Genomic DNA, 137720 nt, shown 5'->3' with positions numbered 1-137720 from the left:
CAGCAGCAGCTCAGAAAGACAGGGGTGAGTGGAAAGGGGAGCAGAGGTGGGGGGACCCACCTGGGGCTCTGTGTCAGAGTGTAGGTCCATGGGTGTGACCGTGTGTCCACACGTCCAGCTGGACCACAGCCTCTGAGTCCCCCAGCCAGCTTGTCCACCTGCCTGGGTCTCAGCAGCCTGTGAAGTTACTCGGGATAGTCACGGTGTGGCCGACGCCGGACTCTGTCACTTGACTTCCCCTCCCTATGGAGGGTCAGTGACCGAGTGCAGATTCTTTCCTGAGGCTTCTCTTTGGGCTCCCCGAGGACGCAGGGTTTTGTGGGCTGTTCCCAAGTGACTCCTGCCTCCAGGGGGCGGCGGTGCTTGTGTTCTCCTCCCAGACAAGCCCCCGGTTTTCTGAAATGGGGGGGTCTGCCTGAGCGTGTCCAGACCACGGGCGGGAAGGGCGTGTACCCGACTGTGACGCGCCCCCGTGCACACCCCTGCGTTCCGCATAGGAGCGCTGTGCTGGACGGAGTGGGGGCACCCGGAGTGTGCAGGAGGGCCCTGCCCCTGCCCGGGGCTGGAGAGGGGGGGCGATGAGGTGTGTGCGAGTCTCTGGGTGGAGCCCCAAGATGGGTGTTGGCCCAGGAGCGGCCTCTGATCACACAGGTATTTTTAAAGTCGTCTTGGGAATTCTTTAGTGTGCGCGTGCGTGTGTGTGTGTGCGTGTGTGTGCGTGCGTGTGTGCGTGCGTGTGTGTGTGTGTGTGTGTGTGTGTGTGTGTGTGTAGATGAGGCCGCCCACACTGACCCAAAATCTCTTTCTCCTCTGGAGCATGGAGGTGAGCCAGGGGCCTTGCCTTGGGACGTGAGGCCCGTCCTAGCTACTGGACAGCTTACAATGTTTGCAAGGGGTGGAGGCAGGACCCGGCCTGGTCCCTGGGCCAGGACCTCTGGAGAGGCCTTCCAGAGAAGTCCGCCGTGCGGTTTGGTTGGACCTCCCACAGGCGTGCTCAGGGATCCACCGTGTGGTCACTCTGGCCTGTTCTGTGTGGGGCAGTGAGGTCTGGAGCTCTGGACACGCTAGCCACCCCCAGTGCCAGCTCTTGTCGGCCTGTGACGTTGCCCCACGTGTTTACGGTGACTTAATCAGAGACTCCCTGCCGGGGACCTCGGCTGGCGCTCGTCAGGAAGGGCAGCCACCGTCTCCTGGCTAGCGGAGGGGGTCCGGGAGCCCCTGGGGACCCAGCTCTGGGCTGCTGGGCAGCGAGGGAAGGGGCTGTGGCTGGGACCCAACCAGTGTGCGACAGTGGGCCAGCTGCCCGCCCCGTGGCAGAAACAAGTCCCAGTGGCTCTGGTATGTTCCTCTTGTCGGCATCATCCCTGCCGAGCAGCTGGAGCCGCCACGCCGAGACAGAACGTGGAACCACGTTTCTGCCATCGTGGCCACCACGGGAAGCTGGGGTCGGAGGGCAGGTCGAGCTCAGCCCCCTCGTGGGGCATCCATAATCACTGTGCTGGGCGAGGCAGGGAGGCCGGCCACTGCGCTGTGGCTGCGGGCACCCGTGGTCTCGGGGCCAGCGGCTGAGGACCCAGGGGGACCCAGTGGCCCGAAGAGGTCCTCCCTGACCCTGTGGATTGTGGGGGCAGCAAGGCTCGGGGAAGTTAAACAACTTCTCTACCGTTCTCCTGACCGCCCCTGTGGAGACCTTGGTCACAGCTGGGGGTTTGCACCGGCTCTGGGCATGCAGGGGCCTGGGGTCCTGGAGAGGCCGATAGCCTGGTGTGGAGCCCTTGTGGGAGGCCTCAGGGTGCTGGTAGGGATGTGACCCCGGACGTGTTGGCAGGTGCCGGAGGTCAGAGGACGGGGAAGCCACCAAGTTGAGCTGTCTGGACACCGGGAGCACGAGGCTCTAAGGCCAAGATCTGCCAGGTAGAAGGTGTCACGTGTGGGCAGGTGACATCCCACCTAGGCTTCCGTTTCCACATAAGGCCTGCAGCACCTCTGCAGGCCACGCCAGCCTTCAGAGCCATTTGGTGCGGCCAGCATGGGGAGCTGGTGCGGTTCTCGGAGGGCTGAGTAGGGGCGTGGCAGACCGGACAGGGCAGTCTCCTCCCAGTGGAGCCCCCGTGCCCTGCTGTGACGGAGGGGACGCCGTTCTGTCCTGGCAGGCTCCCAAGGGGCCCCCACCTCCATGCCGGCTCCGGCTGCCCCCAGCTGCACCTCTAAGCAGCCACCGTGTGTCCAGCCGGAAGGAGAGGGACTTGGGCGTCTTCAGCCATAGGATGGGGTGCAGCTCGTCAGCAGGACCAGCCAAGGGTCGTGGGCACCTGGGGACTGAGTCCTGGGCCTTGCGGTGGGGACACAGACCCGGGCAGTGGGTGACCCAGACATGCCACGTCTTTGGGGTGTGCGACGGGGGGCTTTCCTGAGCCTTAGGTCCCAGCCCAGGTGGGCGGGGCGAGAACTGCAAATCCCTGTGGCTTCTGCCTCCCCTATGTCGTCGTCGGGGAAGGTGGGGGGACCGGCCCTGCGTCCACACCGCTACCATCCCCTTCCTGGAACACGGGTTTGATGGGTGCACGAGAACCCCACTCCAAAGCGTCGGTTCTGATGACTCTCCAGTTTGAATCCAGCTCAACAACGGGTTCTCAGCTGTCACCTTGGAACCTGATGCATCTGGGAGATGGTGGCCAGTGGCTGCCACAGTGTGGACTCAGAGTCCCTTCCCCTGAGGGGCGGGAGGACGCTCCCCGGAGACGCCTGAGCGAGGGCTGCTGAGCAGCTCGAGTGGCTCTGGCTTTTTAATTATTGTGCAAAGGAAGCACTTAGCGTTTCTGTTGTGGTCAGCAGACAGGCTGCCTTCCGCTTCCACTGGGCGCCAGGCCCGCTCTCCGCTGCCCCCCACCCCGGTGATGCTGCACTGTCTTCCGGACTCGCCTGCATGCTGAGCGGGGACGCGCGAGGGCGAGCGCACGCGCGTGCTCGCCTACGTGCCCGTGTGCACAGACATGCTCGCACATGCGTATGTACATCTGTGCGCACGCGTGCACACACGTGCCCCCCGTCCCCAATTCCTCTGCAAACGTGGCTCTCCAGGCTCCTTGGGAATTTAGGACTGAGTGTGGACCTTGAGGGACACCTCTTAGGAGAGGGACCGAGTCCCCTCAGTGACCGCAGGCCACGGGATGGCCAGTTTCAGCACTGCCAGCAGGTAGGGAGACAAACTGTTTTCCCAGGATGCCACACGCCCGGCCTGAGGAGATGGAGGCCCCTCCCCAGTGGCCTGCCCAGAGGTGGGCCCAGGACGAGAGGGCTGGGAGACTGTGGTTCTGGCCTGGGGACGCCGGTGGTGGGCGTGGTCCCCTGGCCTCCTGGACCCCAGTGACGAGGCTGATGGTCTTCTCACGTGGCACCTTGGGCGACACATGGCCTTTCTCCCCTGCCGTCACCCCCAAATTGAGGTCACTGTGCAGTGGGGACAGTCCATGAGTGGCATGCAGGCTGGGTCCCAGAGGAAACTTCCTCTCCAGAAGGGTCCTTTGGAGTGGTGCCGTGCTTGGATTTTGACACGGGACCCCGCAAAGTGTGGTTCCGTGCTGGGTCACACAGATTGGCCCGTTCATAGCACAGAAGTGTCCTGAGTCACTGGGTGTTTGGACTGTTGGTGGCAGCGTCCTGAGGCTGGGGGGGTGGAAACCTGGGCCCGGGCGGGCTTTGGCACAGGTGAGGGTGTGCGGGTATTGGCTGTGGGTGGGCCAGCCCTGCTGTTACTTCTCAGACCACGCGAGGCTCCCCGCGGCTCCTCCCGTGTCTGTCCGGCAGACACGGACCCTGAGACCGGATCCACGCCCTCCCTGCTCTGGGCCTTCCCAGACCACACGTGGCCACCAGCACGTGAGCGCGCTCCCCCCCTGCTCCCCGGTGACCGGCGAGGCGGGAAGCTTTTCCTCGTCCGCGCCGGCTGGCGTGCGTGTTCTTGGACCTGCCGCTCGCCCATCCTTTGCCGCTGTGTCTTTTCTACGAGACCTGCAGACATTCTTGGGGGGACCTGACCGTGGTCATCCCCGCAGGCGCCTTCTCCCTGTTGAGCGCTGTTCTGTCCTTGTCCTTGGCTCTGTTCCTTTCCATGCTCGGGTCTCTGCACATCAGATGCCTTCCTGATGCAGATGGCTTCCCCCTGTTTCTCTCCCAGCCTTTTGCGAGGTGGGGGCCGCGAGGTGGGGGCCGGCGCTAGCCGCAGCGTAGCCTCTGAGTAGGTGGGTGTCAGCCCCGCCCAGGCCAGGCACGCGCCTCCTGTCCCGTCAGCGCGGTGGGGGGCACATGGTGCCCCCCGCCCCTCCGGCGCCCTCAGGTCCCTGCCGTGTGTCCACCCTTGTGCCAAAGCCTACGCGTCCCGTGGCTGTGGCGCTTGGTGGTGACGGCGGCAGGCACGTCTTGGCTATCGTCACGTGTGTGTTTTTCAGTTTGAGTTTTGAAAACAATGTGTCGCGTTCTGAGGAAACGACGGTGTGTGCTGATGGGAGCCGATCGCCTCTGCCCTCTTGTCTGGAGAACGGACTGCGGAGCTGCGGGCGCCACGACCTCCTCGTGCCGGTAGCGACAGCTTCCAGCCAGTGTCTGGGCACGCCGCGGTCTCCCCGGCGGTCCTGTGAGCTTCGTGGCAAGGGCAGCTCGGGGCTGCGGGTCTTCCCGAGGTGGGTCTTCCCGAGGTGCTTCTGCTGTGCTCCAGCTTCTGCCCTGGCTCCTAGGGTGCGCTCAGGTGGGGCTCACTCACCGAAGCTCTCTTGTCTCTTGTAACAGCTTTCAGTCGGTTCCCTCGGGTCTTCTAGGTGAGCGGTCACGCCGGCCGCGATCAGAGCTGGGTCGTCGGTGTTCACGGCTCTCCCTCCTCTCTCTGTCTCATGTGGCGGCCGTGACGCCCATCACGGTGGGCAGACTCACGTCCCAGGGAATGGCAACCCTATTTCACAGATACGATGTTGGCCTAGGTTTCTGGAAGATTCCTTCTGTTGTTGGTTATTAAGAAGGTGTTTTCTTGCATTTAACTTATCAATGGATCTTGAACGGTAGCAAGTGCTTTATTTGCGTCTACTGGTATGATCCCGCTGGATTTCCCCCTCGAGTTTCTTAGAATGATGACGCATATCGCCCTTTTTTAAGATAAGTTTTGCTCCGTGTTGTATTTCGGCAATGCAGTGTTAATACACCACCGGGTCCCACCCGCCGACGGTTTCTTTGGGCTGTTTGTACTTAGAGCCATAAGGGACGTCGCCCGACGTCAGTGTTGGTTCTGTGCGCATGTGATTTCAGTGACGCGTTCGGGCCGGCCTTGGGGACCAGGGAGAGCAACCCTTCCATGCTTGGGCATCGGGTTGACCGAGGGGGCAGAACGCGAGTGTGAAAGCTCCCAGTGCCTTTGGTGGGAGGAGCGTGTCCTTGCCTGTTTGCCTTCCTGAGGTCTTGCTGACTGACCCCTTAAGCACCAAGGGGGTGGTAGTGAGAGGGACAGAGAGGCACAAAGTCCTGGCTCTCACCACCCGAAGGCAGCCAGCACCGGCACATCTGGTACTCGGGACGGCTGCAGCATCAGCCCGGCCTGGCTTCCCAGCGCCCTGGGCCTCTCCTAAGCTTCAGGACGTCGTGTGGCTGCTTAGGCTCCATGAGCCCACAAGTGCTCAACTCAGAGTACAGGAATCGTGAGTCCTGGCTTCACCCAGCTTGTTCCCGGGATCCCGTGCCACTGTCCCGTGGCCACAGTGCCAGGCGTGCCGCTGGCACTCAGCCGTGGCTCTCCCTCCCACGGGGTTGGGGCATGTGACTACGTGTGCACCAGACTGCCCAGGGGACTTCCCTTCGTGCGCGCCAGGCTGTGCACTTCCTGTCTCATCCTTGGCCTCTCCCGCTGGATCCCGTAGGTCAGCGGCACAAATTGGAACTCCCCAGAGGGGCCTCCAGCTGACCTGGAGAGGGCTGGATGGGGACTTGGCCATCCCAGGAACTTGACACTTGGGATCAGAGCCTTTATCCAGTGGAACGTGGCCAAATGTTGTTCAACGGCCCAGCATTAAAAGCCGATGCTGACTGAGCCCTCTTGGGCCAGGTATTATGCTGAACGTCTTGCATTTTCCCCTCTTTCACCTGCATCCAGTCTGCTCGTGAGGACGGAAGGCGTCCTTGCTTACAGAGGAGGAAACTGTGGCTCAGAGACGGGAAGTGACTTCCCTGGGCCTCCAGTGTGAACTGATGGGACAGGAGCAGGCCGCACTCAAGTCACCGGGACCCTCGGGTGCTGCCTGAGCCTCGTGTGTTTGTGCCGACAGGGTCTGCAAGTACCCAAGAGGAGCAGGGCCTCCCCCCACCCTGCCTGGAGGCAGGGGGCCGCCCTGCCCTGGCTCTGGAGGTTGGCAGGTCCCACAGATGAGGCTCCATGTCTCATCCCGAGGGTGTGAGGGCTGGGGGGGAGGGACGCCTCCTTTAAGCTGCCGAAGCACTTAGTTCTCGTAGAAATCAGTTCTTTGGTGTGGCCATCACAGGAGATGTGAAAGACAATGGGTATGGTCTCAGGGGCCCCAGGTTTCCTCCCCAGCCCCTCAGGTAGGCAGGGAGAAGGCGTGGGAAGGGGCATGGAGACTGTGTCTGGGCGGTTGAGCCACGGTCACGTTCTTGCCCCCCCTTGGGCAGGGACTCATGCCCTGAAGCTCTCAGTGAGACACGCCTTGGGTTAGGGAGAGGTCTCGGTCAGATCCCGACGCCTCGGGGGGCATTGCTCAGCCTTGTGTCTCCTACGGTGGACCCAGAGACCCTGGGGCCCCTGCCCTCAGCTAGCACAACAAACAGCGTCCCTGGGCCTTCCACGGTGCTGGGGGAACGTGGCAGGACGCCAGGAGGCCTGCGGGGTTTCTGTTTACCACCCTGTGCTCGCTCGAGTGTCCAGTGTCACAGCAGCACCACGAGGGACGAGGGGCAGCACAGCCTTACCATCCACCCTGGGGCTGGGGGCGTCGGCCTCCCACCCCCTGGTGCTCTTCCCGCCCCCGGCGGCGTCCCCTGAAGCTGGAGGTCATCCGCGGACGCTGCCAGGTCTGAGCCTTCAGACCGCCAGAGAAAACCCAAAGCCGCTCAAACTGGGAGGGAGCAGAGACAGCCATGGTCTTGGGGTTCTGCCGTGGAAGGAGGCTTTCAGCAAGAGAGGGGCGACATGGCCCCAATCTCTGGCCACGTGGTTTCCCCTGCGTGCGCCTCCCCGCAGCCCCACCAGCTTGTGACTAAGGAAAAACATGAGGGCACGCTGATGCAATTAGGAAAATGTTATTTTTCAAATGCTGCCAGATCCTCAGGGTTGACCCTGTAACCTGGGAAGAGACTGCACGGGCGTGTCAGGCCTGCGTCTGCAGGGACGGTCCTTAGCAGCTCAGCTCCGGAGGCTGTAGGCGCGCGGTGCCGGGACCTATCTGTTGCAGGGGCCAGGGAGCATGGGGGCTCAGGGAGGGCTCCTGCCCTTCCCAGTGTGAGAAAGGAGAGGAGGGTTTCATAGCACCTACCCCCCCCCCCACCTGCGTGAACCTCGAGCTCCAGGTGAGTGCCTGACCCCTCTCCCCCCCCCCCCCGCCTCGTGCTCCCACCCTCCAGGCACAGCCTGCCCTCAATTTTCCAGCTCCAGGAGCTGAGTGTGGTCAGCAGACTCCTGGACCTGCCCGAAGGCCAAGCCCAGCTCCTCTGTCCCCCTGCTGCTCTCCTGTCAGTCAGGCTCAGGCTGGGGAGTGGGCCTGCTAAGGTGGAGAACACCCTCCCTCAGTGCACACTGCTCTCCCTGCAGCAGCTTAGGAGGGGCCGGGGGGGCCCAGCGCAGGGCCCCCCCACTCTCAAGTATCAATGTGGATGTGCTGTTCTCCTCGGGGTCTTGGCTGTCAGAGGAGCCTGGTGAGCGTGAGCCCAACAGGTGGAGAATTCCTGCCTTCTCACAAGCATGCCCCGCGGGCTGTCTGGGAAGCAACACGCAGGGATGGCCTGGGGCTGGACTCACCTAGAAGGTTAAGTGATACCAGAGGACCAGGAGTCCAGGGTGCTGGTTGAAGTCAGGAGCCTGGGTCTCTGTCTGCACACCTGTGACATTGGCAGTCTCTGTTTGCACACCTGTGACATGGGTGGTCTCTACGCATCTGTGACATGGGTGTGTGTGTCCCCAAGGCCTTCCATTAACAGATGTGCGGTTGCCTTGCTGGGTCAGGGGCTGCCACGCTGCTGTGGGGCTCACGGGGTGGCTAGTGGCCCTATGATCTGGGGAGCAGAGAAGTGCTGATGTGCCGAGGGCTTTGAGGGCTGCTGGCCCCTGCCCCACACTTGTCCATGGGTAACTAGCCAGAGTTCACTTCCATGTGGAGATGGGGGCGGGGAAGGTGCAGGAGCCCTGGAAGACAAATCCTTGCCCCTCAAAAAGCGGTAGACCACCAGGGTCCCTCCTGGGGCCGGCCCCCACCCCTGGTTCCACCACTGCCAGTGTCTTTAACTCATGTGATAGGGGCAGGGGTCTCTGTGGTCTCAGAATCCTGGTGACAACAGGTAAGGGCACTCAGCCAGAGTTCAAAGAGATCCCGACACCCGCCCCCTCCCAGGTTCTGATCTGACCCAAGCCGCTTGGCCCCAGGCAGGCCAAGGACAAGGGCCTCTTCTGAAGTCTCCTGGTCATTCACCCCCACCCGTCCCCCAAGAGCCTGAGGGTCTGGGAGGAGGCCTTTGGGTCAAAGATGGGTGTCCTGGACCCTGAGGAACCCCAAGCAGCCAGCCTTAGCAAAAACTGTGGAGGGGAAGGCAGGAGGGCTTACAGGGCCCTGAATTGGCCTTGACAAGCCTCCCGCCATGCCCTGGAGGTACATCGGAGTGAGCCCCGGGCAGGGGCAGTGAGTGCATCTCAGTGGCCACAGGCCTGGCGGTCTGGGTGGGGCTGCTGGAGGCAGGTCAAGGGCTGTGGGGCTTACAGTGTTTGGGGGGGGGGGGTCGTGCAGGCAGGCCCTGGGGGGGTGGGGACTGCAGGAAGCTGGGCGGGGCAGAGTGGTTTGGGGGTGAAGGCGAGAGGGGGGGTGGTGCTGGCCAGGGACTGTGTGGGGCTGACCAGGCAGGTGGCAGGTGGGTGGGGGGCGCAAGAGTCCGGCTGGGGTGGAGTGGGGGGTGCAGGCGGGAGGGGGTGGTGCTGGCAGAGGGGTGGGTACAGCGCGGGGCTGACGAGGGGGGGGGGGGCGATGGCTGCAGGAGGCGGGGCCGCGAGGGGGGCCGCGAGGGGGGGCGCGGGCACAGCGCGGGCGCGGGCTGAAGGGGCGCTGGCGTGTGCCCGCAGGCAGCCCGGCGCCGGGGACGGCGTCCGCGGGGACGGCGCGTGCCTGGACACCGCCAGCCTCAAGATGAGCGACCTGGACACGGAGGTGCTGCCCTTGCCGCCGCGGTACCGCTTCCGGGACCTGCTGCTGGGGGACCCGTCCTTCCAGAACGACGACAGGTACGGTAGGGAGGGGGTCGCGCCGCGGCGCGCTCGGAGCTGTCCGCGGTGCTGAAGGCCGGTCCGCTCCGCTGCCCTTCAACTTTCCCGGGCTTCCGGACGGGAGAAGTTTCGGGTGGGGGCTGGGCGACGTGGGAAGCACCTTCCGGGAGGGGCTCCCGGAGGGTGTGACGGAGAGCTGTGTGCTGGGGAGTCTTCCCAAACACCGGTCCCGGGGCCAGGCGTCCCCGCGTCTGCGCCCAGCCCCCCGCCCCACTCGCAGCCCTGCCGATTTGGGGGACAAGCCAGCGCCGGAAGCAAGCCGGTGGTGGAGCCCCACAGCCTGGCTGAAGGCTGGTGTCCTCCAGACTCTGGCTGTGGCCATTTGTCATTAACTGAGCGAGTGCCTTTCGAGCTTATGTCGTGGGTTCTTATGGAGGGTGACAGCATTCCCTCACCTCAAATTCTCCTGGGTGGACAAAAGCAGAATGAACTGGAGTCTTTCGGTAAGAGACCAGCAGAACCTTGGGAATAATTCATGCGCCGAGGGAGCTGGCAGGAAGCTGCAAGCAATGTTGCTTTTCTCTGCCTTTTCCCCAAATAGCTGTCTTGGGTAAATAGCGGCCCTTTAGCGCTGTCAGCCTCAGGAGAGACGCTTTCGGGCCTGCCAGTGAAGGCAAGTGCAGGGACTCACGCGGGGCTGGAGCCTGCGGGGCTTGGGAATGAGCCCGGTTTCCTTGCCTTGTGTGTTGAGGGGCCTTTGGTACCTGCTGGTGCCTCCCCCCTCCCCGCCCCCTCCCAGCCCCGGACCCGGCAGAGCAGATGTGCACGCCCCCTCCCCCCAACAGTGCAGCTATTCCGGGTGGCACGTGAGGTGTCCAGGTCGAAATGGACAGGACGCAGCCTGAGCCTCCAGAGGCTCAGTTGCTGGAGCCGCAGCTGGGAAAATGACACTAGTGACTGAGGCCGGCGTGTAAGGACGGTGCCCGTGAGGAGCTGCCGAAGCCCGCTGTGCCGACCCCTGAACACAGCGCTTCCTACCCGCCCACGCCACATCTGGTCGCGTCCCCCGAGCAGGGGACAGAAGACATAAACCGCCGTGTTCACCCACTCACGGCCAAGTCTGTGGGTTCCGCAGAGGGACCTTCTGCATTCCGTGTTCTCTCTTGTCAGACTGAGTGCTGTGGTCATAAGTAAGCTCACCCAAGGGCTCACACCCGGGAAAGAGCTGAGCTTCACTCTCTGGAGAGGCAGCGGGGTCAGGAGGGTCCTGGTGTGGTGCATGCGGCTGGGGGCTCGCCTGCCCTCCTGGAACGCAGGAGGCCGGGGGCTTCCCTAGTCAACCTGTGTGCGGAGCGTCCTCCTACGGCAGCACCAGCCCCTCAGCGCCTAGTCCCTTGGGACCTGCTTAATTCTTGAAAACAGCAGCTCTGGAGATTTTTCCAATGTGGGAAGGAATGGCGTCTATCTCCCTGGGCAGGCCCAGGGCCTCTGGACGCATCGATAAGTGCCAGTGTCTGTGGTTGATAAAATTAGAGTGACGCACCCCTCCCCTCAGTTTTCAGGAGTGGATGGCATAGGTATTCCCCTGCTCACCCCAGAGAGGAGGCACCGGGCCTGGGTGGACACGCCTGGCCCTTGAAGCGTCCGGGGGCCTCACAGGTGGGGAGGGGGCTGCTGGTTTGCGCGTCAAGACAGGTTCCTGGTGATGTTACCCCCGCTGGCTTGGGGGCTGGAGGGGAGCCTGTGAGGCACAGTGCTGGCTGTCCAGGGTTCCGGGAGCAGCCACCTGGGACGGGGGTGGGGACCTGTCCCATATCCCCTGCCAGCCACTGTATCAGGAGCCCAGTTGGAGAAGTCTCTCTGTTTTCAAGCTTCTCTGGCTCAAGTTTGGCTTGTCCCTCTCATGAACCCTCTCGTGCCCGTGGACATCGGGGCAGGCAGTGCAGGAAACCAGCATGGCGTACGAAGGGTGGCATAGGGTACTGAGATCGTCAGACACCCCCTTCCATAAGGACACATACACAAGGAGGCACACGTGCTGGGCTTTGAGCTGGCATCCAAGCTCAGGGAGGAGACAGTGAAAGCCTGGCTATGGGAGGCCCCCCCCTCGATGTTTGTGGCCCCTCGAGCCTCTCCCTCTGTGCTTGTCTCATCCTTGATGTGTGTGCCCCTCCCTCATCACTGATTCCCAAAGTGGAGGGTGGAAGCAGGCTTCTCCCCGGCCCGTCAGGACCCCTTCTGCACATATGGGGAGCCTGTAAGGATGTTTCGGGGGGCACGGGGCCGGCAGGGGGCCTGGGCCTGTGGGCTGTCCCTCTGTGCCATGAGGTTGGGAGCTCAGGAAGACCCTGCCACCAGCACAGGGTTGGCCCCCTGCCCCCCCCCCCCCCATCAGCAACATTCTCCGGGAACCCTTTCCCTCCCCCTGTTTTCCACCTCCAGCTCACAGGCCCCAGGGCAGGCTCTGGGGGGGGGGGGTACTGATGCCCTGGCGTTCGGCAGGCTGTGAGTGGGCGGCCAGGGCTGTGGGCTTCCTGCTCTCCAGAGAAATAAAGCCACCAGCAGTGAGTCACTGCAGCCTCACACTGTGGCCTTGGAGGGAGGGAGAGACTCAGCCCACGTGGGCCGTGGGCCAGGCTGCAGCGCCCTCTGGGGAGAGGGGGGAGGGGGGCAGGCGGGGGAGGAGGGCGGAGCCAGAGCTCACAGACCTTCCAGGGAGCAGCTGAGGTCTTAGGACGACCTTCACCGCTGCATGCGGGACCAGGTCTTAGGGTCCCAGAGGGCAGGGCTCTCTGCAGAAACGCACCTGGACCCTCCAAGGCCTGGAGCTCAGGACTCCCTGCCCCACCCTGGGACAGCCCGGGGCCCAAGGAGCCGCTGAGGAGGCCCCTCCTGTCCCCTCCCAGCCCTGTCCAGGGCTGACCCTCCTGTGCTCCCGGGGTCTGAGTCACAGCTGGAGGCTGCAGGCCCCCCCACTGTGAGCCCTCCTCCTGAAAAGGTGATGACAGCCCCAGTCACCTTGAAGAGCACTGTGATGGGACCTCGAGTGACACGAGGGGGAAGGGGCTCTGCCACTGGGCGCTTTGCCATTAAGAGTGTTTCTCCCCCTCCTCGCCTGCATCCCGGACAGGAGGCTCTCAGCCCCACTCCCCACCCCCGGGCTCAGGATGATGCAGGTGGGCTCTGTGCACTGAGGTACAAAGGAACACGGGGGCTGTCACCCTGCAGCCTCGTCCCCCACAAGGGGCACAGCTGTCAAAAGGCTGGGGTGGGGAAGCCACCGGTGAGGACAAAGGGCCTGGCATGTGGCCATCTCCCAGACTGCAGGACCCGGACCGCCTGCTCTCTGCAGCTGTCCGCCAGCCAGGACTGGCCCGGCGGGGTGGCCGAAGCCACAGCTGGAGGCAGTGTCAGGGTCTGTGCCCTCCCCTCTCCCAGGCCTCTGAGTGCAGGACACGTGCACACGGAGAAGCATCTAGGGCCGAGGCTCTCGGGGGCTCTGGGGGCTGGGGGTGGGGGGGGGACATCGGCCTGCTGCAGGAAGGACGAGGAGGCCAGGCCTCCAGGGGTCAGAACGCCACCCCCGCGGCTGTTTGCCTTGGCCCCTCTGACAACAGAGTGTGGAGCTGATGTGTCTCTGCAGTTGAGCAGCACCAGATAGTATTTCACACAACAAGCTGGGAAGTGGGGACAAGGCCAGTCCTGCGTTGCAGGGGCAGGGGGGGGCCTCAGACCCCTGCCGGCCTGTGGCGGGGACAGGGGACAGCCACGGCCCCCAGGGCAGGGGCTCCTCCTCGACCTCGGTCCACGGGGCCCCTCCAACCTGGACTGGGTGCAGGCAGGGCTGGGGTCTCTGCGGGAGGCGTGCCCCTTCCCTGCCCCTCCCCTCAGCCGAGCAGAAGGGGATCAGGCCCCCGGAGCGTGCACAGTGAAGCCCCCCCAGGAGTGGGGGTCACATGGAACAGGTCTGCCCTCAGGGCCATTCAGCTGTAACTGTTAATAAATGGACGTCACTGAGCCACGCTGGAGATGCCGCCAAGCCCGTGCACGGCTCCGAGTGGGTTCTAACCCCTCAGGGTGCTCCCTCCGCTGTGCTCCTGCCCCTCCCCCAGCCCTTGGCCTCCCTCTTCCCTCCTCCCTCCCGCCACCCAGGGCTCCTGCAGATGAGGCAGGGGTAGCCTGGGAGGGCAGCACGGTGCAGAGGGCGGGACACTGTCCTTGCTCACTGGTACAGGACCCAGGACCCTCCTGAGAGCCGCAGAGTAAAGCATTGGCAGGGATCTCTCGTCTGGAGGGGCGTCCGGGACAGCTTGGGGGCTGTGAGGGAAGCCAGGGCCGTGGGGGCCGCAGGCTGGCCCGAGTCTCGCACACGTGGGTTCCGTGCGTACCGATGAATACGGAGGGCGCTTCACGGTGGAGGGTGGCCGTGGACGCGCCCCAACCCGTGGCAGTCCGGCTGAAGCAGGGGCGGCGTGACGCCGGAGGAGCCCCGCTGCTCGGCCCCGTGTCCGCCGGGTCCCTCCTGCGTGGGGCTGCTGGGCCCAGGCCTCCTGGGGGCCTGCCTTCCCCCTGCGGCCCGACTCCTGGACGGCGCCGACCCACAGGGTGGGACAGGGTGAGGCCCCAGCTCTGCCCCGGCACCTGCTCCTTGCCCCGCCCTGGCTGGGGGCCTGTGTCCACTGCCAACCCACAGGCCTCGGAGGACACAGCCGATCAGGGAAACGGTGGAGGGCCAGGCTGGCGTGGCCCCGATCAGGTTGGGGGGTGTCCCACCACCTTCAGCTCCACGAATAGCATTGGATGGTGCCCGGGCAGCGGGGACGTGGAACGAAAGCCAAGCCCCTCCTCTCCCCGCTCCCCAAGACCCCACTGGGCCCGGAACAGCCACCCAGGTGTCCCGCCTGCTGTCACACCAGCCTGTTGGATGAGCCCCCACCCTCCTCGCTCAGGCATGGCATCCCTGTGTGTGCTGACCGCAGCGTTGTCCTGCCTGTCAAGCCCCCGCATGGTGGCTGAGCGCTTTCCGGCTTCCCGCGGAGCAGGGCCGGGCGCGGGCGTGTGGGCTCCAGGAGCCGATGCTGGACGCCTGGAGAAGGCTGCTTCTCTAGGATTCTGCTTGGGGCTACGTGACTGAGTCAAGGAAAAGCCTCTGGTGGTGCCAGGTTCTGGGCAATTCCATGAGCTTTAAGGTGTCCTTAGGGAGTAAAATTTGTGTCTTGATTTTTCCAGTCACTTTCTGGGCCCAGGGTTCCTCTGCCTGCATCTCCCTCACTCCACTGTGGGCCGGTTGGGGCCGTCCGTTCCCCGATCCTCTTCCCCGGTCACCTGGGTCCCCCACAGGGAACAAGGCCCTGGGGGGGTGGCTGGCGCAGGGCAGAGACAAGGGCGGACGACTCCCTGTGGAGGCTGGGCTCCTGGGGGCAGGTCAGGCCTTCCTCCTGCTGGAGTCCCTCCCTCCAAGTGGGGGTTCTGGGGACTTGAGTCACCTCTCCCCCAAGCCCGGGAGGCCAAGAGGGGACAGGGGGAGCTGCGAGTGGATGGACAATAAAGGGACACCGCAGACGGACAGGAGAGGGGCTGGGGGTGGAGGGGCACAGGCACGCGTGTGCTGAGATGGGTCAGCCGGGCTCGGGGACCTGTGTCTGCACTTGTGAAACGGGCGAGCTGCTCAGTCTTCTGGGGGCCAAGGGTGCATCAACACTCCTGGCTCCCCCTGCCCGTGCCCTGGGGGCATCTGGGAGTCCGCATGCTGGGGAATTAGGTGTCCCCCGGGAGCCCCGTTCCCCATCCTGCCCCAGGACTGTGCAGGTCAGCGTATGTCTCCGGAGACTTGTACGCGTGACTCAGAATTCAGTTCTTCCTCAACCGTGCAGAGCACGGCACAGATGCCCAGTGAGGGGGCAGCCGGCATCCTCCGGGGTCACAAAGACCACGATCAGTTTTGGTTTCAAGTTCTAATTCCCGTTGGTCCCTTGATGTGCCGCTTACTGCTGTAACGGTATCGTGCAGGGACCATCCCGCCGCCTCCATCTGAAGCGAAGCTAGGGGGCGGCAGTGTTCAGGCTGTGCTTCCGTCAGCTGAGCTGCGTAACAAAACACCACAGCTTAAACAACACATTTATTTCCCGCGGCTCTGGAGACTGCAGGTCTGGGAGCAGGGTGCCTGCACGGCCGGTCCCGGTGACGGCCCTCTTCCCGGTTTGCAGGGGTGGTGTGGGGCTGGAGGGAGCTCCCCGGTGTCTTCTCATAAGGGCACCAGCCCCATCCCCGGAGCCACCCTCATGACCTCAGCTAACCCTAATCACCCCCAAGACCCCCCACTCACAGCATCGCACCGGGGGTTAGGGCCTCAACACATGAGTCCACGGCAGGCTTGGAAGGTTGAGTTGACGCCACAGAAGAAATGGCAGCTCATCCTTCCCGGGACTGAGCTGTGCTTTGACTTAAACTCCTTAAGCTTTGAGGGTGACCCAGGAGAGCCTGGAGAGAGAGCCCGCTTGGAGCTTCCTCTCCCCTCCGGGCTGGGCGTGTGCGCCCGCTGAGTGGAGGCAGTTCCTGCAGCGAAGGGACCTGTCCAGGGTCACAGCGCTGCTTAAGGGGGGCTTCAGGAGGAGCAGGTCTCCAGAAAGTGCCCCAGACCCCTGTGGTGTTTTGACTGAGCCTCCACCCGGGAAGCGGGTCTGCCTGGAGCCCGTGCGTGTGATCTTACTTGGAAACGGAGTCTTTGTAGCTGTGGTTAAGGTGAAGGTCTCAAGGGGAGCTCGTTCTGGGTTAGGGCAGGTGCTACCCTCTGTGAAGAAGGTGTCTTACAAGAAAAGACACACAGGCAAACCCGCGCGAAGGCAAGGGCAGAGGCTGTAGGGATGCGGCCACAGGCCGGGAGCGCTGGGGCCTCCAGGAGCTGGGAGAGGCAAGAAGGACCCTCCCTGGAGCTTCCGGAGGGAATGAGGTTCTGCCCACACCTTGATTTCAGACTTCTGGCCTCAGAACTGGCAGGAAATAAATTCCTGTTGTTTCGGGCCTCCCCGTTTGTGGCACTTTGTTACGGCACCCCAGGACCCGGACGTCCCCATCACAGGGTACGAGTGTGGTGGGGGCAGGCGGCCCCGAGAAGCTAGGGACCCAGGGACCCGGCACCTGCCCCCTTCTCCGGTCTCTAAGGAAGTTTCCAGTGTGGGGTTGTGGAGCGCGTGCTGGGCCTGCAGGGTGGTCACTGCCCGTGTGGGGTGGAACCCCTGGTCCACTGAGGTTGGACGGAGTCTGTGAATAACTTGGCCTCTCCTTTTGCTGGGGTGTTTTCCGGGGCAGGGCCTAAAGTGATATTGAAAATACACTCACAAGCGGAAATGCCAGAAAAGAGGCCCCCTCCCACTGGGCCGTGGGAGCCAGGAGCAGACGGACACCTCCCCCCACCCCCGGACAGCAGGAACAATGGCTCCTGGCCCTGAGGACTCCAGAGGAGGGGCTGTGGGGGCGCTGCATCCTTCGTGACCTTGGCCCCCACGATAGCCCAGGGAGGAGGCTGCTCCTATGGGGCAGCAGGAGCAGGGAAAAGGCCTGGGGGTCGGGTCGTGGGGAGGGGATGGGCGGAGCCAGGAAGGTGCCTGGACTGGGCGGGGGCTCGGGTTCTGGTGCAGGTGTGTGTGGGGGGTGGGGGGGAGTCTGAGGGAGCGGACGTGGATGCCCCCAGCCTCTCTTCACAGCTGTGTGGTGGGCAAGGGCAGCTCCCCAAGCATGGCAAGGCCCTGGCCAACCCCACTGCATCTCTGTCCCTCGGTCCGGGGGCTGAGCTGGCAGCACCCTCCTCCCCAGGCCCACGGGGTAGGGGGGCCAGGTCCTGGCTCCTTCCCTCCTCCCTGCCCGCGTTCTGAGCCTTTGTGGGCTCCTCACCACGTGCCCGCCTCGGGGGTCCGGGGGTCCAGAGGGGCTAAAGAAGCAGGTCATCTTGGGAAAGCCCCTCCCATCCAGCCCCTGGAGCCCAGGCCCTGCCCCTGCCCGCATCTCGCTAATTAGCAGCTCATTCTCTCTGTGTCTTTGTGTTTCTCTGCCTCTCTGGCAGGTTTTCCTGTGCTTTGGGCCCCCTTTCAGAGCACTTAACCGGGGCCCAGGAGCAGGGAGAAGGGCCCTGACCCTGTGTCCCCTTCTGGAGGGGAGGGTGGGCAGGGACTCCAGCTGAGTCTGGCCGTGGCTGTAATGCCCGTGCGTGGGGAGATGTGGCACCAGGGCAGGGTCGGCCCCCCCAGGCCAGCCCTCTCACATCCCTCTGCGTCCTCTGGGCAGGAGTGGACACAGGTGGGCTGTCTGGAGCTGCCCCAGAAAGACAGCCAGACGGTGACTCTTTGCGGGGGTCCAAAGTAAGCATTTTAAGATGGGGAGAGTACCCTGGTAGCCCCAGGTGCCATCGAAGTGCCCCCAAAAGAAGGAGGCAAAAAATGGTTAAAATGCTAAGCTGTGTTATGTATATTTTACCCCAAGTTGAAAAAAAGAGAGAGAGAGAGGCGAAGGGAGATTTAACACAGACTGAGGAGCCCACTTCAGGACAGGGGCAGAGATCCGAGGGACGAGGCCACCAGCCAGGGGACACTGGAGCCACCAGAGGTGGGAGGGGTCCCCTGGAGCGTCCAGGGGACGGCAGCCCAGCCGTACCGACCGTGGACTTCTGGGCTCAGAACTGGCGGGACCCTTTCTGCTGTTGAACCACCCAGCGTGCGGTCCCCATTAGGGCAGCAGCGGGACCCTCGCATGAGCTCTCCCAGCTGTTGGGGGAGCGGAAACGTCCGGAGAGATCCTCTCACTCCCACCGGGTGGCAGGAAAGTGCCAGCTGTCCAGCCGCCCAGGCGCCCAGGCCAGGCCGCCATTGGGAAGTGAGCGTCTCACGGAAGCAGATTCCGAGTGGCGTTTGTGGGGCATCTGTGACTCACGCCCTGTGCTGGGGAGGGGGCAGGGGGAGAACGGAGGAGATTCTGGTGGTGCCCAGGAATTGGTTAAAGGGCGTGGAGGTGAGTGAGGGGCCGGCGGGGTCAGGGGAGAGTGGCAGCAACCTGGCCCGGGGAGACCCCACCCGGTGGCCCCCAGCCCCTCGCAGCTGGTCTGCTCAGCCCAGGAGTGTTGTGTCCTTCTGGTTATTAGGGCTCAAACTGCTCTTGATCCAGAATGGCTCCCGCCAGGTGCGGCCCCTCGGGATCTCCAGGCTGCCCAGGACCGTGAATACGATGAGATGTCCCGGCCAGGATCAGGATGCGTCGCACAGTGTCGGGGGCTGAGCTTCATCTCTCCTAAAGTCATGTGGTGGACTTTTGACCGCCTGAGCCTCCCCGCCCACCAGTGCCTCAGAAGTGACCTCGTCTGGAAATAGGGTCATCGCAGGTCATTAAGTGAGCATGAGGTCGTCAGGGTGGGCCCTAATCCTGCACGACTGGAGCCCTTTCACCAAGGGGGATCTGGAGACAGGCACAGAGAGAAGACAGCCGTGTGCGGGACGAGGAGGCGGCCTCGGGAGCACAGCCCTGCCGGCGTCGTGGTCTTGGGCGTCCGGGCTCCAGGACCGCGAGGGAACGCGTTTCTGTTGTTTGAGCCGCGCGCCTGTGTTGCTTCTTTCTGGCGTAGCAAGGGACTGTGCGTGGTAATTCAGGTTACCGGCCGTCTGAGCGGGCCCCGTCCAACCACATGAGCCCTGTGGAAGCAGAACGCTTTCTCTGGCTGGAGCCCAAGAGGCAGAGCTTTGGGGCCCGGGGGAATTTGGCGCACCGTTCCTGGCTCTGAGGACGGGGGAGCCACGTGCCAAGGCGTGCGACGGCCCTTCATAAGCGAGCCGGTGACAGCCAGCGCGAGAAGGGGCGCGTCCTGCAGCCTCCAGGAACTGAGTCCTGCCAGTGGCTGGATGAGCTGGCGGGCGGAGTCTTGCCCAGAGAGTCCGGCCCTGCCTGACACGCGTCGGCCTCGCCAGCCTCGCGAGGCCCCACGGAAAAGCCGAGCTCGGAAGAGCCAAGCTAAACCCTGCTCAGACGTGGAGCCTACAGCACCGTGAGATGATAAAGGGGGTGCTTTAAGTGGTGACGTCGGCAATGATTTGTTACACGGCAACGGCAGCCGATACACCTCTTTCCTGCAGAACATTCGCCGTCTGGGTGCGTCTGGGTGCCTCTTCCAGAGCAGCTCAGTCTGCCCCTCTGCCTCCGGTGTTCCTCACAGGCTGGCTGTCGGGTCCAAGGGCCGGGCAAACGATTTAGGTGAAGGGACATTTTAGGTGACATGCGGCCACACGCCTCCTGGTTTTCCCTGCACTGCGATGATAGCTGGGTTAGGGACAGCAGCACAGCCCTGCACATCACCCCTGCTGGCAAGAGGGACTTTGCAGATGTGATGCAGGTAAGGCTCTTCACGGGGGGCAGGGGACGCTCCTGGATGGCCGCTGTGGCCCAGTGCTGTCACAGGGTTCTCGGAAGAGGGAGGGGGAGGGGCTGAAGCAGAAGTCACAGCGGCGTGAGGAAGGGACCCCGAGAAGCTGGCAGAGGTGGGGGGTGTCCTCCCCCAGAGCCTCCAGAAGGAACCAGCCCTGCCCACACTTAGATTTTAGGCCTCTGAGCTCTGGACTACGAGACGGTAAATTTGTGTTGTTTTAAGCCAGTAAATTTGGGGTGATTTGTTACAGCAGCAGCAGGACACCCATCCACCGTGTTGTAATCATTGCCCATCCTGATGCTCAGCCGCCCCTGCTGTGTCCGCTGAGAGCCCTGCCCGCTGGGTTCTGCACCTTTCCTCCCCAGTTTTTTTTATTGTGAAAAAAACACATAACAAAATTTACCACCTTTAAAAAAAAATTTTTTTTAAGGTTTATTTTATTTTTGAAGGAGAGAGAAACAGAGTGTGAGCAGGGGAGGGGCAGAGAGAGAGGGAGACACGGAATCCGAAGCAGGCTCCGGGCTCCGAGCTGTCAGCACAGAGCCCGACACGGGGCTCGAACTCACAAACCGCGAGTTCGTGACCTGAGCCGAAGTCTGACACTTAACCGACTGAGTCACCCAGGCACCCCTAAAATTAATCGTCTCAAGGGCACAGTTCAGGGGCGTCAAGTGCATTCACACTGTCGTGCAGCCGTCTCCCCCTCCGTCCCCAGAACGTGTGCATCTTCCCAGACTGGACTCTGTCCCGTTACACGTGGACCCTCCCCTCCCCCAGCCCCACCCTCCCGCTCTCCGTGTCCGTGGCTCCGACTCCTCCAGGGCCTCCGGTGAGCGTCCACTGCTACAGGACGTGTCCCCCTGTGACGGGCTGACGTCACTCAGCACGGTGCCCTCCGGGTTCGCCCAGTTGTAGCAGGTGCCGGGATTTGCCTCCTTTTTGAGGCTGACGTTCCGTGGTGTGGGCGACCACGTCTTACGTACCCATCCTTCTGTGGTGCATCTGATGGACCCTCGGGTTGCTTCCGTGTTGAGCTGTTGTGAGTGACGCTGCCACGAACACGGGTGTGCAAATATCCATTCGAGACCCTATCTTCAGTTCTGCGGGCATACGCCCCAAAGCGGAGCTGCTGGGTCACACGGTAATCCCGCTTCTCGGGAAGCCCCAGACCCTCCCACGATGCCTGCAGCGTCTCACGCTCCCGAAAACAGCACACGAGGCTCCCATCCCCCACACCCGTGCCGGCACCTTTATTTTCCGTTGGTTCCAGAGCAGCCGTCCCGGTGAGTGCGTGCTGGTATCTCGTGGTCGTCTTGAGGTGTGTTTCCCCAGTGATCGGTGGCGTTGAGCATCTCTTCACGGGCTCATAGGCCCCCAGGCCGGAGCCTGGGAGGTCTAGCTGTGGTCCCGGGGACAGCCCCGGCGCCACCCCAGCCGGGCGATCAGCACACCCTCTGGTTCGCCTCTCGCGGAGTGGGGCTGTGGGTGAGGACTCCCAGGACCCCGTGGGCACACACCGGTGTGGCTCCGGAGGGTGGAGGCAGGGGCCTCCCCTGGTTCTCCTGGGCACCGCTTCAGAAAGTCCGCGATGCCGGGCCTGCGCCCTAGGCCTGTTGCTTCAGGGTCGCCCCTTGCTGCCTTCTGCCGTTTCCACATCTTCCTGGGTTCCGGAGGCTCCTGGGCCAGCCTGCCCACCTGCCCTCACAACTCCAGACATCATACCCGGACCCCGTGGGCCGTACCTGCCCCAGGGCGCCCCTCCAGCCCGGCCGCCCGCGGAGTGCCAGGCATGGGCGTCCGGCCCCCTCCCCCCGCACGAGACGGCGTCTGGTCGGTGCGTGAAGGACGGATCGGTGACCACCCCGTCTGCTCCTCCCCGTCTCGGGCGTCACTGCCCACCCATCCCCTCAGCCTTGATTGACGCCCCCCATCCAGTCCTCCAGAAGCCTGGCTGCCTCCACCTCAGACACCCTGGACTCGGCCTGGCCTGGTCCCTATCGTCACAGGGATGTGAGGTGACGCCCCCCACCCCAACCCCCCAGGACAGCCGTCCTGCAGCAGGAGCCGAGCGGCGTTTATAGCGCTCCAGGCAAGGGTGCTCGCTCTTGTCCGCCCTCCCACCACGGCCGTGGGCCTGAGGTCGCCCGACCCCAGCGGGAGTGGGCAGTCTGCGACTCTCCTCACGGTGCGCCACAGCCGGGGAACGAGGCGCCTCGGGCCGCTGCCCGTGCCCAGGGCCGGCTCTCCTGCACGGCCAGGGGACGCGGCACCGGCCGGAGGCTAAAGTGGACGACCGTTTTCCAAACGAATCAGTCCTTATGTAAGTGACACGGCGGCCAGCTGGAAAGGCCTCCGCCACCAGCTCCCGGACGCAGCACTGACGGCTGTCTGGTGGTCCTTCCACGCACGTCAGCCGGTTTCTCTCGTTAGGGCGCGTCATACAAAATGTTGTCTTGTCACCTGACACTTACCCTGGACCCCAGAAGCCATCACTGCTCTCAGAGTCCAGGACTGCAGCGGCCACGGCGGACTCGGCAGACGGGCTGGCCCGAGAGGCGGGCGCCGCCACCTGGAGCCTCGGGTGGGCCGCAGCAGCCGTCGAGGAACATGAGCTCGTGTCTGTCCGGGCAGAAGTGCATCCCGAGGGCCCTGCGGCTCCCGGCACCTCCTGGGGAGCCCAGCGAGCAGCCCGGACGTCCGGCCCTTCTCCGCTACTGACCGGACCCGGGGAGCCTGGCCCTGCGCGGGGACGGTGCCCGGACCCCAGAGCCACAGCTGTGGGGATGCCGCCTGTGCCCGCGGCCCCGCTCGCCACGTGCACCACCGCGTGTGGCTCGGTCGCCAGCGAGCCCCGGAGCTCTTCCAGCCGCTCCGCGTCCCTCCACGGGAAGGGGGACAAGCGACTGCCATCTCCTCGTCCCCTCCTCGCGCAGGCAGGCAGGGGGCTTTGCCCACACAGAGCCCTCATGTCTCCAGGGCAGATTCCTAATGGAAACGCGGTCGGGGGGATGCTGCTGTGGGGGTTTGCTGAGGCCACCGAACGGCTCCGCACCAGCTGTCCCTGCCTCGCGATCTGGGGAAGGGCCAGGCAGGGGCTGGGTGCCCTGGGCCCACCTGCCTCCCACAGACCTTCCGTAAGCCCAGGCCCCGGTGGTTTACTGGGTCACGCAGGTGGGGTGAAGAAACGGGCAGGCCAGGCAAGCTGGAGCCTCTGGTCTAGATGTCAGGGTTCGGGCAGGTCAGGAGGGCCTGGAGCCGCTGGCCGCTGCGGGGGATAGCCATGCATCTCCGCACCCCTACGCCCAGGGCACCCAGAGCCGGAGCCTCGGTTCCCCCAGCACCAGCACCTGCTGGCTGTTACCTGGGTGAGCCACCTCACCTCCCGGGTCCTCGATCCATTTCTCCCTGCCTCGGTCTCCGGGGGAAGCCACCTCCTGCTTCGGTGCCTCAGTCTCCCCACTCTGCGAAAACGAAATCTTCAGTCTCCTTGAGTTGCTCGTGTTCAGTGAGGTGATCAGAGCCGTCCCCAGCCGGGCATGGGGTGCAGACAGGGCTCCACAAAGCAGCCGCTTTGTCCAACATGGAGCCCAGCTTGGCAGATGAGCACTGCTTGCTTGGTGAGTCCCCCCACGGACTTCCGGATAGCCCTGGGAGGTAGGGAATGGGGGTGCGGGGGGGGGGGTGGACCCACCCAGCCTGAGCAGGCACCAAGAACGGGGCCTGGAAGGCGGGCACCGCTCTGCGCAGGCCATCGGAGCCCCACCTGGGTCCCCTGGACCCGGAGGCCGACTGTGACTTGGGCGCGCGGCTGCGCACCGAGGCTCCCTTGGCTCGGGCAGCGCCTGCCTGCGGAGGTGAGTGGCCGAGAACCACCAGCTGTCACCGCGCCACTACTGCTCCCCTCCCCCAGCGCCGCCGTGACTGTCGTGATTCTTACTACTACTTCCGTTATAAGGCGGCCCGGCAGCCGGCACCGAGACCCCTCCTGCCGGGGCTCCGTGCGCGTCCGCCCGCCCCCCGCCCCACCCCGCCTCCCGGCGCCCCCCGCCCGCCCGGGCCGATCCACTGCGGCGGCGGCGCGGGGAGCGCGGGGCGGGGCGCGGAGATGGGAGCGCCGCCCCCGCCGCCTCCCGCCCGTGCGCTCCCGCAGGATGGCGCGGGCCAAGCTGCCGCGCTCGCCGTCCGAGGGCAAGGCGGGCCCGGGGGGCGCCCCGGCCGGCGCCTCGGCGCCCGAGGAGCCGCACGGGCTCAGCCCGCTGCTGCCGGCCCGCGGCGGGGGCTCCGTGGGCAGCGATGTGGGCCAGAGGTAGGGGCGCGCGCCCGGGGGACCCCGCGCACCGCCGGGAGGGGCTCTGCTTCTCTGCCGCTCGCCTCCCGCCCCGGCTCCGCTCGGCTGCACCTGCCGCGTCGCCCGCAGCCCCGGGAAGGGGGCGGGGGACGGCCGGGTTCTCCCCCTCCGAACCCTCACCCAGGCGCAAGGACCACCCGCTGTGCTATCAGCCGGCCTCTGGGAGCCTGTGCTCTCCCCCTCCCTCCTGCTCTTAGAGGCTGGTACGGTGGGCCTGCAGGTAAGACCGGAGGGAAGCAGGGACGACGACCGAGGCACCCGGCCAGGTGGCTCGGGGACCCCCGCCCGGCCCTCTCCCACTGAGCCCACGCTCCAGTGGGTTCCGGCCGCCGCTTGTGGGGAGGTGAGGCCAATATCCGAGTCCCCACTTCAGAAGTGGGCAGCATGAGGCTGAAGGAGGGGGGGGGGGGCCTGGCTGAAGGCTGCATAGCAGATTGGAGCTGGGACGCAGGTCTGAGGCTCCCTGGGGGGCTAGTGCCTGAAGCCGGTGGCAACCAGGGTGCAGCAGTCCAATTTCCTGGGGAGGGGCCCGCCTGGGGAAGGGGGCCTCACCAGCCCTTCTCCAGCTCCGCTGAGCGCAGGGCTGGACGCAGCACCCCCATTTCACGGATGAGGACACTGAGGCTCTGTCTGCGGCACTAGTCCTTAGCCAGCAGCAGTATTTAGCCAGCACCTTCTCTGTGCAGGGAACCCTTGTAGATGCTGCGGGGGAAACGGAGATGAATCAGATCCGCCCTGGGTGTGGGCACACGTCGTGGGCACAGAAACCTGTGCCTGGCAGAGAGGTGCAGGCTGGGCCGGGGTGAGGCGAGTGGGAGCTTCCAGGGCCGCTGGCCCTACGGGGAGGGGCACAGGAAGATGGGCAGGGGCCCTCCAGGCAGAGGCGACAGCCAGGGCCAAAGCCTGGGGAGGGTTGGGGCCGAGGTTGGCAGGGACTCTCGGCCCGGCAGATGGTAGGATGAGGGGTGTCTCGGGAGCCTCTCCCCTGCCCCTCCCCTCTGGCCACAGGCTACCCAGGCCCCTCCTGCCCTCACACCCTGTTTCTGGCTCCTTCCAGCACCCCTGGTGGAAAGCTGATGCCCGGTGGTTATTCCCATTTGCCAGAGCGGACTGCTAAGGCTGGAGATTAAGTGCCTCTGAGAGGCGCTGGAGCAGCTAATGGGCAGCCCGGGCGGGAAGGCAGCAAGTGGCGGCCAAGGCCCTGAGGACGGAGTCCTCCTTTCCATCCTCCTCCTGTGCCGCGGGGGGCAGCGGCTCCGGAAGCTCTGGTTACGGCCAGTCCAGCCGCTGCGAGAGATCGGTTCCCCTTGCTGTTCCTGTTCCGGCAGGGGTGCAGAGGCAGGTCCTGCGCAGCCTGCATCTGAGCCTGCGGTGCAGAATGGGAACTGAGATGGCAAGGCCACCTCTTCCAGGAAGTCCTCTCCCCTCCCCGCACTCTTCTGCCCCCAGTTCTGTGCTGACCCTTATACGGGTGGCCTCGCTCTATCCCCAGCAGCCCCTGAGGTACAGGTATCAGCCTCCTTGTGCAGAGCAGAGAAGGGGGAACTGTCTGTAGCTGCGCAGCTGGCCCGTGGTGTTAGGGCCTGGAGCCCTGCAGCCCCGTATCCTCAAATGCTAGATGCACACCATGGAGTTTATTCTGGATAGGAGCAGTAGAGAGCCACAGCAGGTTCCTGAGCAGAGGAAGGCATACAGGGTTTTTGCTCCTTGGAAACTCAGATCTGACGGAGGGTCCTGCACAACCAGGGCGGGGTGACGGGGACCTTCTGTCAGAGGGATCCAGTGGCCAGAGCTCCTGAAGCTGGCCCCATCTGCATGCCGGGCCCCCTTCTGGGGCCAGCCAGGATCAGCGCTCCTGGACCACGAGGCACTGGCCTTCCCCAGGGTGGCCCACTACAGCTGGGGAGGCAGCAAGGCACCGGGAGGTGCCTGCTCCCAGTGCCAGGGCTCAAGGCCCCCCACCCAACACAGTGCACCCCAGTGGCGTGGATGCTGGGTGGGCCAGCACGGGTCCCTCCCCCACGCTGGCCAGCCCGATCGCCCTGGGCTCTGAGCTCATGGGTCTCCTCCTTCCCCTCCCCCATGTCTTGTGGGGCCAGGAAGGGGAGGGGCAAGGCTTAGAAATCACGACCTGGAGCAGGAGTGTTGAAGACCATCGTTCAAGAGCCTTTGAGCAAGGGGTCCAGTGGACTCTCCCCGTGGGTCGGGGCTGTGCTGGGGCCCCTTCCTGACCCCAAAAAGCCCGGGGCTGGGGGGTCTTTGCCCTTCCCAGGTGCTGCTGCATGTTTGGTGTGCCAGCCTGGACTGACAGACAGGGCTGGAGAGGAAGGGGCTGGTTGCTGGGCACCTCCCTCCCACCCCTTCTCCCCCCCCCACCAGGTTTGGGTTCTGCACCAGGTGAGGGGCTCACCGGTGTATCCTCAGAAGGGACATCTGAGTGGGTGGCCTGGAGGGCACGGGAAGACTGCAGAAAGATCTAGGAGGCAGAACCCAGGGGTCTGGGAGTGGTGGGGAGTGGTGGCGGGGTGTGGGGAGCACTGCGGACGGCTGCTTGGGGTACCTGGAGGCACAGCCAGGCTGGCCAGTGGGACGCTCCCGTCGGTGTGGATGCCCGGAGGGGAGGAGAGGGGCAGCAGGCCAGAGGCCAGGATGGAACTCTGAGGTCCCGCTTGAGGCTGTGGGCAGAGGCCACTGTGTCCCCGGGACAGACAGAGAGTCCTAGGGAAGAGGGGGGCCAGGAGGAGGGCCTGGGCGGGGGAGGAGTCGCTGCGACCAGATGAGGCCGGTGCCCCGCCATTGGTAGCTTCAGGGCAGGGGACATCCGCGGAGGGGCCTCACTCAGAGGTGGGCTGACAGGCAGGGTTTGGGGAGCAGGAGGGGAAACTCCCGCTGAGGGGCTCCGCGGGAAGCCCCGGGAGGGGCGGGGCCGTGGGGCGGGGCCTGGGGAGGCGGGGCCGGAACAGCTGGAGGCAGTGCCTGGCGGGGGATTGGAACCCCGGGGAGCCCCAGTTCGGGGCTGCGTCGAGTGGCCCCTGGGGGCAGCGTGTCCCTCCTGCCTGTGGCCCTGTCCCCTGACGACGGGTGTGGAGGGGCAGGGCGCACCTCTGTGCGCAGGGTCCCGGGAGCTTCTGTGAACTCGGGGGCCGAGGCAGGAAAGGGAGCGAGGACGGCAGGAAACACCTTTCAGCGGCGGCCACTTTGCTCCGCTGGCCCCCCTGAGCACCCACGCCCGCCCCCCCCCCCCCCAGGTGCTCCGAGCCCAGCATGCAGCTCCACACCTCGGGGTCCTTGGGGCTCCAGCGTGGTCCTGCTCTCCTGCTGCCCTTCCCAGAGTCCCGCGCGTCTGCCGTGACCCCAGGCTTGCCACAGCCAAAGGCAGTAGGCGGAACCCCTTCCCCACAGGCCCGCTCACCCCCCTCCCCTTTAGGTGGCCCCCGTGGTCCTCCAGGGACCCGGCCACTCTCCTCACCCACCCTCCTTGAGCTCCACCGCCACAGCCCCACTGCAACAGCCTGGGCCTTGCCAGGCTCCTGCCCAGCCCCCTCCTCCCCACCCCTCTCCGTGCAGCTGTCGCCCCAACTCAGAGCTCTGGGCGGCACCGGGGCCAGGACAGGAAACCTGAGGTGGACAAACATGTAGAATCTGCCAGAAGCTCCCGGCAGAGCCCTGGCCTCCTTTGCTCCTTGCGGAGCCCGGCCCCTGAGCACGCCCCCTCCAGTCCCTCATCGTCGCGGACCTCCCCGCGGCCCCACTGTGCCGTCCCAGGCACGAGGAGCTGTAGACCGGGGCACTCGGAGGGGGGCCTGCCCACCCGGAGGGCCCTGCACGGGCGGCGCGCGGCCGTGTGCGGATGACCCGGCCCGTGTGAGGGGCTGGCCCAGCCCTGCAGGCCAGCTCCTTCCTCCCTGCCAGGGCCTCTGGAAGGCAGTGGTCTTCCCTGAACGTTCACATCCTCTTCTGGAACATGGCAGCATCGAGGGTTAAGAGAGGCTCCCTGAAGTCCTCTGTGCACCAGACGGGTACGTCATCAGCAAATAGACTTTCTGCATATACACGCAAACGCACACCCCTCCGGAGCCCCCAGGGGCCAGTCCTCAGAGCCCCAGCTGCCACCAGCACCACCCCCCTGCCGGCCTCCCCTCCAGCCCAGGCCCAAAGCTGCCACCAGCCCAGGCCCAGCCATCATGGCGTCAGCTCTTGTGGCCAATCTGGGAGAATCGCAGGGCAGGCTGCCCAAAGGGTAGCAGGTGTGTGATTGCTGGCCCAGTGGAGGGGTGCACCCGGGCGCCCCCCAGGAAGCCTCAGCTCCCTGCCTCGGCCTGTCCTCTCCCGGGGAAGCCAGGGTACGGGGCTGCTTGGCTCTGTGGCCGGGCCCGTAGAAAGCAGGGGAGCAGAGAGGAGGCAGGCAGACTTGACGAGGAGGGAGCCCTGGCTGTTGCGTCCGCCCTGTGGCCTTGTGTGGGAACCGCCTCTCGCCACATCAGCTTCCTGGGTGTAAAGTGGGGCTGATGGTGCCCTTCCCTGGAGCTGGGGTCGCGGTGCCTGGGTGGGCTTGGCAGGAGCAGGGACAGTGACCGCGCGCCGGATAGACGATTCTTGCTTAGTCCTTGTGCTGAAGGCGGGCGTCTGTGGCCTTGGCCTTGTGTGCCGTCTGGCCTGGGCAGGGGGTGCATGTGCTGCGGGCGCTGTGCTGCTTTCTGGGGCGCCGAGGGGGCCAGGCCCAGTAAGCGCCTCACCACAGGCTGCCTCCCGTGGGCACCTCCGCCTGCCTGGGGGCTCCGCGGGTCTGGGGGTGTGCCCAGGGGTGCCCCCCCCGACCCCGCCGCTTCCCTCGGACCATGCCTGGAGCTTCCTTGAGTGTCTGTGCCCCCACCTGGTCCAGGAGCCCAAGCCCTCCATCCATCCGTCTTCCATGTTGATGTGACCACCCGTGTCTGTCCCCAGGCTTCATGTGGAAGATTTCAGCCTGGACTCCTCTCTGTCTCAGTAAGTGCTTGCAGGGAGGGGGCCGCAGCAGGGAAAGACAAGTGGCCTCCCGCCCCCAGCAGACCCTGGGAGGAGGGGGCTCAGAGTCCAGTCTGCCCTGCAGCCAGGAGGGACCAGGCACGAGCCAGCCCTGGCCACCGCCGCCCCATGCCATCAGGTGCTGCTGCTGGGGGTGGAGCTGAGGCCGGGGATGGGACAGTGGGCGGTCCTCTGGGGAGGAGCCCTGGACTAGCAAACAGGGCCATCCAGAGGCGGACACCCACAGCCCTCAGGGGTGCCCAGAGGGAACGGGGACCCCCACCATTTGCGTGTGTGGGGACAGCATGCAGATGACTGCTGGGACCCTCCCCCCTCAGCCTAGCCCCCATGCACGTCCTGGCTTCCGTTAAGATCCGGGTCAAGTGGACGGTGGCTTTGAGGCTGGGGAGACCAACATCCTCCTCAGAGCGGCCACATCCTGTCCAAGCCCTGGGCATTCAGCGTGGCCACTAAGTGGGACCCGATGTCATTAATTGCCATTGTCAGCGGCGACAGCCGCCGTTCACTCAGCTTCCAGCTGCTGCTGACACTCGCCCCTGCCGCAGCCTGTGACCCGGGCCTGTGATTACCCCGGCAGGTGTGTGGGAGCCGGGGGAGGGGGGGGGCTGGGCCACAGTCCCGGGCCTCTGGCTCCCCAGCCCAGCCCCCTGCGCTACGGTGGTGGTGGGGCGGAGGGCCCCTCCAGCACCCGCAGGGCTCTCTGGGGCACCTCGGGCTTCCCAGGGGGAAACGGACGATTTGCGGCCACCCCAGCGTTGTCACTGGTAGAGCAGACGCTCCGTGCCCACCAAGGCCCCAAGAGGCTCTCCCAGGCCCCCGGCCCAGCCGAGGGTGCCGGGACAGGGGTTCTCTCCAACACGTGTGCAGGAGGTCCCAGGTGGGGCCGCCTCACGGGGGACATGCGGGCTGGGGTCACCTGTCTGTTGGAGAAGCCACTGGCCACCGTGCCTTTCCTCGGTCCCCCAGGCTGCTCTGCCCCTCCGGGTTCCCGACACGGGATGTCCCTGGCAGCGGGCCACCCTGGGGCAGCAGGTGGCCTGCAGGAGGTGGCCTGTGGCACTGGGCAAGAGCTAGAGGAAAGCCTTTCAGCCCTGGTGGGTCCAGAGCCCCGCCACCCCACAGGAGGGTCGTGGTGCCTGGAGGGATGTCCCCCACAGCGATCTTTGCCCACACGGCCACCAGCCCCCCATGGGCGAGTCTGCGAGCCTGGGGCTGGGAGTGGTGGGGACAGTGCAGCCTTCAGCCCTACCCCCACCCCCCACCCCCGGTGCCTCACTACTCAGCAGACACCCCTTCCCGTCCTCTGCCCCCAAGCCCGGCCCTTTGCCCGCACACCTACAGGAAGTGCCAGTGCGTGGGGGGGTGGAGCAGGCCACATGTCTGTCCTGGGCTGGGTCCCTGGGCTGGTCATAGGCTCTGCCCTTGCTCAGAATAGCCGGCCTCGGGGTTGGCAGTTAGGCCGGGGCCCCGCCCTTTCTCTCGCGCGTCAGTCTGCGGGTTCCTGTGTGGAGGGAGTGAGCCACACGGCGACACGCGGAGGGAAGCAGACAGTAGGACCCCGGCCCCATGTGAGTGCACGGCTGTCGTGGCCCGGCGGGCCGGCCTGCCGTGCTGTGTGCTTCGCGTCCGGCCACCCTCCCCGCCGCCGCCCTCCTGACTCTGCCTACGGAGCTTATTGGCACAGGCCATCTGTGCCGGGACCACCTGCCAGGATTCCCTGGAAGGCCTGCTCCCCGGGCCTGCCTGCCCGTTGGCCTCCGGGTCAGCCTGCCGGTCAGAAGGCAGACGTGCAGCCCAGAGTCCGCCTGCCCGGCTCGCCCCAGGGCGGCCACCCTCGCCTGGCACGTCCTGTCCCGGTTTCAGGTTGGGGAGGTTGGAGCTGCTTTGCCGGCACAAGGGGGACTCTGTGGGTCCCCTCCAGCGTGGACAAGGCCCTGGCACAGGCAGGCGGTCGGCCTGGGCCCACTCAAACACAAGCCTCGTGGGGATGGGGCAGAGGCAGCCGGGGGCTGACCCTTCCACCCCAGACATTCGAGAGGCCCTGGTCCCATGCAGAGCCCCAAGCTCCCGATGCCTCCGACCCCCTGGGCCAGCCTTGGGCCTTGGCGGGCCTTATTTTCCATGCATGTCGGGATGAGTCTGGCTGGAGCCCTCCGAGGGGCTCCAGGGCAGGGCTCGGCAAGACGTCCCTTTTGTCTGTTCGGTCTGGACCCCTGTCCTCACCAGCCTGAGAGCTGGCAACCTCCGAGGACAGAGGAGCCTGGGGTGGGGCCCAGGTGGGGCCTGTCCAGTCCCCGGGGCCCACGGCCTGACCCCGGGGGTTACACCCAGGGCTTTCTGAGTCCCAGGCTCCCCTCAGGCTCTGGGCCCCGAGACCACGCCCTTGGGGCACCCTGGCTTTAGACCTTCTTCCTGGGGCCCTGGCGGCAGGGGGCCTCGGACCGAGTGCACGAAGGAACACAGACACCGACGGGGGGAGGGGAGTAGACCCTTGGGCTCCACCGTGGGGTCTGGGGCAGCTCGATGTTGAGGCCGAGCTCCGGGGCCACCGCACCGTGTGTTCTCAGGACCCCTCCCCCGGCTCGCGGGGCTTCCCGCTCAGCCCTCCCCTCACTCCCCAGAGTGGGTTCCGTGAGCTTGGTCACGCACCCCACGCAGGGCCTCGAGCCACGGCTGGACCGGGGTCCCACCCTGCCCCCTGCCCGTGGAGGGCATCAGCCAGGTGGATTTGTGGCCCGGGGGCCCGTCCTTTCTGGGTGATGGGAGCGTCGGAGCCGGCCACCGTCGGGACCTGGTAGGAGACCACGGGCACCAGCTGAGCTGATGGGTGCCAGGCCCCGGGCCACGCACTGCGGCGGCCTCTCACTTAATCCTCCTTCTGGCGCAGGCACTTAGCAGACTTGAGAGGTTGAGGGTCAGATGCAGAGGGACAGGCTAACTCTCCCCAGAGCCAAAGCCCCCCCATCTGCCACCCTGCAGACACCTGTGGTGGACCTTTCCTGTCACTGCCCGCCCCCCCAGGTGAGGAGGCCGGGGCTCGGACGGGTGCAGGGGCCACGGCGCAGCCGGGCAGGGCAGAAGCCGGCACAGGGCTTCTGTCTGTCTGGCCAGACCCGTCCGTGACCCCGGGGCCCACCTGCTTCTTCCCGTGAGCTTGCTGAGCCGAGAGCGTCCTTCAACCGGGCCCAGGCTGTGCTGCGAACCTCGGGGCTGCGGGGGTCCGGAAGCCCTCCAAGGTTTCCTCCTGCGTCGGCCCAGCGCCCAGTGGGGGTCTAATTACGCTCGTCGCCTCGACCGTACATCAGGCTAAATGGACAGCTCGTAACCTGCTGTCTGTGGTGGTGTCAGAAGGGGGCAGCCGCAGCTCGTGAAAAATTAAGAGCGAGAGAGGCTTCACGAGGCTCGATTCACGCGGCCACGTCCGCCAGCCCACGGCGTCTCCTTCACCAGCCCTCTCCCTCCGCGGGCCCCCCGCCGCTGACCGCCTTGGGGGGCTGTCCCGATGGGCGTCTGCAGCTGACCCCGGGGGACAAGGGCTGGCCGAGAAGCGCCCGGGGTTCCGTTTCTGGGGAGCTGGGAAGGGGCCGGGTGACCCGGAAGCAAAAGTGTCCAGGCCCGACCCGTCCCAGGTCAGCAGGCCTGACCCCTTGGGCCTGGGCAGGGGCGTCCGGTAGGCGTCAGGCTGCTCTACGTGCGGCCAGGGGCCGTTGGCAAGCGGGGGCAGGGGCGGGGTTGGGTCAGGTCGGGGGTCCCCGGGGAAGGAGCTGGGGGTCGCTCTCTTTTGCCAACAGAGACCACAGGAAGGAGCCAGGGACTCCGGCTTCCTGCTTCGTCTCACCTGCTGGCGTCTAGCCGTCCAGCAAGGATAGGCAGGGGACCCGGGGGGAGTGAGGCGGGGCTCTCAGCCGCATAGAGCGTGAGGTCCAACGTGGGGAGAGGGAGCGCCTCCGGCTCCGGCTTGGTCTGGGGAGGGTACCCCAAAGGGCAATGTCGGAGGGCAGCCGGGGGCTCAGAGCAGGGCTGGGGTTTAGAGGTCACCTCGCGCAAGCGGGCCAGGCGGGTGTCGAGGGGGGCCCGTGATCAGCCCTAGGGCGTCCCGCATTCAGAGTTGAGATGGGGGCAGCTGAGGAGTCTGGGGGGGGGGTCGACCAGAGGGGGGTGGGGACAAGGAGGCCGCATGGTCGGTGCCCTGGGAGGCTCAGGAGGAAGGAGCAGGGCGGGGCCTCGCTGGCCAGATAAGGGCCCCGTCAGGGAAGCGGCCCGAGCGGGTGGCCCGGGTGGGGTGGGGAGACCCCTCTGTGGAGGCTTTGCTTCGGTGGGGCCGGAGGGTGTCGGGGAGGGCTGTTCCCGGGCTGGGTGCTCTTCCCTCGGGCTCACTGACTTGCGTCCATCTGCCCCCCTGAGCTGACCTCACTGGGCCCCGGGCCCGGGCCCAGCCAGGCTCGTTGGACCAACTCCCCAAAGAGCCCCCGACACAGCTCCAGGCGGCGCGTACAGAGAAGGGTGGGATTCGGGGCTTGAGGAGTAAGCCGGGAAGGCAGGGAGAGGGCTCCGAGGAGAGAGAGGAAAGGGGTCTGCGCTGGGGTGCAGGGGGGTACAGGGGTGTGCTGGGGGAGTGGGGGGGTGCCATGCGGTACAGGGAGTGTGGGGGTCTGCTGGCGGTACAGTGGGGTGCCGTGGGGCACCGGGGGTGTGCTGGGATGGGCTGGGGTGCCGTGGGCACACTGGCTGTGGTCTGTGGGAGGCCCGTCCTGCCTCTCTGGCTCCGGGGGTCCAGGCTGTGGCCGTGCGACCCTCCCTGCACCAGAACCCGAGGGAGGGGAAGAGCCCACGGCGCCCAGGCCTCCTCTGGGAGCCGTGGCCAGTGGAGCCCACTGTGGCCCAGGCGGAGGCCCCCCGCCTGGAGCAGGTCAGGAAGGTGCCGGCGCCCCGGCCGAGGGCCCGCCGAGGCATCGCCCTGTCACACCGTCCTGTGCCCACGGCAGGCTGCGGGGAGGAGGGCCGTCTCGCGCAGCCCCAGGCAGAGTGCCCCATTCAGCTGTGGGGGGCGGAGCAGTGCTCGTTTCTGCCCCCAGGGGAGCCCGGCCAGGCGGAGGCCATTCACAGCCGGCCAGCCCGCAGGCCGGAGCCCCCTGCCCCGGGGCACGATGGCCGGGAGGTGGGACCCCCAGGACCGCGCTCCACCTGTCCTACTGCCGTCAACGCCAGGGTTTCCGTCCTAGGGGGACAGCAGGCCCCCCCCCCCGGGCCAGCGCGCAGGGCACAGCCGCCACCGCGGGCCTGGGTCCAAGGCTGGGGCGGTGCTGGGCGGTGGCCCGTTGCCCCAGACCCCGTGTTACCCCCAGGGACCCGACGGCCCTTCCCGACTCCGCCTCCTTCCCTGACACGCCGGGTGTGCCGTGGCCGGTCCCCGGGAGGCTGGGAGCCCGGGCAGGACTCAGGGTGCCTGGGGATTGGCCAGGGGCACAGGCGAGCCTGAGGGAAGGAGGGCAGCCTGGGCTGGAGGGGCCACGGCGGGCCTGACGGCCGGAGCCTCCGTGCCCGACCCTCTTGCAGGCTGCAGCGGGCCTCGGGGGGACAGCCCCGGGGCCAGCAGGCAGAGCAGCCGACCATCGGCTTCCACTCCTACTTAGGGGACACTGGTGTTTGAGCCCTGTGCTGAGGGCCATCAGGGTTTGTATAATGCTGGTAGCGGGCTGCCGGTGACAGTCAGGACTGAGGGCCCATGGCTGTCTGCCTCTGGTGCCCAGAAGGTAGCAGCCGACCGGCCCCAGCCGTGCCCGTGGTGTTGGAAGGGCTGGCAGGCGGGTCTGCCGGGACCACGCGGGCCGGCCGGACACTGGGGCGCCCTCCCGGTCCTGCTGTCCCCGCGGGTCTCTCTTGGCTCCTGCGGTGTGGGGGAAGCCGGTCCCGCCCTGGGCTTTGGGCCTGTCTCCCTGCTCGAGCCCCCACTGGCCAGAGCCCCCATGCCCCTCTCCCCTGCCCCCAGGGTCCAGGTGGAGTTCTACGTCAACGAGAACACCTTCAAGGAGCGGCTCAAGTTGTTTTTCATCAAAAACCAGAGATCCAGTGAGTGGGGGCCTGCGGGAGGAGCGGGGGCACAGGCTGGTGGGCGGGGGGCACGGGGGGCGGGGGGGGAGGCCCCTCGGCTTCAGGCCACCTACCCCCAGTGGGAGGGGGGACCCGAGACGTGCGGGGACCCTGCTCCCCTGCTGGACCCCGGGCTGGGCGGTGGCCGTCCAGGGCACGGGCACAGCCTCCTCCCAGGCGGGCCCGGCCCTCCGACCTGCACCCTGGAGGGTCCTCTGGCCACCTGCCACCCTTCGCCGCTCCCCCGCCTTCCCAGCAGGAGCTTGGCTCCCTGGGACCCCATCTGGGGTGCAGGATGGGGCACGGGCCCTAGTCCATCAGTGTGCCCCCCAGGCCCCCACCCTTCTGTCCCAAGGAGTGCGTGGCATGGGGAGCGGTCTGCACCCCATCTGGAAGGCAGGACGGGGTGGAGGGTCTCCCCCCGCAGTGCGGAGCACCCCTCAATCCTTGGGGGCAGCCCAGGGTGTCCCGGGGGCCCAGGAGCCCTGACCTGCATCCCCCGCCCGCAGGCCTGAGGATCCGGCTTTTCAACTTCTCCCTGAAGCTGCTTACCTGCCTGCTGTACATCGTCCGCGTCCTGCTGGATGACCCGGCCCTGGGGATCGGATGGTGGGCGACTGCGGGGCTGGGGGCAGCTTGCCGGGACAGAGGCCGGTGGGGTCAGTGGGCGGGGGTGGGGGGTGTGCCCAGCCCCCGGGGACTCTTTCCTTCCCGGTGTCCGCCCCCGCAGAGCGGGCCCTGGATGCCACTCAGGGTCCTGCTGACCGACAGGCTTGGCTCGGGGAGAAAGGTGCCCAGGCCGCGCACTGCGGCTGTGCGTGTCCAGCGGGGCGGGAGCGGCATTCCGCTGCCTTCAGCGGGGGAGGGGCGGGGTGCAAGCCGGGCAGGGCCACCCGCACCTCCCGGGTCCCCTCGCTGGCACAGAGCTCGCGCTGCCCGCCTCCTCCGGGTCTGACTTGACCGCGGTAGAGTCGGTCCCTCTTGCTGCCTGGCCTTCCTGCCACCGGTCCTGCCGGTCGCCCGTGCGGGAAGCACCCTCTTCCCCCGGAGGCCGTTGCGGTCTCTTCTCCGTGCCCGTGTCCGGCAGCCTCCGCGACGCCTTGGCACGACCCCTTCCCTCCCATGCTGGAGACCACTCTTCTCCCCTCCGCTGTCTCTGGGCTTCCGGTGCCCGGCTGTGTGGTTCTGGACAGTCCCGTCTGCCCCGTCTCTCCTCTCGTGCCCCTCCCCCCACCGGGTGACTTCCTTAGCGCTGCGTCCGGCCCTGGCTCAGTCCTTCTGCATCACGCTTTAATTCCGGAGACTTCTTTCTGGCTTTCCGCCTCTCCGGAGGTGATGTCTCTAACCCTGCCTTTCTTACGTGTTTCTCTTGGGCTCAGTCTCTGCTTCTCCCGAGCTCACACTGGGTGGGTTTCTTCAAACGTCCAGCAACTTGGGCTCTGCTCACACTAAGAGTGGGGGCACTCAGAGGCTGAAGTCCCATCAGTCAGGACAGGCAAAGCCTGGTCACCACTGTCACCTGGGACAGGCTCAGTCCTCAGTGCGGATCTGTCCCGCCTCTTCCCTGAGGGCGAAGTGTGGCCACTTGACTCCTGGGGCCGAGCCGGGAAGGAAGCTGGGGCCGGAGGACAGTGCAACCTGCGGAGCAGGGCGGCGGGGGGGGGGGGGGGGTCCCCAAGCCAGACACCCTTTGACCCTCCCTTGGGGCCCCTCGTGTCTTCATCCCAGGTGGGGCTGTGCAGACCCAGCCGTGGTGGTTTGAGAAGGAAGACTGGGGGTCCTAACTGACTCTCAAACCGCTTCCGTCCCACCTTCTCTTTCCGGAGGCTCCTGGGACATCTGGTTGCACGTGCCTACAGGGACCAGGTCTAGGAGTCATTGCCGGTCCCTGGCACGGGGATGGGCGGGTGGGAGGGCGAGTGGCCGGGTGAGACTAGGGAGTGGCTGGGTAGAACAATGGGCAGGTTGGTGGCTGGATGGGTTACGGGTCGATGGCTGGAGGACGGTGGTAGGTGGATGGGAGGACAGCCGGCCACTGCTGTGGGCAGCGAGTTTGCAATAATAGCGCCAGTAAGGCTCGGGGAAGTGGGTCAGTTGGAAGAAGAGTGGGAAGGAGCTGCCTGTCACCATGGGGCTCCGTGAGAGTGGGATCCTCTGGGTCCGGGACCCTGGCATTACAGCTGCTGCCCCTGCCACCTTCCCAGAGGCCGGGCATCCGGCGGGCTGAGAGAGGCTCGTTCCTGGGGTGACTTGGGGTGCACCTGGGAGTCGGCACCTCAGGGTGGGAGCCCAGCTGTCCCTCCCCCTGGCTCGAGAGCATCGTCCAGCCTCGTCTGCGGCGGCTCCGGCCTCCGGGAGGCACCGATTGCCCCGGGGCCCGCTCTGACCTCGCACGGCCCTCCCCGGCAACCTGCCGCCAGACGGGGCAGGATCCCCAGCTCTTTCCCGGCTCTGCCTTTCCCATCCCGGAGTGCTGTGCTCTCCCGCCCAGCCTGTCCGCCCCTCCCCGCCTGGGACCCTGCCCGGCGGTGTGCAGGGTGGGGGCAGGCCGTAGGAGCGCAGACGCCTGTCTGAGGTGCGGGGAGTTGGCCCTGGGTGGGGGAGTGGGTGCCCGCCCACCGGGCTCCTGAGCCCGCGGCAGCCGTGGGCGGGGTCTCTTCCGGGGCCGGGCTGGGCCAGCTCTGTCTCTCCACAGCTGGGGCTGCCCGAAGCAGAACTACACCTTCAATGCCTCGTCCTCCGAGATCAATTGGTGAGTGCCCGGCCCAGCCCCTCCGGCCGGATGCCCGGCCTTGGCCCGCGCAGTGGGCAGCGCTAGGCAGTCCCCGCAGAGCACCTGAAGCAGCGGACCCTCTCAGAATTACAGGCGTCGCCCCAAGTGGCTTGACTCCGCGTCCCTCCAACTCCTGGCTCAGCCCTCAGGCCGAGGGTGGGGAGGGGGCCCGCGGACTGACGGCGGGTGGGGAGGGGCCCGCAGGGAGGGCCCTCCAGTGGGTCACCGCTCCTGTTCGCACTTGCACCGAGGAGAGCGGTGCCCCCGTCAAGCGGTGCAAGTGACCCCAGGATGACCGTGACGTCTGGCCCAGCGTTTAGGACCTGTCCCCAGGGGCCCAGCCACCTCCTGCCTCACTCGGCTTGTCTGTACAGACGGCCCCGGGCCTTCCGTTACCCGAAGGAGCACCGGCGTTTGAACAGACCCTGCCCCCGCCCCCATTTGCTTCACCTCCCGGGAGCCCCCCACCCCCGGCTGGACTGGGGAGGAAGGGAGGCCCCGCGGCTCATCGCACTTGCCCAGGGAGCCTGTCCAGGGCGGGGGGGCCTCCCGAGCCTGCAGCCCTGCCCCACGTCCCGCAGCTTTGGGCCTGGCCTCACCCTGAGCTCCCAAGAGGCCTCCTTTCCTGGGGGACCTCTCCCTCCCTTCATGTCCTTGTCCCCTCGAGGGGGAAGGCAGGTGCCCTCCACCCGCCTGAGGAACGGCTCGGGTCAGGGGAGGCCTGGGGGTGGGGCTGGGGGACACCAGCCCGAGGCTCACCTCCCTCCCTCCCCAGGGCGCCCATCCTCTGGGTGGAAAGAAAGATGACTCTGTGGGCGATTCAGGTGAGTGGGGGGCATGGCTCCGGGTGGGCCCTGCTCTCCGCCCGTCCCACTCAGACTGTGCCCCTCTTAGGTCATCGTGGCCATCATAAGCTTCCTGGAGACGATGCTCCTCATTTACCTCAGCTACAAAGTGAGTCCCCCCCCGCCGCCTGGCCTGACCCTCCCCTCTGACCCCCCAGCCCGTTCCCTGACCTCCTGGCTTGCCTTTCTCCCCCCTCCCCGCCCCCCACGGCCCCCAGGGCAACATCTGGGAGCAGATCTTCCGAGTCTCGTTCGTCCTGGAGATGATCAACACGCTGCCCTTCATCGTCACGGTGGGTGAGCGGCCGGCCGAGGAGGGGGACACCCCGGCCCCGGCCCCCTGACCCGGCTCCTTCACAGATATTCTGGGCGCCCCTGCGGAACCTGTTCATCCCCGTGTTTCTGAACTGTTGGCTGGCCAAGCACGCTCTGGAGAACATGATCGTGAGCTCCCGTCCCGGGTGCCGCGTCCCCCCCTGCCCCCCCAGGAAGTCCCCGGCCGGAGGGAGGAGGGGTGAATGTGCGCGTGGGGCGAGAGACCCGGCCCGCGTGACCCGGGCCCCTGGACGGACCCTCCGCTGAGCATCGGGCCCACGTCCCTTTCCGGGGCTGTCCGCGGGGAGCCTGACGCGGAGGCGGGAGGGGGCGCGGGGCCAGGGGATGGGACCCGCTCACCCGCCTGCACCCGTGCCGCCGGAAGGGCCAGGCGCCGCCCCTGACAGCCCTTGTCCCGCAGAACGACTTCCACCGCGCCATCCTGCGGACCCAGTCGGCCATGTTCAACCAGGTCCTCATCCTGTTCTGCACCCTGCTGTGTTTGGTCTTCACGGGGTGAGTGTGCCCCCAGGAGCCCCGCCGCCCTCTCCCCCTCGGGCCGCAGCTCAGGAGGGCCCCGCGGTGGCAGGGGCCCACGGACGGCGGGGGGCGGACGGCCCGGAGCCCACAGCCCTGGGCTGCGGCGGGCCCGGGTCCCGCTCCTCTGGGACCCAGGGAGACCTAGGTCTGGCTTCCGGGTCCGCACCTCGGAAGGCTGGGCACCGGCCCGAGCCCCGTGGGGACCCTTTGGCACGAGGTCCAGCTGAGAACGAGGTCTGGGAACGGCCAGGGTGAAGAGTGGGGGGGAGGGGGTGTCCCCTTTCGTGCCCGGCTCCCGCCGCGGGTCCTGGGGTACCGGCCCTGCCCGCTGCTGATGAAGGCGGCCACCACGTCCCGTTGCCCCGGCAGGGATGTGGGGCGGGCACCAAGGCCCGGGAAGGAGCGAGGAGGAGCCACGTGCTTTCTGCCTCCCCTCCCGCACGCCTGCCCACACCACGCAGACCGCAGCAGAGGGGGACGGGCAGCCACGGGGTCCAAGCTCGGCCTGCTTTCTTCCCGGCAGCCAGTGTGTCCTCCCATCCCCCTGGGGGAGGGTCTCGAGCACCTCTCTGTGGCACCCCACGCTGTGTGCCATGGGCCGCCTAGGCCCTGCCGTCAGCAGCTTCCGGTGTGGGGCGAGGACTTGGGGTCACAGGTGCGGGAAGCGGGGCCGTCGGGCTCTGTGCCCCGTAGGGGGCTGTCCGGCCTCCTGCCCGACCCCCTGGGTGAGGATGAGGCTCCAGGCGGGGCACAGGCCCACCCCACTGACCCCCAGGCCCACACTCCACCAGTGTGGGTCTGCATCCACTCAGGGCATGTTGCCCAGGGGCCTCGAAACAGCCACGGGTTGGAAAGGGAATATCCAGGGGGAGACCCGAGGGGCTGGGCTGTGCCCACTCTGGCAGACCAGGATGGGAAGTCCCCGGAGCCGTCGCCCGCCCCAGGTGTCCCAGGCCCTTCCCACAGCCCAGGGCAGGGAGCACAGGGCCCCCCTTCGCCACCCCCCCCCCCCGCCCCAGGTGTCCCAGGCCCCTCCCACAGCCCAGCGATGCCCGGACTTCCAGGACCTGTGGCATCCAGCACCTGGAGCGCGCTGGGGACAACCTGTCCCTCCTCACGGCTTTCTACTTCTGCATCGTCACCTTCTCCACCGTGGGCTACGGTGACGTGACGCCCAAGATCTGGCCGTCCCAGCTGCTGGTGGTCATCATGATCTGTGTGGCCCTCGTGGTGCTCCCGCTGCAGGTGAGCCCCCAGCCCCCACACAGGCCGCCTCTGTCCAGCCCGGAAGCAGGCAAAGCCAGAGGCCCGAGACCCGAGGCCTCACGGCAGGGCGAGGAGCCAGGGGTGGCGTTCTCGACGGGGAACCACAGGCCGCTGGTGCCGCGCCTGCCCCCTCGGCCTCTCCTCCGGGGCCGGAGACAGATGCTCAGGACCCCGGATGCCCCCTGGTTATTCGGGAAGAGACGGAGCGCCCGTTCCCTCCCCGCGTGCTTCCCTTTAAGCCCGCCACACGCCCGCTAAGCCTCCCTCCCAGGAGGCAGCAGCGGGGTCCCTGACGGTGCCACAGACTGGGCCTTGGAACGACAGAAATGTGCTCTCTCCCGGTCCGGAGCCTGAGTCCGAGGTGTCCGCGGGGCCAGCCCATCCTGGAGGCCCCGAGGGCGGCCCCCTGCACCCTCCCAGCTTCCGGGGCTGCTGGCCCTGGGCCCCCCTGGCTTTTGGCTGCATCCCTCCCGTCTCTGCCCCGTCTTCACGTGCCTTCTCCCCGTGGGTCCCTCTGTGTCCTCTTTTGAGGACACCGGACAGTGGACAAGGGCCCACCGTGATCCTGTCTGACCTTTTCTCAACTAAGCACATCTGCAAAGACCGTTTCCAAATAAGGTCCCGGTGGGAGGTTCCGAGTGGACGGAGTCTCAGGGACGCAATGGGATCGGCTACGGTGAGGCCATGTAGCCCCCACCTCAGCTGGGGGGCACGTCGCCGGGCCTCCTTACAGATGCCCAGGCCCGGAGCCCGTAGCACAGCTGTGGTCGGTGAGGCTGCAGCTGAGTGCCTGTGTCGGAGCCCCCGTCCTGCACAGGGGCCCCCCCACCCCGGGCCCGGCACCTCCAGCTGTGGAGCCAGGCCTGCGCTTCGGGGTCACGGGGCCTGGTCGCCGCAACCTAGCGGGTGCTCCCTAAATGCGGTGAGCTGCTGGCACGTGGCCCGGCACAGGCGAGCACCAGACGGGGTCCTCTGCTCTGTTAAATACACGAATGGCCTCGATGCTGGGGTGGAAACGGCCGGAGACCCTCAGGGTCTGGCCGTCACCTGCACCTGAGTCAGGCTGTAGGGGGGGCCCCGGGCAGGCCAGCACCCCGGCGGCTCCGCGGGGGTCCCGTCACCATGACGCTTTTATCTGTCCTTTCCCTAATTTAAAAGGACTCCCGACACTCCAGGCAAACATCCGGGAAGCGTGGGCTGGGCGGGTGGCACCCCCAGACCTGCGCTCAGCCCTGACGCGGGCTCGTAACCACTCGTACTGAAGGTGCCCTTTCCACGTGCCCAGTTCTGGCTCCGGCTGCCAATTCCCCAGGGCGCCCTCGCGTTTCTCTGAAAGGGATCTCGTCGTCAGCTCCGTGTCCGGAGTGCGGACTTCGGCACCGGATGACAGTCGCTCGGCCTCCTGGGCCGGGAGCCTGGGTGTCCGTTTTGCCCCCGCGTGGCCCCCGCCCCCACGTGGCCTGTGGTGTTGGGGGCCGGGGGAGGTCCACGTGTGTGCTCCCACGGGGGACACCGGGGCCCCCGCAGCCCCCTGAGCCCCAGGCCCCCCGCTGTCCCCCGCTGTCCCCCGCAGTTCGAGGAGCTGGTGTACCTGTGGATGGAGCGGCAGAAGTCGGGGGGCAACTACAGCCGCCACCGGGCCCAGACGGAGAAGCACGTGATTCTGTGCGTCAGCTCCCTCAAGATCGACCTGCTCATGGACTTCCTGAACGAGTTCTACGCGCACCCCCGGCTCCAGGTGAGGCCCCCCGGGTGCCGTGCGCCTCGGCTCCCCCGTCGGCCCCCGCGCCACACAGGCCGGCACGGGCAGGTCGGGCGGTGCCGAGCGGCGGCAGAGGTGAGCCCGCACGGGGACTGACTCGGCCCGGCCTGCAGGACTATTACGTGGTCATCCTGTGCCCGACCGAGATGGACATCCAGGTCCGCAGGGTCCTGCAGATCCCCCTGTGGTCCCAGCGGGTCATCTACCTCCAGGGCTCCGCACTCAAGGACCAGGACCTCATGCGAGCCAAGTGAGCGCCGGCGGGGGGTGAGGGTGTGGCGCTGAGGGTGGGAGGGCACGGATGCCGCCGTGGGGCTGTCAGTCTGGGTGGGGCGTCAGGGCGGGCAGCGGCCCCGGCTCCCTGCCCGCCACTCACCCGGCCAGACAGGCCCCTTGCTGACCTCACCTCCGGCACCTGGCCACGCCCACCTCACCTGTCAGTCTTCCCCCCTGGGGATGCTCTCAGGTTCCAGCGTGGCTCCATGTGGAGCTGGGGTGGGAAGACGGGCTGGGGGCCAGTTTTCTTTGAAAGACCAGCTGACAGAGTGAGTTAAGGAGACAACGTCCTTACATGGAACTTTCTAGAATGTGCCGGTGCACACCCCAGGAGACCCCCCCCCCCACCGCCACCACATTGTCATTCCAGAAGCCTCTCCTCCTCCTCCTTTGTGATGGAATGTGGGTGCTAGCCCGAGGGGAAGCAGGAGTGCCCACCTCCTGAGCCCTGGGCCCCACTATCTCACCTATAAAATTTCGGAAAGGAATCCAGCACGGAGGCGGCAGTGGCCAGGGGCCCAGCCTGTGACCCAGGACCCAGCTGCAGGCCAAGGGGCTGGGAGAGGCACGGGCCTGGCAGAGACAGATGACAAGCCAGGGTGGGTGGGGTGCAGGGTGGAGGCGGGGCGAGGGTGCAGGCCTCCCCACCCTGGGGGGAGCCAGCTGCGGCCAGAGGCTCTCCAGGTGAGAGAGAGACCAGAACAGGTCAGCCGGGTGCCCAGACCGTGGGAGGGACAGGCCAGCAGGTGGGCACATCTTCACCCCCGACTGCCCCAGCCCCGCCCTGGCTTAGTGGGGTCACCGAGGCTGGTCAGTGCCCCGACACCGGCTCAGAAGCACAGAGTGAGGTGGGGTCTCGACGGGGCCCCCCCCCACTTCCAGCTTCTGCCCTGAGCCCCCGACGTCCGAGATGGGAGCGTGGACGGGTCCAGGCAGCGCTCAGACCCGGTGCTTTGCAGGATGGACAACGGGGAGGCCTGTTTCATCCTCAGTAGCCGCAACGAGGTGGATCGCACGGCAGCGGTGAGTGCTGCGGGCCCCCCCCCCCGCCCCGCCAGAGACCCTCCCCTCCTCCCGCCTGTCAGCACTGACCCCCCCCCCCCGCCCCAGGACCACCAGACCATCCTGCGCGCCTGGGCCGTGAAGGACTTTGCACCCAACTGCCCCCTCTACGTCCAGATCCTCAAGCCCGAGAACAAGTTTCACGTCAAATTTGCAGGTACGTTGGGGGCCGCGGGTGTGCACCCAGCTGAGTGTGCACCTTGAGGGCCGGGCCGTAAGTGGGGGCTGGAGCATGCGGAGGCGTGGCAGGAGGCACAGCTGAGTGTCCTCGCCCCGGCGTGGGGGGCGGTGGAGCCCATGTAAGTCTAGCCGTTTGAGGGGGCAGTCCTGCACCCGGGGCCCGGGATCAGCGTGGGCAGGAGCCCAGGGCTGGGGCATCTGATAAGCATCTCTGGGGTGTGCTCCAGCCAGGGGTGCCAGGGGGCAGGTGGGCGGGCCCTCGAGCTGGGCTCCGGAGCACAGGTGAGCGGGTGCTGCCAGCCCCCGAGTTCTCACCACGCTGGGAGTCGAGCACGGAGGTGCTGGGGCAGACGAGGTCGGGGAGGCGGGAGCTCCAGGGAGGGCGCTGGGCGGTGGGCCGCCTGCTGTGGGCCCAGTGGGGCCTGGGCGGTGACCCGGCCCCTCCTGCCGCAGACCACGTGGTGTGTGAGGAAGAGTGTAAGTACGCCATGCTGGCCCTCAACTGCATCTGCCCGGCCACGTCCACACTCATCACCCTGCTGGTGCACACGTCCCGCGGCCAGTGAGTGCTGGGGAAGGGGAGACACGGGAGGGGCGCCCAGGGAGGGTCAGAGCAGCCAAGGGGGGGGGGGGCGGAGTGGGGAGCCACCAGGGGGCTGCTGGGAGTTGCAGGCAGGGACCAGGGTGGGGGTGCCCAGAGGGCCCTGGGTCGAGGGCACAGGGACAAGGGCAGGTGGGGCCTGGTTTGGGGGAGAAAGTACATTTGGTTCCCCGCCGCTGGGCCGGGGAGCATCGGGGGCCGCCCGGGGACAGAGACCAGGCTGGCGGCCCCCAGGGCGGATCCTCCCCGGAGGCCCGGCCATGCAGGGAGGGGTCAGGGGTCAAGGCGGTGACTGCGGCTGCCCGCCCCAGGGAAGGCCAGGAGTCCCCAGAGCAGTGGCAGCGAATGTACGGACGGTGCTCGGGCAACGAGGTGTACCACGTGCGCATGGCGGAGAGCAAGTTCTTCCGGGAGTACCAGGGCAAGAGCTTCACCTACGCCGCCTTCCACGCCCACAAGAAGTACGGCCGGGCGGGCGGGCGGCCGGCGGGCGGGGGCGGGCCCTGGGCCCTGGGCCGGGACGACCCCCCGCCTCTCCTCTCTGAGGCCGCTGGGGGCGCGGGCGCTGCCCCCTCCAGCCGCCCGCGCCCCGCCCCCGCCCCCGCCCAGGTACGGCGTGTGCCTCATCGGGCTGAAGCGCGAGGACAAGGGCATCCTGCTCAACCCGGGGCCCCGGCACACCCTGGCCGCCTCCGACACCTGCTTCTACATCAACATCACCAAGGAGGAGAACTCGGCCTTCATCTTCAAGCAGGAGGAGAAGCAGAAGAAGAAGGGCTTCTCGGGGCAGGGCCTGTACGAAGGGTCCGGCCGCCTGCCCGTGCACAGCATCGTCGCCTCCATGGGTGAGCCCGGCGCGGGCGGGGCGGGGCGGGGCGGGGCGGGGCCTGACCCGACTCCGCGCCCGGGGCCCCGGGGACCCGCCGCCCCCACGGGGGCCTGGCGAGGGGCCCGCCGGCCAAGCTCAGCCGCTCCGTTCCAGGGACCGTGGCCATGGACCTCCAGAACACGGAGTGCCGGCCGGCGCCGGGCGGCGGGGGCGGCGGGGGGGGCGGCAAGCTGACGCTGCCCGCGGAGAACGGCTCGGGCAGCCGGCGGCCCAGCATCGCGCCCGTCCTGGAGCTGGCCGACAGCTCGGCCCTGCTGCCCTGCGACCTGCTGAGTGACCCATCGGAGGACGAGATGACGCCATCGGAGGACGAGGGGCTGTCCGCGGCGGAGTGAGTGCCGCGCACGGCACAGCCGCTCTCCACGGGAGGGGGAGGGGAATGGGCGTGGCCTGTGGAAGTCGCGGGTAGGGGGTCCCTGGTGCGGCGCAGGCCAGGCCTGGCCGCCCCTGGCCCTTCCTGAGCCCTCTGCCTGCCCTGGGTTGGGGCCCAGGTCTTCCCGCTGCCCCAGCGTGTCCTCGGGGCTCCTCAGCCATTTGGCCTCGGGGCGGCGCGCTGACTGTTGCCACGGCCGGGTGCCTGCGCTCCTGCAGCGAGCCTGTGACCGCTGCCCCCCCCCCCCCCCCCCCCCCCGCGCCGGGCTCTGGCCCTCAGACCTCAGAGGGAGCAGACGCGCCCTGGGGAGGGACCGGCTCTGAGATCCAGGGGAGTGCCCAAGGCTGCTGGACACCGTGGGGCAGGGGTGGGCTGGCCTCTGAGGTCCTCCCTCCCCGGCACTGCTGGGGGCCAGCCGTGGCCGGGTGGCCGCCCCCGGGGGGGTGTGAGCTGGGCGCTGCTGGGGAGACTGGCCCGGCGCTGCGCAGCCAGCAGAGAGGGGCGGGGGGCCGGCGTCTGCCAGCTCGCTCGCTAGGGTGCTGGGGGCTTCGGGGAGGGATGACCGGCCATCAGAGCCCCTCAGGGCTTTACCCGTGGTTTCCGGGCCTGGTGTAACTCATATGTGTGTCCATGTGCGTGCTGTGCGGCTCCTGGCCTCCGACCCCCAGGGAAAGGACCATGCCCTGTCACAGCTATGCTCCCACATGCAGGCCAGGGGCACGGACGGGTCCACGGGGTTTGGCGCCTCCGTGTGGCCGCCTGGGACGAGGCCCTGCCATGCTCTGGGCCCCGGGCGGAGGGCTGGGAGGTCCCGTGGGGGGCGGGCTCAGGACCACCTCTTGCGGGTGGCCGGTGGCCCTGCTGAGGGCTCCTGTCCTCCCCCAGGTACGTGAAGGGCTACCCCCCCAACTCGCCTTACATCGGCAGCTCGCCCACCCTGTGCCACCTTCTGCCTGTGAAGGCCCCTTTCTGCTGCCTGCGGCTGGACAAGGTGGGTCACCTCCCGCCACACTGTGTGACGTCATCACAAACCTATGGAAAAACTGCCAAACCAAGAGGGGACTCCTGGCCCTTTGCCCAGACTCCCCGGGTCTCGCCCTCGGTAAACGTGCTTCCGCTTTGGAAGAGTGATTTTGCCCGCCACCTGAGGGCAGGTGGAGCCCCCTCCCCTCACCCCTGCGTGTCCCCGGGGGCAGGTGGAGCCCCCTCCCCTCACCCCTGCGTGTCCCCGGGGGCAGGTGGAACCCCCTCCCCACACCTGTGTGTCCCCAAGGGCGGGTGGAGCCCCCTCGCCACACCCCTGCGTGTCCCCGAGGGCAGGTGGAGACCCCTCCCCACACCCCTGCGTGTTCCCTGAGGGCAGGGGGATCCCTCAGGTAATCTCAGCTCCCTCTCCCTCCACTACACACACCCCTGCACACACATACGCGCGCGCACGCACACTATACGTATGTGCACACTCACACACGTACGTGCACACAGCCCAGATCTCGTTTCTGCTAAAGGCCGGGTCCCCACAACACCTCTCTCCCTTCCCTGACGTGACCGCCCCCCTCCCTGGCTCCAGCTCGCGCTCTGCCGCGGGGACAGTCTCACGGCAGCCGGGAGGGGCAGACGGGCCGTGACAGGATGGGGCCGGTGGCTGTCGGCCATCCGGTGAGGGGTCACCGCAGCGGCCCCTGTGTGCAGACGCGGGGTCAAGGGGTGGCGGGGCTGAGGGGGCTCCCACACTTGCCGCCAACCGCAGGCCCCGTGGTCTGCTCACCCATGGGGGGGGGGGCAGCCGAAGAAAAGCCCCCAGGCCGCGGTCCTCCATCCTGAGGACCCTCCCCGTGTCCCCGCAGCTGGCCCTCTGCTTCCGGGTGAACCGGTGCTCGCGGGCACGGTGACCGGGGGGGCCGGCGGCTCTATCTGCGGGGCTAACGCTGGGCCCGCCCCCCCCCACCCCCCGCCGGCAGGGCTGCAAACACAACAGCTACGAGGACGCCAAGGCCTACGGCTTCAAGAACAAGCTGATCATCGTCTCCGCGGAGACGGCGGGCAACGGGCTGTACAACTTCATCGTGCCGCTGCGCGCCTACTACCGGTCGCGCAAGGAGCTCAACCCCATCGTGCTGCTGCTGGACAACAAGTGGGGCCCGGCCCGCCCCCCCCCACGCGCACCTGTGCTCCCCACCCGCGGATGCCCCGCCCCTCCCCTGCCCTGTCCCCGGGCCCTCCGGGCCTTGGTGGCACCTGACCTCCCTCCCTCGTGGAGTCCCCGGAGGCCTCGCCCCGGCCCCCGTGCCCCCCGAGCTCAGGGTCTGACCTGGGCGGGACCCGCCCTCGGCCCGCGGTTTCCCCTTGGGTGGAACAAAGAGCAGCCCCGTTGTCGGATGTGCTACGGCCCCGGGGGACCCCCAGGCAGGGCCAGGCAGGGCGTGGGGGGCACACGGCCCCGCAGGACGGCAGCCCCAGGACCTGCTCCCCCCCGCAGGCCCGACCACCACTTCCTGGAGGCCATATGCTGCTTCCCCATGGTCTACTACATGGAGGGCTCCGTGGACAAGTAAGGCGCCGCCTCCCTGCGCAGCCCAGAGCCCAAGGGGTGGGGGTGGGGGCGCCCATTTCTTGGCAGAGGCCCCTCCCCCTCCCTCCTCCCGAGTCTCCCCCTACCCGGGGGTGGGGGTCCAGGCGGCTGAACGCCACCGCCTGTGGAGGGGGAAGGAGGGCACCCAAAGGGAGCTCCCGGGACCCCCGACCTGGCCCGGAGGGGGACCCCCCCCAACGTGGCCTCTCCCCACCGCCCCCTGCAGCCTGGACAGCCTGCTGCAGTGCGGCATCATCTACGCGGACAACCTGGTGGTGGTGGACAAGGAGAGCACCATGAGCGCGGAGGAGGACTACATGGCCGACGCCAAGACCATCGTCAACGTGCAGACCATGTTCCGGTGAGGGGCGGGGGGCTCACACCCCGGGCGGGTGCGGCGGGGCCGAGCCGGGTCCCGAGCCAGCCCCCCAGCCGTCGGGGAGCCCATCCCGTTGCTGCCTCTGTGACCGGGGGACCCCTCCCTGAGCCCCCTCCTCCCCCCAGGCTCTTCCCCAGCCTGAGCATCACCACGGAGCTCACCCACCCTTCCAACATGCGGTTCATGCAGTTCCGTGCGAAGGACAGCTACTCTCTGGCTCTTTCCAAGTTGGAAAAGGTAACGGGCCCCGACCTGACGCCCCCCCCCGCCCCCCGCTCGACCTGCTGTCAGGGTTCGGAGCCCAGAGAGAGTGGGTGAGGGGCCTCGAGGCTCCTGACCGTGTCGTCGGGAGCCTTCAGGGTCATCGGCCAGAAGCGGACAGTCGTACCTCTGCAGGCAGGGTCCGGGGCTGGGGCCGAGGCTGCCCGTCGTGTCCGTAAATGCCGACACGGGGGGCGCAGACTGCCCGTTTCCTGCGCCCCCGACGCTGTGCTCAAACCGGAAACGTGGCCGGTCTCAGAGAGGGGAGGACCCCGTCTCGGGCCACACAGCACAGTGGTGGCCAGCGGACTCCGCCTTTCGCTCCTCGGGGCTCCAGGAAGGGCGTCAGCCGGCGTCGGCATGATGCTCTGGGCCCAGGGACCAGCCACGGGGACACGGGCCCTGGCTACGGCACAGGCGGCTCGGCCCTGGTGCTGTGGCCCCTGCCCCGCTGCTGGAGGCACGACTGTAGACTGAGGGCACCACACAGGCAAGACCAGGGAGCCCGGGACGGCACCGCCGTGGACGAGGCCGGGAGCAGTGGGCCCTCCCTGCGGGCCCGGAGCTGCCGTCCACACCGGACAAGGGAGGAGCTTCCCCCCGAACCCACGCGGATCGTGGACCGCGAGGCCACCCCACGTGTCAGAGGGGCGAGCCCGAGGCGGGCAGGAGGAGGCGGCAGCGGAGCTCCTGCCCGGGCGTAGCGGCCCCGGGCGCTCGGGCGCCCATCCCGCCCGGGCCCTCCCTGGACCGCGCCCTGCCCGGCGCCCGGGGCCGCTCGGAGCCCGCACAGCGGCCTGTGGGCCGAGTCTCCATCCCCCGGAACGACCGGAAGGCGGACGCTGGTCTCAGCAGGCCCAGCGTGCCGGGAATCCGTGTCCAAAGGCTGGGGCGGCCTTCCCAGCTCCGGGAACGGCAGTCTGACCGAGCACGGCCGGGGTGACTGACCGGCACGGGATCGGGCTCCGGCAGACGTGCACCCGGCGCCCCTGCCCCCCCCCCCGCGGTGACCCCAGCAGCCGACCCTCCTCGCTGTACGGCGTGGCCTCCGGGGGCAGGGCCGGCCTGCCCAGCCCAGGATGGCGAGCCCGTCGTGTGGCTCCGTCTTCTGGGCCTGGAGTGAGCACGCCCGGGCGTGTGACCCCGGAGGTGCCTTGAAAAGCGGATCCGCCGTTCCTGGCCGATGTGGCCTGAGGTCCCGCGGCACTGGCAGAGCTCTGGGACCCCCCGACACCACCCCCCCCCACCCTCAGAGACAGTGGAGCCCACGCCCCGCCCGCCCCCGCGAGTGCCGGGCCTGGAGGCCACGGAGGCCTCGTCTGGACGCCAGGCACGCGGGCTCCTGACGGCTCAGACGGAAGGTCCGGCGGCGACGTCCCCCCACAGGAGCAGCCGAGCGTTTCCTTGAAGCGCTGATGGCGACTTACTTTTACGAAAGTGGGCGTGTCTTCCGCTTCAAGGACCGTTGAAGGTGTTTATAAAGGGGACCCAGGCGGGCACCTGACGGGCGGCTGCTTCTCCGAGTCCCGCTAAAGGCGCCGTAGCGCCGTGCCTCCCCTGCGCCCTCCGTGCTCTCCGAGGCTCACCGGTGCCGCTCGGGGTGAAGGGACATGACGTCTGTAACGGCCGCTCGCCCTTGTGATGCGCCCCGAGAGCCCGAACGCAGACGCGGCTCAGTCCACCGGACGGGGCGCCACCACCAGAACCGGCTTCCTGGCGGCCCGCACCCGACGCCCTCGCCCTCTGGGTCCCTTGCCTGCCTTCTGCCTTCGAAGCAAGTCTGTCCCCGTGGGAAGGAGGGGGGCCTGTCCGGCCATCGGTCGTGGACGGAGCTCGGCCGCCGGGGATAATGGCCCCGAACGCGCCCATATCCTACTGGCCAGGGCCTGGCCAGGGTGCGGGGCAGACCGAGGGGACTTCTAGACGGGAGATGGTCCCGTGTGGGCCGAGTGGGCCTAGGGTCCTCACCGGGGACCTTACGGGAGGGAGGGGCGGGTCAGGGGTTGGCGGACGCGCTGCTGGCTGTGGGGGCGAAGGGAGGAACGCAAGCTGAGGGAGGCGGTCAGCTTCTAGAAACGAGACGGGCCTCGCAGCCACAGGAGAGTCCCCGCGGACGCCACAGAGAACGGGAGGCAGGCGTCTCCGTGGTTTCCGCGTGTGGAGCCCACGCTCCACCGGCCCGTCCGACTTCACTTAAAACCACCAGCTCGGTGACAAAATGACTCACGTTAGTTGGAACTCTGGGCAGCGAGACCCAAGCGAGACCCGCATCCCTGCTCCCGGGCTCTGGCCTCGAGTGCGCCGGCGGGGAGGGGGGGACACGTAGCTGGCGCCGAGGCCTGAGGTCGGCCTTCCGCCGCGGCACGCACGGCTGCGCTCGCGTGCGCCCGGCCACCTGCCCTGCGCCCCTGAGTGCCCCTTTCCTGCAGAGGGAACGCGAAAACGGCTCCAACCTGGCCTTCATGTTCCGCCTGCCCTTCGCCGCGGGCCGTGTCTTCAGCATCAGCATGTTGGACACGCTGCTCTATCAGGTCAGCGGGGGCGGGAGGCAGGGAGGCCCCGGGACGCCCGGCCTGGAGCCTTCTCTCCACCTCCCGCCAGCGTCCCGGTCCCGGGCGTCCCTCCCTGGGTCCCGTCGAGTCCTCTCCTCTCGGAAGGGCGCCGCCCCGGGCTCCGCTCCGGGCAGCCTCTGGGCTTCTAATCCCTCTTGACCAGCTGGACTGCGGCGGCCAGGAGGGGCTTCCCCGCGGGAGGCTGAGGGCGCCCGGCGGCCCCCGGGGTGCCCGGCCTCACTGCGGCCTCCCTGTCCGACCAGTCCTTCGTGAAGGACTACATGATCTCCATCACCAGGCTGCTGCTGGGGCTCGACACCACGCCAGGCTCCGGCTACCTCTGCGCCGTGCGTCAGGGGCTGGGCGGGCGGGCGCACCATTCTTGGGGGCCCCGCGGCGGGCTCCCCGCTCAGACCACCGCTCGCTCTAGATGAAAATCACGGAGGAGGACCTGTGGATCCGCACGTACGGCCGCCTCTTCCAGAAGCTGTGCTCCTCCAGCGCCGAGATCCCCATCGGCATCTACAGGACCGAGTGCCACGTCTTCTCCAGCTCGGAGGTTCGGGGCCGGGGGTGCTCCCGATGCGGGGGGCTCCCATACAGCAGCCCCCGGGCTGTGGATGCGTGCCCCTCCCACGTTCAATTCTGGGGACCCGGGCCTCTGCTGCCAGGCCCTTCCAGGGTCCAGGGCACGCGGCCCTGCGCGTGGTCGGGTGGCGGTGGCCCCCGAGTGGGGCAGAGTGGGGCAGGGGAGGCCATAGAAGGAGGGCGGCCTGGCGTGCTGGTCCCAGCCCACAGGGGGCTCAGGCAGTGCTGGGGCGGGGGGCAGGGGCAGAGGCGCCCACGGGCACCCAGGCTGCCCCCCGTTTCCTTTGCAGCCACATGACCTCAGAGCCCAGGTGAGTGGCCCCTCAGACTTCACGTCAAGGCGTGCTGACGTGTGCACCGTCCCGCCTGAACCCCCCACCCCCACCGCCCCGAGTCCGGAGGGGCACAGGGCCCTGGGCTCTGGGCAAGGGCCCGGCCAGGGAGTGAGTCCCCGGGATGCGTGGGCCGTGGCGCAGCTCAGGGCGCATGGGATCACCCCTCCCTTACACGAGGGGAAACTGAGGCCGGGGGTGGGAAGCCCAGGCTCCTCCAGCCCCGTGTGCCATCTCCGTGTCCTGCTGTGGCCCCCTCCCTGACGGTCTGGCCCAACCTCCACACCCGCAGCCCCTTCCGGGGTGCCGCCCACACCCCTCCCGCGTCCCTGCTCTCCCCCGCCCCCCAATATGGGGAGACGGAGGTACAAGAGGGGTAGCGCAGGGCCCGGGGGGGGGGGGGGGAGCCACGGACACAAGGCCCCGGAGAGCTTGAAGGCGTTGCCCTCTTCCACCCGGCAAACTCGGGCAGACCCGGAGGCTGGCGGTCTGGGGCTCGGGAGGAGGGCCTGGGCCCTGGGGTCCCCCGGCGCGGGGCGGGGGAGGGGGGACGCACCTCCCCGGCCCCGGCCCGGCCCTCACCCTCCCCCCTCGGCCAGTCCCAGATCTCGGTGAGTGTGGAGGACGGCCCGGACACGCAGGACGCGCGGGGGCCCTGGGGCGCGCGGGCGGGAGGCGGCGGCGGCGGCGGCGGCACCCACGGCCGGCACTCGGTCGGCGGGGACCCCGCGGAGCACCCCCTGCTGCGGCGCAAGAGCCTGCCCTGGGCCCGGAGGCTGAGCCGCAAGGGCCCCAAGCCCGCGGGGAAGGCGGCGGCCGCCGAGTGGGCCAGCCAGCAGCGGCTCAGCCTGTACCGGCGCTCCGAGCGGCAGGAGCTCTCCGAGCTGGTCAAGAACCGCATGAAGCACCTGGGACTGCCCACCACCGGCTACGGTAAGGGCCCGGCCACCCGCCCGCTACCGGGCCCGGGGCAGCACGGGGTGGACCGCGGGGCCCGTCGGAGGAGCCCCTCTGGCGCGAGGAGGGCGCCCCCTTGCGGCTCTGGGGCCTCGGCCCCTCCCAGGGGTAACCGGGACCGGAGCGGACGGCCCCGGCACGCAGGACCGGAAGCGGCGGGGCGGGGCGGGGCGGGGCTCCCCAAAGCCAAGGGCAGGGACCTCGCTGGCGGGCGGACCAGCCGCCTCTGGGATCAGACACGCGGGGGTGCGCTGTGCTCTCGTGGAGAACGGGGGGACCCCGGGCCGCCCCTCCGGCGCCTTCCCAGCAGCCAGAGCGTAGGGGGCGCGTCAGGGGGCAGCTGGACGGATGGCCCGGTGCCGGGACGCCCTCCGTCGACCACAGCGGACGCCACGGCCGCCTGCCCGCCCCGCTGGCAACGCCGCCCCAGGCGTTAAGTCTTTGCCGGCAGCCCCCTTCTCTCTGGAGCTTCTCTTGGGGAAAAGCTCACGACCTTGACCACGGGCGGGCCCGGAGGAGAGCAGACCTTGCTCACCCTCTCTCTGGAGCGGCTGCCTGGCGGTGGGGCTGAGGGGACGCCGCTCCCGCCGCTGCCTGTCTGCGCCCACGGCCTGCGCCGGTTCCGCCCTGGGGACTCTGCGCCCCAGCGGGCGCCCGCTCTCCCCACCCTGCTTCGTGCCATGTTGCCTGGGACGGGACCCTAGAGCCCCCTCCAAGAGGGATCAGAGACCAGAGTCTGGCAACCCCCGCCAGCTCCACCAGCCCCGCCCCCCGCTACACCGAACCTGCACTGGTCACCCTCGTCTCTCCCGGGGTCCCTGCGTGGTCGGGTGCTGCCACCCCTTTTCCGGGGCCCTGATGCCAAGGCTCCCGGCAGGGCACTCCGTGTGCGTCGGGCCCCACGGCCAGTACCCACACTCGCAGATTCCAGCCCGCTGACCCCCAGAGCTTGGCAGAGAAGGGACCCACCTCGCTTCCCGGGCGGCGGGCTGGCCGGTGCCCGTGTGGACGCCCCCGGGTGCTGCTGCCTGCCCTCCCCCGCTGTGCGGCCGCCGCCCGCTGCTTGCTGACCTCTCTCTCTCTCTGTTTCTGTCTGTCCCTCTTCCTGTGTGTTCCGTAGAGGATGTAGCAAATTTAACAGCCAGTGATGTCATGAATCGGGTAAACCTGGGATATTTGCAAGGTAATTCTGCTCCGGCTGCCGCACCAGGGGGCAGCCTAGTGTCCGCCCCAGCCAGGCAGGTGGACAGGACAGGAGATAGGACAGGGTCCCTGCAGGCACGGGCTCACGTGCTCCCAGAGCAGCCCATAGCGGGGAACTTGACAGCCCCCTCCTCCTCTGTCTGCGGAGGACGGACTGACCCCAGGAAGGCTCGTGGTTTGCGTGGCCCCTGGCGGTCACTGCGCAGCCCTTGGGCTCCCCCCTACTGACCGCGAGTTCAGTGAGGTCTGCTGTCCGCGTCTGTCCTCGCACACTGGTGGCTGCCGGCCCTCAGCTGGCCCCAGATGCCCCGTGGCCCTGAGCCCACCCTGCTCTGGGGAAGCATCCGGACAGACGTTCCCAGCCTGGGTCCCACCTCCAAACGTGGCGGGGCCTGCTGAGCCCCGGGCCAGCGGCTGGGCCGCCCCGGGCCAGGTGGACAGGTGACGCCCACAACCCAGCAGGGGCTTCAGGAGGGAGCTCCCTTTCCAGTTGGGACAAAGCCTGTGCATGCTCCATTTCTCATCCAGGGGCTCTGGTTTCCTCCAAGAGGTCACCCCACAGCCCCCCAGATCAGCCCTGGAACCCCAACAGAAGTCAGAGCAGAGTCTGGGCCACCGGCCCCGCTGCCAGAACCCCTTCCTTCCCCCCCCGGGGCTCCGCGCAGCCCTAGGGAAGCCTCAGAGCCCGTGTGCCCAGGCGCCTTGGGGCGGCCCCTCCATACAGGGCTCACCCCGGAGGGGACACACCCAGGCCCAGGAGAGAAAACCTCGTGGTTCACAGCCCCGTCGGGGGCCGTGCTGGCGAGTCACCGGCATCTCCTGGGTTCGCGCCCTTTTCCCCGAACCTGACACCCGTGATGGTGGTCACGGAGGGCCCACGGGGTCGGCATGGATCCCAGTCCGGCAGCTTCCACGAACGGTGCCCGGCTGCAGTCTTGCTTCCCCCCGAGGCTCCCAGGCAGGGGCGGGCTCACCTGCAGGGTCCCCAGAACTTGGTGGTGTTTACAGAGGCCCCTGCGTGTGGTCGCTGAGAGGTGCCCGCGGCAGGACATACGTAACACCGGAGGAGAGGGAACCACGTTAGCCGGGGCTGCAGGGTGGTCCCCGCCCCCAGGGAGGGCACCATCACTCACTGCCGGTACAAGTGTATGCCTCCACCCCTGCTCACCGCCTGCCCTGGAGGGTGGGTGCAGGCTCGGTGAGGTGCGGACCCCAGGGGACGGGGCCAGGAGTCACAGGCCCAGGTTGGGGGATGGGAGTGGAAGGACCTGGCCTGCAGGGCTGGGGGGAAGGGGGTGCGAGGATGGGGTAGGGAAGGTGACTCTGCCTTTGCTCATTTGCCAGAAGAGCCACCGTCAGCCACCCTCCCCCCCCCCCCCACGGTGGTCACGGTGGAACTGACCTGTCCTGTCCTGGGGACACCAGGGTCAGCGACTGACCACCCCCCAGCCCCTGGCACTGAAGCTGGAGCCGCACCCCTGCCCACCCCCCCCCCCCCGCTCAGCCTGCACCCCCCCCCCCCAAAGCACACCACCAGGCCTGGCTCGGGCCAGTCCCAGGCTCTGCTAATTGCATCCACCCAGGGGGGACAGCAGGGGCCCAGGCCGGGTGGGGAGGGCCCCACGGGCCCCCCAGCAAGAGAAGACAGGCGCCCGGCTGTGGCTGCTCGGCCACCGAGGGGTGGAACCAGCCGGCTGCCCGGCCCCCACACCGACCTCTCCCCTTACCGTGTCCCGACCCGGTGTGCCTCGGCATGGCCAGCCCACTGGCACCGGGATCGGAGGGTCTCCCCCGCACCGCCTCCCCTCCCCTGCACGCCCCGTGAGGCCCACTGGGGAGGGAGGTGCCTGCCGGGCCCGGGGCCGCGAGGTGCACGGACCGAGCCACCCTGCTCGCGGCTGGCAGCTTCCACCAGAGGGCCCCCGACATGGGCGTGGTCACCAGGCAGAGCAACTCGCCCTCCAGCGGTGGGAGGGACAGGCTGGGCAGGCTGTCCCGTTCCGGGGTGGACACGGCTGGCTGTGCATGTCCATTGGCCCCCCCCAAGTCCCAGCCTGGGCCCCCGCCCGCCCCCCCACAAAGCTGCCGCGCTCGACCTCTGGCTGCAGGGGTCAGACTCTGCTCCGCTCCGCTCAGAACTTCTGGGTCCAGGGCCAAGACGCGGCCCCCCGCCCCAGTGGCCAATCCCCTTAACGCCTGCTCTGGGTCGGGAGGTGCCTTTAGACCTCACCACAGGGGTAAACGGAGGCCAAGAACCATTCGTTTCCCCGTCTGGGGACACGGGGCCTCTGCCAGGACGGGCCCGCCCCCAGCCCTGCATGCGGCCAGGGACCATCTGTGGCGGGACCGCTGTTTCTCCAGAGCCCACTCTCCCCACCGCGGGCTGCGTCCCCGCGGCCACGCGTGAGCCGGAGACCGGGCCGTCCCTGCGCCCCCGGGGCCCCGCGGGCTGACGCGGCAAGAGCAGGTTGTGGGGAAAAGGACGAGCATCCAAAGCGCAGAACTGAGCCGGGCGTGTGGGCAGCCTGCCTGGCGCGGGGGGGCGGGGTCAGGTGTCAAGGCGCGAGCGCGTTCGTGCAGGGGGCCGCAGGTGTGCTCCGTGCCTCTGCTCAGGGCCGCCACCTCCGTGACCGGCCCCGCGCGGGTCGCCGCCGGCCCCTCGTGGCTGACCCCGGCAGCAAGCCCGGACGGGCCGGGAAGACTCCGTGGCCGGGCCCGGCGGAGCGGACCGGGGCGGTGGCCGGCGGTGACCCGCACGGGGCCCGTGTCTTTGCAGACCAGATGAACGACCAGCAGAACACGCTGTCTTACGTCCTCATCAACCCCCCGCCCGACACCCGGCTGGAGCCCAACGACATCGTGTAGGTCCCGCGTCCCCCCACGGGCGCCCGGCGGGGGTGGGGGCGGAGGCTGGCACCCAGGGCTCTCCCCCTCCCCGGCAGGTATCTCATCCGCTCCGACCCCCTGGCCCACGTGGCCAGCAGCCCCCAGAGCCGGGAGAGCAGCGTCGGCAACAAGCTGGCCTCGTGGCACCCGGAGACGCGGGACGAGACGCAGCTCTGAGCCGGCCCGCGCCCCGTCCCCACGTCGGCATGCATCGCGCTGCATGGAGCGCGGGGCCCCTGCCACGCCGGCCCGGCCCTCGAGGAGTCCTCCCACGGCCGTGAGGGAGGACCGTGCCTCCGCGTGCCGGGAGGAGCTGGCGGCGAGGCCTTTTTTAACCTGTTTTTACAGACCCATCCGATCCGCGTCCCCACATGTACCGCAACTCGTGACGGGGCCCGGCTGCGTGGGGAGGGGTCCCGCCGCCCTGGCCGCGCCGCAGGCTGAGGCCGGGGTGCGTGGGGAGGGGAAGAAGCTGAGCCCGACACTCGTGCGCACTCACTCGCGCACACGGCTCACGCGGGAGCCGTGTTTTCACGGCCACGTACCGAAGGCCCGCTCACGGGGCTTGCCCGCGGCTCGCGTGTTCTGTGGGTCCCAGCTGGCCTCGGCCGCACGGTGGTGAGGGTCTGGCCCCGGGGGGCTCCCGGCCGGTGAGCTCTCCAGCCCCGTGCGCTGGGTGCAAGAGGGAAGCCGTAAACACAAGAAAGTTGCAAGCGTCCAGCTGGGCCGCAAGACCCTCCGGAGGCCGGGCATGCTTGGGGGACGTGGAGGGGCCGGGCAAGACCCCCGCAGGGGCCCGAGGACACCTGAGAGTTCCTGCAACCAAGGCCTTGGTGACGAAAAAGGAGACGACGTCCTCCCCCTCTGGTTTTACGTGACCCCGTCGCACCCCGGCCCCTGGGCGCTGGGCGTTGGGCAGGGGCGGTGCGTTGGCACAGGTTTCCACGCCCATTAGCGCCCGATGGAAGCACAATTCACCGCGGGATGCTGGCCCGGGTTTTCTCCTCAGCAAGGGAAGGAGCCTGGGTGGTGGCCGTTGGTGACAAGCCGCCCGGGTTCCTTTGTGACTGTGACAGGTGTTGCACGGTCAGTACTGGAACCTTCTATTAAATGGATGCTTTCTGCAAACGTGAGGGTCGTGTATAAGCCATTTCCTCTGCGGCCCCACCCACCCGGTCGCACCCCACCCCACCCCACCTGGACCCCACGGGGAAGCCCCCGCCCCGAGGAAGGGCCGCTGGCCTGAGCCGAGACCAGGAGACGTCGGGCCGGCCCGTGGGTACTGGCCGCTAGGAAGCACGGCTGGGGCGAGGGCTCCCTGGCGAGCGGCCCGGCGGGTGTTGGGGTCCCCTCCAGAGGGTGGGGCCGCCCCAGGGGGTGTGCACCAGCACAGGGGCATCCAGGTTTGGGTCCTTCATGTTCACGGGGAGCACCCCACGACGCCGGGTGAAGGGGAGGGGTCAGCACGGCCTCCGGATGGCGGCAGCGGGCAGAGGGGCCTGCCCGAGGGAGGGCTGTGACCCCGCACCAGTTCCTCCCCCGGCGCCCCGCTTGCCTGGGACACGCTGGCCCGGTGGCCCCCAAGCCCTCGGTGTGCGGCAGGGCCGGGAGGGCGGGCACTGTGGACTGGGTGGGGGTCGCCCGGGGCCCTGGACAGTCCGGGCCGGCACACCGTGGGCCCCGGATCCGTGCCAGCGGGTGTCGGCGGCTCACGGGGCCCTGCCGGCTGGCATCCCCTCCCATACCAGCATCCGGCCGCAAGGGACCCAGTCTCCCCTCCTGGAACCCACTGCCCTGCTCCCTGAGGGAGCGCAGGGGGAAAGGACGCTCCCCGCCACCAGGACCGGGAGGGGCTCGGGGCCTGCAAGTCTGGGGTCACCGGCACAAGTGGCGGGGACGGCACCAAGACACTGGGGGCAGGCTTCCCAGCAGGGGTCCTCAGACACCAGCGGACACGCCTCCTGTCTTCTTCCCGAGCCAACACAACTGCCCGCGGGGGGGCGCTCCAAGTCCGGGATGGCAGCCCGCCTGCCTGGGGCTGGGACTGGGCAACCCCGGCATTCCCGGCCCCCAGGGGCAGCCGGCCGGCCAGGACCACCTTCACCCCCAATGAGGCCAGCAGGAGCCCGGGGACACCCAGAGTGGGGCCGCTAGCCCAGGACCGTCCACCGACGGACCCGGGCCAGGCCGGGCCCTGTGGGCGTCTTCCACGGGCACCCACGGTGTATCTGGATCCTCTGCCTTGTCCTGGTTGCAGAACACTGAGCTGGCGGTGAATGCCACCAATGGTGTGGCCTGACCGTCCAGCCTGGCCCAGGGCCCGGGGTCTTCGGGGGAGGGGCCACCACCGCCCAGGGCGCTCTGCAGGGGCCCCTGCCTCAAGGGGGCAGTGGGCACGGCCTCTCGGCCACACAGGCAGGCTCCTGGGGTCCCCTGGCTCCACAAGTGGACCCCTTCTCGGAGGGGCTCCTCAGAGGGGCTTCCCGGGAGGTCTGCAGAGTGCCTGGCTCCCGGGTCCTCACAGCCACTGGCCCTGTGCTTCTGGGGTCCGTCCGGGGCTGTGCCGGGAGGACTGCTCGCCCAGGCCACCTCCCTGTGGCCCCGTCCCACGTCCAGAGCCCACAACTGGGCATCTGCCACAGCCCCCATTCTGTCCTATCTCAGGGTCCCGGCCCTTCAGGACAGAGGGGGTCCTGGGACACTCCTCACCCACCTGGGGCTCTGAGGTGGCCCGGGGCGGGGAGGGGAGCCTTCCGAGGGGAACCCCTTCCCCTGGTGCCTCCTTGAGAGCTGGTGCTGAGATGCACGGGAAGCACCGGGCGTCTCAAAGCCCCTCTCCAAGCCTGAAAGACAGGACAACAGCACAGGCACCTTTGTCCTTGGTCCCCAAATCCAAACCCAGGAGTCAGCTGATGGAGCCACACACCATCTCCAGAGACTTGCGCCCGGGGCTGTGCTCCACCCGTGGACTCACCTGGCCGGGAACCCACCTGGGTGACCTGGGGTCTCCCCAGCTGTGTCCTGGCCACGCCCCGCGGCCACGTGCTTCCCTCCACAGCCCCCCCCCCCCCCCGCCCTTCCGCTCAAAACACTTTCCCATCGGCTTGTCCTCCAGCCCCCTCTCTGGGCTCCAGGACCTGTCATCTGCTCCTCCCTGCGTTTCTGGGAGGACTTTCTCATTTCTGCAAATAACGATCATTTGGGTTTTTACCTTTTACTGACCTCTTAAAAAAAAACCAGCCAGTTATTTGACCCGCAAGACGACTTTATTCGGGAACGGCGGACGCGTGCAGCTCAGAACAAGCAACCTATGGCGAGCCCCGGAGCTCCAGGGCGCAGAGCAGGGGAGAGGCGGCCGCCAGGGGCTGTTTCTCCTCCCTCCCTCCCGCGGGCTCCCTTCCTCCTTCCTCCTTCCGGGCTGAAGCCGAGTGCCGGTGCGCGGGCTCCCCCTTCCGGACGCCGCCGGTGACGCGCTTCCGGTCTCCACGCGTCACACCTCCTCGGTCCTTCCGCTGATGCCACGGCTCAGGTGTGCGGTGAGCCCTTGGCCGGTCCCTGGGGCCCAAGGCCACCTGGCCTCCCCCCGACCCAGACGGGGATCCTTCCAGCGTCCCAGCCGCTAAGCGTGGGGTTTGCCGGAGGTCTCGCCAGGTGTTGCCAAGTGGCACGAGCTCTAACTGCAAAACGTGTCGTGAACACGGACCGATGGCCGCCAAGTACTTTCCCGGGCAACGTGGGCGCGCGTGCACTCCTGACCCACCAGGCACGGTGCTTACCGTCCCGCGCCGCCGCCGGGGTGGCTTCTCGGCTTCGGCTGGCCTGCGGCACGTGCGCTCAGCGGGGACAAGCCGACCGCAGCTTCCTCTTCTCTCCTCGCGTGCCGGCACGCCGCCGTGCTGTCACCGGCCGGCTCTCCTGTGTCGTCTTCCCTTTCGGCGGTGTCCACTTCTGACGCGCGTCTCTCCCTTCCCCCTTCTGCTATTCTTTTAGCCTCCCCGCTGAAAGCTCGTTTCGCTGGTTTTCCATCTTTCTTAACGTTTTCGAAGTTTCTCTGCTTCCTTAAGCCATCTCTACCCCCAAGGTGGGGCTCGAGCTCACGACCCCAAGACCAAGAGTCGCCCCCGCTCTTTCTTAATTTTTAGCAAATACGTTTAAGACTACAAATTTCTGAGGGCGGTTTTGGGGGCACGTAGGTGGCGCCGCACCAAAGTACGCAAGCCGCTCTTGGCGGGGGCACCTGCTCTCCCAAGTATCAAGAGTTGTGACCAGGTCACAGGAAGCGACCGGGGGCAAGGTGCCGCAGAGACGGACAGGTGGACGGGGTGCTCCCTCCTGTCGCCGCAGTGGCTGCGGACGCGAGCGCCCCACCTTCACAGTTCCGTACGTCGGGGCCACGAGGCCGGTCTCCCTGCGTGACGCCCACTCCTTCCAGGAGGCCCCCGGGGAGGGAGGGTCCGCTGCCTGGCCCCTTCTCTCTCTCCCGCCTCCCTCTCGCACCTCTGAGGGCCCGTGAGCACACGGGGCTCACAGGACAACCCGGGCCGCCTCCCATCTCCAGGTCGGCTGCCTTACCCCTTCCACCCCCCTGCCACCCAGCAAGCACAGTCCCGGGGCCTGGAGAGGAGGCCGTTACTCTGCCTCCCACGTGGACCGAGAGGCCAGGAGAGCCCATCGCGGCTGCATCGCGGCAGAGGCAGGATGCCGGGGAAAGGGGGTGCGGTGCGCTCCGAAGGGCTCCGGGTCCTCAAGCTCCTGCAGAGAACGGGGACCGGGCTGCTCCCTCGCACGCGGCCAGAACGCCGGCTCCAGGTGCACAAGGACCCAAACCCAAACGCCCAGGATACAGGCTGCACAAGTTCATTTGCAAAATACCTTCCTAAAGTCCTGGTAGCTCTGATGAGAACCATGGCAACTAGGCCACATGATCCTGAGGAATGTGTGTGGATCAGGACACCAGACAGTGAAAAGCCACAGGATGGGACACTTGTCCTCGTCTGTGTGTCACGTCTCAGAAATTCATCTGCCGGGAATTAATTAGAAAGAGGCAAACAACCCAGCAGAAAAACAGGCAAAAACACGAACAGGCATCTTACGGGAGGAAAACCGAAATACACAGCAAAGACGTGAAAACACGCTCTGCTTTCCTGTGACCAGGGAGATGCGGAGTCGAGAGAGGCCGCGGGAAGAGCCCACACGCCAGGGGCCCGCGACCCCTGAGCTGTGCAGACTCGGCACTGGCGGGAGCACGGAGATCTGGGGCACGCCAACGTCCTCCCCTCAAGCCCTGGAGACCCCGGGCTTCCAGGCCCGTCTCCCCACGCAGTCTGCACTGCATCACCCAGGCCGCTTCGCGGGTCTGACATGCACATGGCTCCCCCCCCCCCCCCCCCCCCCCCCCCCCCCCCCCCCGCCGAGCGTCCCTCAGGTCGCACGGGTCTCAGCCGCAGCGCCGTGGCCCGGCCTAGCTGGCCGCACTTCAGACAAGGGTGCCCCTGGAGACCACTGACGCCCCTGTACTTCCTGCCCCTGCAGCTCCACAAGGGCTGGACGCGTCCCGTGTGCGGCATCCACACCTGTGGGCGCCCGGGCCGGCGGGAGCCGTGTCCCTCCGCGAGGGGAGAGACGGCTCCCGGCGCCCGTCACGCTTGGGAGCTATTTACACCTTACGCTTTCACCGAAGCCGTTAGGTTTTAAGTAAACAAAATCAAATTTAACAGCGTGGCAAGCAGGGACCGTCTCACTCAGTGAATCCGTTTCCAGCCCAGGCGAGGAGCAGAGCTCCGAGTGGGCCGTGCCAGCCAGCGCCCGCTCCGACTCGGCGGGCTCCATGACCTGCCCACCCTTGCGGGAGGTCCCGCTGCCCTGGCCTCGCATTTCGGGCGGAGCCTGCCGTCCGCACCCCGATCCTAGGCGACGGTGTGCTACCCCTGCAGGCCTTCGAGACGAGCGGTGCGTCACCAGTTTTAATTTAGGAGCAAACAGGTCAGGATCGCGGCGTCACCATCAGTAACCGGGTATAAACCCTCAGACTGAAAAAACAAACCCATGTTAAGAAAACCCAGCCTCTAGCACGGTTTCCAGATGTGCGTTCCGGAGCCTGGTACGGAAGGACTGGAGCCTCCGCCGCGCTGGGCCGGGGAGCGGGAGCGCCATCCCTCGGGGCCGGGCCGTGAGCACCGGGAGGTGGCTGCGAACCCACAGCGACCGCCTGCCGCCACACTGCCCCGGGGCCGGTTCAACGTCAACACGGGACAACGCTCCTCGGGCCAGAGGTCCCCACGCACGGAGGTTTTTGCAGGAAGCGTCAGTAACGTTGCTGCTTCCTGCAAAAACAGGCCGTCTGTCCCCGGAGCGCTGACGCCCCCGAGTACCGGCTGCTTACACCGGGAACATCACCCCCCACCTCCTTCCCACTCTCTGCTTCTTCGCTTCCCCGTCCTACCGAGGGCGGTTTTCGCCGGGTCAGCCCCAAACGCTCACTGCCTGCCGCGCGTGCCCGGCACAACGTCGAGCCCACAGGCGCGTCGGCAGGACAACCGGAGCACGCCAGATTCTCTGGGGGGCCACCCCCTTTTCGGCAGCTAAGGTCACTTGAGGCCTGTTTACAGCATGGCCCTCCCTCCGCAAAGCCCTTCCGGAGGCTTCTCCTGGGCACTCGGAGCTCAGGGCTCTGGCACGAGGCTGATTTGGCTGAGCACCATTCACTTACGAGTCTAAAAAGGCCCTTTGTGGAAACGCAGCAGGCTGCACGCTGGGATTCGTTAACTTTTCTGTGGGTGAGCTCTGCTTCAGGATAAAAAGAGAACGGGGGGACCCCTGGGGGGCTCAATCAGTTAAGCGCCCAACTCTCGGTTTCGGCTCAGGTCATCATCGCGTGGTTCGTGGGTTCGAGCCCCGCGTCCGGCTCTGCACGGATGGTGCGGGAGCCTGCTTGGGATTCTCCCTCTCTCCTCCCTCCTCTCCCTCTCTCTGACCTTCCCGTGACTCTCTCTCGAGACAAATAACCTTAAGAAAAAAAAAAAAGAACACGGATTGGTTTACCACAAAAACAAACGTCATCTGGAATAAAAGGGCAAAAGGTAAATCCCGCCTCCTGCAAATCTGCAGGCGAGCGAGCCTCATCGGCTCGACTGAAAACGCCGCGTGACAGCGAGCCTCGAGCGAGCCGGCGTGCCCCCCGCCCTGGTGGCCCCTCCGCGCCCTCTGGCTGCGGACGACCCCGAGACCACGTCACCGTCCATTTGACCCGCCACGTGAGACGGCGCTGTGACCAGCCACAGGACTTCCTCTTCGTGATGACGTACAACAGTGAGGGGCAGTCTGTCCGGTTCTTTCTAGAACAAGAGAGCGGTGACACGAGATCGTTTCTTGCCTGGCGTCGTGGCCTTCTGTCCACCTGGGTCTGGTGGCACGTCACATCCTGAGGACACCTCCGCCTGCGCCATCGGCACGGAACGCGGGTGGAGTGTCCTGACGGCCCCGACACGGGAGCCGCGCAGAGGACAGGGGCTTCGCGCCCCCGGCGGGCGACACACACCCGCCCCCACCCCACTTCCGGGGAAGCGGCTTCAATGCTGTTGCCGTGTCTCTGCAGCCAAGGAAGGTTTTCCCGACACACGCCTGTCACAGCCTCGCGCCTGCGTGCGGGCCTGGACTGTGGCGTTTATGCATCGCTTCCCTCCACTGTTCACGCCGCCGTAAGGACCCACCGGCGCCATCGAGGAGACAGCAAGGCGCCCCGAGCTGCTGAGAAAAGACGCCACCCTGGGCACGACCTGCTTCTCCACTGACACGGACGGATGCGAGCAGAAACGCAGCCACAGCTTTCCACGCGCCACACGCTCCGACACAAAGACGTTCAGACCCCATCCCACGGAAGGAGCCGGCACCGATCATCGAAGGCGACGCAAGTTCGTTCCAAAGGGAAAGTTTCTTTCAGCAAATACTTTCCCGTCCGAGTGACAACCACAGTTGCAAATGCAGCCAAGGACCGACTTGAGAGCCCCCCCCGCCACTCCCACCCCCTCTGCCTCACTGAGGGCAGCTCGGAGGCTGCAAGACCGGACCAGAGATGGCCCCGGTGTGGCACACTGAGGACACGGGGCCGACGGGCCCAAGGGCACCTGTACACACACACACCTGTACCCACAACACTCGTGCACGCCTGTGTATGGGCGCGAGATAAACGTCACCACGGGACTCACCCACTCCAGTGTCATTTATCTCAAACATCCACCCTCTCGGGCCCCCGGGACTCTGTGTCAAGACCAAGAACTTAAACTTCGCACGTTCCATCGTTTGCTCAACGCTTTCGTTACAAAATTAAGTTCTCTACAGGCAGACGAGTGGCAATACGAGACGTACTTTTGCACAGTAAGAATTTACCACAAGACGCAAGCCCCAGAAGGGCTTTGGCGAGCGTGAAACATTCACAGAGCTACCAGTGCAATCCTAGAAACTGAAAAATAACGCTTGCCACATCGGGCCCAAAGAGACGAAAATCTCGACCGCAAAACGCATCCCGTGTGTCTGAAACTTTCCATAGTAAAAACGCCCGCCACACCATTCAGCGCACAAAGAACCCAGAGGGCGCCTATCGGCCCTTTAAGCACACACGTCGGCTGCCGTGACCGACAGAGCATGCCCACGATGGTCAGGGCACCCCAGAGGCTGACTCACCACACCGAGAGATCCTGAACTTTCCCAGAAGTCTGGCGGGAATGACCGCCCAGCTCTCCGCCGGGAGCACCCCCGCGTCTCCGTCGAGAACAATCCCACCCCACTAGCTCCGCGCGGCCACGTCGAAACCGGCGGCGATGCGGTCGCACGTTTTGCCTTCGCCAAGGAAGCAGCTGGGAAGCCTCCCCACCCGACGGGCCAGAAGGAGGTGCTTTTCGAGAAGCGTGTTGGTCAACTAACGACGCGAAACTCCTCAAAAGACGCCGACCCACAGAAGGAGCCACGACAACCGCACACGTGTGTGATTACTAAAAAGCAAATTAATTACTTTATTACATCTCGGTGCTTTCTTAAAATAAATAGGATAAGAGAATACCGAACACACAGCGAGAAGCACAGGAGAACAAGCTCACTCAGGACCCTTTCAGAGCACTCGGCTTGCGGCCCAGGCGGCCTCCACCACCCACTCGCAGGACGCGGCTGCCGCGGACACGGTACTTACAGACGAATCTTCGGAAGACGGGGGCGCAGACGGGGGAAGCGGGAGGGAGGCCCACAGCCCCCCCTCGGGGTCTGTAGCCTGCTCCCCCCTCCCTGAGGCACGGGGCTCACTTACCTCGTACTCCACCCACAGTTAGGGAGCAGCTACGTTTGCCTAACTTTTCCTACGGACCTTCGGCGTCTCTACAGTTCAACACAGATTCAAGTAACACTCCCAAGAAGACGTGTGCAAAACTAACGTGACTCCGGAATCTTCTGTCAGTCGGGTCAAGGCTCAGAGCAGCCGGTCCATCACACGGCGTCAGGCCTGCGACCACGCGACGGCCAGGCAGAGGGGAGCCGCGGCGCACACCCGGCGGGGCCAAAGGCCGGTCTCCCGGAAGCATCTGGTCCGGAGAAGCGTTAGCGACACGACCGTCTGGACCAACGTGGAGAGAACCCAAAGCCGCTCCACCGCAAATGACCACTTACGCCGCTTTTAAAGGCCCAACGGAACAAGATTATCAATCTGGACGAGGAGCCGCACACTCCTCTCGGGGCCTACTGCTCTTCGGAACAAGAATCAAGACAAGTCACGGAGCGATACGGCCGCCAAAGGGACCGTCGGCCTAGCGCGTCACCTCTCAAGAGAAACATGCTCAGAGTGAACACTGGTCTACTGTACCAAAATCTGTCTTTATTAAAGTGAACAAATCATCAGAGCGCAATCCCAAACTCCGGGAGCGATGGCGGTCACCTGCTCCGCTCGTCTATTTCCAATGAGGCGAAGGCCGGCTGATGGCACCACTCACCGTCCTCATGATTGCGTGGCAGAAAACCATCACGTCTGTAAACGTCATCTTAGTAGGAGACAGACTTTGCAGATTTCAGTGCTTTTAGTGAACTGGGGTTTTCAGTAAACGTTTTCTGAGCAGCAAAGAACAAGAATTTTTTTCAGAAATCTTAGAACTGGATATAAACATTGGCAGTAGACACAATCAATAAATATCATACAGTTTCTCAAACGAACAAGGTTCCCCCAACTTGAATTCCTTTCCTAACGACATTCAAACACCCTGACCCGAGACCGAGTCTCAGCCCTGTGACCCCCACGGGATTACAGCCGGCCGGCACGAGGGGGGGGGGGGTGGTGGGGCCGGGTCACGTGCAAAAGGGGTCGGGGTAGGAGGTGAGAAAGAGAAGACCGCTTTCCATTCACACCGAGGAGAACTTCAAGTAAAGGGATCCACTGCCCGGAGACCTCGCGACACGCGCACCCCACGTCCGGCCCCGCGTGGCCGGCGGTGGCCGCGAGCCACCCGACACGGCGCCTCCTCCCCCTCCTCGCCCCACCTGGCACCCGGTGCGTGTGGGGGGCGCCGCCGGGGAGGCTTTTCTTTTGTCAACCGAAGCCTCTCTGAAAAAGGTCCGCGACGCCACACGCTTCGTACCAAACGAACGAAAATAATAAATATCGATCCCGTCCACGCATCCCGCAGGCCGCCCCGCCGGCGCCGGTGTCATTTACGAGTCTGGGTCTTCTTTGGCACCGCGGGCCGCTTGGGCTGCCACAGGTGGTTGTGAATCGTGAGGGCGTCCACGCTGACGGACATGGTTTTGGCCGGGATCAGGTTAAACTGTTTCCGGTCTGAGCTGTACTTATACAGTTTGTCAACCATCTTCTTGGCGATGCTCTTTGGCCCCGTGCCGGCTAACTTGCAGATTTCTTCGGTGTCGGGGTAGTAGCAATAAAGTGCTCGGAACTGGCAGCCCGCGTCCCGGAACAGTATGATGTAGTGGTTGGCGTCACACTTCTCCAGCTCCTGTGTCGGGGAGTAGAGGAAAAGAGACAGGGACTTGAGGGCCACGCCCAACAGTCACGGCCGCCACAGCGCCCCCGCGGGTGCCCTGCCGACGCCCGGCCCCAGCCCTCCCGCCCCGACAGCCAGCGCGGCAGGCGTCACAGGCCACGGAGACTCAGGTCGGGCTACGCGAGAAAAAATGCTTTTACGACGGAGTGAAGAGCCACACACGGTAGGAGCCACCCGAGAAACGCAAATCAAAACCATGCGGGACGCCAAGGATGCCCCCGGGGGGGGCCACAGCCTAACGGGAAGGTGGCCGCAGGTGCCGCTGCGGGTGTGAAGCTGGGACCTCCCGCTGCCCACCGGGGACCGGAACTCACGTGGGCGGCTGCTCCCAACGCCGCGGTCACAGCGGGCCACGGCACTTCGGGCTGAGGTGCGCACCCGGGACGCCGAAGCACCCACGCCGGCGCACCCGCACGCGCACAAGCACGCCCGCCCGCCGGCACGCCGGCACGCCTCGCACAACAGCACCGTCAGAACCGTCAGGAAGGCGCGGACGGCCGAATGGCCTGTTACTGGCGCGGCTACACGCCCCGGGGCCGAGAGCCACAGGAGGAGGGGAGCCCTCACCCGCACCCTGACACGGAGGGGCAGAACCGCAACGCTCTGGGAGAAAGGCCCCAAAAGGCCACCCGGCGAGGGGTTCCCTCCCACGAGACGACCAGGAGACGTGCGTCCAGCGGCGGAGGGCGGGCCGGTGGGAGCGGGGCCGGGGAGCGGCCAAGCGGGACAGGTTCTCTCTGCGCTCCCACCGCGCGGTGCCGGGGCCACCGCTCCACCCACGGACGGGAACCCACGGAGCCCGCGGACGGGGTGTGTGTGTGTGGTGTGCGAGGGACACCTCAGTGACGCCGCCAGGAGCAGGAACCGGACGAAAGCGGCACTGCGGGTCCTCGTGACAGCGTCTGGCCCGCTGTGCTCTGAACTAAGCGTCCTGTGGCGGTGACGTTTGTGAACAGATCCTCCTCGTGCTTGGAAAGACCTATTTCGACGCTGTGCCCTCTCGCTTCCCAGGCCCCAGTCCCGGGGCTCCCGAGACCCGACCAGGGGGCTCCGAGGTCACCGCCCTCCAACAGCAGCTACCGGGTTCCGCCTTGACCCCGCCCCCCTCCCCTCCCACGCCCCCCCAGCGTGCAGTGGGCCTTTCCAGAGGCGACGTCACGGTCTCTCCGGAACACGCTGCCTGCGGAAGCAGACAAGGACCCAGGAACTTGAAGGATTTGTAAAACCGTGAAACGGTGCCATTGTTCTTCCGAATCATTTTTTGCTTTAGAGACACTTACTTTTCAGAAACACACGTTGGTTTCATCACAGTACACAGGCTTGTCGTTAACTCAGAATAACACACAAACACGTATTTCAAAAGACTAACCGGGGAAAAGAGACTCCAACTCAACAAAAACCGCGTGGAGACACACACGCCGCTGATGCACCTCCAGACAGGCCCCTGGGGGCAGCCAGTCCCATCACCGCCTTTCGAGTCCCCACTCCCACCCTTGCTCCCCCTCACGTCCGTGCTTGGCCCGCAGCCAACGTGGCGTTCGGAAGGCAGGCTGTCCAGGGTCCTCGGCCCACAGACGCCCCGTGGGAGCTTCCTGGTGCCCTCTGCCCTGCCCCGAGCTCCTCCGGCCCAGCGGCTCGCTCCCACCTGCCTGCAGCATCCTTCCCCTGACCCGCTGCCCGGCCCCCCAGGCTCATCACCCCCTCACCTACAGCACGGGCCGCGCGTGGCCACCACCTGCCGCTGCAAACGACTTTATGGGGACAGAGCCACGCCCGTCCGTCCACACACAGTCTGTGGTGGGATTCACACTATGACATCGTGCTGAGCCCCGCAGAGCAGGAACCATTTCCTGTCTGGCCTCTTACGGAAGAAGCCGAGACTCCTCCATCAAGGGCCGCCTCATACCCTAGAATGCCAGCCGCACAGCCGGGACCTGTAAGTTTGCTCCCGGATGGACCCTCGGCACCTGGACCAGCATGAGACATCAAAGGAAAGGCACGCCCAGCCCCACACGGTGCAGAGGGCGTGGCTCACTCCACACTGAACACCGGTCAGGCTAAGGGCACATAAGTCCTAACCTTGACTCTCTACTTCCAAATGCCTTCCGCATCGTTCTTGCTGAGACCACCCCATCTCACCTTTAAAACAACCAAGGCCCAGGGCCCCCGGGTGGCTCAGTTGGTTGAGTGTCCAACGCGATTTTGGCTCAGGTCGCGATCCCAGGGTCATGAGATCGAGCCCTGAGGCGGGCTGTGAGCATAGAGCCTGCCTGGATCTCTCTCTCTCTCCCTCTGCCCCTCCCCCTGCTCGAGCCCTCCCTTGCTCTCTCTCTCAAAATAAAATACAAAACCCAAGGCCCAGCAGCGTTCTCGCGGCAGATGTGACGAGTGTTGCCCGTAGGAAGGTGGCGGTCAGCGCAACTCTCACCACCGAACTTCCACCCGTGCGGTGACCTGAGCGGACACTGAGCTGCTCCTGCCGCCGGGCGCCCCTCCACCCTGAGGACACCCCTGCCGCCTCCTCCTGGCTCCATCCGCCCATCCGCCACCACCGTAGCCAAGGCCATCAGCGTGCACAAGCTCCGCTCCCCCCGCTACCTACAATCACGCTGTCCCCCGCTGATGCGCGACGTCCACCCGCTCTCCCCCCGGCTCCCCGCCGCACGGCCCTGCCTGAGCCTCCGGCTCTGTCCCGAGTGCGAGGCCCTCCGGCGCGGCCCGTCCGAAGCCTGCTCTTCCCCGCGCCACCCCTGCCCCCGCGCCGCCCCTGCCCCCGCGCCACAGAGGCCGTGCAGATGGCTCCCGTGCGACGGCGCGCTCTCCCACGCCCCAGCACCGGGGCCCGGGGGACTCAGCAGCAGGGCGGCCCAGAGCCACAGCAAGCAACCGCCCTCAGCACGACTAAGTGCCGCTTTAGGAAGAACCCTTAACTTACAAACACCCTTCGTTGTGCACAAAGACTCAGCGGTTGGTAACGCTGTGCGCCAACTGAACTTCAATAAAAAATTCAAAAACCTTAGTGCTGTCGTTTGACACTTGCCTCTAATATGGAATTCTTGTGAGGCTCGTTCACTTTCCCGGCCAGACAGCAGTGAGAGATGGCGTTGTGAATAATCGGCTTGTTTGATTTGCTACTAGGCTCCTTGAACAGCTTGGGACCTGTCAAACGGGCAAGACCCACGACGTTAATCCCCGAAGATGCGCTCCAGGCGCACATGCACCAGAACCGACGGTCTCCCAGAGCCAAGCGGCAGCCAGCCTCCCTCCATCAGCAAGGTCCAGCCACCCCAAATCTGTTCGGAAGAATTCTCAACGACAAACTAAGAAAAAGATTAAAATGGCTGTTAGTCTGTCCCTTTCTACTTTCTCTTTGACCCAAAAAAAAAAAAAGAAAAAGGGAATAGTACGTTTTAAATTCTGAGGCTCCCCAGGACACAACACTCGTCGCGGGGCCGTGGGGACAGAAAGGCGCGTCACCCGCCATTGGGGTGGCCGGGGCCCAGCACGGCCCGCCCCACCCGGGCAAGGAGGTGCCCGTGCTCTCCACAGGGGGCGAGGCCGTTACCTGTGTACTCGGCCACGGAGGCGAGAGAGGACGCAGCGGACGCGGTTTCCCAGTCTCTGTCTGTGCTCCTGCTGGGGTTACGGCTCAGCGTGGGCAAGGCTTCCAGGGACTCAACTCTGCCGAAGGAAAGGGCGATGGGACAGGGATGGTCACAGGCACCCCCTGGCGCCCCCATCCACACGGGCTAGTGGAACCCCGCCCCCCCCCACCATCGGTGCAGGGAAATCCAAGGTGTAGACTTCCCGCAACGCGGGGGCGGGGAGGTGCCTGTCTGTCCGCTCCGCCCTGCGGATCACGACTGTAAGCCTGGGCGAAATACAAAAGCCCGACACCTCAGGTGTGAGAGAGTGACCAGAACAGACCCGCTAGAGGGACGTCGGTCAGCCTCCACCAGACGTCCGCCCGAAGGCTCCACCCCGACAGGGAGGGGCAGCCGCACCGGGTCCCCGCTGGCTCGGGAAGCGGGAGGACAACATCTGGGACACCGGTGCTGCCGACACTCGAGGGACGAGGCCTCGGACAGGGAGGAGGGAGGGAACACCGAGGGGTCAGTGCAAAACCCCGGGTGTCAACAACTCTGATCCCTGAGCCGCGTCCCCCAGGGCAGTGTCCACCCAGCACAGCGGAAGCCGGTGGCACCGAGGCTGCGTGAGCTGCTCGCAGAGGAGCAGGGGCTCAAATCTAAAGCCGGTCCCGGCGACCGACCATTAGAACAAAACCCCGACTGGGATCTGGAGTCCCCGAGATGTGCCCTCCCCGAGGCCCAGGTGACAGGAAGCTACCAGACACATGACGAGCAAGAACAAGGTGGCCACAGCCAGGACAGGACGCTCACGGGGAGGACAAGAGGAGACAACAACACACGCAGACGAAGGGACGAGGCAACGGCAGTGGTTACTGACGCCCCTGAGCAAACGGTGGGATCGACAGTCGCCAGCATCTTCTCCCAGATCCCTTCTTAAGCACAAAGGAGTTTCCCGGGGCCAGCAGGACCCCTGCCCCCGCTGCCGGAACGGCCCAGCAAGGACACGCCTGACAGGCCGTGCCAAGAAACACACGCTCGCCAAAAACGCACAGCCTGAAGCTCGTCGGGGGGGAATCCTCGCTGGGGGCGGCCCGAGACAGCCGGCCTGGACTGTCAGAAGCATCAAGGTCAAGGGAGGGAGAGGAGGGCAGAGGCCGGTCTGGCCTAAGGAGGCACAGGATTCACGTGACGAGCGGTCCCAGCAGGGTCCTCACCCTCAAGGACGCCATGGGACGGCTGGTGACCACAGACAGGGGCTGTGGGCCCCAGGGAAGCGCTATCCGGGAACTGTGGGTAACTGGTGACACGTCCTCGTTCACGGGAAAGACACGCGGCTAAAGTCAAGGCTACAGAGCAAAAGGGCTCCAGCTCGGCAGCAGCAGCCGGCCGCGGAGAGATCGCCCCAGAACCACCGGACGCAACCCGCCGCCCCGCGCTCCGCTCCCCCTTACCGCTGGGAAGGCGTGCCCCCCGAATGCACGCTCTCGGGCTCGGTGGTGGCGGCGGAGGCCAGGGACAGGCTGGAGCCCGACTGGGCGCGGCTCAGGTGATCAGCTGGCGAGACAAGGGAGCTGCTGCGAGGCCCGCCGGGGGCCGCCCTGCCCGCCGCAGCCGCCCTGCCCGCCCCGCCTGCTTACGGGTGGAGGAGCACTTGGTCCCCGAGTCGCTGCACGACTCCTCCCGGTGGACGGACTTGGGCCGTGGCTTCCGGGACTTGTTCTTCGGCTTCCCCAGCCCCTGCTCCTCCAAGATCTGCTGCTGCTTCCTGCGCAAATACTCCTGCTTGATGAGCTCCCGCCGCGCCTTCTCCTCCTCCTTCCGGATGCGCTCTTCCTCGGCTTTGCGCCTTCGGGACACACGCTCCCCTCAGGCGTGGGCGGCGGCCACCGCGCCCGGTGTCCCTGCACGCCCCCGCGTCCGACACCCCGTGCCCCCGCCCCCCTGCATCCAACTCTCCGCGCCCCCGCCCCCCGCCCCCCTGCGTCCGACACCCCGTGCCCCCGCCCCCCTGCATCCGACACCCCATGCCCCTGCCCCCCTCGCCCCCTTGCCCTGCCCCATGTCCCCGCATCCAACACCCCGTGCCCCCACACCCCACACTCCGTGCCCCTGTACCCCTGCATCCTACACTCTGTGCCTCCCACACCCCACATCCCTGTGCCCCACACGCTGCATCTCTGTGCTCTGCACCCCTGCGACCCGCACCCCCACATCCCACACTTTGTGCCTTCGCAACCCTCACCCCTGCATCCAACACTCTGTGCCCCTGCACCCCTGCATCCGATTCTCCATGCCCCCCCGCACCCCACGACCCTGTGCCCTGTACCCCTGCGACCCACACCCCCATGTCCTTCACCCTGTGCCTCCGCATCCCACACCCCTGCATCGAACAGTCTGTGCCCCACACGCCCACATCCGACACTCCACGCCCCTGCACCCCACGCCCCCGCCCCTGCACCCCACGCCCCCACACCTGCACCCGCCTCCCCCGGTGGACACCCCCGGCACCCCTGTGGAGCCAAGCGACCCCAGGGTGAGCACTGACAGCTCAGGGATGTTGTGCTGAATGAGAGGGATGAGTCCCAGAAGTGCCTCAGCCAGAGCTTGGCCTTGGGGCTGGGCGGGGGAGGCTGGGGCGTGGCAGCAAGGAAGGCAGACGGCAGGGGCGGGGCAGGGGCCAGGGGCGGGCGCCAGCTTACCGGGCCTCGTCTCTCTTGAGCTCCACCTCCGCCTCCAGCTGCTGCTTCCGCACCCGCGCCTCCTCGGCCTTACGCTGCTGCTTCAGGAGGAAGGCCGCCCGCTTCTTGGCGAGCTCGTCCTCTGCCTTCTGCTCATCCTACGGAGCAGACAGCGCGCATCACACCGAGGGACACGGCCCTCCAGGCGCCCGCATGCACGTGTGCACGGAGAACATGCGTGTCCACCGTTCTCCCTGATGAATTAGCAGGGGTTTACAGACGCTAAGATACAAACGGAAACCAGTCCCGGAAACAGCCCCAACCTGGAGCGCCTAGAGGGCTCAGGTCACAATCTCCAGGTCTGTGAGTTCGAGTCCTACACCGGGCTCTGGGCTGACAGCTGGGAGCCTGGAACCTGCTTCAGATTCTGTGTCTCCCCCTCTCCGCCCCTCCCCCGCTCACGCAGTGTGTCTCTCTCTCTCTCAAAAATAAACATTTAAAAACAAAACAAAAAAAAAGAAACAGCCCCAACCGGCCACCTTCCTCAATGTCTCCTACTGAAGCCAGTTTAACCGCACGGGCTGTGCCCCGGGTTTCCACACAGTGAGCTGACACCCAGATCAATATCCGTTCACTTACAGTTTGAAAGCATTAAAAACCAAACCCTGCTTCTTGCTTTTGGGAAAAGAGAAATCCTGTGCCCTGTGGGAGAAAGCCCATGAAAACAGAAAGGACTCCCCACCGTCCGTCTCTCTCCTCCACCTAAGGAAACACTATGAGAAAGGCAGAGACAGAAACAAAGCCCCCGGGGAACGTGCCTCCGCCAGCCGTGGCTCTGACACGTGCAGGTCACAAGGGATCCCCGAGTCGGGCCCAGGACAGCAGCCTCACCGGCACGCGGCCCCGATCGCACCTACAGGCCCTGCCCCGCGTGCTTCCAGCAGAGTCGGGTCCTTGCGACCTGGGGTGGGGGGCTCGGATCCCTCCCTGGCCCTTCGGGGGGCGGTGGGGGAGGTCCGCCAGCCCTGCTCTGAGCGTAAGGTCCTGACCCGCCAGCTGAGAAGATGCCGGGAGCAGTTTACCTTGAAGAAGAAGCCGACCCCCGGCTTCTGGTCGCCTTCACTGGCGAGGTCCACGGCGCTCTGAGGGCCCTCCGTCTCCCCGTCCTCGTCAGGGGCCTTCAGGTCCGAGAGGTCCACCTCGATGAGACTGGCCTTGCCTCTGGGGGGCTCATCCACAGGGACGTTCTCCTTCCCTGAGACCGAGGGGCAGCTGAGCCCCACCTCCTTCACGCCGCTTTCCAGAACTTCTTTGAGGCTCATCTGTTCGGACAGAATATTTGCATCTTTGGAAGAAGACAAGACAAGAGTCCGCTGGTTGTTCTCATCGTGGAGCCGGTAGCTGTCAAAGAAGTACTTCTCGGGAGGGTCACCGCCAGGCTCTGCAACAGCGTCCCAGCCCGGGTCGGAGGGGGTGCGGGGCGGGCAGGGCCGTAGGTGCGGGAGGCTCTCCACGCTGGGCGTCGGGGTCTTGCTGCGGGAGGAAGCCTGCCGGTCCTTGGGGACTTTCAGCTCGGCCGGCCTCCCGGAGCGGGAATTCCGAGCCTGGCCGAGACGAGGAGGTTTGCGGTGAGCGGCCGTCCCGGGCGGGGAGAGCGGCTCCACAAAGTGGATGGCCGCGCGCACCTGCTGGTCCGGGCCGCCGTGCTTGGGGCCCGCGGCCGGGGCCGCGGGCGGCTTCATGAGCAGCTGCTCCTGCTGCTGCGAGATCCTCAGGATGGCCTGCTGCAGCGTGCTGATGGTCTCGTTCAGCTTCTCGATGGACAGGTCGCACTCGCTCGCGTCCACCGCCTGGCCGGCGTCCTCCAGCAGCGCGGCGGACAGCGCCCTGCTCTTCTCCAGCTCGTGCAGCGCGGCCGGGGTCGTCGCTTTATGCTGCAGGAAGACCGGGCTCTCGGCGTCCACGTCCGGAGACTGCAGGGCGCCTTCCCTCCCCTCCTCCTTCGCGGCCAGCTCCTCCGTCCCGGAGGCCCCGTCGAAGTCCTCCCCGTCGTGCCGCGCACGCTCGCCCGCCGGGCGTCCGGGCTGGCGGGGCGGGGCGGCGCCGTCCGCCTTCCCCTTCTTGACCACGTGCAGGAAGGCGGCCTTCCCCAGCTTCAGCCGCTGCCGCGCGGACAGGGCCTCCACCTCCCTCTTCTGCGCCTCGATGGCCCTGCGCTTCTCCTCCAGCTGCATGTGCAGCTGCACCAGCTCGGAGGCCAGGAGGCTGGCGTGGTCCGCGCTCGGCCCGCCCGGGCTCTGCTCCCGCCGCTGCTTCCACGTGGTCAGCGGGGCCGGGCAGCTCTCCGAGGCGTCCGGCGTGGTCTTCTGGGAGCTGCTGGTGCTGGACCTGGTCTCGCAGCTGTTGAGCCTCTGGAGCTTCCGCTCCGCGAAGCTCGTCATCTTCACGCTGCCGCTGGCCGCGGAGACGCCGCTGACCTGGGACACGGCGCTCAGACAGGGGCTCGAGCGGCCGCTGGCGTCGTCCTTGTCCTCGTGCTCCCTCACCTTCATGTCCTCCTGCAGCTTCGCCGACTCCTCCTCGCCGACGTACCCGGCCATCACCACGGGGTGGTCCTCGCCGACCAAGTCCTGCTCGGCTTCCTCCAGGTCTGCGACGTCAGAGTCCGAGTCCTGCCTCAGCACGGCCCACGGCTCGGGGTCGTGGGCGCCGGGGCTCCTGGCACAGCTGATGCAGAACCTGCCCTCCGCGTCGTCAGCGGCCCTGGCCACGTGGAGAAAGAAGCCGTCGGCAGACTGTCCCCGGGGTGACGGATCGAAATCACTCACCGCCTGCGGCCCCGTCTCAGCGGGCACGGGGTCCACGCCCGCGGGAGGTTCCGGACAGGAGATCGGGGTGAAAGTCCTGGTCGGGTCACGGCCGCCGTGACTGCTGGGCGCCCTCTTGCGCACCAGGGGCTGGTGGCCCTCGCTGGGTCTCTTAGAGGCGAAGCTCCGTGGCCGCCCCTCTCCACACTCGTCCTCCTTGGCGATCGCCTGCTTCTCCTTGGCCGGCCTAAGCACGGCCGGCATCAACGGCTCCAGGAAGAAAGTCTCAGGCTTCCTTTCTAGGGTGTCTGCCGATCTCTGGGGAGACCTGGCACTTGCCGGCAGGCCCCGGTCGCCGCCATGGGGAGCCACGTCCGTTCTGATGACGGCCACGAGCTCTTCATCCTCGATGTGGACGTCGTTCAGGAGGCTTTTGCCATCGGTCTTCAGCGCTGCGGGCTGGGGCTGGTTCTGCGGAGTCAGGTTAATGACACTGGACGCCAGGCTATCCTTGCTGATGGAGCGGGCCAGGCTGACACTGTCACCGGAGCCGGGGTCCAGGTCACAGCTGGCAGCGTGATGGAGAGCAAAGGGCGCTGGCTGAGACACAGGCCTGCAACGTGGGGAAAGAAGCCTGTTGGACACGCCACCGTCTATTCGAGAAGGGGACTCAAACACACGGAGAGACAAGGCACTAGTTACGAAAAGAGAGCACCGGCCTTACGTCTAGGGGATTTAAGCAAACCCTTCCCCGGAGCAGAGGACAACAGAGACCAGCTCAAGTCCGGCAGTTCCCAAACACTTAGGGGAACACTTGGTTTGCGCATGAAGAGGTCCCGGGACCTCTTTGTGCCCTTAAAAGCTGCCGAGGCTCATTGAGTGCTTGCTCCGGCAGCACAGAAGCTAGTATTGTATATCGATACCAATGTTTACGGTGCTAACATTAGAGCTGAAACATTTCAAAAACAAAAAAGATTATGGCAAGAAAGCCATCCCGTGAGGTATGACCGTATTTTCTAAACTGAAAAAGCTTATGTGGAGTGAAACACTCTCGTGATCCTCTCTGCCGTCTGCCTCGGGATTCGATCTGTCACAAGAATGAGAAAAACCGAGGAGAGGACACCCCGGCACTGTGAGGAAACGGTTCTGAGCCACGGACTCCCTGCGTGGGTCTCGGCGAGCCCAGCGGCCCCTGGACCCCCTCCGGAGAAGGGCAAGGTTAACCTGATGAACGTTTCACACAGAAACTTCCTTGAAACACAGAGTTCACCTGTTCTGTTTTTCTGGCCATGCTACTGCTGCACCTCGTGGCTGGCCATCCACTCGGGTTAAAGAATTGGACCGGTGTCGCTGATCTGCAGGGAGGAGGAAGCAGGGCGTTCGGTATTAAGCAGCTGACTTCGTAGCATCTCAAATTCTTGCAACCTAATATGGAAATTTCTCAAGGAAACGCACCATAATTCAGTATACCAGAACTGCCCAAGAAAAACAATGACAACCACAATACAGCCTTCAAGAGTTTCAGTAACACATGACTTAGTATTTAGTCCAAATCAAGACATGAGACCATCGGACCTCTAACTAAACATCCGTACGTGCAAGTCCTTGCTTATTAGGTACGACAGAACAATTTTCTGTATGCTTCACGTAATTAATTATACTTTCACCAGGGGTGCCTGGGTGGCTCAGTGGTTGGGCAGCTGACTTCGGCTCAGGTCATGATCTCCCGGCTTGCGGGTTCGAGCCCCGTGTTGGGCTCTGTGCTGACAGCACAGAGCCTGGAGCCTGCCTTGGATTCTGTGTACCTCCCTCTCTCTGCCCCTCCCCGAGTCGTGCTCCATCTCTCAAAAATAAATAAGTGTTTAAAAAAAAAAATGATACTTTCACCATAAAGACTATACATCCTAGGAAACATCCACACAAATTAAAATTTTCCGGACTAGAATGACCAAATCAGAGTAGGAATATCCCCCCGAGGACCATCACCTAATGCACAGGCTGCAGGAGGAGGGACAAAAGACCAAGGCAGGTGCAGGGGACGTGTGCTCTTACCAGGAAGGCCCTCCCCCTGCGCGGTCTTCTGCTGTCTCTGTCTCAGAGGCAGTAAAGGGTGTGACGGGCTAAAGGCAGAGGCGCCTTTCCCCCTGAATGGGAAAGAACAGGAAAAGAGAATCACCAGTATATCAGTCTTCAAGTTCAATGGCCAATGTATGTAATAAACCACAGAGAATAAACCACAGACAGAATCACGAATCACGGCAACATACGAGAAAATCACAGGTTCTTTGGGAAAAGTTAATTATTATAAAAATTAGCCAAGAGTACCAAGAACTTCAAACCCGGGATAAATATCCCAAAAGTGCCACTCGGGGACACAGTGGCTTGTGCAGACCCTCCCCTGCCTGGGGCTGCCGGAAGCAGAAGGCAAGCGGGGGGAGGCCTCCCATGGCCCACCCCCCCCCCACTTTCCCCATCACCCCTGCAGAACACGAACTGCGATTCTGAGTGCAAAGTAACTGGAGAGGAGAAGCGGACGGGGACTCACAGGTGCTCGGGCTCCTCGGGGTGCAGGCGGTGCCTGTGGCCGCCTTCGGCTGGCAGGGCAGCGGGGGGCTGCAAGTCGGCCGGGCTCGCCGCCGCGGGGCTGCCCAGGAAGCTGCGCTTGGTGGCATTGGAGATGGGAACGGGAGGCCGACTACTCTTGTGGTGCGACACCGTCTTAGCTGCACAAATGCCAATTTACAGAAACGTCCGTGTTATTCGCAGTTACCGAAAACATTAGCAAGAAGCGCCTAAAAAATGAAACATCCCGCAGACCTCTCCCAAAACAAGACGACTGCCGAAAGTGAAAGCTGCAACACCGGCAGGGCGGGAACCAGCCGGAGGCCCCGACCACTAGCAGGGACACAGAGCCTCAGCCCAGAACCGGGGGTCCGGTGGTCAGGGGCACCCCAGGTCACCCACCCAAGTAAAACACAAACCACCACATCCCACAGCTCTCATGGGGAGGAGGGTTCTAGACGTGGCACGCTTTGACCTGGGGGGACACCCCGCCCGAGTGGCACACGGGCTCCGAAGGGGGTGCAGAGCAGCCAAGGGCCCCTCCACAGGCACCGCCACGCGGACTACAGGTCCCAGTGGGAGACACGCAGAGGTGGACGCTGGGCCCCTGCAGCCCCACGACGCCTGCTGACAGAAGAGAAGCCCAGGCCCGCTTAACAGGTGGGGCAACTCTGAACGCGGACAGATGCCGCAGGCTGCTGCCAGCCGGCCTGTCTTCAGCCCCGCCACGCAGGCAAGGTGCGCCCGCGCACGAAGGGGCCGGGGCAGGGCTGCACCTACACGGGGAGGCGAAAGGCAGGCTCCCCCGGGGCCGGCACAGACCCCCTCAGAGGGACGGGTCCCCGAGAAGCCAGATGCCCACGTGGTGGCACGTCAAGTCTCTCAGACCCGCCGTGGGAGGACCGGTGACCCACTGAAGCAGACGCACACACGTCCCGCCTCGAGTCCGCCTTCCCGTCCGCAGGGCTCAGCCACGCCTGTAGCCCAAAGCGGCCAGCAGGTGCCCACGCCGCCCACGTGATGCCAGGGACGTGCCTTACAGCAGAGAGGCGCCAGGGTGGGCCGGTGACCCGTGAGCCCCGCCGTGCCCCCTTTCCCTGCCCTGCTGCCTCCAAGCCTCCCTCCCGCTGTGTCTGAAAAACCACCACCATCCTTCGGAGGGCAGCCCTTCCAGGCCAGAGCGCGCGTCGTCACCACACCCTGCAGCCAAACGCCACGAGTTTGCCCATCTCCGCCTCCAGCGCCGGCCCTGCTCCCAGGTGATGCTCAACACCTCGGGGTGAAACCCCAGGGGGGGCGGGGGCGGTCGGAGACTCCCGGGAAGGCACTCAGGGTCCGGTGCACAGAGAGGGGTCATGTGCAGCACGCGACCTCACAGGACACAGTGGGAAGGAGAGCAACTGGGCAGGGACCAGGACGAGGCCCTCTGCAGAGGCAGAACAGGCGACCAGCCTCTCAAGCAAGAGATGATGCTAAGGTTCTTGAGCTGGGGAAGCCAGTGACAAGGACAGGGAAATGTACCCGCATTCTTCCCCAAGCCCTGGCACCGTTCGAGTAGCCTGCGGCCAACACGGCGGGGACATCTGTCGGTCGCCGTTCCATCACCGGTTAGGCGAAGCATCTCTGCATGCGTTTACTGGGCGTTTGGAGCACCGCTTTATGGAAGTACCCGTGCAAGTCTTTTGCTTTTCTTCTGTTTGCGTGTTTTTTTCTCATTGGTATGAACAAGCTTTTGATACGACCTGGGTACTGAGTACACGCTCTGGGTACAGGTATCTGTGGTAAGTTCTAGGAGTGTCTTTTCCCCTTTATAGCTAGTTTTCTTTTTTTTAACTCTTTATCTCCCTTCAATGAAAACAAAGTCTCAATTTTAAGGTGTCTGTGTTACTAATTGTTTCCTTTGTGGCTTTTTAGATTCTTTCTATGGAATCGCAAGGACACGAACACATTCTCCCATACTGTCTTTTTTTTCCTTTTTAATGTGTACTTACTCTTGAGAGAGAGAGAAACAGAGCTGGAGCAGGGGAGGGGCAGAGAGAGAGGGAGACCCAGAATCCAGAGCAGGCTCCAGGCTCCGAGCTGGCAGCACAGAGCCCGACGCGGGGCTCGAACTCACGAGCCGTGAGAACACGACCTGAGCCGAAGTCGGACTTAACCGAGCTTAACCGACGGAGCCACCCAGGCACCCTTCCACACTATCTTCTGAAGTCCTTATAGATTTGTCCTACCCCGTGGCAAACACAGTTTTTTCTGCCCCACAGACAAGACTAGAGCTGCATTCTTCCCAACCGAGGAGGCCAATCGCTCTCCGAACGAGCCGGACTCTGATCTTACGGGACAAGCACAGGCCCAGAGCTGCACGCTGGGAAAAGCTCTAGGACGTGATGCGAGAGCTGCAGACACGCAGCTGTGAGGACAGCGCAGGTCTCTGTATTCCCAGAGGAAACCACGTAAACGCCACTGACGATGACAAGGCGGAGACCCGTCAAGGGCGCCTCTGGAGCACTGTATTCGGCATCTCTGGGAGGAAACGGCCATCGATTCCCAGAAGGTTTTCACTCACCATCTTTCAGTTCCTGAACATCCCTGGGCTGGACGAAATCTGGTTTGACATTCTCAAACCACCAGAAGAGCTCGGCAATAAAAACCATAACGTTCGGCTGAAAGAAAACAAACAAAAACAGGGACACGGTAAATAGTTTATTCATCGATGGTTTTAAAAAATGTGTCTTTAATAATTCATGATTACCTTCAACACTAAGGGAGCATACAGCATGTCTTCTAAGGTGAGATAAAAGCATTTGTTAAGATACTCATTCGAGAACTCCCTCAGAAGCCGAATATTATACAGACTGTCAGCCATCGACGTTACCTCCTTCAAGCATATATCTGACGGGCAAAGAGAAAACTACAGTTTATCATACACACGCTGCTTCACAAGTGTGTTTGCATTTACATATGCATACATATGTGTGTGTATATATAGGGGTGTATATATATATACACACACACGTGTATATATACACATAATTTGAAATGGAAACATTTTAAATGAAGGGAAGAGTGATGTCTAAAAGGATAACATTAAGACATTTAAACACTGTAATAAGTAGGGCAAGTAACAAGAAACACAGAAAGTAAGCACTCGAGAAAAAGACCGGAGAATCTCTAGGGTTTGAATTTAGCTGTTAACGTCTAAAAAAGCATACCAGAAACTTTGAGACCGTAAGCCTGCGGCTCCAGAATGGAGAGTACCGTCACTTTTCAGTTTATAAAGGACATTGCTGCATAAAGCTGTTAACATTTTACCAAGTTTCTTGCACCAGCTGGACCCCTTGCATGAGGTCATCTCCACTGTGGGGGCGGGGGGGGGGGGGGGCGGGCAGGCTACCCAAGGAGTAGTCCAGAATACCACTGTTCCCCCCAAACCAGGAGACGACACGTAGCAGAGGTCTCCCTCCATGAAAGAGGCTGGGGACGGCTGGTCGGCGGCATCTGGGGCGCTGCTCTGCAGGCTGGTGGCGCCCCCACCGGACCAGCACCGCCAGACAGCCTCACGCAGCTCAGACTAAAACGGAAGGAGCCGTGCAGATGACTTGAGAGAACTCTGCCTGCCAATACACGTAAGTAAGAAAAGAACCGATTTAAAAATAATTTTTTAAAATAACTTTATTCTTCAGAAGAAATCACCGGGAAGAGTTCAGAAGCACAGATTACATTTGCGGCGCCCCAAATTCACGACGACGAAGTCAGTCCTCCGCCGCGTCCTGCACGATCAACACAAAACAGTGTTCTAAGCGGACTGACCACGCACTGACACGGCTAACGGGCGGAGTGACTCCGCGCCCGGGCACCGCTAACAGCTGCTTCCTTACTTTACGCTCTGATTATGAAACATTACAGACATCGGGATCAGACTCCCAAGGATCGTCCGCTCAGACGGAAGCGTTAACACCACACCTTATCTGATTCGGATCTCTTCCTTCAGTAATGAGACGGCACAGCACCCGCACCCCCACGGTAAGGCTCTCCTCCGCCGGAGACCGCTGCCCGCTCGCGGTCCGCGCGGCCACGGACGGTGCGCGTCCACAAACACTACCCTCTGGACCTGGCTCTCTTGAATCTACGCTCGCCATCCCACACCGCGCCTCCCGTTTGCAGCCTGTCCGTCCCCCAAACTCAGCGCTGTGTCCAAGTCCGTGTACGCTGATGGGGGTGGATTCCAGGCGTTCGTCTGAACAGCTGGACAGCGCTCCACAGTTTGCACTCTTGCACGCGAGAACCAAATCTGTATGTGCCCTCTGCGCCCCGCACACCCGGCCGCCCGGTGCTGGCAGCCCTGTGGGTCGCTGCCAGTTGGATGGGGGTGAGACGCCCCCTCGTGAAGCAGCACGTCGGTGACCACGGGCACGGTGTCACTCTCCACTTCTGCTTCTGCAACAAGCCTGCTCTCTCTCTGTCTCTAGGTTGTTCAACTTCGTCTAATTGGTACAAATTCTTTACCTGTATGGCCACAAAAGGGTCGTGTGACGGTCCTTTGTCAATTTGTGTTCGTTCCAAATACTTTTCCATGGATATAGCTTGTCCCTTAATTTTCACACAGTTCCTCCGTCAGCACGCCGAATTCTCGTGTGGTTAAATGTAATAAAATCTTTTCTATCGCTTGTGCTTTTCTTCTTGTAATTTCAGGAATCCATCCCAACACCAATGTCCCAAAGGTATTTTCCCGTGTTTTCCTCTCAAAATTACTATGTTTTGCTTTTCAGGCAGAGATCTGTCATCCAAGGCAGGGACGCCCATCTCATCTCATGTGGACTGAAGCCAGATGGCCACTCGTCCACAGTGCTGTGCGCCCCGGAACGTCGCCGGCCGGGCTCCTTCGGGCCACGTGACTCTCCGGGACCCAAACCACAGCAGTTTAGCCAAAGTAAAGTTAAACCAAACTTGGTCTTTGTCAAGACAAGTACCCACACTCTCATTCTTCAAAATCACCTTGCCCGAAACCGGCACTCATCTACAACAAAACAGCGAACACGTGGGTTCCCATCTGCTGAACGCACAAGAAGCCACGGGGCCCTCGTGGTGCAAACCAACCCAAGAACAAGTGGCAAGAAGGCACCCCACTCCCTTGCGGTGACAGGCCAGCTGATAAACAGAGGAGGAGGACAGGGCGAGCAAACTCCCCGTGGACGGGAACACGAGCAGGTCAAAGTCTGCTGGGAAACGGGCTGTTTGGTCAGTCTCAGAGCCAGTTCCCCAAATGACTGACGAGAAAGCGAAAACCAGCGACCTCAGACTGGAGAAGCCCAGCGACACCGCCTGAGCCAAGGGCGCCCCGACCTCACGTCCCCAGTCAAATGCACCGGGACGGTGCGTCACTTTGGAGGCACTCTTGCTAGCCCTGAATCTAATCAGAGGAAACATGGGACAGACCCAAACGGGGACATCCGACAAACCAAATGGCCTGTACTCTTCACAAGGCCGAAGCCAAGAAAGACAAGAATGACGGAACCGCCTGACAGCCACCTCGAGGGAGTAAAGCCGGGCCACACCCCGCAGTGGGAGCAACGGCCACAAAGGACACTACTGGGACAAGTGACAAACCGCTCGGACCACGAGGCAGTGCCGCGTCGCCGTTAACTTCCCCGGTGTTCGTGGCGATCAGAGAGTGCCTTTGTCCCCCAGATTGTTCTCAGACGGCTCAGAGGCAGAAACAGCTCGTGTGACAAAATGTAACAACAGGGGCAGTGTGGATAAACGTACAGCCAAGAATGCCTCGTGCGTTCTTCTGTAAACATAAACACGTGCAAATAAAACGTTACAGGGGTTAATTTCATCCCTTAGGCCTTTACTCTTCCACATGAGTTTTTACCTTACTTTGTCCATTTCTGTAAAAAAAAAAAAAAATTATGTATTGGGCTGGCAATAAATGAACAAAGGAAATCACAATTTTTATACTGATTATCGGCATCTGAGAAAACAGCTTAGATCTTCTTCCAAGGACGACAAACGGGTCCTCCTTTGTCCAGGACTCACGGCGAGCTGCTGCGGGGAGCAGGGCTGGGGCAGGGAGGGCCCGACGTTGGAAGGCAAAGGCACCGAGCCTGACCCCCACGTGGGAGCGCGTCCACGGCAGCAGGGGCCGGGGCCTTGGTGGGTGGCATCGAGGCAGCAGCAGGCCGACAGCGTCCGTCACACGTGGGCCGTGGCTCCTAACATGCAGTTTCCTGCACATGTCGTATGCGTCCAGGGTAAGTCCTCCCACCTTCCTGTCCCGTCTTCCTGGACCGAGCCTCTCGCTTTTCCGCCTCTTCTCTCCCACCGTCCCTTCCGCTTTTTAGATGTCCTTTCCAGGAGATTTCTTTAAAGCCGTCATCTAACACTTCAGTAAACTCTTAATTTATTTTCAGAGACAGAGACAGACAGACAGAGATCGAGCAGGGGAGTGACAGAGAGGGAGCTAGAGAATCCCAAGCAGGATCCACACTGACAGTGCAGAAGAGCCTGACACAGGGCCTGAACCCAAAACCACGGGACCGTGACCCGAGCCGAAGTTAGACACTCAGCCGACGGAGCCACCCAGGCGCCCCACGCACCTCCGTGAACTCTTAAATTTCAGCAGCCACGTTTTCTCTCCAAGGGCCCGCTTCTGCCCAGTTACGGCGCACCTCCGTCCAGGACACCGTGTTCCAGACGCTCTCCTCCAGCGCCCAGTCCGTGGCCACCGTCCTCTCTCGCCTGCGGGGCCCCTGCGGACTTGGCCCCGTGTTCACACCGGTGCCTTCCTCAAGCGTCGGGGGATCCGTGGCCACCCAGAGTCGAGCGCGGGCGGCGGCAGGGGTCTCAGTGACGGCCGCCCAAGGGCAGCGGCTGTGGGTCTTTGCCGGAGGCCAGATCCTGCAGAGAAGCGTCCTTCCCGGTTTTTTAGCACCGTATGTCCGCTTACTTAGTCAGCGACACAAAGTCGGTAAGACGACACGAAACGAGATACAAAACACGCTCCCTTGAAAAATCGCTAACACGAAGAGACGCTGGTAAAAAGCAAAGGTCTTCAAGCACCTTTGTTCGTTCCACTTGAGACGGCGAGAGCAAGCAGGAGCCACGGGAGACGAGCTGACACCCCTTACGCGTCAGGAGTGTCACACAGCAGTCCGGCGGCCACACGCGTTAGGAAACGCTCACCGCGTAGGTGCGCTCACGTCTGTCACCGGACGAAGTCGCTCCGATACCGCGATCGTCCCCGTGCCCCTCGTCCTGTGGCTCGTCCTGTGCCCCTTCGCCCTCCGGCTCTTTTGTCCGCGCCCGCCCACCCCACAGCGACCAGTTCGTTCTCTGCATTTACGGCGACTTCGGCTTTGCTCTCTACAAGCTCCACACACGTGAAATCGCACACTATTTATCCTTCTGTCTTATTTCTTTATTATTTCTTTTTTCTTATTTCACTCAGCCCAACAGCCTCCAGGTCTGCCCACGTGGTCGCAGGTGGCAGGGTTCCGCTCTTTCTCGTGGCCGCCTGATATTCCACTGCGTTTATGAACCAAGTCCTCTCTACCCGTCGGTGACTCCTTCCCCGGCTGGAACGTACGCAGCCTCCTGGGGCAGGCGGACGGAGATCAGGCTCGCCTCCCAGCGTGAAGGATTTTACACAGAGCACCGAGGCGGCGATCACCTCGTACCTGCCGGGCCGTGTGCGACACGTCTGGGACTCGAGCGTCTGGCTCAGCTGCCCCGGGAGCGCGGGCCCATCTCTGAGGCGTGTGGGGAGGAGGTCACCGCGGTGTCCCACGCCCCGGGCGCGTCCGTTCCCCCGCCTCTGCGGGATTCTGCGGGAGCGAGCCGGCCTGCTGCCCTGGCACGAGCCCGCTGCCCTCCTCGCCGCTCCCTCACGAGGTGCCGGCCGCTCCGAGACCAGACGTGCCCCGTCTCCTCCCAGACGGAGCCTGCGCTTCAGCCCCTTCCTGGTGTCGTGATCTCCGACTGGCGGGAGAGAGAAGACCACCGGCCGCCCTCCTTCCTTCAGCGTTCTTTGGCTTTACCTCTTCTCTACCGCTCGAGATGACCGAGTTCACGCTCATTTTCCAGAACGTGCCCTGAGGCCACCGGCTCTGGCGTGCGTGCGTGCATGCGTGTGGTGCTCGCCCATTATGCAGTCAGTCGTCTCCTCAACACCGGCGTGTCCCGGGCGCCAGGTCTGCCGGCTGGGACGCGTCCCTGAACAGAACGGATGAAAACTCTGCCCCTCGTGCAGCCCGCGCTAGACGACTGCGCCGAGCCTGCGACTTTGAGCCACAAGCACGTGACAGCATCCTCTTTGGTTTCCGAGCACTGAAGAGTTGAGAGGTTTGCAGAAAGACTTCGCGCTCTGCCGCGCCGCGGGAAACCTGTCGTGGTCTGCGAGCTGCTGAGGCGTCTTCTGGGGCCACGGTCAAGTCCACTGTTTACACACGCTTCCGGGCTCGGCTATTCTCAAAGAGCGGACGGCGTCGCGGCCGGCACGCTGGCCCACGCCCGTGACTCTCGTGTTCCACATCCCGTGGCCTTCCTCCACTCGTACCTGCTTCGTCAGCCAGGCCCCGTGACCGAGCTCGGGAGCGAGTCCGCTCGCTGCTCCTGAACGTCCGTCGCGTTTCTGACCTGCCAGCGTGCCAGGGCCGGACGCGACGAGGCCCGACACGCCACCACGTCCTCGCGGGCTATTCCTCCTCCTTCGTAAGGGCCCCCTCCTGCCAGGAGTCTGCTTCGTCTAAAGACCCCCAACAGATCGGCCAGAGGCAACTGCGGCAGGAGCCGCCCGACCTGGCGAACCGCAGGCAGACCTGGGCAATACCGAGGACGCAGAGGACAACAGAACCAGGTGCTGAGGGCCCCGGAAAGTTCCATCACACGTTCAACAAGCTCGTTCCCTGTCTTAGTGTTCCCACCGCCTCCCTTCCGTCCGCCATCACCGCGAGCATCCGGTGTCTCCTTCCAACATCCTTTCTGCCCACGCCCGGGTGCCAGGCCTGTCTGCCACCTCTGCCGGTTCCGCGCAGGCTGTCGGCCCACGCGGTCCTCCTTTCCCACTGGGCTCACGCGCAGCGGCCGGGGCACCCCCCATACAGCAGACCTCCCTCCTGCGTGACCCAGGGCTTCCACTAGTGCGAGACTCAGTTCCACGAGAACCTTCCCCTCGCCACACGGGCAGCGTCTAGTTCAGCCCCTCCCCGTCCGTGACGCAGTCTGGCAGCTCTGTCTCCTCAAGAAAGATCCCTGGCCCAGGGCCTGGGGCCCCTGGCATCCGACACATCTGCGGCATCTTCCCCAGGCCGGCAGATGGGCCTTTCCTAGCCCCGCCCAGGGTCCTGGTCACTGCCCCCAACCACACGCAGCCCCAAGGCTAGAGGGGCACGGGAGACCAGACAGGACTCGGGGCAAACGGGTGGCAACTCGGGACTGGCACTCCAGAGCAGAGACCCTCTGGAACCTGAGTCTCTCCCGCTCTTTCAAGTTCTGCTGTTGTTTTCTTTATAAAAGACGCTCTATCCAGCACTCTTGTACTGGGAGCAGGACCGACCCCTGCTCCGTCCTCTGGTGCCAGGATCTAAGACAAGTATTTCACGGGCGGGGGAGTCGTCTGGCCGTGCTCTTGGCCCGTACCTCCCTCCTTCAGAAAGAAGGACGCTCAGCAAAAGGTAAACCAGAATTCCCGTTCCCGAGGCCCCGCACGCGGCCACTGTCGGGCGGGGAGCGCCTAAGACACACGCTGGCACCGCACCACTCGTGCACGAGCCGCTCGGAGACGGCCTCTGCACCTTCCCAGCCCCCAAGCAGCTTCTAGGTGCTTTACATCAGCTGTAGCGGGATGGACAAAGTCCTCCCCGTTCTGAAACTTAAGAGAAGTCACGTACACTCAACACTCTACAATTTCTTCACGAGATACAGCTGCAGGTTAAGCGTGAGCACACGACCCGCTACCGTCCCAGCTGGCGCCTCAGCGAGCCACTTCCCAGGCTTCTGCGCGTGTGCATCAGGCTGCACGTGACGCTGCCCGGGGCCTCGCGCCCACCCCGGGAGGCGCTCCGCACTCACCATCCAGCTTCATCTGCTCCGGGCAGTAGTAGTGGACCACGGCCAGGAGGGCGGCCCCGTCACTGCCGTCTCTCATCAGGTCTTCCAGCAGCGGGAAGTAGGGCGGCTGCCTCGCGGCCAGGTGCTCTCGGCGATAGCGCACCTGCGGGCGACAGAAGGGGAGTGGTCCACGCGTGACGTGCCTCCACGACCCCGGCCGCTACGGGCAGGCCGTTAAATCTAGAACTGCCCCGACGCCCGCGGGACGATGTTTCGAACAATGGCGATCATATGGAAAAGCTCACACGCCTGGATGACGTACTCGGCCTTGGACACACACGTCAAGATCCAGGGAACTGAGCGCCACGGCCACACTTGGGGGACAGCAGTTAGCTGCTAACGGTGCCAAGGCTGTCCCACGCTACAGGGCGCGTGAGACCGGATACGGAATGTGTGGCCACGCCACCAAAAGCCGCATCCTCTGAGCGAGCGAGAAACAAGTTAAGCAGTGACCACCCTCATGCTCCGAAGACCCACCTGACTGTTCCTTTCCTCCGCATCATCGGCACGAACCTCAGCCAGTAAGAAAAGTGCACAACAACGTTAACGTCCGGTCTGAGAAACTCCCCAAACCGGGTCGACAAAATTTCATAGAAAACATCCACCAGACCCTTTAATAACTGCAACGAAGCGTCAGGAAACCGAACGCACGCGAGGTGCCACGTAAAACAGGTGCTTTTCCAAGGTTTCCACACTTGCGTCTCTGGAGGGCAGGGTATGCACGCCACCCCGAGCCTCTCCGCGCGGCCCCCACGGCACCGCGTCAGGTTCCGAGCGTGCAGACACGCAAGCCGTCCGGGGAAGGGGGGGGCCTGTCCCAGACGTCCTGCCGCGCACTCCGTCCCTCCTGCGTTAACGCTTCCGGTCTGGACGCGCCTTCTCCAGCGGGAGAAAATACACGACAGAAGCGGGAGAGAGGCAACCAGCAGTCTGTGCTAACGACTGTGGGTCGCTGAGAGCTGCACAGATGGGTTCAGCCCGAAGAAAAACCATCTCTCGGCAGTCGAGAATTTAAAGTCGTCTGAATAAATACACAGGGTAATCGATGCTGGGATCGGGTACAAAACACGCCTAACGCATTCTTTCAAAACGGGAATGCGGTTTATTCTGTGTCACTCAAGTCTGTGTTGACGGAGACCTTAACTTGTTTCTCGAGGCCCGCGGCGGGCCTGGGGTGCGGCATGCAGGGCGTGGGGCATGCTCCAGGCCAGGCTTCCACACAGACCACACGGCACACACGGGACGGAGCACGGCATGCGGTGAAGCAAATGGTTTCTCCACTGAGCACAGATGGCATGTGTGTAACTAAAATCAGGGGACACAGCTGAACTCCGGGGCCCAGGGAGCCCGTGTAGGACCTTCGAGTCAGGTTCCTAAAACCTCCAGGCTGCAGAGCAGCGGGCTGAACCATCCAAGCCTGCCGGCCTGGCCACACCCGCCCGTGCTCGTCCTCACTGGCCCGTGCGCTGTGCGCTGGAGGCACAGCCACGGCCACCAGCGTCTCCAAGGAGACCTGGACGCTCACTGCCCTTGGTCACGGTTTTCAGCTTCTACAAACCCCTCCGCTGAGACTCTGCTTCCTACAGGACAGCTCCACTTCTGACGCTCTCTTCACTAAATAACACAAGTTCATACTTAGCGCTGTGGCCTTCGGGATTCGGGAAGTTAAGAGGCACGTAAAGATTCACAAAATGCTTTCCTCTTCTTCGTTACTGATCCATCTCAGAGAGAAGCAAAATTATCCACAAAGTTGGCCACAAAGCAGAACATGTCACTGCTCACGTGGGTCGGATTTACCAGCTTAGAGCCGTGGTATGTCCTTTATGATAGAACTCTAAGGATAACCTGGTCTGAGTAATTAAACTAAAGGAACAGACAATTGAAGGGGTGTCCAAAAAGGTGTGTTCTAAGACTTCACTGCAAAATGCACCCCTTGGAGTAGCCGGTGTTCTTCCACAGGAAAGGCGTTAGCACGCTGGTTCTGCTCCCAGAATGCACCACCAGGTGGGGAGCACAGCTAACGTGGTAGGTCCAAGTCACTAGCTCGTAACTTTCCTTTTACGGGAAGTTAACTTGGGTCCCAGAAAGCCTGCATCCACGCTGACCTAACTCAGACCCTTTCCCCACCCCGGGCAGGCGGGCGGGCAGCAGGGGTGGTCCCCACACCCAGGGAGCTGTCCCTAGAGACAGAAGCCCCTCTCTCCCTTCCACAAGGCCCTTCGTCCTCGGACGACCCACACGACACTTCCTGAGAGAGATTGCGTTAGATACCACCATCAGGGAAGGTAACGTCAGGACAAAAAACGTAGACAGTAACTTGGGAAATGAGACTAGTCTCATTCCCTCCTTCCCTCCGGTGTCTGCGAGAAGAAAGAACGTACGTTCGTTCTCCCGTAAAGAGCAACTAGGTGTCCGTAAGAAGAAACACAACCCTCGGTCTCTAAAATTACCTAAGAAACCTGGCAAAACCAAACTGGGCACGTCTACGGAAAGCCTGCTGAGCCCAGAATCGCGTTCTCGCTAGTACTGCGGGAAAGTGACAACAATACCAAGGAGGACATTGGACAAAAGAGGCAGGTTCAGGTGTGAGCAGCTGTTTAATGGAAGCGGGTGATTGCGACAGGATGGCCGTCTGGATGCAGCGGGTGCGCGGAGGTCACTTACGGGCACTAACTTCCAGTACCACTTGGAGGGGGACTGCGCGGGAAGCAGGGAAGGAAGGCAGGAGACGGTGTCAGCGGGCGGGCCGCGTCCGGACCGCGTCACGCACACTTTCACACAATATTCACAGGAGAGCCGGGTGTCCTCTGACAAGTGAGACCCGCCCAGGGCACACGACCTGGATGCCCTGTATCGTCACACGACCGAGGCGGAGGGGACACGGGCACCTCCGCGGGACGCTCGGCGTGGACCGGCCACCAAAAAGGACAGCTGCCAACTGCAACTCGGGGGGTGCCAGGCGTGTCCCCTGTGCCCACGTGACGGACAAGGAGGCTCACAGACATGCGGCCCGGGGTGTGCTGCCCACGCCCCCCCCCCACCCCCGCCAGCCCCCCACACCGCCGGCAGTGAGAGGACCAGGTAAGGGGTCGCAAGAGACCGCAGACGTGGCCGGGTCGTATCTCATGCGCATTTAGGGGATGGGGATTCAGTCACACACCCGCTTGGCAAAAAACCACGATCACAGGGGAAGAAAAGGGCGGAAATGACCAGAACGCATCGCGCACCACCTGTGTCATTTCCACACCCATCTGCCTGAATTCCACGCAGGCTCGCAGAGGCGCACCAGCGGCTACGCTGGACCTCACGGGGGACAGACGCGGTTTTCAAGGGCACCCTGGACAGGAGGCAATTTTCTCCCCATTTGGTGAATCTAGAAGCCAACTCCCGGGTTGTCCCGTACGGCCCGCCTCCTCGAGCTTCAATGCGCCCGACCTCTCCTCCCTCGCCCTCCCCAGCTAAATACAAGGCCACCCCCGTGCAGGGAGGAAAGAGGAGCACACGGTCACGCCCACCACCAGGGCCACTGGGCGGGGACCTGGAAAATAGAGGAAGCCAGTGGCGGACTCGGACAAACTTCCTGACAGCCGCGAGCGTCACCAGACGCGTTCCGGGAGGGTTAAGGGCACCCTTTACCTTTTGATGAGCCGGACTTTCCAATAACTGCTGTTTTAGCTTGACTTCTTTCTCTGTTATCTCTCTCATTTTAAGATTTACCTGAAGCAGAAAAAAATGCATTAAAAGGGTAACAACTTTCTCTGTGGGTCGTATCGGTAGCTTCACCTCCCACCCAGAGAGCCCGCCTCGCTCGTTTGCAGTCGGACTCTCAGACGCAGGTTGAGAATAACTGGTTTCGGCCAATTACACAAATGCAGAAACACGGATTCCACACGGTCTGTGCTGGGCGAGACCCCAGAGCTGGCCTGCAGTTCCAGGACACACTCTGTGCCTCCACACGCAGGCCACGCTCGTGGCCGCCCACGACAGGGCCAATGAGCCACGCCACCGAATGCCCGGGGTGCTCAAACAGCGCGAGCCGCCACCATCAGCAAATGCCGCCGGTAAGACAGTGTGGGGCAGACGCTCCCGCCCAGGGCCTAGGGGGTGGCTCGCATGTTCCCTGACCGTTCACAAGTAACACCAGATAAACTTCAATCGTAAAATGTAACCGTGCGCTCCCTAGCTAACACGACTTCTTAGAACTTACTCTCTCCTGGAATGATTAACCCAACGATAAAATCAAAACCACAAGTACAAAGTAACACCACGAGGAAAGACACTCATCAATGCTTCAAGGACATGGGCAAAGCTATGAGATGAAAAGACACAGAACCGAATGTTTTACTAAACAAGAATACACATAAACGAACTCACGCAAACCGAACCAAGAAGGTAGAAAATCTGTTTTGGAAATATGGTAAAAGGAAAATCAATACAGATGAATTTTAAAACAAATGAATCAGAATAGACAGCAGGGATGCCCGGGGGGCTCCGTCGGTGGAGCGTCCTCCTTCGGCTCGGGCCATGGTCTCGCGGTTCGTGGGTCCGAGCCCCGCGTCGGGCTCTGTGCTGACGGCTCGGAGCCTGGAGCCCGCTTCGGATTCTGGGTCTCCCTCGCCCTCTGCCCCTCCCCCGCTCACACTCTTTTTCTCAAAAATAAACATTAAAAAATTCTTCTTTGAAGGAAAGACGGATGGATAATATAGCAAGTATTATAAAACATTATTTGTGAAATCTGGGTGGTAGGCACATGCACGTTCTCTGCGTATCTCTTCATGTTCCACAATTTTTCACAATAAACCTTTTCACACGATGTGTTTCTGTCACATGCGAGAGAGTTTTCTAATACGGAAAAGGATTTTCTGATTAGATTGATGGCGATACCAACGAATGTAATCTTTGATACCGTTCATGAAACGTGACAACGTCGCAAAGACCTTCACAACCCTCCCTGAAACTATTTTCCGAATGACCAATGTGCGACGTTACCGAGACACGGTGACTAAAAGAGCCAGGAAGGACACAAGAGCCACAAGTGGACTTTAATATAACCGAGGACAAAGGTCATGGAGTTAGTATCCAGAACATGCAGAAGAATTCTCCTAACGATAAAAAGACAGAGGATCCGAAAAGGTGTCTCTCCGGAGGAGACCTGCAGGTGGCCACGCGCACGAACTCGCAGGGGCTCCCCCCGAAGGAGATTCGAACCTGAACCGCAAGACAACACCTCACACCCTCCAGAACGGCTAGAATCAGACAATCAGAAAGCAAGCGTCCGTGAGGACGTGGGACACTGGAGACCGGAGACACCGCCGAAGAGGTAAGAAATGGCGAGGCTGCTCTTCGAAAAGGTCAAGTTTCCACACGCTTCGGCGATCCCATCCCCAAACACCCAAGAAACAGGACAGCACAGCACACAAACCTCGTCCACAACGACCACAGCAGCATCCACGAGGGCCGAGGAAGGGCACAAGCGTCCCCCGGCCGAGGAGCGGCACGTCCGCCACACGAGGGAGCGGAGCACCGTCGCGGGCTACGACACGCTCCGGCACGGGTGACAGCTGAAAACGCGATGCTGAGTGCGGGCGGCCAGACGCAAAACGCTACCAAGCGTAGGACCGCGCTGACCCGAAATGCCACGGTCAGCAAGGGTGCAGACAGGAGGCAGACCCGGGGCGGCCAGGGGCCGGGGCGGGGATGGGCAGTGAGTGCCGACGGGAACTCTCCGGACGTGATCAGAACGTTTGGAACTGGCGATGACAGCTGTACGACTTTGTGAATATATTAAACACCACTGAACTGGAGACTTCAAAATACTGCATTTTATAACCTCAATCTTATCCCAAAATTTTTTAAGGAGCTAATTATAAGAGTTTCAAGTTCCATACTGCAATTAACCTCTGAGAAACTACTACCTGTCAAGTTTTGGTGTCGAATCAAAAGCAAACGAGCACGCGGACTTGCAGGGAAGTGGGCGGAGCGGGACGACCCTAAGTCCCCCGCCCGTCAGTGCAGACGACCCAGAAAACGGCCCGCAGACCGGCAGGACAGACCCCACGGCTAACCCTGCAGAAGCGGCCGCTTGGACATCAGAAGGGAGGACGGCATTCTGCCACACCGCAGTCTCAACAGAACCCAACGGCACTCACTCTCCCACCCACACGCACTTAGGAAGCCAGACCATCTTCGCGTGCTCCCACGCAAACGCTCTGGGAAGGCAGGCAAGAGAGTCCGGCTTCCCTTGCAGTAAGCCAGATGTTAAAGAATCGTACAAATTTGTAAAATACCATTTCCTCTTTCAGAAAATATAGTTATTTTTGGTAAAAAAAAAAAAAAAAAAAGGAATACGTTATTTATATTAATATGAAATGAGTTTTGTTATTTTTAAGCAAATTAATAAAAATTTTAAATTTTGTGGGGTTTTTTTAATGTCTATTTTTGAGAGAGAGAGAGTGTGAGTGGCGGAGGGGCAGAGAGAGAAGGAGACACAGAATCCGAAGCGGGCTCCAGGCTCCGAGCTGTCGGCACAGAGCCCGATACGGGGCTCGAACCCACGAAGCCAAACTCAATGCTTAACCAACTGAGCCACCCAGGCGCCCCAATGTTTATTTATTTTTGAGTGACAGACAGACAGAGCATGAGTGGGGAGGGGCAGAGAGAGGGAGACACGGAACCCGAAGCAGGCTCCGGGCTCCCAGCTGTCCGCACAGAGCCCGACGCGGGGCTCGAGCCCACGGACCGCGAGATCGTGACCTGAGCCGAAGTCGGACGCTCAGCCGTCTGAGCCACCCAGGCGCCCCTAAATTTTCTTGTTCTTAATGTCTGATATGATCAATACTGACAGATGAACTTTTTTAATTCTTTACAATCCAGTTTTCTTAAGAGCGTAAAAGGGGACCTGAGACCAAAAGTGTGAGAGCTCCTTACGCACACAGAGGAATGAAGGGGAACAGAAATGGAAACTACGTGGATGAACATTCCCTAGTTCCAGTCCCCTTAGGACACGCCTAACCGGACAAGCGCCGAAAACACAAGTCCCGTGATTCTGCAGCAAAGCAGGTGGCAGTGGCACAGCGGCCAGGGAGGCAGAGATCATTGCCGATGAGCCGAGGGACACGGCATCACCCTGCCTGAGGGCAGACGGTGGGGACTAAAGCCTGGACCAGCCCCAAGAACTCCCGGAGAGGAGGGAGTGCCAAAAGATGCCCAGAGAAGAGGGAAGAAGGCAAAATGAGATGGGTCGAAAGCCGACACCATGTCCGCCCGAGAGACCTCAACCATCGCGTTAAACGGAACTGGTCTGAACAACAACAAGGCAGACTCTCGGACTGAATAAAAGAGCAGGGCCAACTCCACAGGGTCCGTAGGAAACTCGCGTTAGGGAGCGCCTGGGGGGGGCTCAGCTGGCTGAGCAGCTAACTCTCGACTTCAGCTCAGGCCGTGATCTCGTAGTTCGTGAGTTCGAGCCCCGAGCCGGGCTCTGTGCGGACAGTGAGACTGCGCGGGGCCTGCTTCTGATTCTTTCTCTCCCTCTCTCTGCCCCTCCGCTACTCGTGCTCGCTCTCTCGCTCTCTCTCTCTCTCTCAAAATAAATAAACTTAAAACCAATGTTTTTTTAAATAAACGAACTCGTTTTAAGTAGAAAGAAAACAAGAGGGGCACCTGGGGGGCTCAGAAGAAAGAGGATCTGACTCTTGATCTCACAGTTCCAGAGATCAAGCCCCGAGACAGGCTCTGTCTGCACTGACAGCCCAGAGCCTGCTTGGAATTCTCTCTGCCCCTTCCCCACTCACACTCACTCTCTCTCTCAAAACAAATCCATACCCTTGAAAGAAAGAGAAAGGAAGAAAGAAAAAGGGAGGAAGGGAGGAAGGAAGAGAGGGGGACAACATGAGAGGGGCTCCTGGCAGGCTCAGCCGGTGGAATGTGCACCTCGGGGATCTTGGGGTCATGAGTTCGACCCCACTGGGTGTCGGGATTACTTAAAAATTAAATTTAATTGGGGCGCCTGGGTGGTGCAGTCGGTGAAGCGTCCGACTTCAGCCAGGTCACGGTCTCGCGGTCCTTGAGTTCGAGCCCCGCGTCGGGCTCTGGGCTGATGGCTCGGAGCCTGGAGCCTGTTTCCGATTCTGTGTCTCCCTCTCTCTCTGCCCCTCCCCAATTCGTGCTCTGTCTCTCTCTGTCCCCAAAAAAATAAATAAGTAAACATTGAAAATAAAATTAAAAAAAAATTAAATTTAATTGATTAAATCATTAAAAGAGAAGAAATTAAATAGAAAACAATAGAAGAAACCAGTAAAAACCTAACGCAGGTTTTTAGATTAGAGAGACTGACGAGCCAGACCAACCCGAGGGAAGGAAAAAAAGTGACAGAAATCACCTGGAGCAAGAAAACACCAGGGGGCATGGCTACGGGCACACGCACACGCGTTGAAAGGACAGCCATTTAATTCAACGAGGAAAACACAGCTGAGAAATTCCTTGAAAATCACGGGCTCCCAAAACGGACACAGAATTAAATACAAAACCTGAAATCGGGCAAAATATCGGAACACGCACCTAACGAAACACACACAGGTGCGTTCAGCGGCGAGGGGCACGCAAATGAAAACCGCGGGAGGACAGCCCCGCACACGCGCTCGACGGCTACCGCTGACAGACAGACCGCCGCGCGTGCTGGCACAGGCCTGGAGCGGCTGGGATTCCCCTACCGGCGCCGCTCAAAGTGGTGCCGTCGCTTCGGGAAATACCTGGGCAGCTCCTCCTCACGTTCGATGCGACTTTATCACCGACCCCGCAATTCTACGCCTAAGAACGTGACCCAAAGAAAGGAACACGTGTCTCAGGTAAGACTTGCACGCACGGGTTCCCGGCAGCCTTCGCCGGCACAGACCAGAACTGGAAATGACCGCAGCGTCCGCCGGCAGGGGAACGGGTAAACCGTGGTCTGTTGGCGCGACGGAACTCTCCAGAGTGTGAAAAGAAAACCACTGCCAGATGCACTGACACGGATCAACTGCAGAATCACTTTGTTCCGTGAAGGGCACATACGCGTGACCCAGTTTTATCAAAACCCAGAAGAGGTAAAACTAACTTCTAACCGTAGAAAGCACATCAGGGGCGATCTGGGCTGGAGGGCAAACCGCAAAGGGAAACAGAAGAACTCATTTAGGGCGATGGAAATGGTGCCTTGTGGCGAATGTTAAACAGCAGTCACTGGTCAATCTCAAAGAACTGGGCCCGTTCGCTGCGTGCGAATCATACAGCGGCGAAGCCGGGTTTTGTCTTTCAAAGACTACAGCAACGGGCTGGGCAGCGGTAAAAACGTCAAAAGCCACAGCAAGACGGTCACGGTAAAAGTCCACAACTCTGGGGACAGAGGACAGCTCGGTCCCTCACACAAAGAGCAGGGAATCTGGGGGACGGCTTGGTGGTAGCCCCAATCCTGGGGAGGGCAATTTCTACCCCCCAGAGGGCCTGATCATCCAGGGGGAGGAGGGAGGGGGAGGGGGGGAGGGGGAGAGGGAGAGGGAGAGTGGTCCCTGGAAGTGATGCACATAAAAAGAGAAAGAAACTCACAGCAGTCACCTGACGGGCCTGACTGTGACTCCAGAGCTGCGGAAGAGGGGGAGAGCACCCAGACCCAGAGCCAAACACGAAAAGGAAGCGAACCCACAAAAATACCTTCACGAGTGAAAATGGCCAGCACGGAGGTGAGAGAGCTTAAATGTACACTATTCACACAGCAGAAATCTTGGGAACATTATCCACAACCACAGTTTCAAAGGAGATCCAGATCTTATGAGGCATCAAAGACTGACGCTGAAGGGAAAACTCATCGCACGTGAACCCTCAGGAGCCCGAACCTTATCAAACACGGAGGCTGCTTTCGGTGGGGAGAGAACCCAGCCGCCAAACGAAGGTGGGAAGGCTTCTGGACCCGGCTCTAAACTGCCAGGCACCAGAGGACCCACACTGCAGAGGCCACGGCCACTGTCCCTGAAGGAAAAGCTTGGGGGAGCTGACACCTCCTCTGAGTCCAGGGAAAGACCCTCAGTACACAAAGCACGGAGGCACGTCTCACCCCGCGTCAGAGCTCACATCCGAGAGGAGCCCCTCGAGCAAGTGCCGGAAACCTCCTCAGCGAGCGCGCCCCTCATCTGACACCGTGAATCCGCGCCGGAAAGAAACCACACGGAGGTAGCAAGTGTGGGGGAGCCCTTGGCCAGAGCTCACCGCTCAGTCGACATCAGAGAATGAGAACACACACAAGGGAAAATCTATCAACGTAAGAAACTCAGTTCGTTTGGAAATGCTAAGGAAATACAAAATTTGGAAAACGCTGAATAAAACGATAAATATTAGGCAAGGACCAGAAAGGCCACAAAAAAACAAAGCAAGTACCAACTCCAGGAAAACCGAAGTGTGGCACAAGAAAAGGGACGTGAGCTGTTGAAAAGTCATACCTGGTCATCTGACTACAGATCCAACCACAGTAGGCCGTGTGACCACAGTGGACCAGCAGGGACCGGACGGGAGGGTCACGTGAGCTAGCAGTACATCAGAAGGCAACGCCCGCCAGAGGCCGATGCAGAGTCAGAAATACAGTGCACCTCTTTGTTTTTTGTTTTTTTTTTTTTAATTTTTGTTTTCAACATTTATTTATTTTTTTGGGGACAGAGAGAGACAGAGCATGAACGGGGGAGGGGCAGAGAGAGAGGGAGACACAGAATCAGAAACAGGCTCCAGGCTCTGAGCCATCAGCCCAGAGCCTGACACGGGGCTCGAACTCACAGACCGCGAGATCGTGACCTGGCTGAAGTCGGACGCCTAACCGACTGCGCCACCCAGGCGCCCCTACAGTGCACCTCTTTGAAAGACAGAGGTTAACACCGGAAAATGCACGTCAGCAGATAAAGGCTGCACCGCGTGAAGATCGTCTTCCACACGTCAGCCAAGTCCACAGGCAAACGGGCGGCAGTAACCTGGAAAACCGTCTACACAAATACGGCAAACAGGGAACGCCCTTAATGGGATCAGGAGAAACTTGATCAGGCACGGGAGAAAAGGAATGCACCCCTCCCCCGAAGAAATATGGCCAAAGATCACAGACAAGTAATTTATCAAAGAGAAAGACAAACAGCCAAACGTACACTCTATCTCTTAAACTTCAACTTTACCAGTAAATGAAGAAACGAGAGTAGATGACACTATTCCCCACCTTTAAAAAATGGGAGGGGCGCCCGGGTGGCTCAGTCGGTTGTGTCCGACTTCAGCTCGGGTCACGATCTCGCGGTTTGTGAGTTCGAGCCCCACGGCGGGCTCTGTGCGGAAAGCTCAGAGCCTGGAGCCTGCGTCCGATTCTGTGTCCCTCCCTCTCTCTGCCCCTCTCCTGCTCATGCTGTTTCTCTCTCTCTCAATAATAAATAAATGTCAAAAACATTTATTTTTTTATTAAACTTATTATTTTTTCATTAAAAAATTAAAATTAAAATTAAAAATAGCAAATATTCTTTTAGTAATATCCAATCTATGGGAAATCATGGAAAAAGACACCTCGACGGACTAAGAGTACGAAAAAAATACTATAGTCTTTATGGTCAGAAATTTGCCAAAAACCAATCAAAACCAATCGAAAGCCTTTACAAACGAACCTCAGCCATGTGGCCACCACTGCCCGCCCATTACACGTGGGAGGGAAATGCCCGTGGTCACCTACAGAGCCCGGCGCCTGAGACAACAGCAGGCGGGCACTGAAGCCCGCCCTGGAGAGACCCCTCCCCATCCTGCCACAGGCCTCAGCTTTGGGCCCAGCACCTGGGAGCACCTAATTGTGCTTTTAAGCCTGGGTCTTACACCCAAAAAAAACTATGAGGATTTATTCTTTTTTTAAGTTTATTTATTTTTGAGAGAGAAAGAGCACAGGCGGGGGAGGGGCAGAGAGAGGGGGGTACAGAGGATCCAAAGCAGGCTCTGAGATGACAGCAGACAGCCCAACGTGGGGCTCAAACTCATGAACGGTGAGATCACAACCTGAGCCGAAGTCGGACGCTCAACCAACGGAGCCACCCAGGCGCCCCTAAAAATTATGAGAATTTATGTTAAAACGCGTGTGTAGGTGGTAACGTTATGGGGAGTTTATATTTCGTTTTATTTGCTTATTGTATTTTCTAGCTTTTCTATAATGACCATGTCATTTCATTTACAAGAAGGAAAAACTGGGGCGCCTGGGTGGCTCAGTGGGTTAAGCGGCCGACTTTGGCCCAGGTCAGAATCTCACGGTTCGTGAGTCGGGGCCCCGCATCGGGCTCTGTGCTGACAGCTCCGAGCCTCAAGCCTGCTTTGGATTCTCTCTCTCTCTCTCTCTCTCTCTGCCCCTCTGCCACTCACGTGCTCGCTCTCTCTCAAAAATGAAAATAAAAAAGGAGAAGCCAATACAAGTTATCAGAGAGAAACAAGTTAGAACCTGGATTTTGCAAGGAGGAAAGGTGTAGCACAGGGCATACATCAAGTCCCCTGACGAGGCTGTGTGGCGACAGCTGGCAGCTACACTTGTTGAATCACCACGCTGGGCACCGGAAACGAACGGAGCACCACAGGTCAGTGGCTGAAAACACACACGTGAACTCGTGGCTACAGGACGGCCGTGTCGGGATTACAGAGCTATCAGCCAGGGCTCAGTTTCCTCTGGAAATGTGCACCGGTCCCGAACATCCTTCCTTAACCACGTTCCCGTGGTTCCCGTGGTTCCTGCTTCCCACAGGCACGGTATTCTGCACGGCCAGGGGGCAGGTGAGGCACGGTGCCCACCACCAGGAGGCAAACTTAGGGGCACTGGCCAGCGTCTGAGTCCAGACGTTGCAGCGAACCCTGGAAAAGCCCTCTACCCCACCCGGCAATCGGGGATTTAAGGGGGTCTGCCCACGGACTGGATTCCCCCACGCCACCTCCGGGCAGGAAACCAAGTAAACAGCAGGGCAAGGTCTTAGCTGGAAGTCACAACATGCGCTTGACGTAAGGCCTTGCTCGTCACAACCACGGAGGGGACCCTCTCAGGGGAGCCGGCACACGTGCCACGGCCTGGCTTTGCCACGTTCTTCAACTAATTCCGCGGCCACTGATTTTTACTTGGTCTCTCATAAAGCCTCACGTTACAAAGAACACGTACACAAACCATATAAGGAAATAATTTAAATCTTGTGGGCAGACTAACACAACTACTTAAGTTTGTTCATTTATTCGGTGGGGTGGGAGGGGCAGAGAGAGAGGGAGAGAGTCCCAAGTAGGGTCACGCTGTCAGCGCAGAGCCCGACGCGGGGCTCGATCCCACGAACCGTGAGATCACGACCTGAACTTCAATCGAGAGTCGGACGCCTCGCCGACCGAGCCCCCCAGATGGTTGTCTCAGCTGCCCCAAGACAACTCTACGAGGGGCTGCCCCGCCTTCCACGTCCTCACTCCGTTAGCTAAGTGTCCCCAGTTGAACACCTTTTTACACACGGAGACGCTTCACGACCAAACTGTTGTGGAAAGGTAACCCTATGAATAATCCCGTGCCACTGAAAATACCCTCTCTATGCTTGTGTGAAAGATCACGCTGTAAGCTCCTAAACGTAAAAAGAGAAAACACTTAGGAAGACACCGCTTTTCTCTTCATAATCAAAACGCCTCTGAACTCGAGCACCCCTTCGGTGCACAGAGACCCTGAGATGAAAATAACAAGAACGTAGTAATTCAAACCGCGGCCACGCTCCGTGTGCTCACGAGGACACCTGTCTGTTCTGTCTGGACAGGAGCAGACGTGCTTCTGGACACAGCACATCCATCTGACGCTCCTGGGGCCCCTGCCGGCGCCCGGTTCTCGGGCGACACACGAGGCGGGCGCAGCTCTCGGGGGAGGACCTGCCACCAGGGAGCACCCCGGCCCGCTCGGGCCGCTCGAGGAGACGACCCGCGGCCCCAGTCCTCGCACCGGCCACGGCTCCCAGCACTGACCTTGTTGACCCAGAACACCATGGCGTCCTCGAGGTCGTACGGAAGCTCTTTCGAGGCGCTGAACGTTGAGAAGCGCTTGACGCTGGCCACCACCTTCTCGATGCTGATCATCTCCACGGTGTAGGCCATCATGAGGGCGTCCACCATCGCCATGTGGGCACTCTGGGAGCAGAGGTAACGGTTAGGGCGGCCCAAGCCCACCTCACCTCCGCGGCAACCTGGCGAGCCCCAGGGGCTGGCAGAGGGGAAACGTACGAGCACAGAGAGATGCGCCCAAAGCTGCACGACCGCGAACAGGGCCCGGGGTTCCAGCAGGAGTCCTGCTGCCGAAAGTCCGCCACGCCTCTGCACCGTCTCCTCCCGGAACCCGAGGCACATCCCATTGACCCACAACGCGTCCTCCGCGAAACCCACGCGTGAAAAGCCACAGAGCCCAAGTCGCCAGAGAACAGCCAAAACCCAGTGACGTGGGAGGCACCCAAACTGGCCGACCTAGGGCAGTCTGGAAAAGTCACATCGACGGTGCGGCTTCCAGAGAAAAGGGGGGAGGGGGGAAAACGGAGTCTTTCCTTCTTTATTTGGACACAAAAATACAACGCGCGTGAACAGCCTAACAGAATAGGCCCGACAGCTGCACGTCACAACGTCCGTGAAATATCTGCCTCCGGACGTTTTCGTTAACGTGCCTCGACTTACCCTCCAGCGCACAGAGGGCTCGTAAGGAGGAAGAGAGCTGACGGGGAGCTGCTCTTTCCCCGTCCTCCACAAGTCACAGGCACTTCAAGACACGCAGCTCAGGAGACCGCCGCGCAGCCGCGAGCCCCGCCACCCGGCCGGACGCTCCCACCATCTGCACCGCGGAGGGCCGGCTGGCGGGGCGACAGGCCGGGGTGCCGCACGAGTGCCCGCGGTAGAAGCAGTCGCGGTCGGTGACAGACCCTGCCTCCCCCCCCGCCCCCCCACCACAGGACACTCACCATCTTTATGGGTGCGTGGCTGAGGTCGGGATCCGTCACGGGGGTGTCGTCACTCTCCATCACGTAGATCCCTTTCCGGGACAGGGCCTGGATGACAGACTGGTGTCCCTGTAAGGCCGCCACCTGGTCCCCCTTCAGGATGAGGCTGCACACACGGCAGTAGAGCTCGCTGGACAGCAGGAGCTTGATGACGGGCGGCTTGATGTGCTCCTGCTCATACTGGTCAATGTAAAAGGGGTCCCTGAGGTCCTCGGGGATGTTATCTGAGCCAAGAAGAGACCGGCACGTGAGCATGATGCCAACGGGGGACAGAGCTGCCGTCAATCACGACGGGCACCTAACCACATAAAAAGACCCCATCGTCTCCTCGGGCAAAGGCGACCCGGCTGCCGACACCGCCTGGGCGTGTGGGTGACGCGCTCGCCTTAGCGACGTGGCCGCCACGACCTCCAGGGGTGACTGTCCTGCCAGATGGCAGCGAGAAGCATGTGTGGGAGCCCTAAGCAGGGAGCGGAGCCCAGGGGAAACCGAGACGCGAGCCGGCTGGACTGCACGGCACCCGGTCACGCCACGGGGGCCACGCGTGGCACAGGCAACACGCAGGCCCTCGTCACCCTGCAGATGGCGCGGGGCACACGTAGCACGGGTCCCGGGGAGGAGGTCAAGCGCGCCCTTTCCTGAGGTCACACTGGACACGACAGCGAGGCCCGACACCACAGCCAGGCCCGCAGGCACCGTGACAAAGGCACGACCGCAGAGACAGGCCCTCACCTGACCCCGGGCCAGGCAGCACTCAACGCCACGAAAGCCATGTGACTTAAGCACGCGGCAACTGTCAAGCTGAGACTCTTATCCCTGCGTTACTAACGGGAAAACGGAGGCACGGGGAGAGCGTGCCATGTGCCCAAGGCCCCGAGCGGCAGAAGCCGACTGTGAATCCGGCCCGACTCACAGGTCTACGCCACCTCCCGCACAAACACACCAGCCACACGTGCACCGCTGGGGACGCTCAGTTTCTAAACGGCTGGAGCATGGTCTCCCCAAGTGTCCCTCACACTTGCCCTGCAAGACGTCCATCGCTGTGCCCTGAAGCTGCGCAGGCTAAGGCTGATCTCCTGCAGTGAGGCCCCCAGACCTGAGACCGCCCTCTGGATGCTCTGGAACGACCCTGCCTGTGAAAGAGTTCAGACGGGCCTGGTCTCTCCGAGGACACCGGGGAAGGGCACCCACGGCACCTAGTGCCGAGACCCGGGGCGCCAGCGCGCCCTCTCCCCGCACAGTCCGGGCTCTCTGCGGCGACCTGGCAAGTGGCCTCCAACAGTGGCCTCTGCCTCCCCACCCCCCCCCCCAACCCATCCTCACTGTCCTCATCACAGACGCTTTTCTCGGGGCCCTGACTCACTTCCTTGTGGGTGTGGGGCTCCTCGGTTCCCCACTGGCTCTCCTAACAGTGGCTAACATTCACACTGCCCTTCCGTTTGCAAGGCCTCGGTTCACATCTCCCGTGACCGTGACTGACACCGTGGCAGCCCTGCGGGCACACAGAGCCAGCCCTTCCGAGGCGGGAGGGACACACCCTTGGCTCAGGGTCAAAAGGACCCTGTCAGAGTCCATCCTATTTTAAAATCACCCAGAGTTCTGAGACAGAAGAGATCATCCCGACCACAGAGGAAGGGAGCCCCAGGGCAAAACGCCGTGGGAAGATTTCTGCTGCCTTTGTAGGCGGGGTGACTTGTGAGTGGGGGGCCGAGGAAGGGACAGGAGCCGGCCCCACGCGCACCGGAGTGCGCCGTCCCAGGGAGCAGACGGCAGCCCGGGAGGACACCCACACGGACGATGCAGGACCTGGTTCTGACGGACGGGAGTCCAGGATGGGAGTCGAGGAGGTCGCGGGGCCAGGGGGTCCGCCAGCCTAGTCCGCTTGCAGGTGCAAGAGGCCAGGCGGACTTCGGCAGCGGGGACTGAGACGCAGGGACCCGGGCCCACCCCGTCCTCCTCCTCTCCCCACGCCTGTCCCAGCTCCATCGCCTCTGCTGTGGAGAGGCCTCCATCGCTCCCTCACCTCTCCAGGACTGGAAGGGCGCAGGTGACTTCAGTCAGTCTCGTGGCTTGAAGGAGCACGGGCGTGTTGTCACCGTGAACACACGTCCTGAGCCCAGCCACTTCCCTGGGTCTCCGTCCCTCTGCCCCTTAAGGTCCGCGCGACGGGCTGGCGGGCGCGACGGGCTGGCGGGCGCGACGGGCTGGCGGGCGCGACGGGCTGGCGGGCGCGACGGGCTGGCGGGCACGGGGCCTAATCCGCCTGCAGGGGAACTCCACCTCCCAACGTGCTCCTCCCGGCCTCATCTCAAGGTCGGCCGCTCACCAGAAGTTTCAGGGTCAGCCAGTTCTCCTCCTGCCAAAGCCCTAGCAACTCTGGCTGACCCGCCCCCCCCCCTTTTTTTGTTTACTTTTTTGTTGTTTTTGTTATGTACTGCAGTGACGTGCGACCATAACCGAGTTATTTTCATCAACGGGGAAGAGGCTCCCTTAATCAATATCCTCCACATCCTTTGACACAAAGTAACGATGAACTCCAGAGACCTGCCTGTCAAACTCCACTAACTGGACAGGAGACAAGCCTTTCTTCCTCGCCCCCAGGACCGAGCCCGGGGATGTGCACGGAGGCTGTGCTGGGGATGAGCAGCACACGGCCAGGACACCGATCCCGGGCACAATCTCGAACGACATCGTGCCACGGTTGCTGGGGCCACACTCTTCCTTCTGGCCCCCTAAAGGCGGTGACCCAGCCTCCTAGCCAGAAAACGACAGCTTGGGGCCACGCCACAGCCACCGCCACGCCACCGTCCCCCCAGCGCCGGCCCCCTCGCCTCTCAGATTACCGATGGGCTCCCCTCCAGGACAGCAGAGACCTGCAGGCCTCAGGACAGAAAGGTCCCTTAGGGTCACAGCTCTGGGAGGAGGGGGTGGGACACAGGCACAAACGGAGGGTTGGCTGCAGGAAGGACAGGCGTCCAGGGGCACAGGTTCGGAAAGACACAGCCTACCCGCACCCGGGAACCCGGAGAGGCTGGACAGAACCGCAGCCAGGGTTCTGAAGCAGCTTCTCTGTCTACCCAGGAGAAAGGTTTCCACGGGCAGCCCACTTGGTGGAACTTTCAAAACTAATAGATATAAACTGAGTCGGATAACCCACTTTTTAATTACACATGAACACGCACGTATGAATCACAGAGCTGATCCCCATAAACTCCACATTTATGGGAAGATGACGCGTCGGCTGCAGGGAAGCGCTCCGGACACCGTGCGGCTGCGCCCCGCCCCCCCCCCGGCCCCGCGCCCCCCAACCCCTGCGCCCCCCGCCCCCCTTCAGGGCAGCCTCTGCCCTCAGCCGTGGGCGGAGGGGGGCCGGTTACTGTGCTTCAGCAGGTCAACTGCTGCAGGGGCTTTGTGTGCCAGCTGTGAAATTCCCTCTCGGTTTTACTAAAACCGACAACTGTTTAAAAGACGACAACTTCGCAAGTGCCTTACGGCTACTGCCAGGGACTTAGTTTTCGTTCCCGCTACAAACTGCAAAGACGATCTGTCAGAATCTCCTGTGCGGAGCCGTCATTTACTGAGCACCTACTGTGAGCCAAAGACACACAGAAATGAGGGGGTTAACGAGGACGAAGATGTCACCACTCGGGGCAGAGCCTCTTAAGATGGCAGGAATCACCAAGCGCCGTGCACAAAACGTGCCGGGCGCCACGCAGGACAGGTACGGGGTCTCTGTGCTGCTCTGGGGCGCAGATGAGCCGGCACCACAGGGCAGGGAGGCCGGGCAGACTTCCGGGGAGGGAAGCAGCCAGGCTCTGGTGGCAGAGAGAGCGGGAACAGGGGAAGGGATATGAGACCAAGGGAGGGGGACGGGATGATGACACATGAGGGACGCACAAAAGAACGACCCCGAGAGAGGGTTCTGGAAAAGTGCGGCTCAGCACAGGAGCAGCCAGCCGCACAGGCCACTTCTCGGCTCACCAACAGACAATCAACTAAGTACCTACCAGCAGCCTTCACCAGGAGGGACTGGGGGCGCCAGTGGGGTCCCTCAGTGACAGGGACAGGCACAGGGGGCTCTGAAGGCCTGAAGGGATGTGACCAGCCCCCGTGGGGGACGAGGGGTCGGAGGAGTTGGAGGACATAAGTCCCTACCCACCAGAATCCCACCACAGTCAGCGGCCCGAGCGACAACGGAGGCGGGCCAAGAACCGGTGGCACCAGGAAGGGGCACAGACACCCAGGAGGCATGGGCATCGGGCCTGGGGTGTGGCCTAGGCAGCAGACCTCCCACTCTGCCGACGAGATGCAGGACGGTGCCTCCGACACAGGAACCGGTAACGCGGAGGACGGTCAGGGGAGAGGGGCGGTTACTCTAGGCAGGACGTCTCTGAGGTGCCCGTGGGACCCAAGTGGAGACTTCAAAGCCGCAGGAAAATACGGAGATCAAAGCACAAGGGAAAGGGTCTGGCTGGACACACAGGCTTGGGATCTACCACGCAGAAACAATTATCGCAGCCACGGAGCACACGCACGGGGGCAGAAAAGGTCGTCGGGTACACCTGGCCAACGGCCACGTGTGGGGCAGACCTGGGCAAGTGGGAAAAGGAAGCCGGAGACCGGCACGGAGAAGTGATCGGGGAAGGGGGGAAAACAGAAGGCGGGCTCGGAGAAGACACTTCAAAGCAGGAGCGACCAGCGACCACGGCGGGAAGAAGATGAGACAGACACAAGGCGGACTGAGAGGGGTCCGCGGATTTACAAGCCAGAGGCAGTGCCAGCCTGGGAGAGAGCAGCGGGAGGAAGGGTGAGGGACGGAGGGGCCAAGGAGAGGGCCAGCAGCCCCCTCTGCTTGGAGGGAGCCATGCGGAGGCCGGGGCACCAGGAGCGGGCTTGACCGACCACGGGAGCGCAGCCGGTGACGGGGGTCCGAGAGCAAGGTCTGGAGGCGGAGGCGGCCAGCGGGAGGGAGGAGCCCGCGTCTCTGGCAGAGAGGGCTGGACGGAAGGACGGAAGGCGGGAGGGGTGAAGCAGCCGCTAAGCCGGAGGGCAGTGGCTCCATGCCGAGGGCACCCCCAGGACATGGCCTGGCGGGAGGGACAGCGGTCCCCGTGACCCCGGTCTGCAGCAACAGCGACAGTGCGTACACGGGCTGGCGATCCGGGGCTAGGGCCCTGCGGGCACACCAGACAGGAAGGCTGGAGGGTCCTGAGAAGCCCGCTCCCGCCAGGCAGGACACAACATGCAGCAGGAAGGAGAAACGGGTGACAGCTGGGGGAGAGCAGACGCTCAGAGCTCCAGGTCTCCAAGGCAGGAAGGCGTGCGGCCGGGAGCAGGACCCGCGCCGGCCGGCCCGGCCCCTCAGAACCCCAGGCACACACATGACAGCCCGGCCCCCTGTCCCCCGGGTGAGGGCAGGTGTGTGAGCCGAGGCGCTGAGGGCAGAGCCTGCCGTCAGTGACAGTCACACAGGTGCCAGCTATCACTCTCATCCGTCGCTGTCCACCACACGCCCCACCCTGTCGACTGACGCCGTGCCCCTGCACCCCGAGCAGGGCCAGGGACCCCCCCCCCCAGGTGCCCCACGGAAGCCTAAGGCCTCACCTGGCCCGGCTTGGTCTCAGGAGAGCAAAGCCCGCACAGCCACCAGCGACCGGCAAGACGGTGGTCCAGTCGCCTGCTGGTGCCCAGCCCCTGCCCAGACCGTCGACCACGACGTCGTGGCCAGAGGCCTTGAACTGTGGCCACACGCCAGGCCTATGCTGGCAACACCAGACAGAAGAGAGAGAAAAACAGCTCTGCCAGGCAGACTCACTGGCTCCCCTGCCCCACGCCAGGCCAGCACCAGCAACAAAACCGTACCCAACGGTGGGTGGGGGGCGGGGGGGAGTGAGGGGGCGCCCCACAGGCTCTTTTCCCTCCCTCTCTGCTGACGCAGCTCAGGTGCAGGAAGCACACAGACTCTTCCAGCTGGACTGGGAAGGGAGACCCCTGCAGGGGAGCCCCCCGGAGAGCAGGAGGGGGTGCTGAATGAAGAACCCTAAAATCCGCGTGTACCATCCTGGATGACGCGAGTGGCCCCGTGTGACACTACCCAGGAATGGCACAGCGTGGACTCTGAGAACTACAGCGGGGCCCCGGTTTCACAGAGGTGCCCTGCGGACAGACCAGAACGGTCCAGAGGCTTCGGGACTAAACCAGCGTGGAGCAAAGGCCCACACGAAGCAGCTCACGAGGACTCACAGTCTCAGCCTAACTGGGCTGACTACCTGTTTAAAAGAAAAATTCTCGGGGCACCTGGGTGGCGCAGTCGGTTAAGCGTCCGACTTCAGCCAGGTCACGATCTCGCGGTCCGTGAGTTCAAGCCCCGCGTCAGGCTCTGGGCTGATGGCTCAGAGCCTGGAGCCTGTTTCCGTTTCTGTGTCTCCCTCTCTCTCTGCCCCTCCCCCGTTCATGCTCTGTCTCTCTCTGTCCCAAAAATAAATAAACGTTGAAAAAAAAAATTTTTTTTTTTAAATTAAAAAAAAAAAAATTTTTTTCTAGATTTTAGCAGACCCCAGGGTCTCACGCGCAAGAATCAGAACGTCCCAGACACGATGCAAACTTACTCGGCACAGAAGACAGACGGAACCCACGAGCACCGGAGAAAAGGCAACCAACAGACCCCAACCCCTGATGGCCCACAGTCAGAAGCTTCTGACGAGGATGTGACTGGTCTCTAAAAATGCGCTCTAAGAGGAAAGAGCAAACGCTTTTTAAAGGCACAAAAAACTAGCATAAAACGGTGAGAAAGCCCAGGCATAGAGAAACCCCAGGATGGAGAGAAAGCACAGGCCAGAGCAGAAGATGGCCAGAGCCGGGGAAGAGAGGGGGCAGAAGGTCTCACAGCCGCCTGTGCCCCCCCACGAGCCCCGCCCCCGCTGGGAGGCAGAGAAGCGGCCACACTGGCGCAGGCAAGCGGCTCACGGGCCCCCCCACGGGGATGCCATGCCAGCAAAGTAAGTGGGGAGCCGCCCGATCAACCCTCAGCACCCCCTGCACCCCCCACTTCGAGGCCCAGGGGACAGCTTGGGGGACAGCTCTGACCTGGGACGGTGCCCGAGGGAGGGAAGGTGACCAATGGGAAGGACAGGCCACAAACCTGAATGCCAAGGTCCTGGCCAGACCTCCCTCCCTCACACCTCACACTCCCCAGGGAAGTGACACCCCAGGGATCCCCATGCAGCCGCCCACCAGCACGTCCAGCAGCCCGCGTACCAGCCCGCCTACCGGCACACCCGCCCGCGCACCCCCCAGCCACCCACCAGTGCGCCCACCAGCTGCCCAGCCGCACGCCCAGCAAGCTGAGCAAACCTACGTCCGGCCAAGGGAAGATTCTGTGAGCAAACGTGGCCAAATGCAGAGGGAGCATCTGTAGGCATCCGGCGTGGAGAGGAGCTCTCCGGTACCAGGGGACAGCATGGTCCAGTCGGCACGCACAGAACGCGCCTCCGCTGGCCGCACTAGCTGACCAGGGGGCAAGGTGGCCGGGCCGTGTGCCAGGAGAAGCCTGCAGCCGAGAGCCCCGGCTCCCACACCGCGCCGACAGAGGCTGTGCTCCGTCCGTGGCAGGTGCGACGAGGGGGACCTGCGTTTCTGGCACCTCCCAGGTCAGGGGGACGGGACTTGCAGGGGACCCTGGTCACCCAGCAGGGCAGGCATGCGGCCGGGAACCCCAGAGGCTGCTCCCTTGGAGCCGACGTGACCCAAGTACAGCAGCCCTCGAGAGCACCCCAGTGCGTGTGCTGGGGCACCGGAGTGAGGGGGTCAGGGACGGCCGGTGCCTGAAAGTGCGAGTTTCTCCGGAGTACGGCACCGTCCCGGGCCTCTGGTGACGCCCACCGCCTCCCGGCCACCTCACCCACTCAGCCAAGTGAAAGCAGCAGCCGAGCAAAGCGACAGGACATCCTGAACAAAGCCAGCGGTGACACCGAGCGAGCGACAGAAGCAGGCTCCCAGGCTGTGGAGCTGCCACTGTGAAGCGGGCCACGACTAAGACCCCGCCCGGCGCCACGAGCAGCCACGGGAGGATCCTAAACGTGAAGAGCAGCAGGCGACCAGGGGGCAGACACAAAGGCCCAAGAAGCCACACCTACGGGGTCCCCGGCTCCGTGCCCACGTCCTCTAGGGGCTCTGACCCACAGGGCAGCCGGACACACACGCGTGGGCAGTCAAAACGCGGACAGAAACCCGGCCTCTCTGGCCAGAGCACCAGGAAAGGGGCCCCCGCACGCTGGAGAGCGGGAGGAATCTGGGCTTTCCTCCCCTTCCTCTCTTCCAGCCCAGGTTACGGAACTCTGGCAGGGCAGGGCCCTCGGTGGTCTGCAGAGGTGAGGGCACCTGACATTCTTGTCCCCTGCGCAGGCAGTACCGCTCCGAGCGAAGCCCCGTGTTTCCAGCCGGAGGACAAGGAAGGGGGGGCTCCCTGGAGCAGAAAATGCAGAGGAATCCAAGAAAGGAGAGAGCCGGGAAGGGGACTCCTCCTTCCGCGTACGAGCCCACGCAACCCTGAGGACGCCCCTGGCTACGTGCACGTGGGACAGACCCACAAAACCACACTGACCTTGAAACCATGGCACACGAAATGACAAAGCAGACTTGGGGTCTGAGCTTCAAGGTGCTCACTGCCACCCGGCTACACAAACGGACCACCGAGAAGACATCAGCATGGACCGGAAAGCAGCCCCACAGCGCAATATCCAAACGTCCAGGCCACGACCCATAGTTACTCAACATACAGAAAACCGGAAAATGCAACCGATTCCCAGGGCAAGAGACAATCCACAGATGCCAACCCTGACATGACCCAGATGTCAGAATTATCACAGACCTTAAAGCATCCGTTGTAACCAAGCTCCCTGAGGTCAATGTAGGAACTCTTGAAAGAAATGAAAACACAGACATTCTCCACAGAGAAAATTTTTTAAAATAATAAAAGAATCAGAATTCAAGAACAATACAGTGTATCGACAAAATGTTCACCGCACAGGAGAACCGAGAGGGTCAGTGAACCCGAGAGACGTTATGGGAACTGCCACCCGGAAGGCAGGGACTGAAGAGAAGGAAGAGTGTCAGGGAGCAGGGGGACATCAAAAGCCTCGCGGCCGTGCTCCTGCAGGACAGAGACCGCTGCCCAAGAGCATCTGAATAGGTAATGGCCAAAGTCGCCCCATGTTTGGAGAAAGACACCGATCTGCAGGCACAGGGAGCCCAGCAAACCCAAACAGAACCAAGCGGAAGAAAACCATGCCCAGACGCTTGTAACCAAACTGCTAAAAACCAAGAGGAAGGAACAGGCCCCGGGGACCCACAGCTGGCGTGAGCAGCCACAGACTTTCCCTGACCACGCTTGAAACGAGAACATGAAGAATTCTGACAGAAGTATTCGGAAATTACAGAAAAGAAGAGAAAAGAAGAGAAAAGCACTTGGCACGGGAAGACAGGGGAAGTGAACTGCATTCACACGCTGGGGTGCCGAACAGCAGGCCAGCCAGAGGAGAGACAGGACAGGAGGGAAGGCGGGTGACAGGGACCACAGGCGTCACACAGTGTGACCGGAGGCCCAGGGAGGCAGGACAGAAAACATGGGACAGAAAATGGTATTACTGCAAAGAGATAGGACGCAAGGAGTTTCCCGTCCCTGCAAACTTCATGAAACCCAGCGGGACAGAAAGGAGACACACACACCAAAGCACGTGCTGCTAACAGCGATCAAGTCGAAAAACAAAGCAAAAACATAAAGCAGCCACGAGGGCCTTGCGGTCAGGATGAGGTGGCAGGGACTCCTCTCCACGAAGCGCAACTTAAACCTTGGAAATGACTCAAAAGACAAGCACAGGAGAACCCGAAGGCCGCACGAGGAGGCAGACGGGGGGGGGGGGGGGGGGGGGGGGGGGGGGGGGGGGGGGGGGGGGGGGGGGGGGAGGGGGGGGAGGGACACCAGGGCGGGAGGAACAGCACGGCGGCCACGGGGCGTCTCCCGACCTCCCACCCAGCAGGTGACCTGACCCGGCATCTCCCGGCCCTCGGCCTGGCGACGGAAGGCGAGCCGCGCGGGCTCATCCCCGCCCCAGACACCAGGCCGGCCTGGCAGAAGCCGGGGCACGAGCTGGCGGTCTGCAACACCTGCCCCAACAAAGCCCCCCGAGTGCTCTCCCTCCCCACCGGACTCGAGACACAAGCGTTCCCCTGACACCGTGCGCGAGGGGACCCCGCCACGACAAGCACCCGGACCGGACCGGGAGACGCCCTCTGTCCTCCAGGGGCACCGGGCAGTCCGGCACCAGAAAGCTCCTTCCACCTCCAAAAAGCAGCGCCGGCAGGGCCACGGGAGCCCCACGCCAGCCACGCCGGCAAAGGCACGCTGCGAACGTCAGACTGGCGGGACCGCGTGCTGCCCCGGACCGGAAGCTGCTGCCGCTGCCGCTGCTGGGGACACTTTCAACAGGACCCGGAGTCTCCGACAGAAGAGGCAGAGTGACCGGGGAGCAGCCGGAGGTCACCCGGCACACCCAGAACCAAGAAAATCATGACTTTAAGGAGAAAAGACGACCCACGGACACCAGCACCAAAACGAGTCAGATGCTGCAATTCTCCGACACAGAGTTTAAAGCCACTGTCGTAAAAGTGATTCCTCGAGCGATTACAAATTCTCTGGAAGCAAACGAAAACCAGAAAATCTCAGCAAAGAAAATGAGGTTCTAAAAAGAACTGAAATGTAAAACTGCAAAATAGAGCAACAACTCAAACTCACTGGACGGGCTTGAGAGGAAAGTGGAGGTGACAGGGCAGGATCGGTGAACTCGTGGACGGATCAACACGAGGTGCCCAACCCCAACGACAGACAGAAACCACGACAGACAGAAACCACGCTGAAAGAACCCGAACACGGCCTCAGGGACCCACAGGAGGGGCACACGAGACCCAACGGCTGGATCACTGGAGTCCCGGAGAAGAGGGCAGAATCAGAGGGGCCGAGAGGGCACTGAAAGGACCACGGCCGAAAGCCTCCCAAACGGGGCAAAAGGTCCAACCCCACAGGTTTCGGGGAACTGAGCAGACCCCTAATAACACGAACCCAAAGAAATGCACAGCAAGGCACATTATCCCCAACTTGACGAAGAACGTTATCGTGAAGCAGCTGGAGGGAAACACTGCGCCCCAAACGGGGGCCACAGGCTTGGGGGACGGCAGGTCTCTCGGAATCACGGGGCCAGAGGGAGGGCGCGTCACTTTCCAGCGCTGCCCGAAAAGAGCCGTCAGCCAGATTCCACAGCTGGGGAGACTTCCCTTAAGGCAGCAAGGAGCCCTACAGACCTTCTTAGACCAAGGAAAACTTACAAAAACTCATCTCTAGCAAACCTTAAAGAGCGGTGGAAGGAGATTCCCCAAATAGAAAAAAATGAGAAGGAAGGGGTCCTGAGAACCAGGGAGCAGGAGTGACAGGTGCAGCTCATTTGGGCAAATACAATGGTGAGTTTCCTACATTCCATTGGTGACAGAACTCCCACGCCTGCACACCCTCACAACAATGGCATTTGAAGGTGGGGAGAGCAAAGACGGAAGAAAAGATTTCTACGCCTCACTTGAAGGGGCAAAGCAACACTGGAGAGCTGCTGGAAATCATGTATAAATACGGTCACACCCAGAGCAACCACTGAGAAAACTACAGACACACCCCAAAACAACACATATAAATCACAACGGGATCTTAAAAAATAGTCAAGTAATCCACAGGAGGGAAGGAGGGAGGGAGGGAAGGAGGGAAGGAAGGAAGGAAGGAAGGAAGGAAGGAAGGAAGGAAGGAAGACAGGAACAAGAAATACAGGAAAGACTAAAACAGCAGATGTAAGCCTTAACGATCGACAATCACATTAAATATAAATACCCTAAATACACCAAGTAAAAGACAAAGATTGGCAGAATGGCTTTAAAAAAAAAAAAAAAAAAAAAAAAGGCAGGGGCACCCGGGAGCTCAGCTGGTTGAGCTTCCAGCTTGTGACTCCAGTTCAGGTCATGATCTCACGGTTCAGTTGGGCAGTCGGAGCCCCGTGCCAGGCTCCGCACGGACAGTGAGGAGGCTGCCTGGGATTCTGTCCCTCTCTCTCTGCCCCTCCCCTTCTCACATTCTCTCTCTCTCAAAACAAATAAAATATACATACATACATACATGCAAACAACACGGCTATATGCTGTTTACAAGAAACTCGCCTCAGACTCAATGACTTCAATATGCTGAAAACAAAGGGATAAAAAAAAAAAAGGCTACACCAGGAAAACACTGTCAACAAACAGAAAGCAAGAAGAGCTGGGGCGCCTGGGTGGCTCAGCTGGTTGGGCGACTAACTTCAGCCCAGGTCACGATCTCGCGGTCTGTGGGGTCGAGCCCCACGTCGGACTCTGTGGTGACAGCTCAGAGCCCGGAGCCTGCTTTGGATTCTGCGTGTGTCTCTCTTCTTTTCCTCCCCCCGCCTTGTGTTCTATCGAAAGTAAATAAACATTAAAAAGTTTTTTAAAAAGGCAGGAAAAATTGTATGAATATACGATAAAGTAGAAAGAAACTTACTGAAGAGAAAGAAAGGTACCTAAGGGTAAAAGGGTCAACCCAGCAGGAAGACCTTATAATCCTAAATGCATATGCACCAAAGTACAGAGACGCAGACGTGAGGGAAAAAACAGAGCTGAAAAGAGAAATACACAGTGTGCAGTATGGCTGGGGTTTCAACAGCCGTCAGCAACTGACAGAACCGTTAGACAAAAATGAACAAGGAGAGAGATCTGAACGGTACAACCAACCAAAAGGCCCTCGCTGGTATGTGTGGAAGGCTCCACCGACAGTACCAGAAAACACATCTCTTCCAACGCCCGTGGAACATCCACCCAAAAAGACCCTACCCTGGGCAAGAACACAAGCTTGAACAAGTTTAAAAGAACAGAAACCCTACAGAGTGTCACCTCACCACGACGGAACCACACTAAAAATAGTAACAGAAAAGCCAAACGAGAAAATCTCAACACGTGGAAATTACGCCTACAAAAAATTCACGGGTCAAGGAGAAGTAGCAAAGGAAATCAAGGACACAGAACTGAATGAAAATGAAACCACAACACACCAGACCTTCGTGGGATGCGGCTAAGGCAGCACCAAGGAGAAAATTTACGGCACTACCCGCTTACCCTAGAGAAGAAAAAAGCCATCAATAATCCGAGTCCATACCGCAAGAAACCAGCAAAACAAGCCCCAGGCAAGCAGAAGGGAAAGCAGAAGGGAGGGAGGCAGGTGTGGCTACAACAGGGCAACAAAACTGAAGAGATCTTTGTGGGAATGGAATGTTCTACATCCCGATCATACAACGTCACTCTCCCGGTTGTAATATTCAATTACAGTTTTGCAAGAAGTTACCGCCGGCGAAACTCTCTTACAAATGCACGTTAACACAATTGCCTCGAATAAAAGTGCAGTTTTTTTAAGACTCTGGCCAGAGACACGAAAACGCTCAACTGAAAAAAGATACTCAAACGGCCAATGACCGGATAAAACAATGTTCGTCACCATTAGTCATCAGGGAGATGCACATCCAAACCACAGCGAGACATCACAACCCGTTCACTCGAAAGGCTAAAATTAAAAAGACTGACAATGCCACGTGCTGGCAAGGATGCAGGTCGTCTGGACTCACACTCGGGCTTCGCTGGCGCAAACAGGAACGGATACACCGACCTCGGAAACCAGCAGGGCGGTCACGCACACGCACGTGGGCCAGCAGCTCCACGGTTTCGCCCCGAGACAACCGAAACGTATGCTCCCACGGACCTGTCGCGAGCCCTCGCGGCGGCCGCGTTCGTGGCAGACAGGCGGGAGGCGATCCGAGGGCCCGTCCACGAGCGGGGGAGGGAGCAGAGCGCGGGCAGCCAAAGGACGACACCGCTGCTCCCAGCACCGCTGCTCCCAGCACTCGGCGACAAGGCGCGCTCACGCGGCTGAAGCTGCAAAACACGAGGCGGAGTGAAGGAAGCCGACGGAGAGAACGGAGAGCGGCCGATGTTCGGTGGGTGGTGAAGGCAGCTCTAGGAAACCGCCGGGATCCACAGCGACCCCAGATCAGCGAGGCTCCGGGTGGCGACCGGCTGGAGGATTCAAGCACACCCTGGAGACGTGAAAACACCGTCAACCATGACCGAGGTCCTGTTCACAGGGGTGCGGAAGTCAGCCTACTACCCTCAAAACGTGTGCAGCCAGCTGTACGTCAAGTGCACCTCACCGAAGCTGGTGCTCTCAGAGCTCCAAACTGAAATTCTCACCGCATTCCAACCAAACGACAGGCATGTACCTCCCCTGCAGAGACTTCTCTGAAAGGCCCGGGTCTCAAACACCTCACTTTCCGGAAGGGAACACTCCAGACTCCCTCAGGGGAGTTTCCCCCTCCCCTCCCCTGTCCTGCCGCGGCACCTGCTCCTCTCCCAGGTGCCCATCTCCTTGGCTATGCAGCACAGGTGGCTGTGTGCATGGCCGTGGCCAGCGCCACCCGAGCCCCGAGAGGCCATCGAGGACCCCAGGGTTCGCAGCACGGCACTCGCCGGACGGACGTCGGGTTAATTCCACGTGAGTCTCTAGTGACTACAGGACAGAGGGCGAGGGGCACTAAGTGACCTGGGCAGCGTAAACAACAGAAAGGGCCAGGCCACAGGGCGGAAAGGAGCCAGAAGGAGCAGCTCGGAGGTGGCCCTTCTGCGTGTGACGACGAAGCCGTGAAAGCAGAAAAGCTCCATGGACGAAGGGCTGACTACTCCTGCCTCCTTCCCCTGCGTCAGCCAAGCCGGTCTCGGGAGCTCTGCTCCCCTCACACCTGTCGGCGCATCCCCGCTCTCCTTTCCCCTGCAGACAAGACAGGCAAGGCCTGGGCACCGCGGGGACGCAGCCCCCAGGGTGACGGCAGCGGAGACAAGGCCTCTGGGAGGTGAGGGCGCTGTGAAGGCGGAGCCCTCCCGAGCAGGGTAGGTGGCCTTATCAGGAGGCTCCAGAGAGCTCGGTGAGGACACAGCGAGAAGACGGCCCTCTACACACCGGGAGGCGGCCTCGCCGGACACCAGCCCCGCGGGCAGCAGGATCCGGGACTCGCACCTCCAGGGCCGGGAGAGACCCACGCGAAGCAAGCCCTCCAGCGCACGCGACTGTCCGGAACGCACCTCGATGCGACTCCTCCACCTGATGACAGTCCCCACCCACACCCACCCGCTGAGGAATCGTCCCACGCCCCTACACAGAAACCCTCCCAGGCACACGTCACAAAGAAATCCCCAGCAGGCCCGGAACGCCACCGCCACGCTGCCCAGACGGTCCTCTAAACTAATCGCTACCATCTCGTCCGCAAATCCTATCGGGACGTTACTCACTCTGCCGAGCATGTCTTGGCCCGCACGGAACCGGGCCAGCCAGCCACCCCTGCACTCCTGGAGCGGTCCCACACCTCACCCGCCCTTCAGAGCCTCTGGCCCCACGCCGCCCCCCCACCCCCCACCGCCGCCCGCAGCCCCGGCGCCCGGTCCCCATCCACCCGCCTGCTGCTCCACAGCCGGCCCGCAGACGGCTCTCGTGGTGACGCCACGCGGCTTGAGTTCGCTTCCCCTCGCGTAGCTCAACCGCGCCCGTGGCTTCGAGCAAGCGAGGTGCTCAACCGCGCCCGTGGCTTCGAGCAAGCGAGGGGACAGCACCACAGCGCCAAGCCCTGCACGTCACGTAGCGCGCCAATGACACGCGGGACAGCTACGTGGCTGTCACTGGCCCAGCGAACGTCACGTTGGCTCCATCCTGGTCACATTCAGATGAAAAATGAAAGCCGTCTGACTTTTTCAAAAGGCAGTTCAGCTAGAAAGTGAAAAAGAACGCTGGTACCCGCAACAGCACTACGGCCACAGAAAAATCAACAGCAAGAGAAATCTATGAGCCGGGAGGAGGCCAAGTGAGATAAAAAGCCTACACGTTCCAGGATTCTTGGAAGAACATGAGCGCAAGTTTAACATGCGGCAACACAACAGTGGCCAACCACCTCAAGGGTCGCTCGAATTTAAAAGATGAGGGCAGTGCGAACTTCAAGATGGGGGTCAGTTCTCTGATTAACATTCAGACGGTGGCGCCGGGACAGGAGAGAAGGCACGGGCACACGGACGCAGCTTTACAAATACAAATTCATCCGTGCCCCGGTCACCACGGCAGAATACAGACGGCATCCCTCTACTTCAGCTGGTATGTGTGTGACGAGTAGCCGAGTGCTGCAGACGTGGCATTAAACCGGACAACGGTGACCCCTGAGCTCACACACACCAGGCGGTTCTCGGCGCCCCCAAGCAGAGGGAAAGTCACACCAGAAGGCCAGGCGGCGGCCCCCTCGCTATCTAGTCGACCCAGCAGGTGCACCCAGGACGCATCACCTCCGTCTCAGAAGCACCCAACCCCTCACCAAGAACAAAAGACTATTAAAAAATACACTCTAAACTCGTAACGCAGTAATCCGGGTGAATCACCAATTGAAAAACGACCATCTGCTCACGGCTGAGGGCCTCCGCACCAAGACTGACACGGCCCAGGCTCTCCCGTTGGCCCAGGGACAAGACCGGCAGCCGCACTCCATTTCTGGTTGTGGGGCCTGGAGAGGGGTCCCGCGCACACGACTCATCTTGACCGAAGGTCACTGCCGCAAAGCCAGGTGGTGAGCCGGGAGGTGACAACAAAGAGACATTGCTCCCAGTATCAACGAGGCTCTCCTCGCGGCCCGGGCGGGGAGGCCACGGCGGCTGCACTGCTGACGGCCCTCACGGCTGTGCCGGCCAGAGCGTCCCATGTGACCACCCATCGCACGACACGCACTCGGGTCAGTTGTGTGATTACTCCCACGCAAGAGTGAGGGGAAAAGAGTGTCAACTCCCCGCCAGCAGCGGGCTCTAGACGGCCCGTGGCCTGTCTCCACCCCAGTGTGCTGCCCACAAAAAAGAGGGCTGACCGTGGCGGCCCCTACGGCCCTGCCCGGTTCAGGTGGTGGAGTGGGGAGCTGTGGTCGGCCTCGGCTCAGCTTCCAGGGCTCCTCCGGGGTAAGTCACCACCACTCGGCTACGTGGCAACAGGTCCACAAACAGCAGAATGCCGTCTAGCACTTTCCCTGCTGGTTTTTCCCTCTGAAGGTAACAGAAACTACCACCCTCCCCTTACCCCCGAAACCAAGGCCTAGACGCCCCTAGGTTTCTAAGGTCGTGGGCTAAAATCAACAGGCAGGAGCGCAGCAGGCCCCGCACTCTGTAGGAGAGGAAGTGCCGTGAGCCACTCCTTCAAACTGCTAACGCGTTACAGCTCTCGCCCAGAAAGACAGCGCAAAACATTCCAGCTACACGGGTTCTACACTTGTTTTTTCTTTAAAGTCAAGTCTAGGCCCCCGGTGGGTCTTGAACTCATGACCCTGCCAGGCACCCCAGATTCTACTCTTGCTTGCAGACACTTTTATTTGTTTTCTTTATTAACATTTATTTATTTTTGAGAGACATAGCATGAGCAAGGGACGGGCAGAGAGAGAGGGAGACACAGAATCCAAAGCAGGCTCCAGGCTGAACTGTCAGCACGGAGCCTGATGTGGGGCTCCAACTCACGAACCGTGAGATCATGACCTGAGCCGAAGTCAGACGCTTAACTGACTGGGCCCCCCAGGCACCCCTCTTGCAGACACTTTTAAAGGAATAACTCCCAACACATCCAATACATTATTTCTTAAAAAGAAGAAATAATTAAGCGTCGTCAGTGAAACCACTGTTGCCCCAAAAACGGAGGAGCAAAATCTAAAATTAAAAGTACAAGGTGGCCCACGGTCCTGGTGGCAGCAAGCAGAGACGGAAGCCCGAGGAAACCTTCCCGGACTGAAACGTGCCGCCACAGGCCTGGCCAAGGTGACTCTCCTGAGCCTCCCCACTTACTACAAATGGCAGGCACTGGCCCAGAGGATACCCCAGGAGACACCGAGAGTCCCAAAAGGCCAACACAAAACAGGAAGGGCGCCTCCGTGCACCTCACCTAGCCAGCCTGCTCGCTTTCAATCCCCACACAAAGGGAAACCGCCGGTCAGTTTCATTTAGGTGCTTAACGACAACTACACAAGTGAAATACTGAAGCCATGTTCATCGTCATACCCACCCCCAACGCTGATTCACCATTAAAGCTGCTGATTGAAAGAACCATGTCTAATTAGCTGGAAACTAAGCTGGAGACACACAGGGAAACGTCCAAAAGAAGAAACAAAGAATAGGCCCCTGGATTAGGAAAGGAACTTTGCGGGGGGGGGGGGGGGGGGGGGGGAGCCTATACCGTCCTATCAAAATCCCCCCTCCACCTTTCTGCTGTCCTCAAAGACCAGACTGTGTGCCAGTAACACCGAATCTTCCACCCAGGCTGTGACCTCCACGAAAATCGCTTCAGCTCAGCCAAGGTGAGTCTTCTCGATCACGCGAATTAGGATCTCCCAGATTTGTAAATTTATTTATTTTTTTAATTTTTTTTCAACGTTTTTATTTATTTTTGGGACAGAGAGAGACAGAGCATGAACGGGGGAGGGGCAGAGAGAGAGGGAGACACAGAATCGGAAACAGGCTCCAGGCTCCGAGCCATCAGCCCAGAGCCTGATGCGGGGCTCGAACTCCCGGACCGCGAGATCGTGACCTGGCTGAAGTCGGACGCTTAACCGACTGCGCCACCCAGGCGCCCCTAGATTTGTAAATTTAAAGAGACTCCCAACTAGAAAAAAAAACTGCACCTGCTCCCCTTCTGAATCGACGTACAGAATGGAAAAACTTTCTCCTTTAGGGAAACTGAATGGAAACCAGACCTCCCAAAGTCAGAGTTCGATGAGCACACCGCTGCCACAGGATGGTGACCAATGGGCAATGTACAACAGTCCTAGATGCTCAGACAGCACCTACTCTTCTTCCCCACGCACTCACGTTCTATAAACACCCACCTTTAACGATTTCAAAACCGTAAGGCCCATTTTATTTTTTTTTCTTTTTTTTTTTAATTTTTTTTTTCAACGTTTATTTATTTTGGGGACAGAGAGAGACAGAGCATGAACGGGGGAGGGGCAGAGAGAGAGGGAGACACAGAATCGGAAACAGGCTCCAGGCTCCAAGCCATCAGCCCAGAGCCCAACGCGGGGCTCGAACTCCCGGACCGCGAGATCTTGACCTGGCTGAAGTCGGATGCTTAACCGACTGCGCCACCCAGGCGCCCCCCCTAAGGCCCATTTTAACACGAGTTTTTGAGTTAATTACCTGATGAGTCGACAAGTATTAAGGCGAGATCTGGTACTGGAAGTAACACTAGACCAACCCTGAGAGGCACACATTCATTACCAGATCGCTGACCAATCCCACGTGGAGTGCCGAAGTGAAACGCAACAAAAACCCGGAAAGCCAACGGAGAGCACTTCGTAAAGGTATTCGTGTCCGTGTAGCATTCATCACCAGAAACTTGTCATAACCATTCGTAAAATCTTAAAAATACATACAGGAGCAACACCTCGCACATGTGCCCCAGGAGCTGCGCCCAAGAACGCACCGTGTGCCCAAGAGCAAAGCACCGGACCGGCCAGCGCCCGTGGACAGTGAACGGGCCTCCAGTGAAATACTACGCAGGGGGGAAAAGCAAGAACCCTGCACGAAGCTGGGAAGAGCCTCCGGACGTCACAGGTAAGAAGGCAGTGTCAGAAGGTGCAAGAACCCGTGGGCCTCCACCACGTAGCTGAGGGATGGAGGCGGAGGTGGTGAACCGTAACCAACCGCCAACACGAAACAGAGGCCGCTAAGGACTACTCGCACCTGCTTGTCCTTAACCTGACTGCCCCGTACCAAGGGGCCACGCCAGCGTTCCTCTTCGCCTCTTACTGTACAGTTTCCTATGTAACTTGTACCAATTCCACGCCTCCCCCAACAGCACCGAAATTCGCGGATGTGGTGGCGGACCGGACCACACAACACACAAACCGAGCAGTCTTCAACGGAACCATAAACAAAAGCGGTCAACCGCAAACTCTAGGAAAGCACTCTCCTTACGCGCCATGAACCAACTTCAAACGGGGCGACGCATGGAATGGCTGGGACTTGCAGGGCGCCTCCCTACGGCCCCGGCCACGCCACCTGGTGAGACCCTGGCACAGGGCACCCCTGCTCCACAAGTGTTCACACCGGGTCCACCAAACTCCTCCCCAAAGGGCCCTCTCCAGATCAGGGTCACTCTGGAAACAGGCACGTTTGCACCAGAGTAAAGGCCATCTTTGAACAGGCTTCAAGTTAAAAGGCAGAAGATTACACAGTATCAGCCCCCAAGTTTGTGCCCAAAACAAAGCACCAGATATTAATAAAGCCACTACGAGAATCACTTGGTCTGCAAAATTCCAAGGGCTGGAAATAGGAAAGTCTTAATCCACTAAGCATATTAAGGCCTAACGAACTGGATCCAGTACCAAGGTTACCTAGTTCTTCAGAACGGGAATTAACCGAAGGAAGGATGCTCATTAAGCACAATCCGTTCAAAGACCGATTTCTCGTTAGGAAACTCCGCGTCGGATGCTCGGCGCGCATCCAGGGCGGTTGGGCGTCCAGGGTTTACCCCTGCACTCCAGCCCCACCAGGAGTCTAACTCCACGCCCGGCCCCGCGCCCGGCCCCGCACCCACCCCCGGGCAGCTAGGGGAGCGCGCCCACTCCTCGCGGCACCTGCCGATGGACCCCCGCAGACGCCCCCGCACCGCGCGCCGCCGCAGCCCGCTCCGGAGGCGACCGGCACTGCGCCGCGGCCCGCGACCCTGAGCACAAAGGCGGCCCCTGCCCCCAGCCCCCGGTGCGCCCAACCCCGCGGCTCGGGCGCCGGGCTCCGACCCCGCCCTCGGCCCCGCCCCGGCCCCCGACCCCGACCCGACCCCGCGGTCCGACCCTCCCCGGGCCCCCGCCCCGCCCCCGCCCCGGCCCCGGCCCACCTATGCCGTAGGCCTTGGCGCAGATCCACTGCAGGTTGGCGGCGATCTTGGCGCGGGCCGAGTCGTAGCGGTCCAGGGGCACGATGTCCACGGCACCGTCGGGCGCGGCCTCCATCCTCCTCCAGCCCTCCCCGGCCGGGCAGCCGCCCGCGTCCACCATCTGCACACAAAAAGGCCGCTGCAGCGCGGGCGGCGCCCGGCCTCCGCCGCAACAAAGGCGCCGCGCCCCTCGCTGCGCCGGGACCCGCGAGGGGGCCGGGCCCGCGAGCACCGCGGCCCCCGGGAGGCCGCCCCCGCCCCGGCCTCACCTCACAGCCGCCGCCGCCGCCGCCACCGCGGGTGCTGCTGCTGCATGCTGCGGGGCCGCGCCGGGAGGCCAGGGGGCCCGGAGGCCGGGAGGCCCGGAGGCCGGGGAGGCGGCGAGGTGAGGGGCGCGGGCCGGCCGCGGGCCGGGGCGGGGGGCGCGTGCGCGGGGCCGGGGGCCGGGGGCGGCGGCGGCGGCGGCGGCGGCGGCGGCCGCTGAGGGGGCGGCCAACCGGCGGGAGCGCGCGCAACGCCGAGGCCCTGCGCACGCGCGGTGGGTGCCGCCCTCCGCCCCGCCCCCGGCCCCTGCTAGCCCCTCCCCTTACCGCACGCGCAGTGGGTCAACCTGCGGCCCCGCCTCCGGCCCGCGCTCGTCCCGCTCAGTGCCGCACGCGCAGTGGGAGCGGCCCGCCCCCGGCCCCGCGCTCGCCCCGCCCACCGCCGCACGCGCATAGGGCCAGACTGCGGCCCCGCCCCTCTCGCCGGGCGCCGGGCGCGGGTCGCGCGGAGCGGGCGGGCGCTGGTGGGCAAGCCCGGGCGGGTTCCGCAGCAGCCCTTTGTCTGGGCCGCGCCTCCTCCGTCCCGGCACCCGGCCGTCCGCACCGGAGGTTCCAGCCGCCGTCCGACGGGCCGACTGCCACCCCGGGAAGGCGACCCCCGGGCCCCTGCACAACCCCGGCGTCTCCCCCTCCCGGAGAGAGGCACTGCTGACGGGGCCGCCCTGCCCACCATCGCGGGGACCCCGAGCCTGCAGCGGGGGGAGGGGGACCTGGTGGGCACCGACCCCGCCCGCGCCTCTGCCGCCCCCTCCCCCCGAGACCTCCAGGCCCAGAGACCCAGGACCCGCGGAGAGCAGGGGCGAGGGCTTCCTGGGTGGGGATCCCGGGGCGGGGAACCGCCGCCCTGAGCCCGAACGTGGAGCCCGCGGTCGTTGCACAAGCACCCAGCGGAGAGCCCCGGTGGAGGTCGCGCCGGGGGCAGGGGCGGCCAAGGACAGACGCGCGGGGGTGGGGGGTGAGGGTAGGCGGGGGCCGGGCAGTCCCGTCACGTGAGCGACAGGGACGCCTACTAGTCCAAAGCCAGACTAGGCCGGTCAGAATTGGGAGCTCCAACCCCTTCCCCCGGATGGGCAGCCAAAGAGTGACTGTGAACACAGTGGGGAAAGCGTGTGAAAGACCCCGTCGAGGTCAAGGAAGAGGGGGTGGGCAGGGCACGGAATTCAGTAGGGACACCGCCCCCTGATGTGGACCCTGGAGGGGGAGAGAAGGAATGGGGGTCAAGGGTGACTGTTAGGGTCTCGGTATTGATCCTGTATCCTGCAACCTTGATGGACGTGTTATCAATTCCGACAGCTTTTCAGCCTATCCCTAAACCTGATTCCTACACACAAGATGATGACCTCGGTGATCGAAAATAGTCGTACCTCTTACCTTTGAATCCCCGCGTCGTGTATTTCTTCCTCTTACCTAACGGCCTGGCCACAGCCTCCAGTAGAGTCACATCCTAGTCTTGTTTCTGGGCTTAGACGAAAAGCATCCGGTCAGCCACTGCCCAGTGCCCTGTCAAATGTGGCTTTTCTGCCTTAATCAGGTTGGGGAGTTTCCCCTCTATTCCTGTTTTGTTGAGTGTTTTATCACGAAAGGGTGTTAGGTTTTGTCCGGTGCTTTTTTGTGATTATTGAGATGATCCCGTGAGACCTTTTCATTCATCCCATTGATGTGGTATATTTCATTGATTTGATTTTCGGATACTCAACCAGCCTCACAATTCCTGAGACAAATCCCACCTTGCCGTAGTATATAATTTTTTTTTCAAGTGTGGCAAATCAGTTTGGGGTTTGGGTTTTTTTGTTGTTGTCGTCGTCGTCGTTTGTAACTTTGCTGAGATATAGTCGACGTACAACACTGTGTAAGTTTAAGCTGTACCACGTGACAATTTGGTACATGTGTAATACACAGCACACGTAGTACTTATATGTAGGTACCTATTGTGAAATGATTACCACGGTCAGGTTAGTTAACATCCATACCCCACCTGGTTGCCGTGTGTGTGTGTGTGTGTGTGTGTGTGTGTGTGTGTGTGTGGAGAACATTTAACATTTACTCTCTTAGCAACCTTCAAGGGTACAGTTAAGTATCGAATGGCCAGCATGCTATACGTTACATCCCCAAAACTTACTCCTCTTAAAACTGTACGTTGGTAACGATTTTGACCGAAATCTTCCCATTTCCCCCACCTCCCAGCCCCTGCCAACCACAGATCCACTCTCTGTTTCTGTACGAGTTTGGTTTCTGGATTCCACATGTCAGTGAGGTCATGCAGTGTTTGTCTTTCTCTGATTTATTTCACTTAGCGTAATGCGCTGGGGGCTTATCCGTGTTGTCACAAATGACAGGATTTTCTTTTTTATGACTGTATTCGTATATTTCATTCGTGCCTGTGAGATATACGTGTGTATGTGTATAACAATGTAACTGATGGACACTCAGGCTGTTTCCATGTCTTGGCTCTTGTGAATAATGCTGTAATGAACATGCGGGTGCGGGTATTTTTTTCAAATTAGTAGTTCTGTTTCCTTTGGATAAATACCAAGCAGTAGAATTGCTAGATCATAAGGTGGTTCTGTTTTTAATTTTTGAGGAACCTCCATACAGTTCTCCACAGTGGCTGCACCACCATTCCCACCCACGGTGCACAGGGGTCCCCTTTGTCCACATCCTCGCCGACACCCGTCAGTTCTTCCATTTTTGATTGTAGCCATTCTGACAGGGTGGGTGAGGTGATAACTCCTTGTGGTTTTGATTAGCATTTCCCTGATGATCAGTGGTGTTGAGCACCTTTTCATGTACATGTTGGCCATTTATATGTCTTCCTTGTGTTTTTTTCTTTGTTTTTTAATGATTATTTCTGAGAGACTGAGTGGGGAAGGGGCAGAGAGAGAGGAAGACACAGAATCCAAAGCAGGCTCCAGGCTCCAAGCTGTCAGCACAGAGCCCGACACGGGGCTCGAACCCACTAACCGTGGGATCATGACCTAAGCCGAAGTCGGACGTTTAACTGACTGAGCCCCCAGGCACCCCTATATGTCCTCTTTGGAAAAATGTCCAGATCCTTTGCCAATTTTTTAATTGGATTATTTGTTTGGGAGTACTTAAATATTTTTGGAAGAGTTTGAGAAAGACTGATGTTAATTCTTAAAATGTTGGGTGGAATTCACCAGTAAAACCATCTGGTCCTGAGCTTTTTTTTGTTGGGAGATTTTCGATGACGTTTTCAATCTCACTGTTGGTGTGTCCAGATTTTCTATGCGTGATTCAGGTTTGGTAGGCTCTACGTTTCCAGGAATTTATCCATTTCTTCTAGGCTATCCAGTTTGTGCCATATAATTCTCCACACTGGTCCCTTATGATCTTTTGTATTTCTGTGGTGTCTCTTGTAATGTCTCCTCTTTCATTTATACTTTTGTTGATTTGAGTCCTTTTTTTTCTTAGCCTAGCAAAAGGTTTGTCAGTTTTGTTATCTTTTCAAAACACCAGCTTCCTTGATTTCTTTCCCATTGTTTTTCTAGTTCCTATTTCATTTATTTATGCTCTAATCATCTTTATTACTTCCTTCATTCTGCTAACGTTGGGCTTAGCTTTTTCTTCTTGTGTTTCCTTGAGGCGTAAAGTTAAGGTGTTTATTTGAGATCCTTCTCAATAGGAGAATGGGGCATTAATGAGGTGGGGCATTAAAGTCTCTCCTGTATACTGGATGTCTGTTTTTCCCTTGATGTCTGTTACTATTTATCTCAAATATTTAGGTGCTCTGTGTTCTTGTTGGGTACACACACACTCTCTCTATGTATACACACACACACACACACACATATATGTAGTATTTACCATTGTTATATCTTCTTGATGAACTGACCCCATTATCACTATACAACGACCTTCTCTGTCTCTTGTGACCAATTGTGACTGACAGTCTGTCTCATGTGAATATGAGCACAGCCTCTCCTGCTATCACTGGCTTTCCATGTGTAAGGCATGTCTTCTCGTGTCCCGTCACTCTCAGCCCTTGTGTGTCCTTAGAGCCAAAGTGAGTCTCTTAGAGGCAGCAGGCTGTTGGATCTTGTTTTTTAATCCGTTCAGCCAGGATATGTCCTATGTTTTGGAAAACTTAACCCATTTACGTTTAAAGTAATTATTGATAGGTAAGAACTCAGAATTGCCACTTTGTTCATCGTTTTGTATTATTTTGTGCTTTTATTCCTCTCTCGCTGTCTGCGTTTGTGGTTTATTTTTGCAGTGGTATGCTTTTTTTTTTTTATCTGTTAAGAAGATATAACAGTCTATGTATTTTTTTAAGTTATCTCTATGCCCAACGTGGGGCTTGAACTCAGTGCCCCGAGACTGGGAGTCGCACGCTCCACTGACTGAGCCAGCCGGGCACCCCCAAAACAGTGTGTTTTAAGGTGACAACCCACCTTCGGTCAGCAGTCAGGTACAAGAGCCCCACGCTGTTACTTCTCTCCCCCCCCCCATTTTATGCCATTAACATCACACTTTGCACCTTTGCGTATCGAGCATCCATTTACAAATTATCATTCCTGCTGTGAGTTTTAATACCACTGCCTCGTCTTAAGTGTTACACTGGAGATGGGAGTGATTTACGTGCCCATCACAGTGTCGGGTGTTCTGAATTTGACTAAACACTTACCTTTACCCGTGAGGTTGACACCTGTATTTGTTTCTGTGTTGTCGCTTAGCAGTCTTTCCTTCCCACCTGAAGAGCCCGTTCTGCCTGTGTCCCGAGGCAGGTTATGGTGACGAACTCCCGTGGCTTGTGTTGGTCCGGAAGTCCTCACCTGTGCCCGGCTCTGAAGGACTGAACGGAGCACACGCCTCTTCCAGGCTGCAAAGACTGGTTTGGGCAGGCGAACGCAGCTGCCCCTGGCTCAGGACGGCGGGATCCCCTCCGCTAGTGCAGTGGTTGGGGGAGGAGCGGGGTTAGGGGCTGGGGCTGCGGTGGGGCCCTCGGGTAGCCCTCTGTGACTGTCACCGAAACCCGTTCGCCTCCTGGTGGGCGTCGAGCCAAAACACAGGAAGAGGAAGGGTTTCACTTGCAACGGGTAAAGGGGCTTTCCCAGAGCAGTGTCTCCCCACACAACAAAATTGGAGAAATAGTGTTTCAACATTTATTTATTTATTTATTTATTTTTTTTTTTTTTTTTTTTTTTTTTACAGAGAGAGACACAGCATGAGCAGGGGAGGGGCAGAGAGAGAGGGAGACACAGATACGGAAACAGGCTCCAGGCTCTGAGCCATCAGCCCAGAGCCTGACGCGGGGCTCGAACTCCCGGACCGCGAGATCGTGACCTGGCTGAAGTCGGACGCTTAACCGACTGCACCACCCAGGCGCCCCAACATTTATTTATTTTGAGAGAGAGAATCCCAGGCAGGCTCCGCTCTGTCAGCGCAGAGCCCAACACGGGCCTCGAACCCACGAACCGTGAGATCATGACCTGAGCCAAAACCAAGAGTCAGAGGCTTAACCACTTAACCCACCGAGCCCCCCAGGCGCCCTGGAAACCAGGGACCTTTTAAGCTAAGGGTCCGTGCGTGCGTATTCACGAAGGGGCTCGCGCAGTGGGGAACCCAGCACAGAATCGGGGCAGAAGTCCTCTTGAGGTGACCGCGTGCCAGTGGTGGTCCCAGGGCGCCGGGGATCAGCGCCCTCGGTTCTGGCTCCAGACGGCCCGGGACCCGAGTGTCAGAAGGCTTCAGATCTGCGAAGATAACTGGGTCAGGTCAGTCTTCACTCTGGGTCCCGATTAGGCCTTTTCCTGCCCTGACGGTGACGTTCGCTCTTATGTTTTGTTCATAAGACGGCCGGGGGGCTGACACGTCCTTATGCCGAGAAAGCTGTCTGTGTTTTCTGCTCGTTACCAGGTGCACAGAAGGTGCCCCCACCACATCCCTGGGAGGGCTCCGGCCAGGTCACCAGGAGGGCCCCAGACGGGCTGGCTGAGTCCCCACCCACTCCAGGCTCCACAGCCGCCACCGAGGTCTGCAGACCGGCTTTGCAGGCCCAGATGGGTATGTCTCCCGCCAGGTTCCTGGGCAGCCCGGGCTGGTCCCGGCCAGTCGGAGGGGCTGCAGCCAAGTGTAGGGCCCCCTCGGTATCTCGGGGGCACAGATGGGAGTGCGTCCCGCCGTGTCCCTGTACCTGCAGGACTGCTTGGGGGCTGGGCCCGGTCACGGGCCCCTCCGGTGTCCATAGCCACGATGAGGTCTGTGTCCTGTTACCAAGGCACAGCTGGGAGTGACCCCTTCCAGGCCCCTTGGCCAGTGGTGCTGCTGGCCCAGTGTCGGACGGGGCTGGAGCCGAGGCCCGGGGATGAGCTTTTGTGGGGTCTGTGGCCAGGGCCTGAGCTTGGGGCAAGTCAGCTGCCGGGGCATGAGTCTGCCTTCCCCAGTCTCCTCTGTCTGGGGCTGCGCCGGACCCCACAGCCCCCACCAAGGCACCTTTGTCTACGAATGGATGCCCCCTTGGCGCAGGTCAGCGGGGGCCCCGGGGGGGCGTCTTACTCGGCCGTCTTGCCCATGGCGCTCCCGTGTACCTGTCTGCTTGCACGTTCCCGGACCCGGTTTACCACGGCTGCCTTGGAGGTCGTGTGTCCATGTTCCTGAGACACGGGCCTAGTGCGGTGATGTCTTTGTCTGGCGTGGTGTCAGGGTAACGTTGGCCTCCTAAGAGGAGTCGGAAGTGTTCTCTCCTCTCGTAGTTTCTGGAAAGTGCGTGGAGAGCCGGTGCTGTGCACTCCTCTGTAGGTGTCGGGCAGGGCTGAGCATCGAAGCCTCCGGACCCAGGCTGGTGTTCGATCGAGAATTCTCCCTCTTCAGTTGTTCGGGGTCCGCTCAGATCGTCTGTTTCTTCGTCGGTGGTTTCGGTGATCTGTGTCGTCCTGGGAATTCACCCTTCCATCTCAGCGCGAGGACTTGGTCCTAAGAATTCTAAAGGCCCAGTTACCCTGCACCGAGATGGCAGAGGGAGGGTGAGCGGCCCGGGGGAAGGGGCAGGGGCTGGTGCAGCTTTGGACACATTAAGTCCGAGATGCCCACCGGACCCCAAGTGGAAAAGCTCCCCGGGTGGCCCGGGGAGGGCGCAGAGAGGCCACTGCCAGGCGTGGAGGAAGGGGCGTGATGGGGAGAGGAGGCGCCCGCCATGGGACCCGTCGCCCCGGGCAGCGGGCAGCCTGGGTCCTGCGTTTGGGCCTGGAGGCCGGGGTGAAGCCATCCCCGAGGAGGGCTGATCTGCTGAGAAGCTGGGCCTGGGACTCGGCGATGCCCTGAGGGCCCCTGACGGGCAGGGGTGTGGACTGGCAGAGGCAGTGCAGAGGGAGGTACCCCCACCACCCCCCTCCCCCGGGCAAAGGATGGCGGATAAACCGAGCGGTGGCCCCGGGCAGTGCGTGTGCGCCGAGGCGCCTGTGTTTTCAGGGCGGGAGAGGCTACAGCCACCGGGACTGGTGCAGCGAGGGGAACCCGATGACGCTGGACCGTCGCCGGCGTCCTTCCTCCCCGGGCAGGAGAGGGGCCGGTCACCGGTCTGCGGGTGCGGGGACGGCGACAGGAGGAGGCCCAGGACAGGCGTCTGGGTGGGTGGGAGCGGGAGGGCCTGCGATGGCCCCCACGACCGGGCAGCCGCGAGGGGCTTCTCCCCGCGGACACCAGGGCCGGTGGTGCAGGCCCGTGTCCCCTGTGCGAGCGCGTGACAGCGCGTGGGGGCTTCAGGGGCGGAGCGGGTGGGGGGTCCGGCAAGGGGGTGGCTGGGGCCTGGAGCGCGGCTGGGGACCTGGCGGTGTCAGAGGGCACGGCGCGGAAAGAGCGGAGAGGCTCCGCCCGGTGCAGCAGGGCTGCGTGTGTAGGCATCAGTGCGACCACACTCCGGAAGGATCGGTGCCTCCCCGCTCCGTGGTTTGGTTTCGTTTCTGCATAACTCCTCAACGTGAAGGAGCCCCTGGCACAGGCTTCCGGGCGTTGCTGGAAGGCATAGCCTGGGACGCACCGTGTCTGAGCCACAATTGCAGACAGACTGCCCGACGGCCCAAACCGGACCTGCTCGTGCGCGTCTGAGGGGGCGTGTTTGCAGAAGCAGTGACTTGTTCGGGAGCCATCCAGACTCCGAGGGGGCGGTGGGACTTGCTCCCCCCTGGCCAGCTCTGGGGGGAGGCTGTGGGGAGAGACCCGAGGCGGGGTTCCGGCTCCCATCCCCCCCCCCCCCCCGGGCCCCTCCCCTCCGAGCGTGAGCCCGTGGGTCACTGCGCTGGGCCCCTCGGGAGTCCAGCGAGGACAGAAGGAAGCAAATTCCCTTCCAGCAGCAGGCGGCCCGACCCCACCAGGTGCCTTGGCCCGAGCTCCAGCCCCGCCCCCCGCAGCCCCAGTGCCCTCCCGCCCTGCAGAAGGACCACCACCGTCCTCGGGTTCCACCCGCTACCCTGTTTCTGCCACTTTCTGCCCGGAGGTGTCTGTGAGCCCCCAAGTGCCCGTGCCGCGGGGACGCAGAGCACAGGCCACCAAGCGAGGGGGCAGCCTGGCTCCCGCCTCGTTGTCAGAACGGACGGGTGAAGGTGGGGGTCACGTCGCGCTGGCTTCCCGAAGGCGCCACCTGAGCCAAAGGCCAGCTTAACCTCTCCTCAGCTTGGCAGCCGTCCCTCCGTTACGGAAAGTTTAAACTGACATCTTTCCGTTTTCCGTGTTGATTCCATCAAATCCCGCACGTCTCGGTTTTTCTGTGACATAAACGGGCAGGGAGTCCCGCTGACACGGGTGTCTTGGGGCCCTGGCGGCCGTCTAGGGCGTCCACGCGCCCCGTGGTCGGGCCCACGGGTTCACGGGCACATTCGCATCCCGTATCCGGGAAGGAAGATTTTGTTACAAAAGAAGGAATTTTTGCTGGGGCAAAATAGGCCAGTCTCTTGGCTTTTTCCTCTTTTTGAACGTTGAGAATAGGTCAAAATAAAGCAAAACCCCGGGAGGGCTGCGTTCGGGGACGTTCTGATGGCAGTTCGCCTGTGGTGAGACACATCCTCCGGCCTCGATCAGGGCAGCGGCTCAGCCCTGCCCGCGGCCTCCCGCGTGTCACTGAGGGCGCCAGGGGCCTGGTGCAGGCCCGAGCAGAATGACCGATCCATTGACGGACCCGCCGAGCAAGGCCCCCCGGGCCGCCTGCAGACAGCCGCCCCTCCGCGAGCCCTTGGCGCCCCCCGCCAGGGACCCATCGCCCGGCCCTCCAGGGCTCCTGCCTGCCTTCAGGATCGTCTGACCCCGCCCCGCCTTGCTGCTGCCCCCGCCTTGCTCCTAGACACAGCCGACGGGCAGGCCGCATCCTCTGGGCTCCTCGCCAGCAAAATAGTGCAGTGGGCTGAACCTGCCCCCCAGGATGCCCACGTCCTACCCGCCAGAACCCGTGGATGTGCTGCCCGGCGCGGCAAGAGGGGCTTCGTGGACGGCACTAGGTTCAGGACCTCGAGGTGGGGGACTGTCCCGGGTTTCCCTGGTGGGCCTGGGCACAGGGTTCCTCTGTGGGCTGGGGGTGTGTCCCCCACAGTCGCCCCAAGGTGAAGGTGTGAGAACTCGGGGCCTTTGGGGGCGGGGAGCGGGTCGTGGGGTGGGGCCTTGGGGGAGGGACCCCAGAGTCCCACTGGAGGGCAGTGAGCAGCCAGCCTCACCAGGCCCGCGGTCATACGTGGGGCCAAGAGGGTCCCGGTCACAGGGAAACGCTGCTGGCCTTGGCCGTGGAGGCAGGGCCACCAGCCAAGCACTCGAAGCCTCTGTCTAGGAGCCTGAAAGGCAAGGAAGCCGAGCTCCCGGGGCCCCGGGAGGGACCAACCTGCCCCACCCAGACCGTGGCCCGTGAGGCCCATGCTGCCCGCTGGCCTCTGGAGCTGTGGGCTCCACTGCTGAGTTTGTGGCGTCTTGCAGGGCAGCCCGGGACTCCCATGCACAAGGTCACCAACGCCTTCCCCAAGACGCTCAGCATGGCGTGGCCGCCCAGCCACACGGGACACGGGCGGGCACGTCCAGGGCCCGGGGCCTCCTCCCCCCTGGGACGCCGTCCGCCACACCGGCCCCCCGTCCAGCCGGGAGGCCCCTGCTCGGGGCTGTGTCCCTGGCCCCTTAGGTCGGTCGCCTCGGCTTCTCCCTCCAGAGAGACGCGTGACAGATGACGTTCATGTACGTGACATGCTCCACACGGTGTCCAGGGTAATCGTAACTCCCAGCTATGACGTGATAAAAAAGTACCGGGCCTTTGTCTCTGGCTCTTGGCACACAGCTCCTAAAACCCTTGGATTTAGGGGTGACACAGGTGTGCTCTGTGCGCTGCTGAGGGGAGTGGGGTGCATCTAAGGGCTTCGGCCTGCGGCTGCGCAAGACCGGGCGCGGGTCGGGGGCCGCCCAGCCCCAGCCCCGCTGCGGGTGGGGACGGGAGACTGAGTCCAGCACCTCGGCCCAGGACACCGCCAACCACGCCAGTGCAGCGAGGCCTCCGGGAAAGCGCCTACCGACAGGGTCCAGGGTGGCGCGCCCCAACTGCACGGGGCCGGGAGGTCCGGGGCCCGCCATCCTCCCAGACCTCGGCCTGCATGCCTCCGATCGGCAGCTACCTGT

General features: G+C 62.8%; 2 protein-coding genes across 11 annotated transcripts; one reads left to right on the top strand and one right to left on the bottom strand.

Annotated features, from left to right (window-relative positions):
- Nucleotides 1-24010: 24010 nt before the first annotated feature.
- KCNT1 (potassium sodium-activated channel subfamily T member 1) lies at nt 24011-59064 on the top strand. 5 transcript variants are annotated; one of them, XM_043567389.1, is made up of 32 exons: nt 24011-24165; nt 29152-29193; nt 35222-35301; nt 35832-35931; nt 38018-38074; nt 38871-38919; nt 38990-39049; nt 39159-39233; nt 39301-39384; nt 39677-39771; nt 40860-41040; nt 42635-42799; nt 42937-43073; nt 44059-44122; nt 44210-44318; nt 44795-44903; nt 45254-45403; nt 45552-45787; nt 45925-46162; nt 47090-47195; nt 48163-48335; nt 48681-48752; nt 49000-49134; nt 49278-49389; nt 51843-51944; nt 52229-52312; nt 52396-52524; nt 52844-52864; nt 53485-53818; nt 54963-55025; nt 57822-57906; nt 58280-59064. In XM_043567389.1, exons 1-32 carry the CDS (start codon nt 24011-24013, stop codon nt 58551-58553), a joined length of 3876 nt encoding a protein of 1291 aa, XP_043423324.1. In that variant the 3' UTR covers nt 58554-59064. The 5 variants fall into 5 exon arrangements, with proteins under 5 accessions (XP_043423324.1, XP_043423325.1, XP_043423320.1 ...); XM_043567390.1 differs by having other exon boundaries at nt 57988-59064; XM_043567385.1 differs by lacking the exon at nt 29152-29193 and having other exon boundaries at nt 57988-59064.
- Nucleotides 59065-67767: 8703 nt separating this feature from the next.
- CAMSAP1 (calmodulin regulated spectrin associated protein 1) lies at nt 67768-127222 on the bottom strand. 6 transcript variants are annotated; one of them, XR_006295092.1, is made up of 20 exons: nt 127068-127185; nt 126760-126919; nt 105678-105940; nt 104701-104862; nt 94342-94422; nt 93370-93402; nt 90667-90808; nt 83348-83487; nt 83162-83258; nt 80582-80759; nt 80089-80180; nt 79307-79391; nt 76312-78649; nt 75251-75387; nt 74189-74397; nt 74003-74105; nt 72527-72642; nt 72002-72120; nt 68444-68913; nt 67768-68017 (listed from the first exon to the last, which is right to left on the bottom strand). XR_006295092.1 is itself a non-coding variant. In XM_043566778.1 (19 exons), the coding sequence occupies exons 2-19, from the start codon at nt 126917-126919 to the stop codon at nt 68611-68613; spliced, it is 4758 nt and encodes a 1585-aa protein (XP_043422713.1). In that variant the 5' UTR covers nt 127068-127185; the 3' UTR covers nt 67768-68610. The 6 variants fall into 6 exon arrangements, 3 of the variants coding, with proteins under 3 accessions (XP_043422713.1, XP_043422714.1, XP_043422715.1); XR_006295093.1 differs by having other exon boundaries at nt 68542-68913; XR_006295094.1 differs by lacking the exon at nt 93370-93402.
- Between the last annotated feature and the right edge of the window lie 10498 nt (nt 127223-137720).

This window comes from Prionailurus bengalensis, chromosome D4 (assembly GCF_016509475.1).
Source record: "Prionailurus bengalensis isolate Pbe53 chromosome D4, Fcat_Pben_1.1_paternal_pri, whole genome shotgun sequence".
Lineage (NCBI taxonomy): Eukaryota > Metazoa > Chordata > Mammalia > Carnivora > Felidae > Prionailurus > Prionailurus bengalensis.
Note: the sequence above shows the minus strand (reverse complement) of the source record. Positions and strands in the feature narration are given on the sequence as shown.

Coding starts and splice junctions, on each gene's coding strand:
- CAMSAP1 (XM_043566778.1), bottom strand. CDS start 126,919: ATGGTGGACGCGGGCGGCTGCCCGGCCGGGGAGGGCTGGAGGAGGATG. Junction 83,259..83,347: donor ATGCTCCCTTAGTGTTGAAG/GTAATCATGAAT, acceptor GTTTTCTTTCAG/CCGAACGTTATGGTTTTTAT. Junction 78,650..79,306: donor TGGCCAGAAAAACAGAACAG/GTGAACTCTGTG, acceptor CCCACGTTGCAG/GCCTGTGTCTCAGCCAGCGC.
- KCNT1 (XM_043567389.1), top strand. CDS start 24,011: ATGGCGCGGGCCAAGCTGCCGCGCTCGCCGTCCGAGGGCAAGGCGGGC. Junction 39,385..39,676: donor ACGCTCTGGAGAACATGATC/GTGAGCTCCCGT, acceptor CTTGTCCCGCAG/AACGACTTCCACCGCGCCAT. Junction 47,196..48,162: donor GCTGCCTGCGGCTGGACAAG/GTGGGTCACCTC, acceptor CCCCGCCGGCAG/GGCTGCAAACACAACAGCTA.